Here is a 124,510-nt window from a genome sequence, read left to right as displayed (position 1 = left end):
CACACATGGTATGGACATTTCTATGGTTTTATTATTAATTGTTCATTTTTCACAAACACTCTGCAGCTCGGGTTTGCCAAGTCTTCTCAAACTTGGGCTACTTTCAAATTGCTGCCATGGGTTGATTGAAATAGTTTTTTCCTGTGGGTTAAAGTTTTGACAAATTACATAAATTGTATATGATCTTAATACGTAGGCCTATATTCAAATATTTACTAATTTTATGTTCTACCAATGATAAAACTGTGCTAGATACATTTTCTGTGGGAAGAAGACTTTGAGCTCCTGTGAGCTAATTTTATATAAACAGACTGCTTATTCATGTCTCTCTCTCTCTCTCTCTCTCTCTCTCTCTCTCTCTCTCTCTCTCTCTCTCTCTCTCTCTAAATATTTTTTTAATTTGATTAATATGGGAGTGGCATATTTTGAGTAACATATTATATTATATTACGCATATTATAGCGTCCCTTATTTTGACTGACCACAGGGCTAGTTTGAAGACCTGGCAACACTGGCCTGCTCTAATCTGTTAACATGGATGCAGAAAAAAAAATAATACACAAGATTTCATAAGACTTAATAATAGCACATATAGGTAAAATTCTTTGGCTGACTTTTTGTCCTTTTGGAACTTGACAGTCACTGGTGAATAGGCTTTCATTTTATGAAAAATAGCTGTGTAAAACTGTTTAAAATGTCTTCATAGGCAATACCTATCCATCTTCACTGAAAAGTGTGGCCATGATATGCTTGAAAAATCTATCTTTTGTCTACCATAGAAAAAAAACAATTATATGGGTTTCAGTGAGGGTGAGTGAATTATCATTTTTTTGAGACTATACTTTTAAAATACAGATCTAAGAAAGATCCACATAGACTGGAAAACCTACTGAATCACTTCATCCGTCTTTCATTCATCTAATCATGTATGATCCAAACACCTCTTTAATCTGTCAGGCCAAAAGCAGAGCAGATGTCTGGCACCCATCATTGGTACTGTGGTCAATCTGGTCTCAAACTGTCTTATGTAGTATAATGAATAGCCTTAGTTAACGTCGTCATTAAACAACCAAACAAAGAGGTCTTTACTTTGGTTTTCATTTGCTCTCCTCTGTGTCAACATGACGGTAATGTTTTCTCCTGAGCAGCTGCTCTATGTCACTGTTTTACTCTTACAAACCGCACACACACTGCCGTATACCTTCGGTCATACCTCTTCAGGTGTGTGTTAAGGAGTGCACTAGACGCTGCTAATTTAAGAGGATGTTAAGTTGCATGGGTGGGCCTTGCCTGAGGATATACCTGTCACCTACAGACTGACTTTGGCAGCCCCAGATTGTTTTAAATTGCTTCTCAAGAGGCCTAAGTGACAATAGTGTTAAATATCTGAAATAGATAAATATAGACGTAAAGATAATATCTCTGTTTGTCTGAGAATTCAAGTTCAGTGAGTCAATCGCCTGCAGGCATGCAGTAGTATTTTGGTAAACATTTTGTACTATGAGCTGTAACCATATGGAGCGTATTCATCCTGATCTGACCCTTAAAGACAGATTATCCAGAAATAAACATAGTTTTACCTTCCCTCAAACCTATATGTTTTTTTTTCTTTCGATGAACACAAAACAAAATATTCTGCACTTTTCTATACATTTAAAGTGGATGTTAACTTTTAATTCCAAGCTCCAAAAGAACAATAAGATACTACAATGGCTACATAAACTTATCAAATTAATATAATAATTGATTGCTTGCTTTACATGGAAAACTGTGCATATCAAAGGACAAAAAAAAAATGTTGAAAATAGCGATGAACACAGAAAGAAGCAAGAAAAGTGCACCATCACCTAAATTGTCCTGTACATGTGAATGCTTTATATTAACAAATGTATTAGCATGTAATTTAATGCAGCTTGCCCTGCCAGGTGCTCTGACAGATGCGTGTCATGTAATGCATTACAGATCAGGTTTTTCTAAACACTCTCATGGCAATTTGTAACTATTGTAAGTTTTGGTGAATTGCTGGCAAAATAGTATGAATTCATATAATCTCATTCATACATTTTTGCATGAACATCTTACACTCCACTGATGGATATTTTTAGTTGTCAATCTTGTTTTTGTTTGATTCACATCATTCCAGTAAAGCAAAATTGCCATTATAAAACAGTTAACCTGTGAGACTGAGTCGTCAGTGTTAAGTTACATTTTAAGGTTATGTCCTTATATGCAAATGTCAAGCCACAGTAGTATTTCCATTTTGCAAAATGACAGCAATCGAGTCTTTACAGATTGCACTTAGCGAGTGCACAAGAAGGGTGATGCAATAGCTAAAAAAAAAATTTTTTTGTTGGAAGTTAAATGAGGGTTAAAATGCTACATGCAACACAAGTAATTGCAATTTTTCATGAGAGCAATAACTGTGCAGGTATTATTGGGGTATAAATGTAATATGAAGATGGACAAACAATTTTGTCCTTTTTATTATTCTTTATTATTGTGTACATGCATGTTATATTTTAGCCCCTTTCTTTGCACATCATATATGTTTAAACAGATACAGTACATGTGCTATATTTTTTTACAGCCTTTAATTTGGACAACAACATTTGCCCATTTTATATTTCATTATCAATTAATCAAATATCTAATTATCAAATCAGTGGATTAAAAACTGTTTACATACTGTATTACATACAGTAATTTTTAATATTATTATGAATTTTCAATCCATAGCTCCATAAGGTTTCGTTGCAAAATATTGTATGCTCATTACAAGCAGTAAAGGCTGAGAAATATATGTCTAGAGAGATTCCATCTTATTGCCACTGGCTTATCAGGTCCATCATCCTGCCCTGCATTTAGCGTCTCAAAGCTGTAGAGATAGCCATCATTTTCTGTCACCCAATCTGTCTAGAAATAACCTTGAAAATTCTTAACGCTTCTCATTTCAGAGTATTTTCATTAGCCAAGGTGTGAGGGGGATCGTCATGATGACTCCAGCACCCTTTAAAGATTAGTCTCTGCACTTCTCCAGTCTAGAAGAGCATCTAACATTAGATGCTTTAGAAGTCAGTCTATGAAGCAACACACTGTTAATGAAGATGTTAATTAACGGTAAGAGGCGCAGCTTCAAACACAACTCCAACAATAGATGGTAAAATGACACTCTTTGTGAAGAAGTCTGATCACACAAGTTGTGTGTGAACTTCCCCTGCAGACGGTGGGAGGGTCCAGCTACAGGTCACCACCTGGACTTGATACCTCTAACATCAACTGTGCCTGTTAGCCCAGGTTAGCTTTGTTCTTAATCAATGCTAACAGAATGAAAAAGGTATCAGATAACAACATTCACATTTCAAAAAGCCACATCATAAAGGGAAGTGGTGATTTATTGTGCAAATACAAGGATTAAAGACTTTCAAATTTAGGATTTTTACTCCCAGTTATGTTACTGTATTGAAGGTCCACCTGTAGTGCACTTCAACTGTACTTGCAGAAAAGATATTGTTGAAATAAAGGACACTTTCGTGACACCCTTAATTACACTTTTAAAAATTGCACTTTTAAATACATTTTAAATTAAATCCTATTTAGGTGAGTCAGAAAAGTACTCATGTGATATAGTTATTGCATGTGATATACATTTGAACTTTTTGTGTGTGTGTGTGTGTAGTATATTATTTCTGTAATAAGTTTAAACGTGCTAGAGTGTAATTCTTTTTCACAAAGTTCAGTATTGTACATAGTAAATGCTAAAATGTCTATTGTTAATGTTAATCAAAAGAAAAATAAATTAATTAATTAATACATCAATAAGAAAAATGTTTCTACATGACATTGAAAACTGGTATGTAGAAAAAACACCCTCTGTATTAATCAACTGAAGTGGAAATGCAGACTTGCTAGTTACATCATCTTTTTAAGGTCAGGTACACTTTTGTGGTCAGGAGTCAGCAATATCAAGCAGAAATATCCAACATGAAAAGCAGAACATGTTAATACGACCAACAGCAAAGGTCAAAAGATTGTGAACTTTGAGGAAACAGCTTTATTAGTTTAATAACAGATGTACTTTGAGACAATCGCTAGTCACCAGAGAGTAAAGTCAAAGGAAGACACAACACTAACTGGATTTTAAAGTTAGTATTTTTTCATGGATTTATTTGCAAATCATAAACACAGCACCATCCTGGCACTAATGAACAAACAATTACATGCACTTTTCATCTCTGCAATCCTTGGTGAATTTCTTAATATAATTGTGTTGTTTTCCTGATCTTCATGTTTTCAGTAATATCTTCACTGTGCCTTTTCCCCTTTGACCTCTTCCCCTCTTACATTCCTGTCTCTTCTCAGTATGACAAGAGATGATGAAGTGAGCTTCAGAAGGAAATTCAGAGGCAGGGGTCTTTTTTGGGGGAATGTACATGCTTGGAGTCCCTTTCATTTTGATTTAAGACAGTCAGGAGAGCATCCGAAACGGCTTGTTTGCTGGTGCATGGTTCCTGCACAGGTCTGGCAGCACTAAAAGATTCGTCAATGCTCAGATGTGATTAACTTTTGACTCCAGACTAATAAAAACCAATGACAGAGTTGGGGTCAGAGGGTTGAGATCAAGGCTCATAGGATGTCCTCTCAGTTTCTAGCCATCCAGATTAATGGGGCCCCTGTGGTAGGAGCAGCGAGTGGCTATTTTTCAGTATCACTTACTCAGTGAGGCCTGTGAACCCTTAGGCCTCAGTACACTGCCCACCTGTTGCCCCATTAACTTCTAATGGACTGCACAACTGCCGGGTTACAGGGGAGGGGTGACGCAAGGGTGAGTTAGTTTTCTAGTTTCTTTGAACAGCCTTGATTGTTCTATTTGTAGTTGACAAATAACTTGACACCATCTTCAACAACGAGATTTTCGGTTCAAATGTAAGTGAGTTGTAAAATGGGTTTCACGATTTTAATAATTGTTTAGTTGTTTTACAGCTCACTCAAGTAATGAATTATTGAATGAATTATTAAAAGTACAAATGTGTTGTTTCTAAATCTGAGAGGTCATTAAAAATGTATAATAATTCTACAGTAATTTCCCCACAAACTAAAGAGTAACATCTCACAATTATATGTATGAACAATTAACAGTAAGCCAGATTTGTAGTTTTGTGGCTTCCATTGTCCAGAATGGTAACACTTTACAATAAAGTTCCATTTGTTAGCATAACCATCAATTCACATAAACTAGTAGCCTAATGGAAAATATGTCTAAAACCTTTATTAACCTTAATTTTGATTCCTACATTTACATATAGCATTTCTTTAAAATAATGTTTCAGCTACTACAAATAAAACCAAAAAACCTTAACTATAGTTAAACCATGGTATCCACAAATTTAAGCTGCTATTGGCTAATTAATTGGCATGGTGGTATAAGGGCTTCAGACATTCATCACACCAGAGGTGTTCCCATAGCAATGATGCCTTTGAAGTGAAAAGGGAACCACAAATTAAGAATGGTTTTGCAACACTGGTTATTCAAATGTGAGGGAAGACACGCAATATAGGCCTTTGAAAATACACATGGCGCTTTGCATTACTCTGTAACGTGTTCATGGTAGGCTGTAGGCTATAATGAGAGGGAATTTGGACTATTTATAATTTACTGTCTTTGTGCCAATTCGTGCCTTGTCAGCCGGTAAATATCTGTTTCTGACCGGATATGCTAGCATCTGAGGCACAACAGAGCACAGACACGTCAATTCCGTCCTGAGAAATGCCTCTGTGAGGAACTGAAAACAACACTCGTGAGTGAAGCTTCACGATTGATCTTCACTCGAGCGTCAATGTTTAGAAACCATTCAAGTGCGAGTGCAAGTGTCCTGAGCACATTAAGTAAGTAACATACTTTTACTTTGGAATTGCGCTGCAGGGAGCACAATAATAATCAAAAATAAATAAATAAATAAATAAATAAAAAAAAGATAACTGAAGAACTTATAACTGAAGAAATCTTTGCAGGGTATATGCATTTCTCATATCACACTAAAGTGTGTATTCAATCACCTAATGCTTCAGAGGAACTCATTTGTAGAACTATGGCGTTTGTAGAACCTCTGTTGAATTTCGACAACACAGTTTTCTAATTTAAGATTAATATTAAAAAGTTAATAATAACAACCTTAGCATTTTAACTTGATAGTGAAGTCCATGACAATGTGGCAAAATTTAAATTAACTTTATACACAAGCGGTGATGAGAACCAAGCAACTGTGATTAAGAGGAATGCTACTAGGCTATAATAGAATGGCTTATAAATTTGGCTTTGGCTGTTTTACATTTTTATTATTAGGTCTATTTCACAAAAAAAGACAAGCCATTTGATGTGTGCTGCACCAATATTCTGTTTCTAGACAGCATGAAATAAAATTGTCAAACCATTTGAGTTTTGTCAACTTTAGGCTGCTGTACGTGGTATTGGATCACTGCATCTGTCAAATAATGAACAATATGCTGTCTTGTCAGATGTGTGAATCACAATCATCTTAGCCTTTGTAACATTGTTAAAATGACACCATATGGTAGCCTGTCAGCAGCATTTCAACGCCTCTATTTTTATACTGATTGTCTCAGAATATTTCTAATTCTCATATCTAAATCTCACAAGTTTGATTTCTCATCTTCTCCATCTTCATACTGACTTAACACAGCTCATGAACAAATGACTTTTTTTCTTATATCTTGTAAAGAATCTTTGAATGCATCTTTAATTAAGAATCAAATGCAGGCTATGTAAGTATTTTTGGAAGGAAAAATTGAGATGAACAGCTCACGATGATGTTTTTAGTCATAATTCAAAAGATTAAAGCACTACTTGCACATTCAAAGTTCTTATTCTTATAACAACTGCTTTTTTTCACAGAATCTTTTTATTGTTATGTTTGAAAATGCATTGATGTCCAGTTGCAACAAGGTTGCCGAATATAAATCATAATAAGCTTCATGAAATTGACCTAAGATATCATACAATATGTTGTCTCTTACAATTAACAGAAATTGAAGTCCTTTAAATATAGGTCAAACTATATCAACGCAGCCACAAGATGGCAGTGTCATCCTCACAAAGCCCCAGATTTCCGCTCGTGCTCGGTTCCCAGTGGAAATAAATAGCTAATATTAGCAAAGCCACGGCTTATCATTTTTTTTTAAATAATATTATGATTTTACAGCTTCCAACTTGGTTACTACTTTGGTCAAAATTTTTGTGGAAAATTAAAATTTGGAGAACATGATATGGTTATCTCATACGTTATCTTGTGTTAATTAGTTTGCATAATATTTGTTACTGTAAAGCTTTTATTTTTATATTTAGCCTCTAAGGTCAACACAACAAGGATGCGACCTGTAAAAGGTTAACTGCCACCCACATAATAGCAGCCACCTAAATGGCAAAAACTAAATAAATAAATGGTTAGCATAGTCTTATGCGTGTGAACGAATATTCCTAAAAAGGTGCACTTCCACATGCCCGGATGTGAGAGGGGCTGTTATAGACTCCTATATTGGATGATAAAATAATCTTATATTCTATAATAATTACACTAGACGGCCGAGTACACAGTGCCTAGAAGTGCATAGCGTAGTGTGCCATTTGGGACACAACCTCTTATCCCATAACGCATTATGCTTTTATTCAAGATTTCTCACCATGATATATGAATTAGCTAAATGTATAGAAAAGGGCAGTATCTTATTAAATAAAATAATAATAATAACAAAAACAATAATTGTTTTGCCCATTTCCAGATTCGCTCTACACGTGCACACCATCAAAAACGAAAATAATAATAAATAAATAAATAGCTTAATTTCAAATTTCATGCATTTCTTGCCTTATTGTGGAACTAATGTGCTCATATTTATCAGTGTGCTGTCGCTGTTGTTAAAGCACCTAAGTTACTCATTTACAGTTTCCCTCAGATACCAGGGAAAGTTGCTTCTCTTTTACAAAGTCATGAATATGTAATGAGTTAGGACCGAGGCTGTTTATGATTGGTGGTCAGTTCCTAAACAACTGTGTATCTTATCTCCATACTCTGAAGCAGTATTTCATGGTTAAAAACATGCCCTGCTGCTGTTTCAGTAGACAGGGTTATATGTGTCGACTTAACTAAATGAAAAGCGCTCGGCACATGGAGCGTGTGTAATAAGACTACACTTCCCATGCTGCACCGCGCTCGCGTCGTTCCGCTGCTGTCACTTTGCCGATGCGAGAATCGCCCAGCAGCATCTCAGCCGAGCAGCAGCGCAAAAAATGCACTGAAATACGCATCTTAGGACATTTCCACCCTCTTTCGTTTTGCCATGAGGGCGTGTGATGGGAATAACGGGGATGTTCGCACCGGATTACGTCCCTTTATTTTGAGAGAAATGCGGATTGTTTTGTGCTCGAGGTGTTAACGCAGAAAAAAAATTACTAAATTAGAAAAATGAAGAAGCAATTCAATCGGATGCGACAGCTCGCCAACCAGACTGTTGGCAGGTGAGGACTATGATCTTAAATATGATCGTTTTACAACATGACGAAGTTTATTTATTATTTATTTACTTATTTATTTGCAGAAAATAATCCTTAACTCATATATATTTTCCCATTCAAACTTTCGTTATTTTCTGAATATAGACTATAAATGCATATTTAAACATTTTTAGCAGCCATTACTACTAATAGCGTCTAGCTATTGCGCAATGCATCTTAAAATAGCTTTATGCGTTATCACATCCATGCAATATTAGGCATCATTGTTATGAAGGCATGATTGGAGGCTGTGCATGCATCCGTGTTTTGTGCGTAACGGGTTCAATGCAGAGGTATTTCTTCCAGCAAAATGCTTCTCGGAGGTTCCCCATGGCACTGACACTACACCCCCTGCACAAGCCTCCAGGAGGCATTTCCATCAAATGCAGCTTAATGTAGCACTGCTGTATCAGCTCACGTTGATTTGAATGAGAGGGTGTGAGAATGACGTGTCTCTAGTGCCAGCTGATGCGGATGGATGCGGATGAGAGCAGAATGGTAAAGGCGCAATGTTTTCATTGCACACTGATCTCTCTCTGAAAAAAAAAAAAAAAAAAAAAAAACGGAGGAGGAGTTGGGTGCAGTACATCAGCAAGATCTGTCAGTGATGGAGAAGGTCATTATTGCTTCAGAAGGCATGGCTTCGAATTTCCAAATCCAATGCATTATAGTGCAGATTGCGGAAAAAGTTGATGCTTGCTTACCCCACTTTTTTATACTGGAGTCAAGTGGGTATGCGATTGACCTTTCACATGTTTGGATTGTTCTTTACGTTCTTCGCTCACCCATTTCTCTTCATGTCATGCACGGGGCATTGTGAAAGGCCAGAAGGTGTGTGTCGCTATCGGGTGGCTCCTTGCTGCGTGATTATGCCACAGTGTTGTGGGTCATCATTTCAAATCCATTCTTAGTGGGTTGGGTAGAAGAGAAGTTTCTCTTTTAGTGCCTCTGGCTGGCATCAGCAGGCCAATGGAAAATCGCAAGCCGAGCTCCTCCAACCTGGTTCCAGCATTGCTCAGGGCATGAGATTGTGTGTGTGTGTGTGTGTTTGTGTGTAAGCCCTGCATTAGTATTCTCTACCTTTCCCTGGTATAATGTCCAGGGAACTGTGGTAGCGGCCCATTGTGCCATCCTGTCTGTAACTGTGCAGTAATGAGAAACAACATGTTTCCTAAACAACACAGTGTCCTGACTCATTAATAATATGTCCCAGGGTCTGGGAGGACACACTAGACTGATGTTTGCTTTGGAAAATAGATTTAATGTATTAGAAGCACAGAGTCACATCTCCCAATGTCAGCTGAGAGTTGCACTTCGATACTGTGTTCATGACCTTGACAGACTCGTGCAGAGGTAATGCAGTGCAAGAGATGATCCATGACTCTTGTTACATCACCGACTTTTGTTACCCATTATCAACACCAGTTTTTTTTTTTTCTTTTGAGAATATTTAAAGTCTGCTTGAAATCAATATAGCTTTTATTTTCGTAATGTGTGTTACTGATCTCATTGTGAACATTTTTTAAAGCAAATGCATTTTTGATTTGAAATTTGATTTTAAATGCCATAACTTGTTCTTCCTGTGACATGATCGACTCTTCTCTTCTTATGTATGCAGTCAAGCCAGTCGCACACAAATCTGCCTTCATTTCGGTATACAATGCTCGCTTTTCACTTCAAAGTGGACGTGAAACAGAAATTACCATCATTGCTCTTTTCATATTATGATATATTTTCAGTTATTTGATTATTTTTGAAGCATAGTTTGTTATTTTCTGATACTTTTGGTACCTCATGAACAAAACCTCCAAAAGTACTAAAAGTGTTTATAAACATGAATTAAAAGTCTTTATATAATACTAACAAAACAGCAGACTCAGACTCAAAACATTTTAAATGAATAACCTAAAATTCAGAAGTTTGAGTTTTAATTTTTTAAATTTTTTTATGAAATAAATTTGTATTTTTAATCAGCAATTAAAGGGTTAGTTAATCCAAAAATGAAAATTATGTCATTAATGACTCACCCTCATGTCATTCCAAACCCGTAAGACCTCCGTTCATCTTTGTAACACAGTTTAAGATATTTTAGATTTAGTCAGAGAGCTCTCAGTCCCTCCATTGAAATTGTGTGCACGGTATACTGTCCATGTCCAGAAAGGTAAGAAAAACATCATCAAAGTAGTCCATGTGACATCAGAGGGTCAGTTAGAATTTGCTAAAGCATCACAAATAACAAAAATATGACTTTATTCAGCATTGTCTTCTTTTCTGGGTCTGTTGTGAGTGCGTTCACTGCAGTGCTGACATGTTATCTTTTATATTGGGCGCACCAGAAAACATGTCAGCAAGCCAGTCCCTCCAGAAAAACGCGATTATGCGATCGCTTGATTTAATGCAAACCTCGCAGCATTTCTAAATGCCGTTTTATAACTTTGTTCATCAAAGCATCTAAAAATTTAAATCAGCAAACATAGCAAACACATTAGAACGATTTCTGAAGGATCATGTGACACTAAAGACTGGAGAAATTATGCTGGAAATTCAGCTTTGCATCACAGGAATGAATTACATTTAAATATATATTCGATGCAAACTTCTGTTCGACTAGCCGTGTTTGAAGCCATTATAAAATATCAAATACACAAAATAGTTGATAATCCATATAAATGTATAGCAACCGTAAACAACTAAACTCCTCTTTCATGTTGTATAATGTTCTAGCAAACATTTCTATAATCACACTGTATGTACTGCAATACTGCACAGCCCTAGTGTATACATTTGTATTTATGTATTTGACATTTGTCCAGATGCTTTTATAGCTGTGTCCCCTCCAATCCTCCCTGCTGTTTTCATTTCTCATCATTTGTGAATCACATTTCCTCTTGCCCACTGTGATGAAAATGACTACCCCCTGCTCTGTGTGTCTGTGCATTTGTGTTTATCTGGCTCAGGGGCCAGTATTTGTATTCTCATTGTGACTATATTTATAGTCCTCTCTCATTCATGTTTTTGTGGCAGTGAGTGTTAAGGGTTTTTGGTGGGGTTGTGCACTGCCTGTAGTGTTTTCTCTCTCAGGATGTATGTTAGCCTCCCTCTTCTTTCAGAACTGTCAGCTTGTTGTTACTGGGACCAGTATGTTGTAAGTGCTTATGGAGTTGTGTGTGTTTTTCGACCGTCAGCACAGAGCTTGGGAACAGTGTGTTGATTAATGGCCCCGCGTTACAAATGTGCTCGCACAACAGGGAGTGCCCACACGTTGCAGGGAATCCTTTTTTTATACTGTATATAAACCAAACACTGCTATTTCAGGGGTTTTATGTCTTTGGCCGTTCGTTCACAGAACAATGGGTCCATGTGTTTCAAAGTGCAAGTTTTTGGAAACTATATTTTTATCGTCTGCTTGTAAACTACAAAAAAAAAAAAAAAAACGAATTTGTGAAAATGTTGATTTCATGCGCATGTGTTTTATATGTTTACCAAGTATAGTGGCCTTATGCTTAAGACAGTGGGGTTTTTTTGTGGATCTGTGTAAACGGGGATCATTTTGACAATGTTGTTGTCTGAAAAAACGCAAAATCATTTTTGCGAAAAATGGGGTGTTGGCGGCCATGGCCATCTTGGCAGCGCATCACTCCCGGATAATCGAAAATGGGCAAAAAGGCGGGAGCTGGTTGCTGAAGCCACGCCCACCTAACTTGACAGTGGTGACAGCAGTGGCAATCCATCTGTCACTCAAGTGGCCACGCCCCTTAATTACACAGAAATTTAAGGCTTAATATAATTTAAACAGGTGAGTTATAAAAAAATTCACCCCACTCATAGTTGTCATGAAGGACAAAATGAGCTATATAGACCTAAATAATTTTTTGAACCAGGCTGTAAACATGTTTTTTTCTGTTGTAAAGTTGGGGATTTTTACATTTGGAGTCTATGGGATTGACTGAGTCTACGGCCAATTGACAAATTACAGTTTAAGTCACTTCACGAGAGGGAGCGGGAGGTTGCCGCTTGGTCATTAACATGGTTAACAGCTGTGACTAGTACTAATTGTGGTACTTTTGTTGATAATTTGAATAAACTGCAGTCTGGAGAGAAATCATATGTCAAAGGCCTGTGAGGACATAAAGAGGAGTTTAAACCAAAAAATCTAACAGCGCTTCCCTATAGCATACAGAAAAGCAAACCAGTTTCTTATGATCAGATTGAGACTCATTACACATGCTGCATTTCTCATTAGCTTCTTGATTTTGCAGATGTATCTTTTTCGTTGAAGCTAAATTGAATTTGGGCACAACGTGGGCTTGATTTAAGATGAACCTAAATATGTGTTGTGTATTGAGGCAGATGGAAAGTAAAAGGTACGGTGTCGGTGAGTGACGATAAAAGGTTAATGCGCTTCATCTTTGAGTTTAGTTACAATGTCTGTAAAAAACACTGAAAGTAGATGGTGTTAAACTGCCTCTACAGTGTCCGTTTCAGTTGGAACTGCAGTGAATAGTATGTAAAGGTACATCTGGGTAAAGTTTTACCAAAAATGTAGGTAGAGGCACATTTTTCCCAATGCACCCATGTAACCACAATATTCAAGCTATAAAAAAGTTTCTAAAGCCATAGTAAAAGTAATTAATGTGAATCAAGCAGTTTTTTCAATTTCAATTTCTTCTGTAGAGACACAATCGCGTTATATATGAACAGATACAGTAGGCATTTATTGACATATTAACTTGTTTATCAAATTAAATATGAAATTAATTTAACATCAAATTTTGAAGTAGAAATATATTATTATTGTGCAATTACTGTATTTTCTCACAAAACGTACTCCAATTATCTCCAATAAAGTTTTATTTACAAAAAAAACAACAACTATATATATATATATATTAATATTATAATTTTTTTAGCATATTAATCAGAAGTATAAAACATGCTTGACATGTAGATTAAAAAATATTGTCATTTGTGTCCTGAAAATGTGTCTTATAGGTCTTTGTTTATTTAATTTTAAAATTTTTGGGTAAACTATCCAGTTAAGGCATCATAAGGCATCAAATTTATGCCATCTTTGATACCTTATTTTAGCCAAATTCTTGAGGAACAAATTAAAAAAAAAAAAAGTTAATTCATTCAGATAAGTGACAATAAGACCGGTCAATTTAATTGAAAAGTGATTGTTTCATCCATGCAATATTTGTGTGCTGTATTTATAATTGGTGTCAGCTAATAACATTATAACAACAGTGTTGAGCTGTTAGCGTGGTTGTCTGTGTTTTTTCATTTAGGTTAGATTGCTACCTTAGAAAATGGCTGTCAATGTAGGCTGTAGACAACAAGGCAGCTCACTAGAATGGAGCATTATCTTCGTCTGGTATTGGCCGGTTGTTATATACCAATAAAGTCTAAATCAGTGGCCTAAAACTCAATTCCTGGAGGGCCAACACTCTGCAGAGTTTAACTCCAACCAGCTCCAAATCACACATGCTTGGAAGTTTCTAGTAATCCTGAAGACCTTGATTTGCTGGATCAGGTGTATTTGATTAGGGCTGGAGCAAAACTGTGCAGATCTGTGGCCCTCCAGGAATTGAGTTTTTAGACCAATGGTCTAAATATATATCTCAATCCTACAGTCCAGTGGTTGAGATTATGTATTGTTCTCTGATTTCAATATTCTTTTCCTTGAAGACAATGTGACATCTCCAATTTCAGATAATTTTCCAGTTCTCAAACTTGTCCTAAAACACAGGCTGGGTCAGAGTGTGCCAGCCTGGACTCAGAAGCCGAGCCTTTAGCCCCGCTACTGTAGCTCTATCATTAGCCTAGCCTATATTTGATGTAAGTCACAGGGACAGTGTCTTTTTTCAGACATCACGGCGTCTCTTCGTCTATGTATCTGCAGTGTCCTAGATTTTAATAGCTGGGAAACGCTTCTATAAAGAGGTCCTCCTTCCTTCTCTTCTCTTCTCTTCTCTTCTCTTCTCTTCTCTTCTCTTCTCTTCTCTTCTCTTCTCTTCTCTTCTCTTCTCCAGTCTCTACCTCAGTGTCTCCGGGGGCACGCAGGTGTGCAGTGTCAGCAGCACTAAGACTAAACTCATGCCAGCCCTGCTGGTGTGTGTTCACTGGTTAGTGCTGATCAGTCCCTGCAGTGAGAGAGAGTGGATGACTGATAGGAGTTATTCACTGGCAATTAAGCACAGCAGTGACCACCTACATTTTAAGTGGCCTTACATTAGATTTTTTTTTTTTGGAAATCATTTTTCCTGTCAGTTTTTTTTTTTTTTTTCAAAAATACAATAAAGAGTTCTAGACCTTTAATTTGAACTTGCTCCAAGATGAATGATGGGATAATAGTATAGCATTTTAACATTTGATAAAAAGCAAGCATTGGGGGAAAAAAGTATGCCATTGCTTACATATTTATTGGGGAATGAGCTTTTCATGAATCATTATGAATGACATTGTATTATATATATATATACATATACATATATATATATATATATATATACATATATATATATATATATATATATATATATATATATATATATATATATATATATATATATATATATATATATATATATATATATATATATATATATATATTAGGGCTGTCAAATGATTAAAATTTTTAATCAAATTAATCAGAATTTTCAGTGGATTAATCATGATTAATCACTATTTGCAATTACACCTGAATCCTAACCATTTTTTTCCCTGAAATGCATACCAAAAGATAAATAACAGGACACAGATACATAATTTTCATGTATTGATTCATCAATATGTGGTTCTTTTTTTTTCTGAATTTCAAAAGTTTAACATTTACTTAATCAAATTTACCTGAGCACTATATCAAACCATGCCATTTAACTACAGATAGTGTAAGAGTTTTAGGTGAACCAGTGGTTAAATATAGCCACATATCTATGAAATTATGCATAGAGAAACACAAACATGCTCCACCATCACATAAGCAGCACTCTGGGCACTCTTGTTTTTGGGAGGTGTTCATTTGCTCTGCCACAATACTTTAAAGTAAAAATGCATATGCTTTTCCAAACAGCTGTAATATTCGCTGCATTGCATGTAGGCGCTCTGCGCATGCGCAGTTTGAAACACAGGACGCTATAACAGGAAGAAGCTCCAGCGTATCAACTACCAAAGTCGTCTCTGTTTATCGAGCTTGGCATGAATGTATTTGAGAGTAAATGGGGTAAAACCTTAAGCTTCTTCTGTGTTTTCGTCGTGGCGCTCGCCGCTGTTTTTTACTATCTTGAGAATTCAGAGATAGACGAGACTTTTCTGACCTGAATAATTTGTCACACTGCGCATGCATGAAATGCGTTAAAAAATTTGACGTAATTAACGACAAACAACTAATTAACGTCGTTAACGCGCTATTTTTGACAGCCCTAATATATATATAATATATATATATATATATATATGAATTACATTATATTGAAGGCCTTTCTCTTCAATAAATAGTCTTTTCAAAGCAGAACTTCTGTATGAAACCTTTTATGACATCAAAAAACAACTTTGGGGTGTAATTGATTAATATAGCACATCATGATTCTTTTCATAGATTATAGAACATTCCAGAACTGAACATATTAGCATTAGAGTCCTCTAGCGTCAGATCCTTGTAGCCACCAGCACACTTTCACTTATGTCTTTCTCCCTCTTCCCCCTTTTTCTCTCTCACTCCCTGCTCTTATTCCAAAGCCCAGGCCTTTTGAAATAATACTCGTTGCTGTGCAGTAATAGATGTCTGTAGAGCAATTAAGGGCAGGCTGCCCCTTGCTAATGCATGGTCCAATTACCCAAACGAATCCACTGTTAGGAATGGACAGTCCTCTTTCGCACTCATTGTCTCTGTCGATCTGTCTCACCCCTCTGTCTGGCTCAGAAAACACACACTCTCAAGCCGGAATACATTACCGCTGAGTTGGCACACAGGCTTCTCATGACGTCCTTCTGACCACAAGCAAGCATTTGCAGTCACAAATCAAACCCAGATTGACTAGGGTTACCGAGCAGTGACTGTTGCTTTCCGTTATTGGGATGTGTGAGACTTCTCAAGGCTGTGTGTCAGAATGCATGCCCCGTGAAACAAGGTAAAACTAGAAACAGTGTTATGAAGAATGGATGTACTATCACTTGTATGAAAGATGATTGGGAAAAATTGCAATACTCAATACGGCAGCTGTAAGAAAGGAAGATTAATTAATTGATTTCCGACCAATGACTAGAACGCAGAATTGAGATATAATAATGTTACGTTTGAACTTTCCACTATGAGAGCTATGCAAATGCATTTTTATGTCACTTTTCCAACATAACAGAGCGATATGTTGTGTTTTTTTCGATGTTGGTACTAGTATGAGCTCTGGCAAAAGGGCAGGGTAGATGATTTGGTTTAAAAAAATATATATATGTTGGTTGAAAGTCTCAATAAGTTAAGTGGTCTAAATGTATTTATATGTATTTCATCTCTGGATGGGTTGGGACCACAAAATGTTTGTCCAATTATATCCATCAGTCCAAGGAATTTTATAGGCTGTTCTGCCTGTCTGTTAGCATATGTATTTGCATACATTATTGCAGACTGAGTGAGAATGGAAGTGTTATTATTGTAATATTATGCGCATTGTACTGTAAAGTTTTCTCTTTGAATGAGACATGAGTTAATGTGACAGCATTGTCTCATGTTGCTGATTGGCTTCTGTTTGCCTGTGTGTTCTTGTATTTTGTAGTATGCATGGCTTTGGAGGGTGATTATGTAGGGAGCGTGGGATCTTATGCTTTCAAAGCTAGCTTGTTATTGCTAGCCCCTACGAAATCCAACACTACTTTGGACGACCAGCATTACCAGAGAGACTACGCTTGTTGTCCAGCAGTACCAGCCAAGCTGATTCCATTCGGATGCTGTAGATCACAATGTGATTACATATTATGCAATGATGCAGTGTAACATCAACAGCATAGCAACGCTAAGCTTTTGCAGTTAGATATGCAATACACCTAGTAATTCACATGCTCAGGATTTTTTCTGGTTTGGCAGCTCCAACAACAGGATGTTGTTCCTTAAGCTCCAAGTGGATGCATCCAATTCGAGTGTTATACCAGCTTTGGTTTGCCAGCTTAAGGTGCATCAGTGCCACCTCCATATTGTAAAGATGTAGAGTAAAGCATGAGACTAGCAATGACAAGTAAATCGGTTTGATTCCCAGAGCACTGATTTGAATGTTGCTTTTATCCAGAGTGCCACATCAGAGTCACCTGGAACTTTTGTCTTGACAATATCAGCACTTCTCATGTTTTCATGGCCATGCACAAGAACTTTGTTCAAATTTGTGAATCAGCTTTGAGCATGATTCATTGTTTCTAGCGCTGATGAGCTGGTCAGAAACAGCAGAGGTGAGATCACTTGGTGTTTGAGTCACAACAAGGCTTTCTCAGTCAGGAGTTCTTCCATGCTTGGCTGTTTGGTTGAATCAGGCAGACTGCTCTGCAGGACTTTTCCTACAGTACCTGCATTAGGCAGCGCTCATTATTAGACTGACTCATACATTTCTCATTCACTCATTTGGATCACTTACAGAGCATATGATTTGGATAACTGCCCTCCTCTGGTAGCTAACTGTTCCTGAGGGCTTCAGGATCATGTTAGCCACAACAGGGGCATTTTTGTTGGTGATAAAACTGTTCAGAAGGTTGAACCTCATCCATTAACCTTAGTGCAGTTTGCATGCCTTAAATTGCATGTACACAAATTGCAGATTTATTATAATCGCAATAAATTCAGATGGGGGAGTGGGGGGGCTGGGGGTGATGGGGAAGAAGCACGACTTGTTCTGTGCACAATTTCTTTGTATTTTTAAACATGCACAATCTTTTGGTAACATATTGGCTCCCTGAAGTGACCGCGAATGGTTTTTTAAGATGCTATTTTAAATTATTTAAGTTCTTAAATGCATAAAACATGGCGATATTTCAATTAGCACTAGCAACGGAGAAACCAAAAAGAGAGGCAAAAAAGAAACTTACTGCAGAAGTGAGGCATTACCTGCTCATAGATGTAAAGGCTTGATAAAAGTGTTCTTTTTGCTGGTCTTTGCAGGAGTTTCTAATAAAAGATACAGTAGATTGCTGAGTGGCAGAAAGTTACAGTGGCCGTCAGTGTAGCTGCTTCTGAACATTATACACTTACTGAAATTGACATTCATTTGTACAGCTGTTGACTGATTCGAGATGGCTGGGAATACAAAAAATATTTTACAATCTTGCAATTACAAACATTTAACCAAGTAGGCAGCGGTTGAAACTGAGTTATAAAATATTGCAGTCTTCTTAACAATTTGCTTAACGGTTTACATCTGAAGTCATATACCATCACTGTCATAGTCCTACATTAAATCAAGCTGTAAATGAAGCTAAAGGCTGGTTCACACGGCAGGATAATCAGGCCGATTTTAGCCCCGATTCACCCCTTCCGACAATCTTAGGATGTTCCGATTATCGTAAAATAATCTGATCAAATATTCATGCCGTTTGTGGTGTGTTAAGACTGCTCTCCTCTGCTCGGAAGAACGTCGGGACCGCTCCGATCTCAAATCGGGGATATCCAACATGTTGGATTTATTTTGCCCGATTTCTTCTCGTGTGTGGTGTCCCAAGGACAAACAATCACGCAGCCTGTGGACTGTGGCGTGTAGCCAATCAGAAAGCGAGGTGACGAGGCGGTGAGGAAGTACCGGGAAACAAAATCAAAACAGCCGGCGTATATAATATAACAAATACAAATAAAGTCGATGGGCATAACTACATCCACAACTGCAGTCCACCAGAGTACATGGAAACGAATATATGAACGTTTATTTCAACAGTTATTAATCTGTGTAGTACATAACAACATTTCTATGAGATAAAACATCAACTTACCTCCATATCATGACGTAGCAAGTATAATCCATGCTCGCGTTGTCTCCACCTCTTTGACCATCGCCTTTTCTTGTTTTTCTTATGTTTTTTCCGTTAAAAACAAAGCACAAACTATTGCCACTGCATCCTCTTCGTCCGCCATGATTGTTTACTCTGAAGTCACGTAACGTTTGATCTCGATGGATTTTGCGAGATTTCCCGTCTGACCTGGAGTCAAATCGGTTCGTGTGTGATGTGTTGATATTGCCGTGTGGCTGCACACCACACACTGAACGACAAAAACTGTTAGACCCGTGATTTTTTATCGCCGTGTGTGGGGTCTCTCAGGTTTGGAAAATCGGCCGACAATTTTAAAATCGTCCCGTGTGAACCAGGCCTAAGATATCACACTGATTTCAATATAAACTCAGATATTCTTCAAACTTACTTTCGAGTTTAAGTGATCAGAGTTATCCAGTCCACACTCATTTTAAAGGCTCCATATCTCTACAATATTTCCTTTTTCAACAGTCCTCGTTTAATTTGACTTGAAATAGAGGTTTACCATATCAGTTATAATTCAACAATAAATCAGTCTGTTTCCTCCTGGCTTGTTAAATGCTATGGATCTGGTTAATCTTTCTTGAATTAAAGCTCCATTTAGTTTGTTCGTCAGCCCAGATTCCCATCTCCAGATCTGTATTCATCTCACTGTAACAGTCCATTTTTTTTCAAAACTTTATCTTGGCTGTTAATGATATAGGAATCTCACATTTGGTTGCCTAGTAACCATGCATCTCGGTTTTTAAAGCCTGCTCATCTACAGCATGCTGCCTACTTGATATTGGTAATTACATCCTGTTATTTCAGGAAGGTGAAAAGACAAAGCAGAGCCCTCAGCTTCTACCATTCGCACTCCAAATGCACCCTACAGAAATATGCAGTAATTAAATGGGTGCATATTATTTGTTAGGGGACTTAATTTGTGTAATGTTCTTCATAGCCTTATAATCTACTTTAAAGCCTGTGTTACCCGCAGGAAAGAAAAGTCATTTAGAAGATGTTTTAATGTCTCAATTGTTTTCTTGCACTTTAAAGTTGGCATGAAAATTCAAATCAAATAAAAAAGTTTTTTTTATTTTTTTTATTGACAGACTTCTCTCTGGTGATGTTCTTTGATCATTGCATCTGTGTAAAAGGCACCTATTATGCCCCTTTTTACAATATGTAATTTGTCTTAGGTGTCCCCAGAATGTGGCTGTGAAGTTTTAGCTCAAAATACCCCACATATCACTTATTATATCATTTTGAAAATGCCTGTGAGTGGAAGAAGAAACACTCTTGACTTTTTGTGCTCGTCTCTTTAAATGCAAATGAGCTGTTGCTCCCAACCCCTGTGCCTTTACAGCTAGCACTTCAAAAACTCTGCTAAAACAAAAACAATTTTTTTTCTTCTGATTATCATGTCTATAGCACTGAAATCGTGTTTTAATGGCATATTAGTTTAAACTTCTAATATATATAGTTTTCTGAGTGCAGACATCCGACGCACTCATATTACTCATATTAAGTGACAGTAGTGTAATATACAGTACCTAATGCTGTCTAAGTTGCTAATATGATTTAAATGCTCTAGCGTGAAGATAAACATGGTGGACTGTGTGCGACTCACTCAGGGCGGGGTCTCTGCAAATATGTCAGTGTCCATCAACAGTCGTGGGCGGGGCCTGTGCAAAGTGGCATCACATATTTTTATGGATTCTGCAGATGGCGTGTTCTGAGACATTGCTTATGATTTATGAGGATTAAAAAAAGGAGCGGGTGGATTTCTGTCATTATAGGGTTGTGTACCAAAACGAAAGTGAATTTTGCATAATAGATGCCCTTTAAAGGGATAGTTCACCTAAAAAGTATATTCTTTGATCATTTACTCACCCTCAAGTTCCACATAAGTAAATATTAAACAAAGTTGGTAAACAGTTGACGGTACCCACTGACTTCCATAGTATTTTTTTTTTCATACTATGAAAGTCAAAGTCAATGGTGAATGGAATTCAAGTTTGTGTTAATTGCAATTTCAGAAGAGATCACATAAACTCTGAAATGGTGCTCAAATTTGCCCAAATACAGTATGATTTCAATATGAACTCAAATAAGATTCTTCTAAATTCTAAGAGTTATGCAGTTAACATTCATTTTATAGCTCCGTATCTCTATAATTTTGTTATTTGTATCTATTTTTATTTTCTCCTAAAGAGCTTTGAAGATTATGATGCTGCTTAAATCATAACTAAGAACTCCATTACATATCCTGAGCTGTGAAAAAGCACTAAAAAATCTGTGCTTCAGTTGACGTTGTATCTTTAGGTCAGACATCTGGTCATATGCTGTGCTGCAGGGCAGGAACGTTTATTGCTATTTTTATAAATCACATTTTACACTCCCTGAATGAACGATGTTTCAGAATGTGTGTGTGTGTTCCTTGCAGTTATTCTTGCATATTTAACAGAGTGGTGACCTAGTTCACCACACAGCCCTAGTAAGTGGGTTTCTCTGTTATACTCGTCTTGTGTCACTCCCCGTCCTTCAGTCTTATCTCCATCTTCGGATCTCGTTTATGTCTCTCGCTGCATTTCAATGTAGAATTTTTCATTAATATACTCTGTAGAGATCCTGTTAAAGCAGGTCTCGCATGAAATGCAGTTCACCGCCAACGCTCCAGGCCTCTTCCTGCTCCTCTTTCTCTCACACTCTCTTTCTCTCCGTTTCCCAGTTATTAAAATGTAGCATCTCTTGTGTGAGAGGGAGAGTGGGCGGCACAGTGGGATAGGAGTGTATTACTCTCTCTAGATCAGATATACTCATCTTAGGTGCAGAGCGAGGAGGAGGTAGAATTTGAGCTGCCAGTTTCCTCTGCACCATTCTTCTTACACTCTTAAAAAAATGTCACAGCCATCTCACAAAGGAACCATTTTTGGGTTCCTTAAAGAACCTTTCAGTGCAATGGAAAGATGTTAAAGGTTTTCTGTGGAACCATTTTTTTCTGATAAATATCCGCTTAATAACCACACTGTGCTGGAAGGTAAAATATCAGCTTGGGCGAATACAGACAAATTGCAAGTGTGACCTCTAGCAAGAAATATTCCTCTGAGCCACATCATCTCATTTTCAGTTATGAAGCTGAGCCGTCTTAAGGCTGAATTCTTAATATCACTCCTGGGGTTAAAGGCAGGAGCTTGTTAAAGGGGACATATCAGGGAAAATATTGCTCTTTTGAAATATATGAGTTTGATGTACTATGTAGACATACTGTACGCTGACATTCAAAATGCAAAGCTTCTTTCCAACTCCACACACATCTTTAATGGAAAATAGGCAAAAAAAAGAAAGAAAAATGAGATAGTATTGCTTTGACAACCATGAGTATGTGTGAACATACAGTACGACTGCCCACGTTCACATATCACTGCCTATTCAGTTTTCAGTACTTGGCCTGGCTTGACGAATAACAGAATGAACGATGTCACTAAGCAGAGATTAGCCAATCATAATAGAGGTAATTTGCATAGAAGTCTTAAATCTACATGAGCAACAAGCGTTTTATTTCAAAGAGTCAGAGAGCGACTGGTGGTGCAAGAAACATAACATAATAGGAATATAGAATATGACGAAGTGTAGAAAAGTCTTCAATTGCATCTGCTCATGATTTGATTTATGAGACTTATTCTGAGTGTGAAGAATAGTGCTGTTGTGTCTAATATTTCCCAATATTAGTCGTGTTTTGGTTACAATCAGCATTTCTTTTAGCAAATATTTTAAGAAGTGAACAAGTCGTTCTAGTTCACTTGCATGCAATATTTCATCTCTGCCTTTTGAAGGGATAGCAAATGCTTTGGTGGTTTTGTTTGACTTGTATTACTAATACTTACCTCCTTTTCAGTCAATACATTCTCTGTAAATATCAAAGGTCGTAGAAACTGAGGTGTATCTTTAATTTAGCCAAGGGCTTGTGATTTAAATAATTACCTTGTAATTAATTAGTCTGTCCATTTTCATCAGTTTACATCATTCAAGTTGTTTTTTGCGAACAAGAGAGGTAGGCATTATCACAATGACAGGGAAATTAGCCAATCACAGCAATGTAGAGGCAATGCTTCTTTTTATATGTATCTTGTTGTTTCCACTCACATTAAACACCATGCTCTAGGAGCTCAGTAAAAAAGATCTACTTTCTGTCACAGTTAAACAGTATTACTTTAGAAAACTGAGTGCTTTACACACTATTTGATCTCCAATTTTGTTATATTGCTCATATTTTAATGCTCTTATACATACTTTCTCATTTTGAGGAATCACAGCCTCCTTTTGCCTTCTCCGAGGAAACACCCTGCCTCAGGTGTACTGATGTTACCTTCATTCAGCCACTGAATAAATCAAGTGAAGGAATGCAAAAAAAAAAAAAAGCTTTTTAAGTTAAATTATTTAAACTAGTCTCTCAGAGGAATCAAAATACCCATCACTAAACCAAAGATAGGAAACATTTTAAATGAATCAGGTGAGCTATTTTTTATTTATTATTTTTTTAAATCTATTTTTTAATCATTACACAGTATAGGCTTCATGCATATAATCAAAAACCGTTAACTCAACAGATATGTCTGTGATTGGCTACAATGATGGCATCACGCTCTTCTCCGAGCACTCACACAGAAGCACATAGGGGCATTTGAAAGCAGATCAAGCTATGTGCAGACATATTAAGGATCCGCCGATATACATGGCTTATAAACGTTCCTGTGTGATTCTGAGTGAGTGCTTGGTTAAGAGTGTGAAGTGATGATAATTGTAGCCAATCAAAGACATTATCTGTTGAGCATGTGAATACAGTGGCCAATTAGCAGTGTTTAAGAATCTGCTCAACAGCACTCAAATGTTAGCGGGAAGTGGATGTTTTTAAAATTTCAGTACCGAAGTCGATACTTTTGACAAAACTATTTATTTGAAAAAAAAAATAAAGATGACCAAATTTTCCTTCTAGTGTCAACTGACCATTAAGGCTTTAGGTTCAGGCATCTCAATTATGTAATTAATGTACAGAGAGATGACAGATTGCCATCTTAAACTGCATTTATGTGACTAGTAACCACATACAAGCACAGACTAGGGCTGGGCGATATATCTAATGATATGATCATGCACATCTAATCAGTAAATCTGGTTCTGTGATTACCGCTAAATCGACATCACCTGCTTTTAAATGGAGCAGCATTTAATAGACAGAGCTGTAGATCACGGAAAAGCTATGCAATATCGCGTTCATTATTAAAGGTGATTCATCTCGGATAATGAACATGATATTGCGTAGCTTGTCAGTGATCTACGCAGGTGATGGTGATTTAGCTGTAATCACGGAATCAGATTTACTGATTAGATGCGCATGATCATATCGTTAGATATATCGCCCAGCCCTAGCACAGACCCCTCTATTTATCAACTTTTAATATGCCATGTCATACAGAGTATACAAGTCACATATACTCACTCAAACAAACTACGTCCTTTCTTCTATATCATGTCTAACTTTGAAGTCTATAAGATCACAGTGGTTGGGTCTATATCCTGTCCTGTCCAGAATGCAATTGGCTTTTGGCACTTGACGTGATAGGCAGACCAAATGCATGTCAGATATCCCAGGAGGAAAATCCTCCCTCTGAAAATAAACAGTGTAAATTCTGTCTCTGTAAAGATCCATACTGATACAGACCCCCGGCTTTGATCTTGTTTCTGGTAACAGTCCCCTCTGGCCTCCTGTGTTACAGGCTGTGGGAGACACTTTAAGTGTCCTGTTAAACATATGCTCCTGTCATCTGACTGGCTCTGGGGCTCATCTTCTGTCCGAGACATAGCAGCAGGGGAATGACTACCTGTCGGGCTCAAATGGCTCTTTGAAGCAGAGTCAGTAGACAAGTGTAGCCACCCAGGGTGTAGGATGCTTCACTTGGATGGATATGTCTGCCTGCTGGACTCCTCCGGGTATTAGTCTCTTGCAACCTTAGAGCATCTGCACACCTTTAGTTTCCAGATGCAGAGGAAGAATGCTAATGTTTATCATATAACCAAAATCATGAGAAATTCTAATTCAAAATAAATATGAATGAAAACGGACCCTAAATGCTTTCTTTTGCATGTTCATGATTCATCTATGCTGGAGAACAGTATATACTGTGTATACACTGATCAGCCATATTATCAAATCCACTGACAGGTGAAGTCAGTAACATTTATTATATCATTACAATGGCATCTGTCAAAGGCTGGGATATAATAGGCAGCATGTGAACAGTCAGTCATTGAATTTCCCATGTTGGAAAGAGGAAAATGGGTAACTGTGAAGATCTGAGGGAATGAGGCTAGACAAATGGATTAGAGAATCTTCAAAATGGCAAGTCTTGTGGGGTGTCCCGGTATTCATTGGTTAGAACCTACCAAAAAATGGTGCAAGGGAGGACAACCAATGCTCATTAATGTGTGTGGGGAGTTAAGGCAAGCCCATCTTGTCCATTCACACAGAAAGAGCTACTGTAGCTGAAATTGCTGAAAAATGTACTAATGGCCATGAAAGAAGGAGTCAAAACATACATTTAGCTGCGTATGGCCGGCAGTCAAGAGTGCCCATGATGACCCCCTGTCTACCACAAAAAGTGCCTATAGGCATGTGAGTATCAGAACTGGACCACAGAGCAATGGAAGAAAATTGCCAGGTCTAATGAACGGATCAGTGGACTGCTGGGTGTGCATTGTTTTCAAAAGGAAGAGATGGTAGCAGGATACACTATGGGAAAAAGGTAGGCTGGTGGAGGCAGTGTTATGCTCTGAACAATGTTATGCTGGAAAACCTTGGCTCCTGGCATTCATGCAGATGTTATTTTGACATGTACCACCTACCTAAAGATAGTTGCAGATCACGTTCATCCCTTCATGGCAAACATGGTAACATTCACCCAAAATACTGCAAAATAGCTCAGGAATGGGTTGAGGAATATGGCAAAGAGTTCAAGGTGTTGCTTTGGCCTCTCCAGGTCTCAATCCAACTGAGCACCTATGGGTAACAATTGATCTATTTAATCCTATCCATGACCCCACCTCGTAACTTCAAGGATCTTGGTGTAGTCCATGCCTTGGCACATCAACATGCCAACAACAGAGGAACATACACTATATTAGGTGATTTTAATATTGTTGCTGATTTCTTTTAGGCTCCAGTATAGCTTTCTCTAGTGTGTAGACATCCTTACGCTGCCCTCGCTGCTAAGAGCTGTTTGCACATATGCAGGGTGACAGACCCACAGCTGCTCTGCTCTCTGTATCATGTTGTGTGTAGTTCTTCGGAGGATATATCGGGAGGAAGAAAAATAATGGTGTAGGAATACCAGTAAACATTTCTTTGTGTCCGTACTTTGTAGCGTTCCTAACCCTTCCCTGGGAGTTTGATTGAAAAACGTGAAAAGATGATCGGTTCACATTCTGCTTCAACTAAGGACACTACAGTGTTCTGTCCATATTTGGTATTTTGGTCTTTTGCCAAACAAATAAAATTACTTCATTTTTTGCTCACAGTCTCTCTATATTATATTCTTTGGCTGCATGTAGAGCATCCTTAAGAAAGAGGTGGTCCACTTCTGTGTGTGATGCCCCAGATAACTGTCCTCATATCCCACTATATAAGACTTTTATAGAGACTGCTTGGATGTAATATTCAGTCATTAACATACAAATGTAACCTTTCTATCTTGCCTAAGTACATTATTAGTATATTGTCCTTTTGTTAGTATGTCTGCTCTTTAAAAGGATGCCTAAAGCTTGTGGAAAAACTAGTCCTTTCCACGAATGCAGAACACTTGCTACGTCATTTATAGCATACTTCGTTTTGAAACATTAATCAGTCCAATTTTTCTCTGTGTCTCTCTGCATCCCCGTAGCACCATTTTGGAGAATATGAGTTGAACGCAAACTGCATACGCTGTTTTCTGTGTTCTTAGGTTTTCCTTCACTACACAAGAATAAGTTTTCTATGTGTATTTACAGTACGCTTTGCTTTGAATGAAAACAGCGCATCCGTTCAGTCCGACTGACACAGAAGATCATACGCTGCTTGCGTTCAGTGGATATTCTCCAAAATGGCGCTGCGGTGATGTAAAGACACAGTGGAGAGGAATTGTGGTATAAAGTTGTTATTTTTGTTATATTCGCATACTAAAAGTATTCTCTTCGCTTCATAACGTTATGGTTGAACCACTTATGACAGATGGACTATTCTGACAATGTCTGTTGTAGCCATTTAAGAAAGTGTATTTTCTTTATATTATTTGTTTAAATATTAATGGTTTGTGGTTTGTTTAGTTAATTTTGCTAATTAAGAAATTGTAAACGTCATAAGGGGCGGTAAACCGAATGGCAGAACGCTGGAAGAAGGGAAGTGGGTCAGACATAATTTTTTGACCACTTCATATGTTTTGTTTGAAGAATTCTTTTATTTGGAACAAATTTCGTTTGGTATAATTTGTATCTTAATTTTAATGTGTTTTTTATTGGTCATTAACTTGTCTAAATAAATGAAATGAAGAAAAGGCAAACGATTCTCTAAATGAAGTGCGTTCAAAACGAGGCCCGCTACCATGCTTCTGTGAGCAAAACAAAGGCCGAAACAATGTCTTTCATACTTTTCTGGACCTTGACAGTGTAAATTACTTGGCAGTCTATGGGACAGTCACACGCCTCCCGGTTTTCACCCAAAATATGTAAAATTGTGTTCCGAAGAACAAAGCTTTTAAGGGTTTGGAACAACATGGGGGTACGTGAATGATGACAAAATTTTCATTTTGGGGTGGAGTATCCCTTTAAATATGTGTGATGAAATGTTATTTATCATAAAATTCACCTTAATATTTTTTTAGAAACCAAAAATACATATTTGGTAATTAAATTTAGGTAATTTGGCTAGTACAGTTAGCACAGTGGCAGAAACTAACTGTTGTAGCACCACGAGAAAGTGCATCCACACAGCTGATACGATAACCTGTTGTACTTTATCCACGTTGTGTGCATGAAATTATGTATAATCAACATATTATGTATAAGCTCAACTTATTATGATTGTTTCTACCATTGTTGCACTGAAATAATGGGCAATATAAGTTTATTAATAACTAGTACAAACCAGCATTTAGTCTTATGCCAAATGTACTAGTAATGCACAATATATCGGCCAACATATCGGTTTATCGGTTTTTAATTATAAAGAATTATCGGTTATTGTAATCAACCAAATTTTTCATATTGGTGCATTTAATATGAAATGGTATTCAGGTGTCTTTACACAGACTTGTTTAATGCAGGGTTAAAAAAAAATCAAACCTCATATGAAATAATAATAGAAATAAAATAATATTTAGTTTGATCACCTCTTTCACTGACCAATTGAAAAAAATCTCTTAAGTTTGTAAGAGTCTCAGGCCGTATTTTGTACCCTATTCTTGGAAAGTGCCAACTGTTGTAGGCCTGATGAAGGGCTTGAAATAAGATGGAGGAAGAAGTGGAGCCAAGGAACAGATGGCAAAAACAATCCCTCCACCACAGGGCTGTTGGCGTCAGATAAGAGCCCATATAGCAGCACTATTCTTCTCTGCAGTGATAAAGTCTCATTCTGTCTTTAAATAAGCAGTAGAATGGCTATTATGCGGATCGGTCCGGCAGTGGTGTGGCTCTGCTCGAGTCACAATTGCAGGAAGAGGTTTTGCAGACAGGACAGGAAGTGGGTAGGAGAAAGGGCGTGAGTCTGTGTGGCCGCTGTCTTGACTGTTCTGAGGTCTGTGATTAGGGCCGTCCGCACACACATTGTTCCTGCGGTCCCCTCTGTGTCAGGCACCAGTCCGCTCACACAGGAAGGGCCGTGTGCACAGACCAAGTTTGGAATTCTTTGGCTGCGATTGGACAGTGCTCATAATAGACCTGAGTGGCAGGGATTTCTTTCACTTGGTTTTCCAGGTATTAGAGGGACGTGTATGAAAGATAGGACACATTTAGAGGACTCCTCAGCTCCTAAAATGTGTACCCTTCTTGCCTTAACATGTCATGCATAAAAAAAAAAAAAAAAAAACAGATTGTAAAAGGCAGCACTGTCTTCACAGCCTGTGGTGAACAGTATCTTTTTCAGTATTACACAAACCAAAAATATAGATAACACTAAATAAGAAACGCCACAGCAGGTGTAGATTTAAAAGTATGCTAATTATTCTACCTATATTCTCTGATTCTTCTTCTTAACACCTTTTGTTATCTACGTTTTGTTAATCCATGTTGCCAGATTATGTGTTGTTGTGTATGTCAACATGTTGGAGAATTCTTTTTTAATATATATATATTTTTTTAATTTTTGCAAATTGTTTATTTTGGGAAAAAACAACATGAAAATATACTTAATTTTTGTTCATTATATTTAGTTGGGCTAGTTTGACATTAGCTTGATTTAGGTTTTTATAATAGTTGTATGGCAACAATTAGTGTAATTGATTTAATTAATCTTCCAAACATTCATTTGATTAGTAGATAAATTGGATATAAAAAAAAAAAAGAAAAACAGTAAACTTGACGCTCGGCATATTTTATACATAATTCCTATTTTATGTATGTGACCCTTTACCACAAAACCTTAATCTTAATCTTAAATGTCAATTTTTCGAAATTGAGATTTATACATCATATGAAAGTTGAATAAAATAATAAAAATCTGGAATCTGAGGGTGCAAAAAAATCTAAATACAGAGAATATCGCCTTCCAAAGTTGTCGAAATTTCTTAGCAATGCATATTACTAATAAAAAAATAACTTTTGATATATTCACAGTAGGAAGTTTACAAAATATCTTAATGGAACATGTTCCTAATGATTTTTTAATAGGAAATAGGAACACAACTAAACAAGACAAAATAACGTTATAAGAGACATTTTAGCATAGTTTTATTTTGTAAACCACATTTAGTCGTTTTTATTCATCAACAATATTGCATTACACATTTAATTGTAGTCATCATCACATGACCAGCATTTACGTGATAAAGGTTCGTTGATGACGATATTTAGTCATAATTTTCATTGACGTAAGCAACACTAGTTTCAATAAGATTGTGTTGTTTACAACTCGTGGCTGAGACACTTGTCAATGTTCTGGATATGAGCCTGCATGGGTCTCAGGCAGACCTTAGGTTTTCACATTCAAGCAGACAGGACTGTGAATGACCTCTAGTGTCAGTCAAAGGTTTTAGGATTTGACTGGTTATCATGGGCAGTTAGTGACAGCTACACTTTTTCGCAGCAAAAAGCATCTATATCCAATGAAAGCTCTTCAAAAATTTCCCTTTACTTTCTTGTGATGACTTCAGCATATCAGCACTGTCATGACATCATTTCCCTCCGGCAATGAATAAGAAATTATGGGCCAGTTTTACTAAACGGGGCAAATTAGCGTTAAATCGCAATTCCATAAAAGTGCCAATGGGAGGGCAAAATTCTGCAGGTGATTTACTGACAATGCACACATTAAAGAACAGATGAAGGCTGATCATTTACATAATGACCAGTTCAGTCTACTAAGCATAGAGAAAATGACCACCTGCTTTTAGACCTGCTATTTTGGGCATTAAATAATGTTGCAAATACCAGTGAATTGACGAGCGCAAATCTTAGTAAATCATGTTGCGTGATTCATTTAAATACTCTCCTCCCATAAATATACTGATAAATAGATAAGCTCCTACAAATGTATATTCAATAATGTTAGACGCAAAAATAACTGTCCACGTCTTTTCAATGCTAATTTCCAAATGCTTGTCTTTAGTAAATCCTGACAGTAGTTTTTTTTTTAATGCCAACTGAGGGTTTGCGCTGGTGAACGCCCTATGAATGCCAAAACATCTTGTAAACTTAATGGAAGATTAGAATTGTTAAATGTCTTCAGCCCATTTTAGGCGGAAATTAACTGTATGTTTAGCTCCTAAATAATTTCACTGAAAATTCAACTGAGGTTTGGGAGATATCTGTGCAGTGCAGCCTTGCAACCACCGTAATAAAAAGAAACATCTCTTCAGGATGTTCGCAGAGTAATTGCCATCTTTGAGAGTTGTCCTGCAGCCCGTGAGTCATGTTGAAGAGTGGCTGGAGGAGAGCTTTGGTGGCCTCATCTCTGGGCTCTGAAGTCCCCGGTCAGTGCCTCATCTCTGGCCCGGCTCCAGCAGGCCTGTCTCACTGAGCACTGGGTCATTCACATGCATCATCTGTTCTCTTCTGCCAGGCCGCTTGTTTGTATTTGTCTATGCCTTGGGAAATTTTCAGTGTAGGAGAGTAGTTCTGCTCGAAGCATCTGTTGTAGGCAGCCTTGGTTTTGTTTCATTTATTTATATTTATTTATTTTTTCAATCGACCTGAAACAGGAGAGTACCGCTGCTCAAAAACAGGAGAGGGAGAATTTCATAACACTGATTTTGTTTTAGAGTCTGTGCATTAAAGTCATTTTATGGCAACAAAACACTGCTGTTTAATAATGAGTGAGTTAACTGTAGACTGTTGATGATTGGTATGCACTGTAGCATCTTGTCTCATTAATGCCACATGTCTGCTCAAATGTTATCTAGTTTAAATGGCTAATCACAATAGAGTTGGAACTGTAGATTATATATTTATTAGTTTTCTTGCAAGGGTTCGGTTACGTCAGTAGAAGAAACATATAGACATTGCAGAGACTTTCAATGAAAGATTATGAAATCCAACACTTTTTGTCTATATAATAATGTGCACTGATGAGTCATACACGATAAGAGTAGGGACATTTCTATGGCAAGTCAATAGGGTCTGTTTCATGTTGTCTTCAAAGTGAGCAGACTGAGTGATGAGTCACCGACAGAAGGAAAACCAGCATACTGATTTTAGTAAGGGCAAAAATGTCTTCAAAAAATGTTGTTTGGATGATAGTCTTTTAATTATTAAGTGCTGGTAAAATGTGTAAAATGGGAGTGAAGGGAATATTTCAAGGCTTTAGTTTAGACTTTCAAAAGTCACGCATGACCTTTTTTAACCTTTAGAGACTCAATGCAGTGAAGCTGAATGAAAAGATGAAAGAAAGAAATTTTCTAAATATGGCTTAAACCTACAGCAGTTTATCTATTTAATTAATAAAAAATAGAAGTTAGTTAAATATTAAATATTAAATACATGTTATATTAAGTAATAAATATCTGATAATAAATATCTAATTTAAAATTTTGATATAATTGATTTAGGATTAAATTTAGTGGTCTTCCAAATAAATATTGGATGAATGGCCAAACAAAATGAACTTCTGTAAATGTGATTTTTCTCACTGTTGCAGAAATACAAGATTATGTTGCAGGTCAATCTGACACATTTTGGTTTTTGTGTTGTTGGAAATACTGGTTAAGCAATGGTGCTTTTCTTGAAATCTTGTGACTTCATGAAAATGCATGCAAAAGTGTTGTGTCTGTGTTATGTAATGTGTGTACAAAATGTATATTATCATCATCATGTTTGTGGTTCAATATGCCCACATATTTCATCATTAAAGATAATGATTTTTTTTTAGGTATTTTACGTCAGATTTACATTTAAACATTTGCAGATGCCTTAATCTGCAAAAAATATACACTGTACTACATTGAAGGCATACATTTTTATTAGTTTATGCATGTCTTTGATGCTCCTGAAGTGCTTTTCCACAACTTTATTATTTAAAATGTTGAATGTTTTCATTGTTCTTAAATTGTCTCTTTAAAAAACAAAAAAAAAAACATGCATGCTGCTGTCTCTTAGATATAAAACCTCTTTCTACATCAAGACCCTCTTTCACACTTTAACAAGGCACAGTCATCGTGGATGGGAAGGAGATGTGCTGGTGTCTATTTTCATTCTCATTTGGCATTTGCTGCCATGGCAACCTGCTCTTCTGTATGTATGTGAGCACCATATGGGTCATGCTGCTTATCTGAGGCTCAGCAGAAACAGAACCTGCTCTGCATCCTCGCTGTGATTCATTATGAATATGTAATGGCCAGAGTTCAATATGGTGCATTCATAGGGGATTGTGAAAGTCGTTTTTATTGATTTTCATAGCTCATGAATGTATGTGAGCTGGAGGAGGTGGAGTCGACCCTTCACTCATTTGTGAAAATTCCTTTCCCCAGTCTGAAATGCTCAAAGTAGTGACTCTCAGTAGGAACTCTTGAGTTGTTATTCTTATGATATTCTCAGAAAAAATGTTAATAAAGGAAGAACCAGTTATAATCTTCTTTTAGTAAGTGGTGCTGCAGAGCCAGTAGTGGTTTTGTAGGCAAACATCAATGCCTTGAATTTTATGTGAGCAGCTATTGGTAGCCAGTGCAAACTGATGAACAGAGGTGTGATTATTTTCGGCTCATTAAAGATAAATATTGCAGTGGCATTTTGGATTAACTGTAGAGGTTAGATAGAAGTGGCTGGAAGACCTGCCAAGAGAGCATTGCAATAGACCTAACTGGACAGAACAATAGATTGAACAAAGAGTTGTGTAGCATGTTCATGTTTGTAGCATTACAACTCCAAAGTTTCTAGCTGTTTTGGAAGGAATTAAGGTTGATGTGTCTTACTGGGTGGTGAAATTGTGATGAAACGATGGGTTTGTTGAAACCACAAGCAGATCTCTCTTAGCCAGGTTGAGTTGAAGGTGATGGTCCGTCATCCAAAAAGAAATGTCTGTCAGACAAGCTGAGATGCGAGCAGCTATTGTCAGATCATCAGGATGGAAGGAGAGGTAGGGTTGAGTGTTATCAGCATAGCAGTCATATGAAAAGTCATGTTTCTGAATGACAGAACCTAGTGATATTATGTAGACACAGAAGAGAAGTGGTTCAAGAACTGAGCCCTGAGGCACCCCAGTAGCTAGATGAGTAGTAGTAAAGCATTTAATCCCACTGGTCACAAATGTGAACGTAAAATTCATTGATAAAGCTCTAAAAATCTCACTTACTTATGTTTTAGTGCACTTCCTGCAGATATGGAAAAAATAAAAATAAAGAATCTCAATTAAATATGTGCATTTTCACATTATTTGTGCAAATAGTCACATGACCAAATCAGTTTATTTCCTGTTTGCACCATGAGAAGATGATGGCTGCATCAAAGCTCAAAAACGAAAGGCTAATAAAGTATGTTAACATAAAGGTATGACAAAGATTTTTGGAACACTTTTTCTTTAAGGTGTTTAGTATTAATATATGAATTCACATGTATTCGGTTTTGTTGAGTGGGGTCATATGAGAAAATGAGAAAACATTTTGATGGTCACAATATAGTGACTGGTGGGAAAACTTAGGTATACAATATACATTTAAGTGCAGTTGTTAGTGAAAATTACACTTAAATGTTTCAAATGACAACATATTGCACTAAATTAAAAGTTCAAATGTTACAAATAAATAACAATATTGATGTTGTAATTCTTGTAGCACTAATATAAAAATGTGATGATATATTTTGCAAAATTTTTGTCTTAGTCTCAGTATTCCTATCAATGTTGCTTAATTTTATTTATGCATAATAGTGACCTGGAATGCCCTTGAAAATTTAATGTTGTGTTATGTTACCTTTGTGTTAGTATTTCTCTTATGGACTGCCTTGCATGTTTATTTTTCATCTATTTATCTGTTTGTGTTTTGAGCAACGTGAAGGTGCTCAGATGATGATAAAGTATTTCAATTATGAGTCCAGTATGAGTCAATTAGACAAAGAAATGTATACACATACTCTATCGTTAACTGTTATGTTTGAGTCTTTTATGTTTACCAAGACAGCATTTGTTTGATCAAAAACTTTTTTCTTTTATTTTTAACTGACTTTGCAATCCAAATTATCACAATTTATGAGGCTGCTTTCCAAATCCATTCAAAAATCTGCAAAGCATGTGTTTTTCCATATAAGTGTCTTATATAACTTGTGTTTAATTCAATACGGAAGGGATTTATAGACATTCCCTTGGTAGAGGTGATCTCATAATGTGTGTTTAGCAAAACTATCCAGCCTCTTGCTAGCGCAACACCTACAGTAAATGCCTCTCTCTCTGATATTTCAGGGCAGAAAAAACAGAGGTACTGAGTGAAGACCTGCTGCAGGTGAGATGAAATCAGATCAGTGTTGTCTGTATACACATGCTGGATATATTTACCTACTGCTCTAATCTACTCTTATTAATACTGCACTGCTCATATGCTTCACATGTGTTAATTTCGCATTCAGGTGGAGAAGCGTTTAGATCTGGTAAAGCAGGTCTCTCATAGCACACATAAGAAGCTGACCGCCTGTCTGCAGGGGCAACAAGGCACTGATTTAGACAAGAGATCAGTCAAATCTCCCTCGGTACATTAGCTCTCACACCTCACACTCCTGTTTTCTGCACTGAAATTAATTACACTCATAACAGCTTGGTTATGGTTTTCCCTAAACAGAAAAAGTTGCCCCTGACGATACTTGCTCAATGTATGGTGGAGGGAGCGGCTGTGTTAGGAGACGACTCTCTTCTTGGGTGAGTTTGTCTTTGTATTTTGATGTCTAAACAGATTTTTCAAACTGTTTACCTTGAGCTGCATCATAATTTACTATCGAATGGGCATCGAAGGAGAATTATGCCTTTAAACCCACATTTCAAAAATATTTTTTTCAGTGTTTGCTTTTGTTTTCCAGTGCCAATGGTCTAAACATACTTAAATCAAGATGCATTTCCTTGTAAGTCTCGTTTACTGGAAGGTATAGAGGGAAGAATCTGCTAGAAGTTGTTTTCACTTTGAATTAAGGTTATTTTCTTAGCCTACACCACAAATGCTTTTTCTTGTCTTAAGCGTAAATTTCATTTTGACAAATTTTTCGGAACACAAGACTTATGACTTACATCATTTTTCTAAAAACTTTACTTTTTTTCGCCTTTGGCAGATATTTTTCTTGTCTTCCAGAATGTGATTTTGCATCTCAAGTAAATGTCTTAAAACTTAAAAAGGGAAAATGTAGGAGATTAACAGATGGGACGTCAGTGTACACTAAAAAAAAAATGGCAATACAAATGGCTCCAGGTTGAGCTGAGGAAGTGATGCCAAAAAAAGCTGTGATATGTTCAGATTCAGTGATATGACTTCATTCATTTCACACATACTGATGTAATATTTTAGTGAAAAATATTGAATTGTATTATAATACCGATTCAGACAGAAAAGGTAGACAAAAGGGGACTCAATGATTAAGCAAAACAAATTTTATAATATATATATATATGTGTGTGTGTGTGTGTGTGTGTGTATCCTTTTATTTTTATATTTTCATTTTTCTTTTTAATTTTTGTTTATGGAACATTGTGCTTTTGCCATTTGTATTTGTGATATTTCTATTTAGCTTTATTTTTATTTTTTTATTATTTTATTTGTGGTTTTTATTTAATTTTAGAAATTTGTTCATCTAATATTTGTTAGGTTTATATTACTACTTTTATTTCAGCATTATTTTAAAAACAATTATTGGTTTAATTTAAGACCACTGTCAGACTGGACGATATCTACATAATATACATTTAATTGTTTTCTTTCACGTTCTTCCTGTCCATCAAGTATAACTATATCCCCTCTAGTTGAACTGTTTTTTGTTTTTTTTTTTTCAGCCAGGGGTTGTTAGGATCGTGTTAACCTTATAAACCGTATTCAGACTTCTTGTGGTCAGTGTTTGTTTTCTTAATGTCTCTTGCCATGCTACCTGCATTGGTTTGCACCAAATTAATTTGGATAGTTTCTACCAAGGGACAGATGAAGTAGCACCAAAAATACAGAGTTTGATTAGGTACCCTTTTACATCAACATCAAAATAAATGGGTAGTTATTATTCACATTTGAGATCTTTTGTGACATTCAGTGAGAAGTTTGTGATTGGGAAGCAGCCCTGGTTTGGTTGACTGAATTGACTAACCTGTGATCTCCATCTGCAGTAAGATGCTGAAGCTCTGTGGTGAGACAGAGGAGAAGCTGGCCCAAGAGCTGCTCATCTTTGAGTGTCAGATTGAAAGAGATGTTGTGGAGCCCCTATATGTGCTGGCTGAGGTGATGAGTGTGTTTTTCCTGTCAAAGTTACATTGTTATACATATATTCCTTCCTTTTTCATCTGCATCTAACCATTTAGTAGGCCTACCTGACATTAAATAATAGTGATAATAAGCTTCTTTTTTTTTTCTTCTTCTTTTTTTAATTTTTATTGAGCATCATATTTGATAGATCAGGCATCTAAGTTGTATTATGATACAGAATAATATGGAGCATTAAATTGAGTAGGTAAAAAACACCTGTTTTGTGCAGCTGCTGATATTTCTATAGCCAAAAGGAAATACGAAAGCAATATAAACCAGTGAACTCTTGGTAACAGTATAACAGATAGCGTTGTGAAGGTTACTTTGTAAACGGTAATAGGTTACAGATAACAAGTTCCCCTATTTAAAATTTACTTTAATAAGTAGTGTGACTATTTCATTGTTTCATGTTGATCATTTAGAGGCCTTTGTTTATCAAATATGCATATTAAATATGATCTTTATAAGGTTAGAAGCTAATCCCTAAATGTTGGAAAATGTTTGTGCATGAAGGTTGTATTGCTTAATTCCTCTCATATGGACATGATTTGCTGTGTAGGTGGACATTCCGAACATTCAGAAACAGCGAAAACATTTAGCCAAACTCGTCCTGGACATGGATTCTGCGAGGACACGGTATGAACTATGAGCAATATTACTGTTGATGTCTGTCCTTGATTCTTCTGCATTGCCCACATTGTGCTCTGATGGCATCATTGGTCCTCCTGACCTCTAGGTGGCAACAGTCATACAAATCTTCAAGTCACCCTAGTAATGTGCAGCAGGGCGGCGCTAAATCGGATTCCCTGAGAGAGGAAATGGAGGAGACGGCCAATCGGATGGAGATCTGCAGGGTGACGATTCCTCTCACTGTTTCTTTCGCATTTAATTAAAAACGTAAACAAATGTGAGGCAAAATTAGGATGTTACTCTTACCTAATAATCTCCAACTTAAAATGTTCTTCCTTTTTTAAGTAGGAAATTGAAATATCTGTCTTCCTTTCTGTAGGACCAGTTATCAGCGGACATGTACAACTTTGTGGCCAAAGAAATAGACTATGCAAACTACTTTCAAACGGCAAGTACCTCTGTGCTCTGAAGGTGAAGTGTGTAATTTTAGTTGGATTGGCTCACAACATGTGTGTCTCCTCTTATTGGTCTTGCTGTAGCTCATAGAGGTTCAGGCAGAGTATCACAGGAAGTCTTTGGAGATTCTGCAGAGTGTGCTGCCACAGATCAAAGCTCACCAGGGTAAGACTCTCCTCTTCCACTTTCATGTCTGAGCGTACGAGTTTGGTTAAGTGGTGGCTTTCAAGTGTGCGTCTGTGGGTCTGTCAAAAAACTTCTTTCCGTTGCTTTTTGGAGACTGCAATTTAGTGTCCATCGTGGTGTGTTTCAGAGGCCTGGATAGAGAAGCCATCGTATGGAAAGGCCCTAGAGGAACATCTAGCCATCAGTGGCAGGGAGATTGCGTTTCCTATCGAGGCGTGTGTCACCATGCTGCTCGAATGTGGCATGCAGGAAGAGGTGCGAGACTGCTGAGAAATAACACAGCATGGCTTATTTATATCTGGAAATGCAGTTTGTTTCTAGTTTCCGCCAAAATCTGTACTGTGTCTGGTAGGTATCAGAAAGTCCATTTTTAATTTTACGCAAAATGCGATATTCATAATGTTATTCTGTCATGTTTTCTCCCTTTCTTTTCAAACCGTGACAAACACCAGTCTCCCTTCTTTGCAGAATGCGATACATCCACTCCACCAATCACAGCACACCATTCCACGCATTGTAAACAGTAACTGACAAGCTTGAATTGCCTTAGATTATGAATGTGATATTGCGTAGCTTGTCAGTGATCTATGGCACTGCTGCTCCATCTGAAAGCATGTGATGGAGATTTGCTACTAATCACAGAACCAGCTTTACTGATGGGCATGACTATCACATGTGATTTATCGTGCAGCCCTAAAAAATATTATTTTGATGGTATTGATGAACCTGTGGTGGTTTCTGCGGTGGGGAAGAAACGTAAGCTATTAATAAGATTAGTATTGACCAAGTCGTATGTGGATAAACTCACTTTGTTGTGTATTTTTATAAGTTTAAATATGAAAAATAACTTTTATATCGATTCAACTGAATTATTGTATTTTGGGAAAAAAATATCAGTTTTTATAATAAATCACCGAAAATCTAAATATATATTATAAGTATAGTGCATTGATATTAGTGTACTTACTACATAAAAAATACTTGGACATTATATATAACACTCAAATTAATTAAAGAGTATTTATTATTGAAAATATTTTTTTGCTATAATGAGGAAATTAGCTGAGACCCTTTAGTGGGCCACGGCCTCCAGGTTAAGAACCACAGGTCTATTGCAAAAAAGTAAACCACGATGGCCAAGGTTGCCATTTGGAACAAGGCTTGGGATTTTATGACCAAAAAGGTCTGACTTCAATCTTCCTGTCACTTTAGGGTTTATTTCGGGTGGCCCCCTCGGCCTCCAAGCTGAAGAAACTGAAGGCATCACTGGACTGCGGGGTCATGGATGTGCAGGAGTACTCGGCCGACCCACATGCCATCGCAGGTGAGCATCTGCCTCTCTCCTCTTAGCTTTTAAAATGTCCACTGATCTACCTGCAGTGTCCTTTTAGTGAATCACAGCTACAAAATCTCAGACCCCATGGCAGCTGGCATTAAATTATGTCCCAGGTTCATTTGATCCCATTACTCTGGGCCTGAAGCGTGACCTAGTAGCCATCAGGTAGGGGGCCACAGCCGACAAGCGCTACATGCTGATTGTAGCTTTTGACAGCTCATTTGTCAGGCTTCCCTTTAGTATTTCAAGCAGAGAATATCACACCTCCAGTCATTTCCTATCACATGTGCTGTGCTTCCCTCTTTCACCGTGCCCCTGCCTCTCTCCTTCCCTCTGACCCCTTTCCTTCCTCATCTGCTTCCCTCAGGAGCTTTGAAGTCTTATCTTCGTGAACTTCCTGAACCTCTAATGACCTTTGAACTCTATGATGAATGGATTCAAGCTTCAAAGTAAGTATCGGTAGTCTATCCCCAACACACACTCCATTACCCACCACCATTTGCCATTTTCAGATTTCACCTTTGCTTAATTCCAAAACACACCCTTGATAGTAAATATAAATTACAGAAACATCTATTAGATGTGTGTTTTCATCTGGAAGATGCGTTTTTAAAGTGTTTGCTCGTGTGCTGTATGTTTAAGACATTACCTGTGCTAAAAAATACATCTCCTAGGACGACCAAGCTGGTGTTCAGCTGGTTTTAGCTGGAAAGACCAACTTGAGATGCTTAAGTGGTCCAAACCTTTCCAAAACTAGCCCGCTAAACCAGTTATGACCAGCTAAATGACACCGGAAGCCAGAGACATTACATTTATAAATGACTGCGCCTGCACTTACGGAAAAGATAAGGTGGATAGCATTTAAGACGATGAAAATGAACAGAATGTTGCTTTCTGAGATACCTTCTTACAATATCACGTATACTATACAGGGGTGCGTTTCCCAAAACCATAGTTGCTAACCTGTTAGTTAGTTGGTTGGCAATGGGAAATTGCATTGCAACCAACAAAGTTGGTAACTTAGTTTTGGGAAACACACCCCAGATCGTTGAATTACAATATCTTATCCTAATATTTGTGTTTGTTTGTATGCTTATTAGAGTATTATGTTAGCTTAGCAACATGCGCTAATGCTAATCTCAGTTGGAATCACTTTTAGGAAAATTGACCATGGTTTTATTATAGTAAAAATTTAGTTATCGTGGCTTTTTGGTTTTACTACAACTACCATGGTTAAAGGTGCCATATGCAGAAATTGAGGTAAAAATATCCATAACATGACCTACACGCATCAAAAGAATGAGAAGAAATAAAGGCGATGATGTCATTAAAAAAATGTCAAGTTATAGTGCTGCAGAGATATCAACCTTAATTAGCATTAGCATTACTAGCCCCGGCCTGGCAGGTGTTGTAATACCAGTTTCGGCCGTGGGAGGCGGTATGCGGACAACATAACCACCAGCCAACCTGCAACGAATACACGAATAACTCGCAGGGCGTACCTGGACCTGATGTCAATCGTGTGGAAAGTACAGCCCACTACTTTCAGTTCAGAGAAGAGAGCGGAAGGATAGCCCTTGGCAAAAGACCAACACCCGCTACAGGGAAACAACCGCGCTCGGAATCACAAATCAAATCCGATAAGAATACCAGAGTAAACATCGGCACTGCTTTTAATCGCTGGAGACAACTGATGGACCTGAAAGAAATGAGGTTTGACTCCGAACTTGCAAGTTAGATGCTGTTAGTATTTCGCTAGAAGGTTGTTTTATATGTTTGTGTATTTGTTTTCGGGAAGTTATAACATAGAAATGTATCGATGCGATGGCTAACCGTAGCTGCGTTTGATAATTAGCTAGCTATAACTTAACGTTACCCATTTTATTATATAGGGCTGTGCTTGTCTTTACTCATGTACATCTCATCAGTTAAGACGCTCCTGTAATTAGGAGTATATCTCCAGTACGTGTGTTCAGATCAGGATTGCCAGGTTTTCACAACAAATCCTGCCCAGTTGCTTCTCAAAACTAGCCCAATCTCGCTTCCAGAAGGTTCCCCGATAAAACATTGCTTCCCGGGGTTAAAATATAGTTTTTTTTAGCAGGGTTGCCTTGGTATAATTCGCATTTTAGGGGCTAAATATCACGTTATTTGTATTGGGGTCGCTGTGACCAGCGGACATGAAAAACAACCACCACAGACTTGGCAACACTGGTTGGCATTTACTACACGGAGCCGTAATTCACTGACAATCTACACAACATCGATGTTAAAATCGCAGGCGATTCTTTGTCAATTTTGAAAGCGATTTTGTGTTAGTTGTCGGTAGACTAAGGCTCTGTGCAGTTACTGCTGCTCCACCTGAAGCAGTGTTGCCAAGTCTGCGGTTGTTTTTCATGTCCGCGGTTTGAAGCAATCCCAATACCAATAACGTGATATTTAGCCCCTAAAATGCAAATTTTACCAGGGAAACCCTTCCCAAAAATTTATATTTTAACCCCGGGAAGCAATTTTTATCGGGGAACCTCCCGGAAACGCGATTGGGCTAGTTTTGGACTAGTTTTAAGAAGCAACTGGGCAGGATTTGTTGTGAAAACCTGGCAACCCTGATCTGAATGCACATGCTGGAGATATACTTCTAATTACAGGAGCGTCTTTACTGATGAGAGGTGCATGAAAATCGCATTCGATTTTTTGCACAGCCCTATGTATCATAACTAACCTGCTCTGTCTAGTCTGTTGGTCTCCGTGTCCTCTTTGCTTCGTGGTTTTTCTGTGCGTGAAAAAATTGTGTGGCGTGAAAGCGTGTGAAAAGAGTCAACTGCGTGTGTCTCACGGTGAATGCTTGAGAGTTGGCACATTAGTTCTCAAGCAGAATAAAGGACAGGTTGATTATTGCTGTTTAGCGTTTGTATTAATCTATGATGTGTCCCTGTTTGCCTACAGGGACATAAAAAAATAAATTAAAAGTGATACGTGGACCAAGGTGTCTGAGATTGTTCATTTTAAGTAAAGGATCCTAATATTTCGTCCACAACAATATTTAATGAGGTTATAACTCCTTGTGGTTAGTCTGCATGAGATCAACAAGCTTGTTTGCTTTGCGGCCGCTTTAAATACAAAATAAACATTCGATCTACGTTAGAGCGTCTGAGCGTTCACAAATCTTTCTGCAGCGTCGTGAGCAGAGCGGCAAGAGCGATTTTTGACGCTCTAGACGCCGGTGGTGTGAACGAACAGTTAGGCTTCAGCTATGGCTGTAGTGTTGTTGTGAAAGTAGGGGCGGAGCATAGAGACTATGCTGTTTCTCGTTTGTTACTCTAGAGTAGACCAATTCACTTTATTGAGGCATACTGCCCCCATCTGTTATGGAATGTGGAGTATGACTTGATTTTTTTTGCCAAACATTACAGATGGCACCTTTAAACTATGTAGCAAAACCATGGTTAATTTGCGGTTAGCATGTTTTTGCTTGTTTTTTTTTTTTTATAAAACCATGGTTAATTTTCATAAAGGCAAAAATGAGTTGTCGATTCCAAATCTCTTACACAAAAAGATTAATAATAACGTTCAAGTGTATTTTCCAATAATCCTTTTGAAGTAAATATACTAATGTCAATGTATTAGTAGTAACTCACTTTTTGATTTTTACACTCAAGTGTGATAGTTTTTTAAACTGAATTGTATGTAAATGAACTTAACACAAAATTTAAATCTATTTCTGTGTTTGTTAATAGCACTGTGGAGAAAAATAAAGATCAAGTTTATTTATATTCTTTATACTATACCTAATGCATCTTTCTGTATGTCTTTTCTCTAGTATTCAAGATATGGATAAAAGACTGCAATCCCTTTTGTGTACATGTGAGAAACTACCAGCGGACAATCTGAACAACCTCAGGTGTGTGGCGCTTGTTATTTACTTATTTGTTATTTCTCTTTTGTGTTTGAATGAGTCATAAATGCAATAGCTCATTAGAGGAGAGGAGTGTCATATCATGAGCGATGCAGCAGTTCCTTCACTGACAGGAAGTGGGCATGTTTCTGAAATAATCAGAGTTCATTAGTCCTACTGAGAATATTTTTTGAGTTCGGAAATGTCCTTCCGTCAAACCTGTTTGGTGTGCCAACTATACAGATATGGAGCCAAAAGAGTCTCAATAAAGATAAATGCACACACTACATTCACATATGCACACATAGGATTCATACATGCACACACATGATTCATAAATACACACACAGGATACACAAATGTGCACAAAATTTACAAATGCACACACAAAATTTAAAAATCACAGAAGATTCACAAATGCATACAAAATTTAGAAATGCACACAAAATTCAGAAATACACACACAATTCAGAAATGCAAACAACATTTACAAATGCACTCAAGATTCACAAATGCACAGAACAAGATTCAGAAATGTATTTCTGATGCACACAGACATATATCTTGATTTACAAACTGCTTGCGGTCTGTGAACTTCACTGCATTTGTGTGTGAATTTTGAGACTCCTCTGACTTGGCTCCACACACAAATGCATGGAATGATCAGCAACCAATCAGATGTCTCCCTTCTTTTAGCCAATCACAAGAACGCACTCCACGTGGTTGTTTACTTGTAAGCCAATCACATGAACGCCTTCACACAGCCTATTTATGAAATTGTATGGAAATACAGATGTTTAGATTACAATTCAGGTTTATTTTTTATTATATTTTTACAAAATATAAATTTAAAAATGTCTCAATACATATAGCCCAGACTGTGACTGCAGAAAAAAAGTTAACCATGGATTCATAAATTTGCAATAGGCAATTATTTCATTTTATTGAAATATTTTAATAAAAGTAAAAAAAAAATGTTTTACACCTTTTTGAATATTTTAAATATATCTAAATATTCTTTTGGATGCAATATAGAAGTCACTTTAATTATAATATTCGGTCCCTATATGAAGAGAGAGTCAGTGGTCCGCTGAGAGAGGAAAGTGACTCTCCAGCTGCGCAAAGTGAGTCGCCGCTTCGTGAGGAAAGGGAATCGTTCGCTAAACTTTGCTGGGTGAGGAAAGTGACTCGTTCGCTGAGGAAAGGGAGTCGTTCGCTGCGTGACTCGTGAGGAAAGGGAGTCGTTCGCTGCGTGACTCGTGAGGAAAGCGAGTCGTTCGCTGCGTGACTCGTGAGGAAAGTGAGTCGTTCGCTGCGAGAGGAAAGTAAGTATCCTGCTGCGCAAAGTGAGTCGCCGCTTCGTGAGGAAAGGGAATCGTACGCTCAACTTCGCTGGGTGAGGAAAGTGAATCGTTCGCTGAGGAAAGTGAGTCGCTCGCTGCGTGACTCGTGAGGAATGTGAGTCTTTCGCTTCATGACTCGTGAGGAAAGTGAGTCGTTCGCTGCGAGAGGAAAGTGACTCTCCGGCTGCAGAAAGTGAGTCTCCTGCTGCGCAAAGTGGGTCGCCGGCTGCACAAAGTGAGTCGCCGGCTGCGTGAGGTAAGTGAGTCATTCGCTAAGGAAGGTGAGTCTTTGCTGCATGAGGAAAGTGAGTCTTTGCTGCATGAGGAAAGTGAGTCGTTCGCTGATTGAGGAAAGTGAGTCGTTCGCTGATTGGCTTATAAGTAAACAATCCCCCACGTGGGGTGTATTCTTGTGATTGGCTCAAACAAGGGAGATATCTGATTGGTTGCAGATCATTCCCTGTTTAAAAAAAAGGCATTTGTGTGTCGAGCCAAGTTAGAGGAGTCTCAAAATTCACACACAAATGCAGTGAAGTTCACAGACCGCAAGCAGTTTGTAAATCAAGATATATGTGTGTGTGCATCAGAAATACATTTCTGAATCTTGTCCTGTGCATTTGTGAATCTTGAGTGCATTTGTAAATGTTGTTTGCATTTCTGAATTGTGTGTGCATTTCTGAATTTTGTAAGCATTTGTGAATCTTCTGTGCTTTTTAAATTTTGTGTGTGCATTTGTGAATTTTGTGCGCATTTGTGTATCCTGTGTGTGTATTTATGAATTATGTGTGTGCATGTATGAATCCTATGTGTGCATATGTGAATGTAGTGTGTGCATTTATCTTTATTGAGACTCTTTTGGCTCCATATACAGACGCTGTCTCTGGCAAACACAAATTCAGCTGTACATTTTGCAATGACTGATTTGGCCAAAGACTAAGAGCCACACAATAGATAATACATCATTAATCCAGGATTAAATTCAAACAAAGCTTTCGTTTAAGAAAATAAGGATGCCTGTTCATATGGATTATGCATTTGGCACATCTTTACGTCTAGCCAAGGTTTCCAGATATAACCTGTTGCTCTTGGATGTTTTGACTGCACCTGCCCTCTGTCAGACCTACTGAAATATTGATAATATACAGTGACAAGAATAGCAAATGTAAGAGTGAATGCCAGGTCAGGGCTAACCCTTTGGTCAAACTGAGTTTAAAACAGATTTTTTAGTTTTTGCTTTGTTTTTTTCCCCAAAACAGATATTTAATCAAATTCTTAGCCAAACTCACGGAGCATCAAGACTCTAATAAAATGACACCAGGTAATATTGCAATAGTTCTTGGACCCAACCTGCTATGGACACATTCAGAAGGGTGAGTGCTTGTCTTCTGTTTTGATTATTTCTTACATGTATGTGGACAGCAGCAAATTCTCAAAGCAATTTAAAGAGACAGTTCACTGGAAAAAATTAAAATTCTGTTATGACGTACTGTACATACGACTTATTTTTCTTCTGTGGAGCACAGTGTTGTTACTGTAAACTAAAACTAATAACAATCATTTACTTAAAATAAAAGTACAATAAGATATAAATATTAGATGCAACATTGAAAATATGATAAGAAGATCAAGAAGCTAAAACAGAAACACAAAAATAAAATAAATCGAAATATGCACATATTGACCAAGAAAAAGACAAATTAGCATAGCACATATTAAATAAATTCAAGCTCAATTAAATAAAAAAATGTACAAATAAATTCAAAATAATAATGACAACTATAATAATATATAAATAATGCAAAAATAAGCATTTTTGAAGATTTCATACTACAACAGTTCATAGTGACCTTGTCTGTCGAGCTTTAAGAATGATAAAAACATATAAAATATATTCATACAGATTTTGCACTATATTTCAAGTCATTTGAAGTCATGCAAAGGTTTTCTGTGTTTTAGGAGCTCTACAGATGTGGTCTCTGTGTGTATTCTGTATCTAGTAGTTGTATATTTTGACATTTGTGATGTGTAGATCAAATGGGTCATTGGTCTTCACAGGAACATGACGGAAATGATGACCACCATGTCCCTGCAAATCGTCGGCATCATTGAGCCGATCATCCAGCACGCTGACTGGTTCTTCCCTGGAGGTTCGATAGAAAGAGTCGTGAAAACATATTCGCACATTCACACGAGTGAGTTCTCCTGTGAGATTTGGACTCATTTGTCTTTGCTATTCTTAGATATTGAGTTCAACCTGACAGGCAGCTATGGCAGCCCGGTCCACACCAACCACAACTCCAACTACAGCTCCATGCCCTCGCCTGATATGGACCAATCAGAGCGCAAGCAGCAGCATGACCAGAGCCGACGCCCACTCAGTGTTGCCACCGACAACATGATGCTGGAATTCTACAAGAAGGATGGGTAGGTTGTTCTGCCCTCTTGGCTCTGTCTACCTCCTCCATCTCTCCTCTTTTCCTTTTCCATCCCACACTCTTCCTTTAGCTTCTCATACCATCCTTTATCTTAAAGGGACAGTTCACCCAAAAATGTCATCATTTACTCATTCGTTCCAAACCTGTTTGACTTTCCTTTTTCCATGAAACAAAAGGTACATTTTTGAAGAACATCCTGGCAATCCTCGCAATATGGCTTAGTGTGAATATCAAATAAAAAAGGCTGCAAATGAAATGCATGTATGTGCAATCCAGTGTTTTTGGTTTCTCAAAGGAGCTTGGTTCACCATAAATGCATCTGCTGAGTCGTTTTAAAATGTGCATTTGGGAACACAACATGCATCATATATATATATAATTTTTTTTTTTTTTTGTCAGTAAAAGAGATGCTTTTTTGACGAGACTTTTTTGCTGAAATAAAATGTTGATGGTTTAACGTTTGAAAAGTTAAGACAGCCATAAATATTAGATTGGCAATATAACAGGAGTACTGTATATTTTAATTACTTTTATATTATTTTACTTAAATAGTTATTTATTTATTTTTATTTTACAGATATTGCAATAGTAATTTTTATTATTTTAATATTTTTATCTAATAATAATACCAATATAATTAAAAAAAAATAATGTGTGTGTGTAATGGTTCTTTTTTTAATTTTATTGATTTTTTTTGTCATACTGACATGAAATCACAACAGTTTTGGCCAAATTGTGCAACCCCTTTAAACAAGCACAACAAATATCTAATAATAATACCAATATAATAAAAAAAAAATTGTATTAGTAGTATTTTCATATGAACAGTATATGTAGTCTGTGTGTGTGTGTTTGTGTAATGATTCATTTATTAATTTTATTGTTTTTTTTTTGTCATACTGATATGAAATCACAACAGTTTTGGCCAAATTGTGCAACCCCTTTAAACAAGCACAACAAACCCCCCAAACCCCTTTGTAGTATTGTAGCTTGAAATAAATATATTAAAAATATTTATTTTTCTCTAGGGCAGTATATTATTATAGTATATTATTCTATTTAATGCTCCACAGAAGAAAGAAAGTCATGGATTTGGATCAACATAAGGAAATTGTCACGTTCCTGTGAACTATCCTTTTAAATGAAACATCATTTTAGTAACAGCCTATTACTGACAGGGTTCGATAGTGCCACTTAAACCAGCTAGCAGCAGCGGATAGCTAATGTATTCAGTGACTAATTCACTTAGACCGGGACGTCAGTCACGTCGTTATCCGGTAACCTTTCAGTGTCATTTATTCTCAATTGGAGCTGAGCTCTGGGAACATCTCAGCGACTCCCACAACCTGCCCTCATTTGAATAGAGCTGGTTTCGGGCTGATGGGCTGCTTCGGTTTCTATGGTAACGAGGTAGGAGTGCTGAAGGAGGGCCGCGGCTCACTTATCTTTCACTGAGGGGGCTGGATTTCTGCCGCTATCGCCAGAGACACGTGGCAGATGTGCTCAGGCTCTGACTCATGCCACATGCAATGGCACCTCCAGCAGGTGGAAAAATATCACATATGGAGGAGGAGATCCAGACTTCTGTTAGAGTCCCACTCCAGACTAGCTTATGACAAATATTGCGTTCTGGCAAATATTTGGCAAACAATGCGGTTAAATTACCACATATTAATTACAAGGCAGTGTGAAATAACTTTTGCTAGTGCTTTAATTAAGTGATTAATGAAAGGTGAATAGCAGCCATTGTAACGGGAGGGAACATGTCCCCACCACTTTTAGACGTTGTTAATTTCATTCCACTACACTGTAAAAAAAAATGGTGACCTGCAATTTAGACCTATATTTCTACCTAATCTAAATGTATTTAGGTTGATTTAGTGATATTAAGTAAAAAATATATATATATATATATATATATATATATATTTTTTTTTTTTTTTTACTTTTACTTTTTTTATATAACTATTTATATAAGAATATACACTATTTGGGAGGTATATTTTGCTTGGCTACATTGCAGAGAAAAGTCAAAGTCAGAAAATTATAGAAGCTTGTTTCCATAACGAGGTTAAAATTGTTTTGTTTTTATCACTTTTTTAATTAAAATTCTGAGTGGAAAAAGTCAGAACCTGAGAAAATGAGTCACAATTACCTTTTTTATATTTTATTCTGTGGCGTAAACATTGTGTGAGATGTAAAGTCAGAATTCAGAGAAAAAAAAAGCATTAGAAGTTTGAGACATAAACTCAAAATGACAAAATTCTTATTTACTTTCTCGCAATTCTGGTGAAAGGGAAAAAGTTTTAATTTTATTATCCTGTGACAAAAACATGCATATTTTACAAAATTACATTTTTATTTTTATTTTATTTTTTTACAACATTTTTTGGGGCATTTTCTGGAGTAACTAACTTTTATCTTGAAGCTTTAGCTTTAAGCATTCATATTTAATCGTATATGAATTTTCCATGACAACTAGCCATTTCTGTTTTTCCCAATGCTCCTCATGTCTGCTGTCATTTCAAACACAGAGAGAAGTTTTATAGATTACATAACAATTAGAGACTCTAAACCACTGTATTTTAGGACTGATGTGTTTCGTTAAAGGGGAGGCTAAGTGTCTGACTGTTTATGTCCACAGCTCTCGGGGCGAAAGCATTTAGAGTAAATGAGGCTTAATGGTGTCGCAGCAGGCAAGAGAGCCAGCTGCTCATTAAGGCTGACACGTTCTCACCTCTGGACGGCCCTGATCCTCCAAACACTGTCAAACTACATATGTCCCCCACTGCACGCTCTCACCACAGTTCTCATTTAGCTGTCCTCCTCTGTCCCCATGTCATTCACTTTTGCTTACTCTACAGACATTACCGTTAAATGTAAACTCACTGTGTTTTCTCTTAACTCATTATTCTATCCACACCTAATGCAGCATTAGGAAAATTCAAAGGTACCGTTCACCTTTTCTGTTATACTGTGCCTGCCTTTGTTTTTGGTCATTTTATATTCTAGTAATGTTTCACAAAATAACTTTATTTTTGATCACACAATGCAGTCTTTTATAAACCCTAAACTTTTGTACAGTAATGTGTATTGTACAAAATTTGAATCAAAACCATATCCTGTTGTCTAATTATATCTTACAATTATATCTTAACAATAACAATAATAAATGTTGATTGTAATGATGCAAGTTACTATAAAGAGTTTTTAACCCTCTGACACATGAATTATTAAATGACAAAAACTAATATAATATACAGTAATCATAATTTAAAAAGTTACAAACCTGGCCTCTAACAAAATAATGACCTTCGCCACTTTGTCAGTCTTAAATAATTACCTAAATAAACAACACTTAAGATGTAGAGAACAGTCATATAGAATTAATGGTAATTGTTAAAGACAATCACTCCAGGTGGCTAGTTGGCATCATGCATCAGAGGGTTAATGTTTCTGTAAAGTTTATCTAGTTGTTGTGTTTTCTGCAGTGGTTGTGATTGATGGTTTGTGGGTCTTTATGTGGGTAGTGTGGGTGTCAGAGTCATGGACACATCGTGGGTGAAGGGCAAAAGTTCCTCTACACTGACCCGCAAATCCTCATCCACGCCTCCCAGCGCACAAGCGCCCGGCTCTCCTGCGGACACCCTGATCACCGAGCAGCCCGGTGAGCTGGCCACATCTCCAATCCCCACTCCCCCTCCTGGAGACAGGGGCAGGTAAAAAAAAAGCACACGATTCCCATCATCCTCTACATGTTTTTCATTGTCATCTCAATGTACTATATACACATTTCACTGTAGAACTTGTTGCATCAACTAACTCTGACCATTCAGCAATTAACTCTTGCTTTCCCTGCATTTGTGTATTAATGACATTGTTTCCTTTGCTCTTTCATGCTTTCCTTGTTCTATCTAATGTTTTATTTTTTGTCTATAAATAGAATTATTTTTTTATGTATACATACAGTAGTGCAGTCAGTATGGCTGTATACACTGCAGTTAAATACAATTGTCAGTCCTCTTTTTAGTTCTTCATCTTCTATAGTTCACACAGACGTCAGTTGTGTGACATCCGCATTCTGCAACCAAATTAACCGCATATACATTAAACAAAACCAAACTCAATGACTAGTTCTTGTAAATAAAAACCCATGCGAGTCTCTCTTCTTCTGTCGGAGGCAAGAGGATCTCATGGAAAGAGGTACACTACCGCTTGAATGCTTGGGGTTGGTTAAACTTGTTCATTTCGGTTCTTTTAAATTTTAATGAATGACTCTTTGGAAAAAAATGATCATAGTTTCCACAAAAATATTTAGCAGCACTGCTGTTTCAACATTGATGGTTATAAGAAATGAGCAGCATATTAACAGTGTTGTGAAGGTTACTTCAGAAATCTAATAGATTACAGATTACCCTATTTAAAATGTAATAAGTAGTGTATCTATTTCAATTAATTAATTAAAACAGTGAAACTGATTACATATTTGATCATTTTTTGATTACCTTTCTGAATTTCTTACTGCTGTTTTCAACTATTAATAATTTTCTAACATCTTAAACAGGCAGGGTTAACTTTACAGTAGTACTCAACACTATTTACTTTCAGATTTTAAAAATATTTCAGATTAAATGGAGATTTACATCATAACAGGAAATAGTTTAATATCTATGATAGTGTTTTAACATGAAATCTTTGCATGGCTACGACAGGAAACACTGGGCATCTAACTGTGCCTTAAAACAGTTAAGGTTCTTGCATATGGAGTCCAACATTTTCACATGTAAAAAAATCAATTTGACCTCTCATTGTGTCAATCACATTTATAACTGTCTCCGAAACTTTCGTCCGTCATGAAAAGATTTGGATCAGTTTCAGTTTATTGCAATTTTTGCATCCATAGTAAGCAACTCAGAGCCATTGTACAAGCAAACACCTAAATCCAAAAATAGCGTCTGACAAGTTTATCCACTGTAGAGGTTCTTGCACACTGAGTTCACGGAAATTGCTGGTCTTTTTAACTTGTGGCTCCAGTATCCAGTACCAAACTGAGCCACTGATATTCTGAGGTAAACTTTGAATCGATCGGGATAATACCGCAACTCCATGAAGAGAGAGGAAAACAAAATCATCCTCACTGCTTGAAGGCTCCATTTTGTATTGTTTTGAGAATTTTTTCGCAACCGATTATTTAATATGAATTGGACCCAAGGTCTTTGCACACGTAGTCTGAAATTCGGACTGAAATTTAGGAAAGGAAACTCAGTGTGGACTCAGTGTGCAAGGACCTTCAGTGTGCAAGGTTCCTGTGCGTGATTCATTTTTAGGATGACGAAAGTGAAAAACACATAACAAAATTTCAGACTCCGTGTTCAAGAGCCTTTAATCTTAAAAAATAAAGCATATACTTAAACGCAAATAGGAAACAAAACAGTTACTGAATAAACCTGTGTCCTAAACTCCTAAAACATTGCTGAAACACAGAGCACGTATATGTTTTATTGGCATGTTTCTAATTTGCCATTTCAGGAGTGACTCTTGTATTCTGTTCACACCCAAAATGACACTTCTGGATTTGAACACAGTTGTAATTTTTGCAGTGTGTACAGGCCTATATGATCATTTAGTGTGATTAAACCATCACACTTTGGTAGGATTGGTCTCATGAAATGTAAGACATTCTTACTGTGGCTTCCTATTCATTCAGTTTCACTAATAATAAACCCATAAGCCCATATGCAAAACATACATTAATGAAGTGAAGGTCACGCCATGGTTCAGTCATTGTATTTAGGGTTTGCAATGGCTGATGATTTGACTGGCTTACCTCCCTCCCTCTGACACTCTTTCAGGCCATGAAAGGGTTTTTGTGTCTGTGTTTAACTGCTCTGGGTTTTCACTGTATTTAGAGACCTTGGTTTTCAGCGCTATTCACCAAACTCTCTCTGGCGTTTGGTTAATGGAAGAGAATTTCTTTTTTCTTGCCTTGGTGCAGTGCGCAGACACAAGGTCATTCTCAGTGTAATTTTCAGTTTTATTTATTTTTTTATTTCAAATCATCGCTGTGCTTTTCCTCCCAGTGGAGTCAGATGACGCCTGTTTTTTTCTTTTCGTTGCTAAGCTTGCTGTTTGCTAAACCTGTCGCTCATTGCCGCGTGCTAAACTGGCTAAATGCTCATACCAGCTTGAGACACACATGCAAACCAAAGGATCCTGAGAGTATTTTCAATGTTGTATAACGCTAGCGAGCCACAGCTGGAGCCTAACATCCACTTTCCTGTTGCGCTGTCATGCGTGTGCAGTTGACCAGAGCTCTCTCTCCTGTGTTTGCTCTTTATTGTTTTCAATATCTGCAGCTCAGACGACGTGTCGCCCAATCGGCCGGATTCCTCACATGTCTATTCGTCCCACGTGGAGGAGCGGCCACCCCCTCCGTACCCTTCCTCGTCCTCCCATCCCGGCCCTCACCACTTCTACCCCAAGCCCCCTCCCTGCTCTCGACCCGTCGCCCCCGGTCCCGAGTCCCAGCCTCCCAGCTCCCCGCCTCAGCCCCTGCGCTGGGCAGGCTTCACCCCACCCCTTCCCCTACCCCTACCACCCCCGTCTTCTTCATCCACCTCCTCTTCACTCGATATCAATTCTAATCCCAAGCCTAGCTGCCTGCACTTTCCCAAACACGTCCCCGTGTGTGACGCGCCGCATGCCGCTCCGCCTGACCCCAATGCCTCGCCCCCCTACTTTAAAACCCCTCTCGTGCTGACCCGCCACGACTTGTCCCTCGGAAACCCCCCTAGCCTCCCCTCCTCCGCCCCACCGCCCTGGGCCGCCTGTCCATGTTCCCGCGAGAGAGGACCCCCCAGGCTGACTAGGTAAATACCACCTGCCTGCGGCCACCCCGCCTTCGCAAAACACACTGTGACGGCCATCAGGGCTCCCCACACTGTCTGAGCGCTCACCTCAGATCACTCCATACTGGCTCCCACTTTTCCATCTTGTTTTCGGAACTTGCTTTGTAATGTTATTGCTTTCTCAGTCCCATCACGCAGATTCCGTAACATTCTCATTGTCTAGGGAAGCCTGAGGTTGCCTAGCAACTGAGGATGTTACTGGCATTTAGTGAAAGTGGATCCTTCACCTAGAAACCAGTGCTGTCATTGATAGCTTTTATTAAGATTTTGAATCGGTTTTTATTTCAGTTATAGCTTTTTTAGTACATCAAGTTAAACTGAATTAAAATATTGCTTTGGCAGCTAGCTGAAATAAAAAAAAAAAAATCTTGTTTTATATTTTATTTCTGTTTACATTTATTTTGTTTCAGTTAGTTATATACATTTTGTAATGGTTTTAGTTTCAGTTTTAGGTAGAAATAAATACATTGATGGAGCTGCATATGGTGACATGAATGTATTATTCTTGTGAATGTACTGATTGTGAAATTGAGCCAAGAGTTGTGCTTGATGTGCATGAATATTAACATCAGCTCTGTTCCAAAACCTAATGAGCTGTCCACCTAGGCATCTATTTTAATCATCCTAGGTGCTCTCCCAACACAAAGACTCCTCCAAACAATAGGAAACCGATTTATTCTGGCATTATGAGATGACTTTGGAAAAATACAAATGAAGGACTTCCCAAAATCAATTGCAATGCTATAATCTGATTTCCACTTTACATTTACTCATTTCTTAGAAATTCCATATAATTAAAATGCATTCATTCTGACTGTATAGAGCGCTGCAGTGATGACATATTTTTGTAGGCCAACTCGTTAGTTAGCATCACCCTGGTTCCCTCGACAAAAACCAGAAGCCAATGAAAAAAAAAAAAAACATTTTGGGATTATTGCAGAAAATTAGCTCTGTGATCAACAAAAGTCTCTTATGAATTTACAGGATAATCTTCACTAAGGAGTTTTAAAGCCTAAATACTATTGTCAGAAGTAAAAAAGCTTAAACATACACTAACCTATATAGGAACCTGCAAAACTGTGTTATCTGTGCAGCACTCTATAAGAGGAACTGTAATGTTGAGTTTCTTATGCACTTTACTTCAGGAGTGTTTGTATGGCAATGTATGTCAGAGATGTCCCTTATAAAAAAATGAACTGATGTTTTACTACAAAAAACAAATAAATAAAAAAACTAAATTCTATAGTTTCTATAGTTAAATCATGGTATCCACATTAGCCATGGTTCTACTACACTATCATAGTTTAACCATGGTATTTGTAGTAAGACTGTGGTTATACAAATGGTAATCAACAATACACCAAAAAAAAAAAAAAAGAAAAAACATGGTTATTAAAATTTTATCATAATGAACCTATGGTCACTATTAGTCTCTGACTTCGTTTTCCCTGAAGAAAAAAACATTTTAAATGTATATCCAGGGTGCGATTTGCCGTGGGATTTAGAGAAATAGCCTATCAACACTTGCGAGACGGTTGAAGCCGGGTCCGCTAGGCAGTGGAGTTGCTAACTTTGCGACTTTGTCTCTAGATTTAGCGCCTTTTTTCCAAAAAAGCGACTAGCGACAAATCTAGCGACTTTTTGGACAATCATTATTTAGTCTCTGAGACTCTCTGGTGCTGTTAATGTTTGAGAGCTGGTTATGTAGTCTTAATGGACCGCGTTTTAGTCATTGTAGTATTCATTTCGTTGTCTGACAACAAAAACATTAAAACATAGTAATACAATTTTTTATTGAGAATTAAATTAAATGGCTAAATTAAATAGCAGTATGTGAGCATAGGGAGGCAATACAATACGACGCACTTACGTCATAAATATGCTAATTAGCGCATGACGTCATATAGTTCATTAAAATATTTCAAAACACCCCCCCCCTCTATTTTTTTCACAAATTGCACCCTGTGTATATCTACTCAAAGTTTGTTTTGCTAACCATTTAGGAGTACACCAACATATACAAAGCGAAAGGTACGGTCACAAATTTTTGACTAAACAGCACAAAGTATAATTTCATTGGTCTACAGAGCTGGTGCTCATTTATGATTTTCATTTCAGTTACAATTCGGTAGCTGCTGACAAGGACAACAAGGCAGCTCACTAGATTCTGAAACACAGCAGGACCACATAAAATGTTATAATTTTACCAAGATTAAAGTGTTCCCTACTTAATAACCATCTGAATTGGAGAACTCTAAAGCCAAATGCACTGGTAAATCGGCAAACGGATGAAACAATTACCAAAATCAAATTAAAATTCAGACCTTTCACAGCAATGTAGGCCATAAATTTAATTGAGTTGGGAATTGTGTATACGACTGCTCTTTTTTTGGACCATCATTCTCCAGGGTTGTTTGAAAGGTTGCAGGAATGTCAGTGGAAATACATGAATTCCCATCGCTTGACACCATCCATGCAATACAGATCGAAGATCTTTATTAGAGAGCTTAGCATCAGTAGAGTCGATATTAGCCATTTTTTTCTAATGGTGTTGACTGTGTATTGCAATGGCACAGGTTCCCCTCCCCATCTACCCTCAAGACCTTTCATTCAAACATTGCAGGGAACTGCAGAGATTGAGTCATAGATGTGGCAGATTCATTCCTAATGTAGTCACAATAATGCAGATATTGCAGCATTGTCTGCACGGATATAGATGTAGAGGACTCATGTGTCCATGTGTGCACATAGATTTATCTTCCCCAGAGAGGCGCCTGAATAGAGCTGTCAGAGTGAAAAACAGGCTCCACATGCTCAGTTATATTAAAGATACATGTTGTGTATGTGAATGTGTGTGTGTGTGTGTGTGTGCATGTGTGTTTGCTGGGCAAGGACACTCAATCCCCCTCCTGCTGATGTGTATGAGAAACACTCGGTGTAAATCCACCTTCACATGTCTTTGGAAAAAAATCAAGTCACACCCACATGAAAGCAGATTCTAGTTGTGAATGTTCAAGCAACAATGAAAAAGTAACCTCTATTTTGTTATACCTTCTAGTAGCTCATCTGGTAAAGCATGATGCCAGCAACACAATGGCCATGGGTTCAAATCCCACGTCAGTTATGTCAAGGTGCATTCAGACACTATCCAAACCAGCAGGATGTTATTTAGCACTTAAGTCAACGTTTTTAGTTTCGATGACGGGGACGTGAGGGGTCCTTGCACGCTGTTAGTCATTAATGATACAGTGGGTGCAGATTGATGGCAGGCAGTCATGTTTGTCTCTCTCTCCAGCACTCTGAAGAGCAAGGAGCTCTCTCCTGTGATTGGCCACAAGGCTATGCAGGCGTCAGGAGCAACAGTGCCCCCTGTCAGCGGTCAGCAGAGCAACAGCCAGTCTCCCCACTCTGCCGAGCACAGCCCCCACACCTTACGTAATGGTCCGTCCCACTGAGTTTCCTCTTTAATTCAATCCACAGATAAAATCCTCTTTATATCTGGTATAATGTCAGCTTTGGGCAATCAGATCACTGAATGCATCTGGTAATAACATGTTTATGATTAAGGTGATTTTGTGACGACATATATCACTTACTACATCAGTATTTGCTGTGTATTGTACTGATAAGTATTTGGCATGTGGATACAGGTGGACTTTATTACACATTTTCGAATGGGATGGTTATTTTAGTAAGTAAAATGCTTGTTTTTCTACAGTTATAGTGTTATGTTGGTATGCAGCTGCATTTGAAAAGAAATATAGATACAGTGACTTGATTAGAACGTAATTTCTGAATTAAAATTCATTAGATATGATTTAGGGGACATAAATTAAAAATAAAATGTCAGAATGATATAACTGTCTTGATATAATGAGAAAAAAAGCTACAGTAATGCAGTTCTTGAAAAGAAAACGTTATTCATTTGGAAAGATCGTATTTCTTAGACCAAGAATATTTGAACAAAACTGTTAATTGTAAGGAAAATGATTTAAGATATCAAGTCTTGATTTCAACATTAAGCTTAAAGCAATAATAAATACATGTACTTGTATTTGGTGGAACAAAATGTGTTGACATGGTTTAATGTTCAAAACACATTTCTCAAATACTGTACATTATTGTAGGTCCTCTATGCCCCGCCTCTCTCAAACACACAGTTTTCTACAAAGTCCCTTATTCTGCAATCTGTTCTGATTGGCCAACTGACCCAGTGCATTATGATTGGCCGAACACCACAAGCACTCGTCGGAAATGTAACGCCCCTTTCCATAATAATGTTCTTGGTTTTACCATCAGTTCAAGCTCGAAAGGGGAACTGAGTCGCGTGACAGACACAGTTATGTAGCAGTACACAAGTCACGGACAGTTAAGACAGCTGACTCCACTGTGTGACCCTCTCTCTCTCTCTCTCATGTGCGCTCTCGCACACACACAGACACACACAACGTGCAAAACTCCACATTTGAACAGTCAACAGCAAATACTTAAACTAATGACAAAACATCCATACAGTAGCTGATTAAGAAGCACCAGAATGTCGTAGCAAAGTTAGAATTACCCCTCTCCTAAGTTCACGAAACGGTCATCCATAAAATGTGTTGCTGTTCTGGTGTAAGTAATCTTAAAGATTCCTAAATGCATCTACTTTCGGAAGGTCAAATAAAGTGCTTTTGCTTTCGCCTAGATACACACAGCATCTCCCTGACATGGCTGCTTCAACACTAACTGCGGTTACTTAAAACCACGCCTTTATTCTTTGCATTAACATTTGAGCGGCATTACGCAAATATTTCCACATAGTGAAGTAGATATGTGGGGGCATGTTTGAATGAGCCATTTTAGGGGGGCGTGGCACTTTGAGTCTTAACTTTGATAAAGATTAACTCTTTGGATATGAAACTTTAGTCTTTCCAACTTTACAGATCTTCTTTATGCACCAAGAGCTTGTAACACTCCAAAGAGAAAGGACAAATTTAAATTGCATCATATGACCCCTTTAAATGTAAAGAGATTCCTAAGATCCATTGTACCCAATTTTCACCGTTTAGCACTTTGAATCTGTGATCTGATCACCCAAAATAAATGTTAATACCAGGTTTAAACAGGATCGTAGAGTAAAGGTTACTTGAATGCATATTTGATTTTGTCTTGTCTCTTTCTCTCTCCTTACAGCATCTAAGAAACTGGCCCCCGTGCCGCCCAAGGTTCCCTACGGCCAGTCGGGGGGGATGTCAGACCAATCCACAGGTCAGCCGTCTCCGGTCAGCCTGTCCCCCACTCCCCCAAGTACTCCCTCCCCATACGGTTTGGGCTGTCCCCCTGGACACGCACCCACCTCTTCCCCTGGCCAGACCCCATTAGGGGGACCCCATACGTTGTCCTCACTGCCCTCTCTGACTGGTACGCTCACAAAGTCCCGACCCACCCCAAAGCCCAGACAGAGACCCAGTCTACCCCCTCCCCAGCCACCCACCGTCCCCCCTACGGCCCCCCAGCCCCTGGATCAGGGTCTACTTGACGGATTGTCCCCCGGGGAGAGCATGTCCACAGGTAAACATGCCTCAGTGGCAACATCACAAGTGGGAGTCCAGCGTCCCTCTCTCAAACTGTCTGTCTCTCCGTCCTACGCAGGCGATGGACTTTAAGGAGCCAGATCCCCTTATGAAATGTGAAGACAATTTTCTTAAATATGGGGTGCCCATAGATTAAGTTGCCTTTGAGATGTATAGTATGATGATTATTTTTGAACCCCTAGGATATTTTAGCTCAAGGATTTTAAGAAAAAACGGAAACAAAGGGAATTTATTTTAAGCTCAAGGATATACTGTACATATTTTACTACAAAATGAAGTGTGTAATTCTTGCACCACCAGTGGAAAAATAATGACTTTCCATACAGAGTTTGCACAAACTCTTCTGCTCCATCACAAGCAGGTCTTGTACCAATTTCATGCCAATGCTTTATCCAGAAGTTGTTGTACATGTCGGAACGCTCAAACAAAACAAGCAGTGTTTTAAAAGCGCCACTTAATTTACATTCTTTAGGGTGTAAAATAAAATAAAGAGTGAAAATTGGCAATTACTTGCTGAAAATCTATGACTAGCTTTACATTTGACTTTCAGGGACTGGAATGTTGCGGTGCAGTCATATTTACCATGGTTTAGCGAATTTTCATTGGTTTCATTTCAACAAGAATCCAAATGATCAGGAATCACACATGAGGGTGAACTGTTTTCCCAAGCAGAAATTTTATAGGGAACAGAAATTGGTTGCATGGAAAGAATTGTCAGGAACTTTCTCGAGATCAAATCGAAGCTTACAGATAAGCTTTACTTTAAACTTTAAGGGGTACAGGTGCAGTCACATTTACCATAGTCCGGCGAATTTTCACATTTCCAGTCATTTCAATAGGAATCCATGCAATCAGGAATAAACAGGCTAGATTTCGCAAAGGGTTTAAATTGGTCACATGGAAAGAAAAAAAGTCAAGCATTTGCTGAAAATCTTCAACTTCAAATTTACGGGTAGCTTTGCTTTCAACTTTCAGGAGTACATTTGTATTCACATTTCAGAGGGTGAAATATTTTCCCCCACAGATTTCGTAAGAGATTCAAATTGTCACACTGAAAAAAACACTTGCTAAAAATCCACAAATCCAATTGATTTGCTAACTTTACATTCAACTTTCAGGACTGAAGGTGCAGTCACATTCACCACCAAGTTTTCTCATAAAGTTGCCTCTAAATAACAAAATACAAACACATTGAACTTCAGGTGGTCACGTTACAAACTTCTATGTTGACCAGACTTTATGCTGCAAGTCAAAAGTCTGGCTACATGAGACTGACCAAGAAAAAAGTATTTTAACATGCAAAAGAATTACACATTTCATATTTGAAGTTCAGTATGAGCCCTATAGTTATTTTCTCAGCTTTAGTCTGTTTTTAAAGTAAGGTTCTGTGGTCTTTGTATCATTCTAGTGGCCTGCTGTATGGCACTGATTGTATGTTCTCTCATGTGAGGCGTGTCTGTCAGTCATTCTCCTGAGCACTGATTGATGTATGACTCTTTTATCCCCTGTCATCATTGTGCACCTTGCAGCTGTGTGAGGCCAGGGACTGAGTGTGGGCTGAGTGTGAGGGGGACATTTAGGGTAAGCCAGAACCTGCTGTGCCCGTTCCATAGCTTCATCTTACACTGTCTGGCCTGGTGCTGTGGCTGAATCTGGGGCCTCTACCGCAGCCTTGTTCTCTGTCTCATACCGTAAAACTTCCTTCTCCAGCTCTGTCATTCTCTCCCAGTCGCGGGGCTGTCCTTGGCTTCCTCATTCTGTCAGTGTAGTCTGTGCATGGTGTGAGACTGGTCTATGCATGGCTTATGGCCTTACTTTTCCGAGCAGCATCACACATTTGCCAGCGTCGTCGCTTATGAAGTCCATCTCAACGCGTCCAGCCCTGACCTCACATCGTGATCCATTCCCCCTCCCAATGTCCCCACCACCACATAGGTGGGCCCAGGTAAACCCTAACCAAACTCGCTTTGAGTCGAGTCCATCGCACAATGACAGTATAACTCTCTGCCCCCCACAGTCGTGACTACACCATCTTGCGACCATTTCATTCTTACACAGGGGAGGTCATCACAATCAGATACAGTCCACCAATCCACAAAGTCCACTGACAAGTTTCTTAATGTTACCGCATTTTCAATTTACACCCATCTTGTTGTCTATGTGTAGAGTATTTTGTTCATTGTGGTCAGTGTTGGGGGTAACACGTTACAAGTAACATAACGTTGCGCATATTTCTTGTTGAGAATCAAGTAAAGTGACGTGTTAGTATTAACATTTATGCTACAGTACTTTTTCGAACATGGAACAGGTTTAGTGTAGTTTGTAAACACTTATGTAACAGAGCATAAGTAACATAATGGTAACAGTGCACAAGTAACATGTAACATTAACAGAGTATATGTAACAGTGGTAACATCTCATAAGTAACACGTAATGTTAATAGCACAAGTAACACAGTGGTAACAGTGCATATGTAACACGTAACGTTAACAGAGCATAAGTAACACAATGGTAACAGTGCATAAGTAACACGTAATGTTAACAGAGCATAAGTAACACAATGGTAACAGTGCATAAGTAACACATAATGTTAACAGAGCATACGTAACACAATGGTAACAGTGCATAAGTAACACATAATGTTAACAGAGCATACGTAACACAATGGTAACGGTGCATATGTAACACGTAACGTTAACAGAGCATACGTAACACAAATGGTAACAGCACATTAAGTAACACATAACATTAACAGAGCATAAGTAACACAATGGTAACAGCGCATAAGTAGCACGTAACATTAACAGGGCACAAGTAACGTAATAGTAACAGTCCATAAGTAACACTTTATTACTAATAAGTAATATTACTTTTCTGTAAATTATCTGATACAATTGGAAACATCCTATTACAATTAACTTACATGAAGTGTATTCACGTTACTGATAAATAGCATACTAAAGCCACCTTAAATTCTGTAACAAGCATGTTACAAACAGACACATGCGTAATGCAATTTTTTTCCAGAAATTGTAACTCCTGTGTAAAAACACTGCAGTCTTTGTGTGATAAACAATCATAAATGTGGTTTCATGCTATAATTGTTGTTGTGGGCAAATCATGTCGGGATAAATACTTTTCACAGTTAAATTACCTAAAAATTTCTATAAGCCAAGCAGGAAACCACCATTCTAGAAGACAGAGAGCCTTAGCTAATTGACGCCTGGACAAAATAACACAAAACTATCACATAACATTTCATAAAAGGTAACAATGTAATCGAATTAGCTACCAGTACATGTAACGTGTTACTATTTAAAGTAACATTCCCCAGCACTGATTGTGGTGAACTGTTGATTCTATCTTTGTTTCTTTCTGAAAAGCTGCAAAAAGCTTTATGTGGTACTTTAGATTTCATATCAGGCAGGACAGGTTTCATTTCAAATGAAACAGATATTTCACCTTCCTCCCCAATGGCTCAGTGTAACAGAATCACTGTGCAGAATGCCAGGAAACAGTCTGATGTGCCCCTCTCCTGATGCAACCCATATTAAACACTCTTCGCTGACTTCACGTCTAACAGTGGTCTGGGAACTAAATTTGCTTTTTGCTCTCTCTCTCTCCTTGTTTCGTTTTCAACATCCTCATCATCGCATTTCCACCGTTTCTCTCTGTAACGTAAACTTGTCTTGTCACTTCACTTTTGTGGCCATCGCTCTCATTTGCATGATCCTATAGCAGATTTCTTCAGTTTGGAAATTCCCTCCATCAACGTCAATCTGGACAGCCTGTTGGATGAGTTCAGGGTGGTCCCATGTCGGAGCTCCTTTGCTGTGATCAGCTCTCCGGAGGGGGAGTCCGTGTCCGAGGAGGAGGGCCAAAGCACCACGCTTTGACCCCTGAGCCCACCCAGCAGCAGAACCTGTCCACTCCTGCTGAGACCCAGCTGGAACCCCACCTTGGCCAAACCCTCAGTCACGGATACTACACGGATACTACATGAAAGACTCAATAAGACGCCAACCACACAACAGGTGCCATAAAAAAAAGCAACAGAATGGATTTCGTTCAAATTGCCACTGGAGGAACCTGGAGTTTTGTGTTCCGATTCCTGATTCTCTCTGAACGATTCTGTCTGTTTGTTGTCGTGTTGTTGGTTTTGTTTGATTGGATGTTTTTATTTCTGCCTTATCAGAGCTGCAATTACAATACAATGTACATAGGGAGCGGTCTGCTGACTGTAAAGGAACCTCATACACTTGCTGGAGGCTTTGAACTGAGACGCACCCTCATGGTATATGCTCTGTTACATTAGTGTTTACATACTATATATACCAAGAGTAGGCCGTCTTTGTTTTCCCTACAAGGTCCATGCTATGCTCTTTATAGATGACTTGGTGGCATATAGCATGTTTAAGTCTAATTTTGAAATGCTGAGGTCTTTCTTTCTTTCTTTTCTACTCAGTCTCTCTAAACCTACACTAATCACTGCTTTAGCAATCCAATTCAGTTGACCTTTTGCTAAGTCCCGCCTTAAAGTGCTACTGACCAATCTGGCCTTAGCAACTGTTGCTGCCCATTATATTATCAGACAAGTGCTCGTTTCTAAAGTAGATCTATGGACAGACTGTGTGTTTAACTAATTTTATAAAATTACATTTAAAACCATCATAACAGTAGAGCATTGCGCTAGCGATGCCAAAGTCATGGGTTCGATTCCCAGGGAGCTCAGAAACGGATAAAATGAAAATATGTACCTTCCCAGCAGGCACATATTTGGTTAATTTTTGGCTGCAATGTCAATTCGACATCTAATATCAATGTTAATTTGATGTCCAATACTAACGTCATAAGATGTTGATATTTGTTGTTTAAGGTTGTGTAACCAAAATCCAATCTGATGTTATATTGATGACCTGTGTATACTGGGCTAAATACAAGTTGCTTTGGATAAAAGAAAATAAATAAATAAATAAAATAGATAGATAAAATTCATAAATATGACCCTGGACTACAAAGCCAATCTAAGTGTAAATTTTTTGAAATTGAGATTCATATATCACATAAAACCATATATAAATACGCTAAATAAATAAGCTTTCAATTGATTTATGGTTTGTTAGGATAGGACAATATTTTATACGTTTTTATATATTTACAGTAGGAAATTTATTAAATATCTTCATTGAACATGATCTTTAATCAATATCCTAATAATTTTTGGCATAAAAGAAAACTTTGATAATTTTGATGTTTTTATGTGCTCCAGGTTCACAAATATAAAAGTAAATATTGCCTCACACAAGAGAGATCAAATTTTCCCCACTTTTCCAAATCTTAGAAATTGGGAATTGCATGAGGTGAACGGAATAATGTGTCCTGAAGATATAATGTCCTGCGGTGGATTCAGTCAAGTTTGTCTGAGTCAGCAACAGAAACTGAGGGGGCGGAGCTTAGCAGGGAGTCAATTAATTCAGAACTTTCTGAAATGCACATAATACAGTAACACAGTGACAACTGCTGCAGTAAAGTGCATTTTCTTAAAGAGCCAATACAATATAATGGAAGCAAAGTGGGAAATCCAGGGTTCCCACAGTCATGGAAACTATCAGGGTATTTTAATAGCGTCGTGGAATTTTTTTTTAACTCCCTCTAAAAATCATGGCATTTTTAATAGTCTGTATATAGATATTTTCTGTTCTGAAGTGTTTCTTTTTTTGTGTGTGTGTGAGAGTTTGCGATGTCTATAATGATAATGATGTTTCAAAATCCTTATCCTCGAATTCTATTCATGGAAATTCATCGGTCAGAGAGTGTGGGAACCCTGGAAATCTCAATTCCAAGCCCTTTACCTGCAAAACAGAAACAGTGCTTGTGCTAAAATAGATCACTGCAAACACTTTCCTGCAAATGTTTCATAAAATACTTTTGGCAGCCACTACTGAGATCGGTTCCAATGCACTGCCTTGCATTTTCCATTGTCTTTCCGCACTCATATGCCCTCCAAAGTGCTTCAAATGCAGTGCCACACTTTCCCTTCTGTATATACCAATACTGTATATAAAGATGTGTAGATAAGTGTCAACGAGAGGACAAATGTAAAGGCAAATATGAATTATATATTCATAAATGTGACATGCCATATTTATCTTGTATAGAAATAATGTTCTAAGTATTATTTTGTCCCTGAACACTTTTTTGTCAGGTTCACATCGCAAGTGAGTTTTTTGCACTTTTGTAAGCCATGAACTAGATGTAGAAATATGAATGCAGACGTGGCAGAAGTTTAGCTAGAGTTACTCCCGAGAGAGATTTTATCTCTAAACCGACCTCATCAATAACAGCCTTAATCAACTGTAAAGCTACTTTACTATTATTAGAAAATATATATGACATCGACAGATTACAGGAATCGTATAACATCGGTTGGTTCAGTTATACTATTGTATAAAAACTGGTCGATTTTATCAATGAAAAATGCAATGGCCCTAAAAAGTCATGGAATGCGTGGAATCGGCAAAACAATGATATTAGATCTTCTCTAACTAACCAACTAGCAATTTCGTCTAATTACAAGTTGTTATCGCTCATCATTCCTCACATTAACTGTATGTCTACATACTGTACTTTTTAGGGCCAGTGTATAGCATATCTCGCCATAAAATCAATGGAAAAATACAGATTTTATAACTTGGCAGGATCATTTCGAAATGTAATCTCAAAGATATCAGGCCCTAAAGATCCTTCAAAGTCTCTTAGCTTTTCCCCAGACTCGTAATCTGATGCCACACTGAGATGGCACATTTGTTTCATGGGTATACAACACTACGAGACTAAATGGATGCTGCAATTTCTCTTGTCTGAACTTATAAAAAAAGTGCAGGATTTTATTAAGGTCAAAGAAACATTAGCTCACTTCTGTCCCGTGGAAGGAATGGGCACAACAAACCGTCTCCGTTCCCATATGAAGGACTACTTCCAACGATGGATAGCCATGGCTTGTATTTCTCTCTTTGAATAAGCATTAGTGTGCGTCAGGGACAAAAGGACTTTTTTTTTTTTTTTTGCTGAAATCTGTGATATGCCTCAGTGTGTGTTCTTGATGAAATATAGTCTAATGATTATTGGTGACTGAGTTATAGTTGTAGTGATTACACAATGATAATTGCAAGTGCCCTCACATTCAGTATTTATAACCTGAAGCTAACGGCGAGTTTCGTGCGTACGTGAGGTTCTGTCTGTGCCGTTTCCCGCGGTGTTCTGTGAGGAGGCAGTCGTGTCTGTTCGGGTGTGCTGACTGAATGTGGTTTCGCCTTTACTTGGAAGTGCACTAAAGTAAAGGCCTAATAGCAGCTGCAATAGACGCATGGTTTATTTTCGTTATGCTCATCTCATAATGAATGCTTATGTTGTTGTTAATGAAGACGTGGAAGGGTTTTATACAGTATGCACATAAATTCTCATTCCGGTTCAATACTGCATCTGTTATCACACACTTTTCTAAGCTGAAAAGGCACAGGTTTATTGTGATTCACGTCTTAATTTACACGTTACAACATTTAACGTTTATATCCAGTAGGTTAAAAAAATTGTTCAAAACAGAATGGATGGAACTTTTTAAAACTGATGAATTGTACATACGTAATTTTAACTGATCATTTGACCTCTGCACAGGTCACATTTCACCCCAAAATCAGAAGAAACAATTAAGAAATTATAGTTAATTTAAAGAACAAGAAGCTTTCAATGAATAAATCAAAGGATTTTAATATGAAAAAAATGGTGGAGTATCCCTTTAAGCACAATAGCATTCTCAAATGTCATTAATACAATTTAAGAAATTCAGTAATATATTTAAATTTTGCTTGTACTATCATAATAGGACAGAGCCCCGCACATGGCATGCAGTAAAAAAAAAAAGTTTAAATTGTGTGCACAATTTAATATTTTGTTTCCCTCAATTTATAAATGTGCACGCATTTTACCAATTTATTCCCTTTATTTGCTAAATCGTGCACACAATTTATAAAATGAGAGAACGAATTAGTAAATTGTGCGCACAATTAGCAAATCAAGGGAACAAAATAGTAATCGTGCACGTTTTAGTACATCGAGGGTACGAATTAGTAAATCGTGATCACAATTAATTTTTTTCTTGCATGTCATGTATGTCTAGGGCTCCATATAATAGTATGTGTTGTATGTTTAAAATAATAATAAGAATATTTGTATAACAGTAATTTTTTATCTAATGCCAAAATGCAAAAAGAAAGAAAAAACTAAAACAAATCTTGATATCATAAATATTGTAATTTTTATTTGACATGATTTATTTCTTTAGATTTTGGAGGGAAATGCCTTGACCTGGACCTGTTGTTGTGATGCTTTTCATTGAATTTTATGCACTGAAATCATGGGAAATCAGTACAGATATGTAAGCATATCATACAAGTCAAAATTTATTAGACCAACATGTAAAGGGCAGAAATCTGCAAAGATATCAGCAGGCACACATCCCATACTAATGAGTCAAACAGATCTGATTTTGACACTTCTTTTATTACTTGCTTTAATCAAGAAAATGATGCAATGATAGTACAAATGTTCTTTTCAAAATGGGATTTAAAGCGGTCCTCTGATGCACCTATAACAAGGACACAATTTATACTGATACGTTTATTTCTTAATTTAGCTGATGTTTTCAACATGAAATGTTATGTTCAAAAAGAACTAATGATACAAAGAAGACAAAAAGTTACAACAGTGACAAACTCAACTTTTCTCAATCATCTGTTTTGAACATTTAGGTATATTGTATCTCCCATTTACATTAACCTGTGAAAACCAGCAATTTGGAGTGACAGAGCATGCATTTAATTATTCCCTTTAGATAATCACATGTGGGTTCATTAAAACAATCCCAGATAATACAGGGAGTACACGATGTAACAGGGATGTGTGAACAGGTGATTTAAAGGTGATAAGTTGATCAGTGCACATTGTCTAACGATGTACAGCCCTCTTCCCCCCCTGCTTACCGAACTAATGTACAAATCTGCCTGTAAATCACCCTCCTCAGCTTTAGCATATCAGTGGAAGAACACAGTCTGTACTGTGAAGCCTGCCGCAGTCCTTATCAGAATGTCAGAAATACATAGATATATATTAAACTCTACATTTGTAATACTTTTGGTCTAAGTGCGTTGTTTTCTTGTGTATCATTATTCAAGTGTTGTGAGAACAATGTCTACATCCTAAAATGATGTAAGGGGAGATAGGATATTGATTATCATTTGTGTTTTTAGAAAGAAAAAAAAAGTGAAAAGCTAGATGTCTGAAACTGAAGCCTGGTGATTATCTCAATATAAACTAAAACATTTCAAATTTTGTTGGCTATAGGAAAATTAACCACAATAATTGTATAGCTTTATATGTTTTTGTTTGTTTGTTTGTTTGTTTGCTTTTTCCCTCATTTAATACGTCCAAAACCAAATGTTCTGGGCTATGTAATTATATTCATTTTATAGCTCTATACTCTTAATGTGCAGTCACATTAGCACCATTTCTGTGAAATTTTCGCTCACGCAGAAGTCCCTTTTAAACTAAGTAGCTTTCTGATGGTCAATGCAATGAATCAGCGCAATCAACTTACTTACAGCTAAATATTCACCCTCAAATAAAATTCGCAATCATGTAGAATCCTATGGAACATTTTCATATTTCTGGGGTTCCATAGTTGCATTAACTTTGATAGTGGTGAACCAAAACTACAATAATATATATTTATTTTTAGTGCTGTCAAAAAATTCATCGCGATGAATCACATCCAAAATAAAACATTTTGTTTGTGCACATTTATTCTGTATATATAAATACACACATGTGCATGTACTGCATATATTTCAGAAAAAATATGTTAAGTTTATGTTACATATATTTATATCAAATATAATAATATAAATGTATTTATATTTCAAAATATATATACTGTATGTGTGTGTGTTTATAATAAACAAACACAGTACACATACATGTTAACAAAAACTTTGATTTTGGATGCAAATAATCACAATTAAACATAAAATAAGGTAACTTATTTTCTGTAATTTAATGGCAAGGTAGTTTAACACAAAATATATTCTTTTTTAATAGTTGCACGCTTTTAACTATGGATTATAATTGACCTCTGTGAAGACACATGGGTCAGCTGGGTGAACTACAGTAGTACAAACATGTACACATACGATTTTAAAGTGGATTGAGATAGCATTGCTGTGCAGGTACGTCACAGAAACACCCTCCGATCAAGTAATGACTGTCAACTTGTGCAGAATGTGAGGTATTAGTCATTTCAGGGCTGGAACTAGCTAAATACCTTTGCTAGTTCGTGTGTCAAGAATTTCTGGACAGGGTGGACAGGGTGTGCTACATTCCTTCCAGGTGATGCTAGCCTCATCACACCCTTCCCCGTCCTCCATTCTCAAACTGTGTCCGTAGTAGTTGTAACTGAATCCCATCTGCTTTCCACAAGATCAAGTGACAACCAGACGACCAGCTCATCTTTTCTTCTCCTCAAAGTTACTCAAGATTAACTCTTTGAGCTTTGAGCACATTCAGATTCAGAGCTAAACCTTTGTTTATCTGTAGAGTAACACTATATATTCGACTGTTTTCTAAGGAAAACACCTCCGTATGCCTCCTTTCAAGCCATTCACAAGACATGCCAGAACAAGCCTCGGAAAAGATCTCACAATAAGCATCTGTTCTTCTTCATAAAACACTTGTCTTGTGAAACCATCTCGTTTACAGCAATACAATAATGATATTTACTGCTAGTAAAGTGATTTATCTTCCATGAGGTATGACGTACAAGCCGTTCTGGACACTTTAAGCCAACAAAACCCATGGAAGTGTGGCAGCCACCAGAGCCAGTAAGGTGAAAGTGATCATTAGGACCAGAAGGCAGCAGGAGATGGTGCAAAGTCTCCGTCCACTGCTGCTGTAGTCCTGCTGCATGGCTGAAGTTGTCCCAAAGTCAATAACATCACCCTCTGCCATGGGTCGACCCAACTCACTGATGATGAACACTTCTGAAGCGTCTTTAGCGCAGACAAGTCTTCGACTACATAGTCTGCATGTAATACAGCTCAGACACCTGCAGAAGCAGCCGAGACCTCCGGTGTGAGACCCAACGGTGAATACAGGAGAGGGTACTTCCAGTGTCTTCCCGATCCTTTTGGCTTCATCCGTCGAGACTGTGAATCCGTGGAGCTTTGTGATGACTGTCAGGTGTCTGCAGACGGGGCAGAGGATATTATCCCGTTTGATGGATCTGTTCAGGTTGGTGTTCAGCAGAGTCCGTACTAAGCAGTCATGGCAGAAGTGATGCCCGCAGCTGAGCGTCCTGGTGCAGTCCGAAAAACTCTCGAAACACACCGGACACTCGCTGTCCTGAGCCTCCTCGTCCATGTCTCTCCGGTTTAAAAACTCCACCAGGATCCCCTCGCCTGGTAAACAGCAGCTCGCGGGAACACGCACGCACGCACACTGGCGCAGCTGACTGATACTCCCGTCAGATAACACGCGGACACCGTGACGACACAGCTGCTGGCACGCCAGGAATGATGACAAACCAGATCTGAGGTTAACTACTAGAAGGACGACGAAACTAGAACCAGTTCAATGCAAACATTGCAGTTTAACTATTTAGTGTCGTTTGTTAGGCGTTCTATTCGTTATTTAAATTTATTTAATTATCTTACATATGAGCCTAATTAACTTTTAGATGTAGCCTGAAATAATAATCATACTTATTATACATTTATATTATAATATGTATTATTAACGATAATTATAAATTCTAGTTATTTATTATTTAGCCTAATTATTATTACAACAACAATATTAATATATTATAATTATTATTATTATTACATGAACATATTTGGAAATATTTATAGAGAAATTAATAATTAGTAGTAGTAGTAGTCCAGTAATAGTAGTATATAAATATTTATAAAGACAAATGAAAATGAAACGCTAACAAAAAAATGAACATTTCATTGTTTTATTTAATATTTTCAGTTTATTATTATTATTATTATCAGCAACAGTAGTAGTACTAGTATATAGGAAACATTTATAGAAAGAAATTAAAACTATCAAAATAGAATAAATGCACAAAATGAAAACCAAAAACAATAGTCTAATAGTCATACAAAGACCTGTTTGAAAAAAAGTACAAAATAAAAAAGTAAGATCTAATTATAATTTAAAAGAACACTAAATAGTTCCTAATGCTTATTATATGTAACTATTTAAATAAAATCTATATTTAATAGATATACATTCAAAACCAAACATTATTTAGACACCAGTTATATATATATATATATGTGTGTGTGTGTGTGTGTGTGTGTGTATATATATATATATATATATATATATATATGATTATCAAGATGAACTCGTTCCGAGTCTGACACAGTTTAACTCTGAGTTCTTGTCATATTCTATGAGCAAATCTAAACTACAGCGAGTAAACTGTGATGATGCGAAAAATGTTGAAGATGTCTGGATAATGTTTGGTTTGACTGTCTGTACAGTTTTTAATTCTTATTATTACATGCTACTGGAGTCCTAACGCGCCATCTTGTGGTGTGATATTCGGTCAATTGTAAAATGAAACATGAATAACCGATTATTCTGCGCTTTATTACACACCAATATCCGTATATCTTGTCAGATTAAGATAAACATTATTTTGCACTATTTACGAGAACGTGCTTTGCATGCGTTTCACTGACGTTAAGATGACGTAATGACGCGGTGTCGTCCTCTTCCCGGAAGCTGAAGGGGAGTCAGTGGAGTCGTGTTGGCGTTTCTCTCAGCTGACGCTCGAGCGCTGGAGACTCCACCGAGTCTGATCGCCGACTCCATGATCAAGACATGAGAAGGTAAACATTTCATGAAGTTTTTTATTTAATCCGTGATAATTATAAACAGCGTATTTGATGGGACGGTGATAAACTGGCAGTCTTTATCATTTAAACAGACTGTTATCTCAAGCTGTCATTTTCTGGTCACTGAATCTGATTTTTCATGTGCCGCTTTCTTCTGGCGTAACGTTACAGGCAAAAAAAGCTTTTGCTCGATCGATGTATATCGCTTATAATTTAAACCGCAGGTGATTGAGTTTTGATGGTAATTATTTAAATGATGTAGACTCGATATTTACATTTACATGCGGATTTGTTCGATAACGAATCGATTTGGTCTCGTGTATATATATATTTATATATATATATATATATATATATATATATATATATATATATATATATATATATATATTATATATATATATTATTATTATTATTATTATTATTATTATTTTAATTGAATTCTGGTTTGTTCATCTTAGCATTTGTTCGCTTATTCATGTACATCTCTACATGGATATGTATTATAAGTGTATGACACCCTGTTTGTATTATTCACTGTTTGCTTTATGTGATTAAGTTCTTTCAACTGTTGTCAGTTATCTTGAGCTATAACAGTAATGATAAATCCTAACGTTATGTCTTGCACATTTATATAGAAATAAATTGTAAGTTAAATGTATGACAACAACTATGTGTTCTGTTTACATTTTGTGACATTAAGTTGTCGTCCGATGCCATTTATGTCTTGTCATACCAAAACATATTCTAAATAAAATCCCTTGTCATGAAGCTGATTGTAAAAATAACTGAAACTGCTTGCAAGCAGGTTAGATAACTCAATGGTGGCAGGGATCTCGTCCCCTAATCTTTGAGGGTATGTCACATGTTTATAGTATATTACTCCGCAGGACGGTGTGTGCTGGATTGTGATTTTGGAAATAATTTCATCCTTGGAAACAAAAATCTGGCCTTTCCTCTGAACCCCTGACTGCGTATTACTGGCAAACAGTGTAGGCTGCGGAAAGCATTGCATTAGACAGGAACCATCCCACTGTCCTGTGGTGCGGGACAGGCGCTCTGTGGCCGGACAGATGGCCTCACTGTCAGGAGGCATTTTGGGAGGGGTGAGAAACTCTGCGTGTTGACTTAAGACATTAAAAATGACCACAATTGAAATGACATCAGTTTTGACAGCCCACAAGAGAGCCACTAGAAAACCACTGCTGCTTTTGTGTTTGATGGCTTTATAGTAATTATGCACACCTGTGATTTTGTGTGTTTCTTTAGCATATGTTCTTTCTTTACATTAGAGTGCAATCTGTATTTATTATGGTTCATTTTTCGTTCAAATCAGTAGTTTTAATATTTCTGAATAGCACCTATAACAAAACTCAAAACATGTTTCTTTCACCTTTTCCTTTTTATAATTATTTGAATTTGTATGTAGGTATTGCACTTATTCTCAATTAAAAAATGTCATTTTAAACAAACAGACTTGACCCAATACAAAAGAAAATTAAATATTGTGACATTCAAATCAAATCAATGACTTAAGTATGATCACTGAAAAATCGTCAAAATTCAAAGTTTCAGGCTGGACATAAATATGGATATATTTTCTGTTTAAATGGGACTTTTGGTTTGGAAACCCTCATAGTCATTTAAAGCGGGAGTGCTGTGACGCTCCTGAGAATCCAGAAAAGAATCAGGGAATTGCGGAGATGTCTTGAATATTTCAGACTATTTTAGAAACCGAACAGGTTCGTCTGCTGCAGGTTGGATTGCTGAATGAAATGGATGGTTTTGGCTGCAGCTCTTTGTCATGACAGACCTAATGAGCAATTGCTTACAAAAAGACCTTACCTAGATAGGAATTCATTGAGTGGAAATTTCAGAAAAACACTGGATCTCTGTGCTGCTGGTCGAACAAGTGTCCCAACACATAACAAGGATGAAGAATGTTAATGAGAGGTCAATGTTAAACACGCAGTGATACATGCGTGTTTTATAGAGGCACACAAGTCCAAGTGTGCAAAATGTTTTTAAAGGACAATATCTGTGGCCATTAATCTTATTCTGAGCAAGCTTTTATGTATGGAAGGACTACTCTGTTGTCCTTTTGTGATAAATGGCTTCACGTTTGATCTCTAAAAGGCTTATAATCTATATAAACTAAAAATGTTGTCCTTAACTCCCATGCTATTCCAAATATGTTCTTTCTTCTGTAAAACACAAAAGGAGCTCTTACATTATGATTTAACCATAAAATTACTGATGTTTTCATTTTTGGGGCAACGGTTTCATTAGCACGTCGCTTTAGTTCATCTCGAAATTATAATTACTCTTTTACTTACCGTCATGTTATTCCAGTTTCCAAAGCCGTTAGACTTTTGTTAAACTTCAAAACACAAATATAAAAGACTTTAATTATTGCTTTAAAAAATCCCCCCCAAAATGAAAGTGAATGCTGCAACCTATAAAACTGTGAGCTTGTAAAGGATGAAATACAGTAAGTCATGTGAGCCTGGTAGAAAGCCATGTGAACAGAAAGTGTTATTGGATGTGTGTCAAATGAGAACACACACCATGGGGGCTCTGTTTGTGGGGTTGTCCTGGGACAAAACTGCAGTAGGAGGTGCAGATGAACAAGCTCTGTGTGTGTGTGTGTGTGTCTCAGGACTGCTCTAATTCCTATCTGCTTCCACAGGTCTCCACCATGGACGCAGAGATGATGATGCCCAAATTCTCCTCCAAAGACGAGGAAATCGATTACTGGAAGTGCTTGTCTTTCAAATACAAGAAGAGGTAGGCCGAAGTCATTATCTCCTAAATATATCGACCAGCTGAGCTTTTTACAACAGTGTGCAGTTTATCTTCACATAAAAGCCACAGGCAGTCAACCGTTTATGTTGAGGAATACAATGCTGATTGGCTTTTAAAAACTTGGCCACTGTATTTTAGTTAAACTTTGGCTGGCTGAGACAATAATGGTTGTTTCTGCATTCATAACTACAGTTACAAGCCCCGTGGGTGACGAAAGGCTGTAAATATGACTGCAGCACTTTTTGTGTCGTGGAAAAATGGAGAAAATGCCACAAAACACAGAGAAGCTTTCACTGCCCTTGACAAAAGTGACCCTCTGTTAACCTGAGAAGATGCTCCATAGCTCCAGCTGTCTCTTGTCATGTCAAAATATGTCATGTTTGAAACCTTATGTTGTGCTGCTGGTTACATTGTGGGTAGGCTTGATGTCTTTTTAAAGTTTCAGTTGGTTTATGTGATTATTTTGTGTAGTTTCACACCTAGAATGCTAGTATGTGAATCATCGGTGTGACCTTCTCTCTTCTAAACCTTAGGCTGTGAGTTTGACTCGACCAAATGTGGCCTGAGAGTGCCTCTGATCTAAAACAGAGCTCACAGTTGGCGCTGGCACTGATGCTGACCGTGTGTCTGCTGGTGGTCTCTGTCTGTGCCTCTCTACATGTGCACATGCTCCTCCTGAGCAGTGGGGTTAACCGCCCCAGAGCTTTGGTGGAGCACAGGAAGATCTCAAATCCCAGGAATTTCCTGCTGAGGAAGGAGCAAAACATGTTTTCCTGGAAATAGGCACACAGATGAGCCCCTTTAACTGACTTGACAGAAGTCTTAAAGAGGCAAGCAACCTCTCATGTTTACATGAGGAAAAGGTCACAACATAGTCTATTCATAGATGCTTTGTCATTCAAATATTTAGAGTCTGTAAGATTTGGTTTTGTTGTGAAAGGTCTTTGTGTTCATGAAGGCTGCATTTATTTGATCGAAAATACTGAAAAAAAAAAAGATTATTGTCAAGTACTATTACAATTTAAATAGCCGTTTCCGTTTTCATGCTGCAAAGCTGATTTTTCAGTATCATTACTCCAGTCCTCAGTGTCAAATGCAAATATTTTTAATATGCGTATTTGTTGAATATATTCTTTTTCAATGTTTGTAGTGTTATTGTACAGCATGTAGTTGAAATATAGCCATCTTTGTATCATTATAAATGTCTTTAAGGTCACTTTTCATCAATTTAATGCTTAATAAATTGTACGGAGCCCAAACTTTTGAATGGTGCTGTATCTCATTAAGCACTGTAAATGTGCTTTTGACCAGCTTCCTGTTGTTGAGTGAGTGTTTTAGTGGTTTGTGCTGAGGAGGCAGGTCCGCACATGTCTGGTATTTCAGGGAAGGAGGGATGAAGTGACAGATTTAAGGTTCCCTTTGCACATGACAGTATGAGGCTGGGGGAAGTGAGCAGGGTTAAAGGGACGTGTCCTGTCTACCAGAGCTTCGGAAAAAACAACGCTGTCTAAAAACAACCAAGACCTTGCATTCAGTCTGTTGAGCTCATTTCCTGCCGCCAGACCTCACTATTCATCTCAAGCAGGCCTGTGACCTCTGACCCTGACCTTCAAGGGCTCAAAGTGAACATCTGGCTGATATTTTTCCATTACTTCACAATTTGAATGATATTCAGGAAGTGCTGAATTCTGCTGTGCTGTTATTGTTGCACATGGTTGGGTAACAAGGTGTCCTATTTTAAATTGGTCTTAGGACCTCCAGAGTGGCCACAGCCCCGAGTTGACTGTAATTCATCATCTGCGGTAGCACCAGCTGTCAAGGTCTAAATGCTTGGAGCATGTCAGCTCTTTTGTTGTAGTCTGGGTGTCAATTTGCATTGCATAGTTAATGTGATGAATGTGCCGCCGCTGCTCCAGATGGCTGGTGACGTGTGATTTTTGGGTCTGTTTGTGCATCTGCAGTTATCATGATGCTCAGGAGGAGCTGCAGGAGTTCCAGGAGGGCAGTCGTGAGCTGGAGGCCGAGCTGGAGGCGCAGCTGGGGCAGGCCGAGCACCGCATGCGAGACCTGCAGTCCGAGAACCAGAGGCTGAAGAGCGAGGTGGACATACTCAAGGTACGACAAGAGCTGAAATACATGTCTTTGCTCTTTCACCCTTCGCTCTCAGTCCACCCAGACCATTTATGGAAAATTAAACTCTGAAAATGGGTCATTTAGAAATCAGCACAAAGCTTTTTCAACCCTGATGATAATGTTTTTTTTTTGAGCAGCAAGTCAGTATATTGAAAGGATTTCTGAAGATTATGTGACACTGAAGATTCGTGTAATGGTTGCTGAAAATTCAGCTTTGCATCACAGGAATAAATTATGCTTTAAAATATATATAACAAAACGGTTATTTCCAATTGTAATGATATTACGTTACTGATTTTTCTGATTTTCATCAACAAATTAGATCTTACTGACCCAAACTGGTGATATATTGTTTTTTGTTAATTAATTAACTAATTATTTGCATTATGACACTATTTTCATCGAAGCACATTTACCACCCAAATTCTAAATACAGTAATGCCAAACATTTAAGCATTTAAAAATTCTTAATTTTGATGAGAATAGTGGTGGCTCAATCTTAATAGGCTTTGTTTTATATACACCAGTAAAAAATTTTTTTAGGGTATACATTTGGCGTTCTAGTTGTCACAAGTATAAAAATGATACCTTATAAGAGTTAGCCAGTCATAACATAGCTTACTTAAAAGAGAGGCTTTACTGGTACATGGGGTCGAAGGTCATGTTTTTGGCACTAGTTCCCTGATGAGCATGAAGAATATGTAGTGGACTGCAGGGAAATAAAATGCTGCAAAAGTGTCCTGTTTAGCGCAGCTATGGGTCCAATAGCGCCTAATGGCAGAGGTACCTCCACACACCTTTAATCTGCTGATTTATCTGTGAAGCTCCAGCAGTGTAGCCCAATGTGAGAGCTGTCAAGGGTCTCTGTTAATCCCAAGTGTGCTGTAATTGGATGTCGGGATGAAGAGGAAGAAAATAGAAGGCTAATGGCTCAAGCAGAAAAGTTCGCTTATAGCACGGTTGTCCCTCTAAGACCCTTACAGAAATAACTTTTTAATGGCTTGGGTTTAGGTAGACCCGGTGAAGAGACAGTGATTTATGTTTGTGCAAGCTCTCGTTGCTGTCCCAGAAAGCATGATCATTAAAAAAATTAGCCTATGCCCACTGACCCTGCATTTGTTTTGGAGAACAGGGGACACTGATTATTTTGGCATGGCCCAAAACAATCCGCTTTTTTAGGAGAATTGAGGTGGATAAAGTATGTTGCCTGCAAGAAAAGTCTTGCTATGTGTATGGGTAATCCTCCTTGCTCCTCATTAAAAGGGCAGTTCAACCATGTCAATTGCAGGTAAAATTTTTTTAGTAAAAATAGCTTTTCTTCCCCTAAAAGGAATAGTTCACCCACAAATTAAAATTCTGTCATCATTTACTCACCCTCATGTCGTTCCAAACCTGTATGAGTTGTTTTCTTATGTTGAACCTAAAAGAAGATATTTTGAAGATTTGCTGGTAATTAAGCAGTTGGTGGCTGCCATTGACTTCCATAGTAGGAAAAAAAAAATACTATGGAAGTCACTGGGGTGTGTAAATGATGTTAGAATTTTTATTTTTGGGTGAACTATCCCTTTAAGAAACTGAAACCAACTTGTCAGTATATTGCGCCACAGTAAGTATTCTTATGGAATTGGTTTTCCAAGCTTTGAGATTGACCCAAAACATCTCTAATTTGGATAGGATTGGGCTCTCTGTAGTTATTCAGGTGGGGACGTCATGTGGTCTTCTAACTGTTTTTACTCTTAGTTTTGAAATGTTTGGTACAGGAACTTTCTGAATAGGACTGTGCAATCCTCAGTAAAGACATAACATGTATTTATAGCTGGTAAATTTAGTCAGAAAGTTGAGGTTGTTTCTGACGGTGACTCAGGCTGTGTCCCTGACTGCAGGAGAAACTGGAGCAGCAGTACGCTCAGAGCTATAAGCAGATCTCCATGCTGGAGGATGACCTGGTCCAGACACGCGGCATCAAGGAGCAGATGCACAAATATGTCCGGGAGCTGGAGCAGGCCAACGACGACCTGGAGAGAGCCAAGAGGTACGAGACGGGATCATATTATCATTCATAACTAACTTGGCCCTGAGTTCCTAAATTGCTAGACTACTTTTTGTCAAGACTAGCCTAAGTGTCACCAATGGCCAACAAACGCAGACCAAAATACATGGTGCAAGTGTCATGCTAAAGCGTTCAACATGTTTAAAACCAAAACCTGGCTTGAGCAGGGCCACCATCACATCCCTGGAGGACTTTGAACAGAGGCTAAACCAGGCGATAGAGAGGAACGCCTTCCTGGAGAGCGAACTGGACGAGAAGGAGTCTCTGCTGGTGTCTGTGCAGAGGCTGAAAGATGAAGCTAGGGGTAAACCTCATTTCATTTCACAGCAATATAGCTGACATTCCCTCAGTGTGGTTTTTTCAAATGTGGCATGAAGCAGAGATTATGGCGTGAAACGGCTTATTGAATGAGGCAGAAAAAATACGTTTTGCACGATTTCCATTTGTCCGTTGGGAATTGAGTGTGGTGTAGAAGTTGCCACTTGTTTCATGTGAGACATGTTACTGAAGGGGAGTCTAGCTTTTGGACGATACAGGAGCACAAAAAAAGTGATGTGCATGGATAAATAATTTATTAGAAACCCTACAAAAAAAAAAAAAAATTATATTCCATTTTGATTTCATGGTGACTATAAAACTTGGTTGTTGTGTAAAAAAAAGTTGGTGTGTGTGCATTAACATACTTTCAGTGGACGCCTTCATAAAAATTTCAGAAGTAAAATGCTAAATGTAGGCTATAAGCAAAACTACACCTCGGTCCCACGGATTTAACTTCACCAAGATTCAACAACTTTCACTCTTTATAAAAAATAAATAAAAACACTTTTTTTTTTTTACTTAACCTTTTGAATTAGAAAGGTTTCCAAGAGCATGATTATAAACATGACAAGGCTGTAAATATGAGTTTACATGATGATGTTTAATGTCTTGACTACTTGCTTGTATTAGCAGCCACCTTTTTCAAGACTTTGGAGAAGAAAACATTAGAACATCTTGAGCTTACGTGAATCACAGACTTTGTTTTAGCAATTAACCAAAACCCCACAAAAAGAACAACAACTGACTTCATGGGGATGGAACTGGAAGTGCTAAAATTCCCAAATGCTAAACTCATTCTCAGCTTTTGGCCTAAAAATACATGCATCCCTGAGGCACTCGGAAAGCGAAATGTCAAAATGATCAGTTTCTGTGGTAATAAGCACACTGCAGATGCTGTCAAGTTTAAGAACTGAACACAAACACTAAGTTTGTAGGGGTTTGTCAGTGCTAAATATGCATGTCCTTGTAGACTTGAGGCAAGAGTTGGCTGTTCGAGAGAGGACTTCAGATGTTGTCAGGATGTCGGCCCCCAGCTCTCCCACCCTAGACATTGATAAGACCGACTCGGCAGTGCAGGCCTCCCTGTCCCTCCCAGCTACACCTGTAGGGATGAGCATGGAGCATCCATTCATTGTTTCTAAAGGTTAGTGTTTTAAATATATATATATATATATATATATATATATATATATATATATATATATATATATATATATATATATATATATATATATATATATATTAGTAAATATAGTAAATTTCAGCAATTTTAAGTGTCATGCATATTATGCATATCAGCATTTTGTGTGTTGTATATTATCATTATATTGGTCACCTTGTTCTTTAATTATCATTACCACATTGAAACTCAATGCAGTATTTTTCTCTCACTCTCTTAACATTCTGACTGCCAGCAGTTTCATTCATTGTACTTTTTTTTCTTTTTTTCCTCCAAAGCTTTGACCAATGGCTGTGGCAGCTCCCCCCTCACGCCGTCTGCACGGATCTCGGCTCTAAACATTGTTGGAGATCTTCTGCGGAAAGTTGGGGTAAATTCCTGAATGCCCTACACGCATTTCACTTAAACACTCAAGCTAAAGTTAAACGCACATGCTAATGGAAAAACATGGGATGTCTGTTTTCATGCAGGCTCTTGAGTCCAAACTAGCCGCCTGTAGGAACTTTGCCAAGGACCAGGCAGCAAGGAAAAATTACACCACAGGAAATGGAAACCTCTTCAACAGCAACGCAACCAAGTTCTCTCATTCGCTCCACACTACGTATTTTGACAAGACGTAAGTCCTTCGCTTTCTATTCTGTCTGTTCATCAGGTTCACACAGCTGCTCTCTGTGGAGATTTGAACATTTCTTTAAGTAATTATGTAATTAATATACGTTAATTATTCTAGATAATTGGTGGTGTGCTCTCAACTTTACAGAAAATCTTTGTTGTTAATGTTTATATTGTCTTTAAGGGATAGTTCACCCAAATGAGGTTTTTGAAGTTCTAGACATATGTGTTTCTGTCTTCTGTCGAACACAAAAGAAGATCTTATGAAGAATGCTGGTAACCTAACAGTTGACAGTAGTCTTTGATCTCCACAGTATGAAATAAAACCATGGAAGTCAATGGCTACCAGCAGCAGTCGATCAATATCGTGACAACTTTCCTTTTTGAGTGAACTGTCCCTTTAATTTCTTCATACCATGTGATTTCATTAAGCAAATTACATCTGAGCTATAATACAGATTACATTTTGCAACAATATACAATCTGCTTGTATATATCGTAAGAGATAAATATCTGTATGTACTGTATGCAGATAAAGATGGACACACTTATGTATTCAGCCTCATTTGATGAGCTGTGTGGTGAAAGATTTGTAATATAGTAGGTATCACTTTACATGAGTGTAGTTTCTGTATGTGGATAAAGTTAGATATAAAATACAACTTTATAAGCTGAGCGATAATAGTTTACATGTTGTAATATTTATTGCTTTACATGAGCATACTGTACTCAAGAAGTATTACATACAGTGTATCCAGGTAAGCTTGAAGTAGTTGTAAAATGAATTCAGGTTATACATTTGCTATGTGGTGATATTATAAAATGTGAGGTTTTGTTCAACAGTTTGGTTTAGTGATTAGCATTAATTACTATTATAACTGATATTAAGTGATGCATATGCCGGTTAAAAATGTTGATTATATCACCCAACTGAAGATTTATACTTCTTCATAACACGTTGTTCACGGTACATAGTTCAGTCTCTTGATTCCTCACAGGAATATGAACGGCCTGGGTCCCGGTGCGCTGACGCGGACCGTGTCTCCTCCGGGCTTGCTCCCTCTCAGCGTGTGAGAGACTTTCCCAGCGACCTCCACACAAGATCGGACACAATGTGGGAACAGAGAGGACACTCCAGAGATTGTGTGAGTGTGTGTGTGTGTGTGTGTGCGCGAGAGAGACGGAGATGACGGACAGATACATGTCCGTTCCTGTGAGCGCGGGCTTCAGTCGACCTCTGTTCTTCTCACCTAAAGCCAGCAAAATGACAAAGGTCTGAGTCAGGCCACAGCTTCTGTGTGAGTGTTTCAGTGTGTCACGCGGTTTAAAAGATGTTCGAGAGATTTTCTTTTTGAGGTGAATGCCACTGTATGCTTGATTCAAATGGGTTGGTTTACACGCGCACTGTTTTCTGCTTCAGTAAAGGGTCAGTAAATGTGGAGGTCTGTAGATGTTTTTACTGGAATGAATGCCAAGAAAACGTGTTTAATAGCATGGAAACATCGTCTGCCTTTAAAAGATGCTCTAATGAATTATTAACCCAGTTACATCAGCTGACTGGTCACCAGTTTGCATGATGCAGCCACTATTTCAGGGCTTCAGAAGGTTTGTACTGTATGTATGTTCGTGAAACTGCACTTCAAAATGCCACAGTTAAGTGAACACTCGTGTCGCTGCTTTGACTGTAAATCAGTCTCTGTGCGGTGTGTCCTTCCTCACAGAACTCGTCAGTGGTTGTATGAACCTCATTTCTATCCCATTTGCCTCTGCTGGGGAGTTCGGTATTCACTGTTCATTTATTTCCCTTGTGGAACTTGAAGCCAACTTTTGTTTATCCCAGTGTTTAAGTTCAGCTGATCTACGCCAAGCTTTAACAGCGAGTGCCGGAGCACTTGTTAGTGTTCATTTCCCCCGTCGAGTCTTTGGTTTCACCGTTTTGTTATATCTCATGTATATAGATTTGTAAACATAGCAGTGATGCCCTGTCTGTAGATACTTAAATTGGGCTGATGTGCTGTTTAATTTATTTGAGAGTCTTTATGGCATGTTTTGACACAATGAGTGAATTTTACATACTGTGCATTGGTTTAAAAACATATATCCAGATGTAAAATCAGTTGTCTAATATGTGCAAACAAATAAAATGAAAAAATGGGCTAAGTTACCTTCTTTTTTTTAAATTGGTCATGAAACTCAATAGTTTTTATTTATTTATTTTATATGTAACTATATATGCTTAGGGTTATTTAAATTATTTAATACAGTATTTACAATATATTTATTGCAACTGTTAAAAGAACAATTTAAGATTTGTAACACTTTACAACAAGGTTCACTAGTTAAAATGAAATGATAATGAACAATACTTCTGTAGCATACTAATTTCAGCATTTACTAATGCTTTATCATCAGTCTATGATTATCATAAGTTTTGTTTGTTGACATTAATGCACTGTGAACACAAACACTGAACTACTCTATTTTTATTAACTAACATTAACAGATACAAAGTGTAATAAATGTAGTGTTCATTGTCCGTTCATGTTAATTAATACATTAATGAATGTTAACGGACACCTTATTGAAAGTTTTAAATCTCAAAAGGTTTATATATATATATATATATATATATATATATATATATATATATATATATATATATATATATATATATATATATATATAATAAATCTCTTATTGCTCTCCAATTAATAATGGGAAATAAAATGCATAACATTTATTTTTAGAGTTATTTTAATCAGAAATGTGTTTCCATTACAGAACAATTTCTGTTTATTAAAGTAATGTGTGAATTTAATTGCATGAATTGTGAAATTGCATTGTGAGTCACACTATAGTCATGGCATTGCTGCCCTCTTGTGTTTCTTAGACTGATATTACTAAAAGGAAAAAGAAGCCTATAAGCTGCAGCACTGTGCTAACACTATTTGCTAACACGAATTACATTAAATGCAATAAACACAAATTATAATAAATAATTGTATGTATTCATATGCAATTTGTCATTGGATCTTTAGCACTGTTCTGAACACACACCACACAGTTTCTAAAAAGTGTAGGGAAAAAAGGGAGGGATGTGACTGTCCAGCATTACTTGATCATTTATTATTATTATTATTATTATTATTATTGGTTCTCAAGCATTGCTGTTTTACCCTTTCAGCACAGTCAACTATTTACCACAGACACCAGACACAACGCAGAGACAATGAAACTGACAGACAACACACAAAGCAACTACTTTCTTTAATACATAAATATATATATAAAGTTACTGATTTTAAAAAGCAGTATCTACACACAGAGAAAAACTAAAACAAATCATTTACAAGATATAACATAATTTAAGGCATCTAGAAGTAAATAAAAAAAAATCATTCATTGCACAAACTCACATTCTGTGTTTTCTACAGTCATTTGTTCCCAGAAGAACCTAAATTAAAATAATGTGAATGTCAATTACAACTGGCCTTTGTTAGCAATCCTGAAGGAGGAGGCTAGAGTAATAACTGAAATTATGCTTTCGAGATGATCTGAAGTGATTAAAGTTCCCACGTAAAAAGACCTAGACCTGCAATTCTGGTCCAGTCTATTTTTACAGCAGTCCAAGAACCGTTCTGCACTCTATCTGTGTACATAAGCTATGACAAATACATCTGATTGTCCACTAACAAGATAAGGATAAGAAAAGACTAGCTGTGTACTGAATGAACAAACTGAGTGTGGTGAAATCCACTGGTCAAACATCAAACATCAGTCTCTGAGTCTCTGATAAAAGGCACTGGACTGTAATCACAGTCGATGGTCATCTTAGTGCTGGGCTTCAGTGAGTTAATGTCTTTATGAATGAAGGAGCTCTTGACCTCCCTGCACCTCTGTCTGTCCAGCCAGTAGAAGGACAGCATGATGAAGAGACCAGCGGTGGAGCCGTTTATGCTGCAGGCGAAGAACACATAGGTGTATTGGCTAGTGCTGTCAACTAGGATTCCTGGGAAAACATATATCAAAAGTCACATGATAGAGAGAAACTCGGCAGCTTTTGTTTCCAAAATTGTGTTTGACATTCATTTTGTCTATGTGCATTCCAGCAATGAAAATGCTTGGATGAAAACCCATAAAAGTGACTATAAAAACCCATAAAAGCAAATCTGAAAAACAGTACTTTTATGATGCGATCTACTCCAAACCATGAAATTATATATTAAATTATTAATCAAATCATCATCAAAGTCTGGCCCCTGCTGGTAGATGTTGTAACAACAGTATTGTGTGTGTGGCTTACCATTTAAATGCTTGTGTAGTTTAATAAGACTTGCAAATTAGACATTTACACTACCATTTAAAAGTTGATTTTTGACATAAAAGTAAAATCAATCATTTTGACCCATACAATGTATTTTTGGCTATTGCTACACATATATCTGTTCTACTTCTGACTGCTTTTGTGCTCCAGGGTCACATATAAGGGTGAGTAAATGATGACACATTTCTAACTATCCTTAAAACATCAGACTGATATAGTGTGTGTGGTATGTGTGTGTGTGTGTGTGTGTGTGTGTATATAAATGTTTAATACCCTTAGAGCTCTTTCTTGAAATGTTTTGTTATTGCTAATCACAATTTATCTGTGAAGAAAATGAATGGTATATTAATTTGTGGGAGCCTGCTGTAGTGCATTGAAGAGCTCCTATCATAGACCTCTTTGCTGTCTGCCTTGACATTTAAGTTTCCTTGGTAATGGTAACTGGAGAGAATCCTTAGTGCTTGATGTTCTGCTCATATACAAGCCTTTCTGGACACCGGCCTGTAAATTAACTCACAATCTCATCGACTAACATAGGATTACGACTGATCTACCAATGACGTCACACGACCCTTACAGAATCACACACACACACGAACACATATGCAGCCTAAACCAACTGTCAAGCTCCAAAAAGCAGTTAAAAATACCAGATGTAGTCCATACAACTATTGCTCTGTATTCCAAACTCCCAGAGCTGGACTGGGGTCAAAATTTCATAAACCCACAGAAAATTTTGAAACCACTGTAACTACCGACAACCTACTGTAATTAGAATATATATATATATATATATATATATATATATATATATATATATATATATATATATATATATATATATATATAATTTTATATATAATTGATATATAATATCAAACAAGATAAATAACAGTAAATACTTATATTTATCTTTAATTATTAATTGAAGATAAATTACTTTTATTTAATATTTAACATTTAATTAATATTAAAAACATTTATATTTTAATATTAATTATAAATTAAAAATAAATAATAAAGTAACCTACATTGATTTTTTTTAAAGGTTTGTTGCAACTACATATGAGTATAATCATTTACAGAAGCCATTCTGAGTTTAATGATAATAACCACTTGAAACTGAGTAGGGAAGTAAAATAACAAAATAATAATAATAATATTAATAATAATAATAAAAGGAAAGGAAAGGAAAAATCAGTCATAGAACAGTTCTCCTGATGGCTAGGCCAGGCCTGCCAAGTACAGTACAGGTGGAGGGGAAAGAATTACGATGAAATACTGACCTAAATTGTGGTTTATTTATTACAAAGCAATTCTATAACATTAATTACTGAATGTTGTACATGAACTGAATATCTACTTCAAAGGAACTACTTTTATGGTGCTTTTTTGTTTGTTTTGGAGCTTGAGAGACACTTCATTGTTGTATGGAAAAGAATACAGTCTATGCACTTACACAAAACACAATCACATGAAGGTGACATTTTATTGTCCTTGACAAATACAAGCAAGCATGTCGTTTGAACCTACTAATGCAATACTAAAGCACATGCAAACTTTAGAAAAAAGCATTACATCACCTGCTAACGGCGGGCCAAGTAGAAACATGATGCTCTCCATAATACTGATGAGGCCCAGAGCGGATGGGAAGCGGCTCATCTCCACCGTGTCCATCAGTACGGTGAACAACAAGGAGCCGATCAGGCTCATAGAAATCCCAAACACTATAACATACGCCAGCAGCACTGGGAAACTGGCGGCCATCCCACAGATGCAGTTGCTTAATCCGTTGGTCAGCACCGCCGTAGCAAACAGGTATGCGAAGTTATGGCTTCCACGGAAGCGAGGCAACCCAAAAACCAGCGCCGTCGCGGGCCGAACGGTGATGTTGATCAACCCCAGGATGGCCATCAGTAGAGCGGCTCGGTCTTGCTCCATGCCGTGAGCGGTGGCATAGGGAACCAGGTAAACCAGGGGCACCACGAAGCCCAGCATCATCCAGGACACCCCAAGAGCGTAGGCACAGAAGTACGGGTTACTGCACAGCAGGTCGAAAGCCATGTGCCTGCGCAGGAAAGGCATGACGGTGGAGAGAGTGGCCCGCAGACGGCCTTTCAGACCCTCTCGTTCCTGAGTAATGGAAAGGCAATTGGTTTTGAGTTGGCGATTGTTCATCTGTCCGGCTTTGGCTTCCATCTTTGGTTTGGCCCCAAGGGGGCGCATTACGGCCCCACAAACGCAGCAGTTCAGCAGGACCCCTCCCAGCACCAGAAAGCTGCCCCGCCAGCCAAAGCTGCTGAGCAGATAGTTGGCTAGCAATGGTAGGGTGCTCAGCCCGAGTGCGGTGCCAGTGGAAGACAAGGCGTTGGCGAACGCCCTGCGCCGCACAAAGTAGTGGCCCACCATTGTAATCGATGGCTGGAAAGACAAAGAGAATCCCATTCCTGAGAAGGAGAGGTAATAATTCAGTCCATGCAGCCTACTGAGCAATCGTTTTCACACCGCTGTTTGTGAGAAGGTAATATACAGGCCTCCCTACCTGTGATAATGCCAGCAGTGATATACAGCTCTACTAAAGTCTGTGCAAATGAGCTGGCTACCATTCCCAGTCCGCTCAGGATCCCGCCAATAATTATTGTTGCACGGCAACCGAGGCACTCCACGAGAACACTACATATGGGGCCTACGGAAAGACAAAGGCATTGTTATGTGACCAATGATGAACACGGTTGGTCACGGTGTGCACACATTAGTTGCATCTGACTTACAGATGATCCTGTTTAATGACTGCACACATATGCAGATGATGACGAACAATGGTAGCTATTTGGAATTGAAACTGCAAATTAAAGTTTGGTCGCTGCATTTGATAAGCTGGTCTGAATTTGATTATAGGATCAGGCTGCCATTTCCAAGTACAGTAGTAGTATGATGCTGTCCACATAAGCATGGACTAGATTTACACAAATCACTCACATGTACTGAACCTTACAATGACATGCAGGGGGAAAAACTACACAATTCATAATTTGCTCTCTGAAGCATAGCTTGGCAACTCTGGCTTCGAAAACAGCATCAGAGTTGCCCAACCCTGCTCTAAAGAAACAGTTCACCCAAACATAAAATTGTTTTCATTATTTATATGATGTGATGAATATAGTCTTTCCAATTTTGTGTGAATTTCATTCATCATTGAAACACAAAATGAGATGTGTCGGCAGAATGTCTGAACTTCCCTTCAAGGAAAGTAGATGGTTTCCTTGTCCATCAAGGACAAATAAAACCATTAAAGTAGTTCTTTTTGCCAGAGCTCTCATTTTCAATGTAAGCAGAAGCTTAGAAATTCTGTCTAAGATGTCCATTTTGTGTTTTACGAAAGAATAAAAAGATGGGGGCGGAAAGATATGAGGGAGAGAAACTGATAAAAACAGAGCATGTGGTACCAGGTATGAAATATGACTAAAACACTTAATGTTACAGATCATATATTTAGACTAAGCTTACCTAATCCTTTTCTTGTGTCATTTTGAAAGCCTCCACTAAAATTGGATATATCATGAAATCCTGTTGCTCACCATAAATACATTATTGCAAGCTACTGTAACTTTGATTAGTTCCCACTGTAGATAATGGGGTTGTTAATGAACAGTTCTTTCATAAATTAATTGATGATATGTGATAAGCTTTATTTTAACTCTCAATTTTTTTTTTTTTGATTTTAGCAAAAACATTCAAAACCTAGCAAAAATCACAATTATAACTTTTCTTTCTTGTGTCCAGGCAAGAGGAAATCCATACTTCACGGAAATAGTTAATTTTTTAACTTGTTTTTCCTGTGAATGTTTTCTACTACATACATTTGTGTAAATGGACTGCATTTATATAGCGGTTTCAACAGACCACATGGCCATCCGAAGCACTTTACAATTTGCCTCACATTTACCCATTCACACACCGACTGCGGTGTCAGCCATTCAAGGCGCCATCCAGCTCGTCGGGAGCAGCTGGGGTTAGGTGTCTTGCTCAAGGACAAAGTGAGGAACTAACTGATCTCTGCTTCATTACAGTTTGCACATATGTTTTCACATATGGCTTCCTTCAAAAAAGCCGGTAAAAAAGTCGCGCGATAACGCGCGTCATCACTTCGATACCGAATTAGATCTGGCTTTTGTTCACACAGCGCTCGTTCCGGATCGATTACCGCAATGTTACTATGTCCCCGACCCGGGTTCGATTCGGTAATCAATTCCGGGACGTGGTTGCTTTCACACAGAAGGCGACCAGGCAATGTTACGGGAATATTGCGGGTCCGACGTGCAGTGTGAAAGGGGCTTTGGTCAGGTGGAGCCAGGGATTGAACCACCAACCTTCCAGTTTGTAGACAACCTACATGAACCACTGAGCCACTGCCGCCATACATTTGTGCACAGCATTTAAAGTTTGTTTAGTGTAAATGTTTTACTTTTAAATGTTTATATATGTCTTATTTATATTTTTATTACATACATACATTTTCACATTTAAAGTTTGCTTGGTGTACATTCTTTACTTTTAAATTTGTCTTTATATTTTCTTTATATACATTTTTTGCACTACATACATTAGTACTTTGTTTAAAATTTGATCTGTTTAAATTTTTCTTAAATAAAATGTACTTGTCAAACGTGTACTTTCCTTGTTAATGGTGCATGTGGATTAGAGCAACAGGTATCATCAAGCTAAATGTCACAATTTAAAAGATTAATAATACACTTTTACTTAAAACTCCCTTTAAACCACTATTGAGTATTTGTATCATATTCTGCTCGTGGTTTAAAATAGTGGTAATTATTTCTCCAAATGTGCACACAATTGGATAAGAGCCCTGATGAATGCTGTATATTGCATGTAAGTGAACACAAACCTGAGAAAACTTGAGTGCATTATGAGTGATAATTCCTATTCAAAATATCAAATGTTACAGATTAATAATTTTGCACTCCTGGAATAAATTAAGAATTTAATGTCACTGCAAAGCAGATTTATCATAAACAGTGGTCAAATACCAAAGCTGGAGTCTTACATCTTTATAATGATGCTATTTATTATTAATATTATATTTATAATAAATGGGTAAATAAATATGCAAGGTAATCTTTTTCAAATACTGCACAAAAGTTTATTTACAACACACATAACTGCCCTCCTCCTCTACAGGCTGTGCCAGTCCCAGCACAGGCTCTGCTGCTGAAGGTGGATCCCATGAACTCTCAAAGGCTTCTCCATGACTCTCACAAAGGTTATGTAGAGCACAGCATGTCAGCACCATAGATTTCACAAGGTCGACGGCACAGTCATTTCTTTTCATAAGGCAACGCCATCTTCCTTTTGATCTACCAAAAGCATTTTCATTTTGCATTTTGAGATTTTCATGTTGTAGAACCGCTGTTCCGCTGTTAGCCGTCCAGTGTCAATGAATGGTTTTAATAGCCAGTTCTGCAAGGGATAGGCAGAGTCTCCAATGATGTTGTAGCCAACATTCACCCAGCAATGTTTTTGGTGCTAGCTGGTATGTGGTTTCCACGGCTTGCCACCTCCCACAGTGTGGACAGTCTCAAAACCCGAGCATCATGCAGGCTTCCAGGCAGTCCTGTGAACACATTCCAGAAAAGTCCCTTTCCATCCACAACACTTTGAAGGATGATGGAGTGCCAGCCTTTATGGTTGAAATAGTCACAGTGATAGTCTTGTGGTGCTATTATGGGTATGTGTGATCCATCAATAGCACCAATACACTGTGGAAGTCCCCATCTGTTCTCAATGTAGGCAGCCATTTCTTTAAACCTCTCCTGATCTGGAAAACCAATTTGTTCTGGTATCAACAATGTCACTGCTGCAGCACAGAACTCCTGAACACCGAGACACAGTTGAAATGCTTGCTCCAAAAAGATGTCCAACACTTCTGTACTCAGAGGCGGTAGCAAGCTTCCACAGTGCAATGGCTACTCTCTTCTTTAGCGGTACACACACAAGGAAGTTTGTGTCCTGTCTCTCCATCGCAGGACGCAGTTTGTTGCACAAGTAAATAAACGTTTCTTCCGACATTCTAAAGTTCTCCAACCACTGCGTGTTTGTAAACCCAGGAACAATCACCACTCAGAAGCTCTGTTAAAACATCTGAAATACACAGAGTACACATTTTAATACCTACAGCTAAATCCATTTTATGTTTTGTGACAATATAGCGATTGAGACCCTAAACAAGATTAGCTTACCCTCGTGCGCCGTCGGACAAATCGTTGTAAGAGTTCCCAGACTCGTTTTTTTTTTTTTTTTTTGCAGTAATTTGTTTTACTGCCATCAGCCTCATTTTAAACACATTTCTCCGTCTTGAAGTTAAAAACATCCACATGCCGAGAATCAAGAACAACATCCCCTCGGCAACTATTAACGATCAGTCCCACCCACTTTGAAGCGGTACTAACTGCAGTGGAAAAGCAACCGAGCTAAAGCGAACCGAGCTGTGCCGTACCAAGTCGAATCGTACCAAGCAGTGGAAAAAAGAAGCAAGCCGAACCATTCCGTGCCGAGTCGAGCCGTACGGAGCCGAGTCGAGCCGTACCATGCAGTGGAAAAGTGAAGCGAGCCGTACCATTCCGCGCCGAGTCGAGCCGTACCATGCAGTGGAAAAGCGAAGCGAGCCGTACCATTCCGCGCCGAGTCGAGCCGTACCGAGCCGAACCGAGCCGTACCATGCAGTGGAAAAGCGAAGCAAGCCGAACCATTCCGCGCCGAGTCGAGCCGTACCATGCAGTGGAAAAGCGAAGCGAGCCGTACCATTCCGTGCCGAGTCGAGCCGTACCGAGCCGAACCGAGCCGTACCATGCAGTGGAAAAGCGCCATAAATGCAGCAGTTTTGAACGTGTTATACATTTTAAAAACAGATTTATCTACACATTTACCCACAGATTAATCCTTTCTTTAGTTCACTGTGACATTGCTTTACTGAGATCTACTGTGCTAGAGTAAATTAATTAATGGCACAATATAAAATGTTACAGTATAAAGACTTTTCTTCACACATAACGTACCAATGCATTATCCCTCATGAACAAATGCAACATCTGATGTTTGGATACGTGCATTCGAATGTATTATAATGATATCCTTCATGAACAAACATGGCATCTGATATGTATATATTAACATGCCTTTCAATCACATATGCAAATATAGTTTGAAATACAGAAATTTCATTGCCTGTTGTGTGTGTTGTCACATTAACGTGGACAAACAGAACAAGCTGACATGGTTAATATCACAAGTTCCATTTAAAGGTTTTTGGCCCCATCTGCCTTCCATATTTTAACAACTCATGTCTGTCCATCAGTCATAAAAGAGATACTGTCATTGAGTAAGAATGTACAACATTGTTCTGCACCTATGCAAACCCTTCCAAAAGTCAAAATTATGCTGAGATGAGGTTCAAAGGAAAGTCAAATCAATCTTCCAAAGTAATTAAATTTATACTCATGTTTTGATATTTGGATTAAGTTATTGATTACATTTTTAGAAAGCAATTACTAATTTATATTGGAATAGTATATACTTTTAAAGTAATCCTCCTAACTTTGATCCTGTCCCAAACTCGCGCCATTGGCTGGAATGTCTAACCACTCAAACAAATTGAGCAACGTTCTTAAATTGTTTATACATTTCAGGAAATCAGCCTATTTGGATTATTTATGGTTCTCTTTGCACATTAGCCTAGAAGGGAAAAAAAATACACATCTTTAAAAAGTAATTTCATCAATTAGAGTCTGGGAAGGTATCATATCCAAAGACACAATGAGTGAAAACGAGTGTGAAAGAATATCATCATCACTTTATGGCCTTTTTTTGTGTTAAATGAGAAACCTGATTTGATTTGACACTTTGCACCCACTGAGCACAGCAGTTAGTACAGTGCAAATTACTCCAAGCTCTTTAAAACATCAAGAGAGATTGAACATTTGCCCTGCTTAAATTAATACTTTCGGCGTCACGGCACTGCATGAACACAAACTCATAAGATCTCCTTAACATTGTCTTTGGCACTAACTTGCCCAGCTGACAGCAAAGAGAAAGGGCTGGAAAGACAAATAAACCTTTCTCAAAGAAAAACAATGGTATCTTGGCCTATCCAGAGCCAGTCCAGGAATATAATAACAACCTCCCGCCTGATTCAGAGCTGTCTGGCTGAGCATATGCATTTCAGTTCACCGGTTCCTGAAAAGTGTGCTCTAGGTTACACTTTATTTCGATACTCCACTTGAAACATTCTAGTAACTACAAGTAATTTTGCAACTGCATTTCAATTAACTCTCAATGGTATATTGTTAGGTTAGGGTTAGGTTTAGGGTTTGAAGAATAAGTTGACATGTACTTACATGTTACTTAATAGTCAGTAGATTATCTAAAGTGGACTATTAAAATACAGTTAAGGCGATATTTGTAGATGTTCAGTACAATACAAATTATTGTGTGTAAATCCCCACAAGTGAAACCTGACATATTTGACATTGTGGGATTTATGGAGATAAATGTGATTTCAATCGAATACAGTGTGTATGATTTGTGCCTTTTCTGTTATGTAACAATGGAAACGGATTGCATATCTGGTGTACTTTGTCCTCAAGCGTAGCTGCCTAGAAGCGATGAATGAGCTGCTTTAAGCTGAATAAAAATGCCTGCCCCCCAAATCCGTTTCACCATGTCGACTATTCCTTAAGTTAGTGATTGGGATGGTGTGCAATAGCTGGGTAAATTTCCCTGTGAAGTGATACATTAATGCACACTCCTTACAATTCAGAATCTCACTTAAGAAGGCCAAACTCCCGCTGCCATCCTCTGAGCTCTTTGTGTGCTAATGTTTCATGTTGTGAAACAGATCAGTGTTGCACAGCCAATTAAGTACAGTAACCTGATAGAAGTGTTTTTCGGAGACTGTACATGACCCTGTGGTGCGGGTGAATGCGTAACAAACAGAGGATGAACTAATGGATCAAACACATGAATCAGCTCCCTACCGCCTGCATGCAGCACTGCCATCATGATGGCTGGCACCCATGACGTTTCAGTGTTGCTGGCTTTGAAGTCGTTCTGCAAGTCTGTGTAAAATATCCCGATGCAAGAAGGGAAAGCCAGAGTCATCGCTAAGACCAGAACGGTAGCAGCAACAACCACCCAGCCCCAGCCACCATCAGGGGCCACCGGGCCACCGCTGCTGTCCTCCGCTCCTCCGGTGGAGTGCAAACTGGAGGAGGCCTCTTCCTGTTGGTCCGGCTCCTCAGACCCAGGATCTGTTTCCACGGCCTGCAGAGAGGACGTCCTGCTCCGTGTTACAGAGGCTGTGGCAGCATCTGCGATGTTTGTCTGGACCTGATGAACCTCCACACCCTCGGTCATAATGTCTCCTCACTCAAGCGTCTACAGGGATGAGACAAGCACATTATCATCTATTACAGTACTATCTAAACACATGGGTTTATATTTTGGATTGAAAAAATAACAATCTTGTATTGTCAAAAGGAGATTCAAACTTCTTTAAAGTCGACTGCATCACATCCCGGAGACTTTCAAAAGGGTTAAGGTCAGGACTTTGTGGTGACCAATTTATGTGTGAAAATGATTGATCATGATGACTGAACCACTATTTCACAAATTTGGGTCTAATGAATCTTGACATTGTCTATGTACAAGGGAATGTTGTCTGACATGACTGTGTGAGAAATAAAAGCTACACTTTACATCAGTTATAGTGTTAAAGGATTTGAATTATTACCAAACATACAACCTGCCAGAAACATATTAATCATTGTGATAATGATCCAATCCTAGTCTCAGTATTCGGTATTTGCTTATTTACATCTAAACAGCGACTTTTCTGCTTTTAAATTCATGTAAACTGTCACGATCATTCAGCCACACAACTATGTGTGTGTATTGTGAGTGCTGAGTAACTAATATCTTTTAGATCACTGTTTGTGTCGAACACTGAGAGACATGTTATCCTGTAAAAAATAAATAAATAAATAATATATATATATATAGGTTAATGCATATTTCATGCAATTATTCATGTTATATTATATTATATTATATTATATTATATTAAGGTTAGGATTATAAACAATGCAGTATTGATCTTAAGGTTTCTGAATTTTTACATTTACATTTTTTTTAAATGCATTAGTGAATTTTTTTTTTATTGGTTTTAAAGTCATCAGCAGTTTTTTATTTATTTATTTATTTATTATTATTATTATTATTATTATTATCTTTACCGTACATTTTTAATTCATATTCACTTCACCTTCTTTGAAACAGATTTTTTTTAAATACTACTTAAAATTGTATTCATAGGCCTAGCCTACTTCATCATATCACAATGCGTGTGATATTCACCATAGGCTACTTTACCGCAGCTAGGTCTCTTTTAAGCAGCACCAGGACAAAATAACCTTTCTGCATTGCTTCTGCAGATAACGCAGTCAGTTTCTGAAAAGCACCGGTTACCTGTACGGACCGTTGCGCATTTGGAGTAACAGTCTCGACGACCGTGAATTATTTGTTTTCGTTCACGCGCTTCATATTTTGTTCACCTGTCCCCATGAGAGAGCGGCTTGACAAGCCAGAACTTGAACGCGCCGCAGGCTATCGGTTCTTTCAGCACAGCGCGAGCAGCCTGATTCATTGTATCATAACACAATTAAAGTGCCTTAATTCACGATATAAAGTATCTAGATCATCAGTTATCTTACCTTTATACTGCAAATCCTAGTAACTCAAATAAAGCTGAGGTCAAGAGATTAAAACAGCACGCCTGCTTCATTTACAGTCAGTCATCTGTAGCTCAGCATGAACTCCAATAAAGCAGCCAGCAGGTCATTATGTCCGGCTGAATGCGAAATAAACCAAATAAACACCAATATGTTTCCCCCTCACCTTTAGGAGGTAGATGACATCTGTAGCATACTTGACGCTGAGTGGTCCTCGTGTGAGCTGTTGACCGCACGCCCCGTGGCCCGCGGGACTGAGAGAGAGAGAGAGAGAGAGAGAGAGAGAGAGAGACGGACGGGATTAGACCCAACTCGTGACGGTAGCTAGGCTACTACTGTCGGACGCTGTCGGACTCTGACGTAATAGACCGACAGTGTGGCCAATGGCATCCACGTCAATGCGGAGAGCATCCCGTCATGATAAGACACTGTACGATGTTTTGCTTTTTCATACCATATTTTTGTTGATGTTTGGTAGTTATAGCCTACGACTTCTCCCGGTCACCACTATGAGGTTAAAAGTAAAATAAGAGTACACTAGCCTAATATAATTTTAAATATTAAAATATTAAGCTCTAAAGACCCGAGAAGAAGAAAAGTTTTAGGAGAATGTATTTATTTATTTATTTACCCCCATGTTTTTACATTATTTACAGTAGGCTATTAAAATAAATGTAATTACTAATTATTATTATTATTATTATTATTATTATTATTATTATTATTATTATTATTATTATTATTATTATTATTATTTTAAAGATATTTCATTCATAAGTTATGCAATGTCCTTGGTATGGACATCGGGACTCAATTTCTTTATACATGAATGAACATACATAGGCAAAAACAATTATTATTTTTTTTTATCACCAATACAATTTAATTATTCCAGATTTTTTTCAAAACTTTGTATAAAGATGATTCTCAACTATGTTATAAAAGAATGATTAAATGTATAATTTTCTTTCTACAAAATGTGTGTAAAATGACCATAAACGGGCTTTCTCCTAATATACATATAAACTAAATCTAATTTGCATATTCATGTGTTTTTGGGGCAACATGTAATGAAAAAAAAGGGTAATAATGGGAGTAGTAACTGCCAGGATTTTCATATTAATATATAATATTTCATAGAATATTGAAATAATTTCTTTCCCTATTCATTTGTTATGTCTTCAAAATTAGTCCCGGTGTCCTCATATATGTATGGAATCAACATCCTGTTTCGTAATTCATATTTTGATATGAAACCCCATATCATTTTCCTGAGTTGATTTTCCTGATGTTGATATATGACACACAATTGAAAAATTAGACAGATTTAAATGATAATTACAAAATATTATCATATTTCCATAAGAGTGTCACTAAATTAATTTTAGACATAGTTGATGACCAATGAGAGGGAGTGGTCATGGTGAAACATCCAATCATTTGGTATCTCTGCAGCCCTGAATGTGCTCTGTACAGGACATCCACACTTTAAACTGTGGCATGTACAGTCTCATACAAATTCACAAAAATATAATGTCCTCATTTTAGGCTGCAGGGTCCAAGAGGTCAATACAGAATGATATAGAAGACTGTGTTTTATACAGTTTGTGTTGCTGTGTCATTCTGGTGGTGAGCATTAAGTGTTCTAGCATTTTGATATCAGATAACTTTTAAACAGCTGTTCTCTTTAGCTTGTGTGTGGATTACTGCACCTATATATTTTCAAGCACTGAAATGTAGCCTACTGATAACAACCACACACTCTCTCACACACACACTAATATATAAGTTACGATAATATAGCCTATATAAAAGTGTTTGTTTACATAATATATGTGTGTGTTGTGAATATTTAGGTATATATAGATACACAGACATACGAAATATATGGTGAAAACATTTACATGTAATTTATATGTGCATTATAGTCATATAATTTATATATAAATTTTAATATAAATGTAATATAAATGTGATATTTTTCATAAATATATACAAAGATGTGTGTATTTTTTTTAAGTAATGCTTAATGGCTTAAAAATTACTTATTTTTATGCACTTCAAACACACACACACACACACAAGCAAATTTTACTTTGTTTCAGATAATCAGATTATCTTGTGTTTTATTAATTCTGCCAGTAGGGGATGATCTTTAAAAAAATGATGGACATTGAAAGAGTTTAGTGTAAATATGTGTAATAATTGTTTCAAAAATAAAATAAAGGTACCTAAAATTATTTAATAATATAGCCTAATGAACTAATTCTTTTCATATTTTAGACTTAATGTGTCTAAAAAAAATCTTAATGTCTTTTTTTCTTAAAAGAGCTGGCCATTTGACTTCAATTTTGTTCTAATAAAAGTACATTTTGTCAGTCTTTGTCTCACTTGAAATCTGCACGATCTGAGAGTGATGAGCGGTGTCTGTCGCAGTGTGGTGTTGTCTCCCGTCCGCTGGGTGTCGCGAGCGAGAGCGGGTTTCTTATGCGCGCTTCCGCTCTCCGGCCGCCATCATCATCGCGCTTCTGTCATTGCAGCGGTTTGATCCTCGAGCAGTAAGTACGTGTCCAAATTCAGTCATTTGACAAATATTAAGGCGCCGTTTGTTTTCATTTTATTAAAAAATAAACATTAGGTTTTATCTTGCCCGTTTATGAGAAATGACGCGCTTTGGGGCTGGTTATATTCGTGTTTATCTTATATAAGCCTACGCTGACCTTGTCTTGTTCACTTGTGTACAGAAGGAACTGTACTGTACTGTACTTTTAGCATAATTCCTGATAAATCGGGATACAGTTGACTTTATGAAATCTATTTAAATGCGAAAACGTTTTTTCTTCTGCTTCAGTATGCCAAGTTAGAGCCACTTGGCTGGTGTCAGTCTTTCTCAGTGTGTGTGTGTTTTGGTGAACTGTGACCGATTTGATGTAAGGTTACATGTTGAGAATGTTAATCTGGATAACATTAAGTGCTTGGCTTCCAAATAAAAATGTTAAATATTATATATATATATATATAAAACATTTAAATTCGTATTACACCAGTTGTCCCTACAGTTTGCTTTGTATGCAGTTGGTGCAGTTTGTTAAACCTGTGAAAGATATTTTGTCATTCTCAATAGCCATGTCTGCCTGAAATGTTTTGCCAGGAGCAGAGAGATGGCAGGTCGCCGTGCAGCAGTGAAGGCCATCGATTGGGTGGCTTTTGCGGAGAGGGTCCCACCGAACCAGAGGGCCATGTTCAACAGCTTGAAGACCCGCAGTGACTCCATCGCAGCCAAGTGAGTCTGACTGCGGATCAAACACACAATCTCCACTAGCACACTGTTTATTAACATAGTGGTTTCAAAGCTGTGCTGGGTTTTGTGTTTTTTTTTACCATCAAAGGGCGATACATAAACCATCATCATCACTGTGCCCTTGAGCGAAACCCCACAGGTCAGGTGCAGGTCAGTGGACTGTCCTGGTGATAAGTGTAGACTGATTGTTGGGGGATAAAGACTTTTCTTTAGCAGTTTTTTTTTTTTTAGATACTAAATCAGTACTTGTGGACCTTGTTTCAAATATTTTTCTACAAAGGTTGGTTTTGAAGTTAGTCTCAGTCCAGTCAGAGCCAGTTCTGTTGTCCAGACAATATTAGACAAAAATGTTATTTTTCTGATGTGATTACAACATTAAGTTACATTTTACAATTTGAAACCATAGTTTTCTATTTGAATGTATTTAAAAATCCAATTTATTTTCAAATTTGCCGATTTGCTGCTCCAAAAAAAAAAAGATTATTTGTGATGCTTAATAGTTTTGTGGAGACTGTGATACACTGCCGTTCAGGATTAATACTTTTAATCATTAAGGACACATTCAATTAAGTTACTGTATCATCAGAGAGCAACATGGTAAGTTAGCAGAATACAGGTCGAACGGCCTTCTTAATGTTCATAATAATAAAGGTAGAACTATAGCTGATCAGGCTTCTAGCTAGTTTAAAATGTTAATTTTTTTTTATTTGCACAAATAGCCTGATTAAAACATGTGACAATTTTTTTTTTTTTTATAAATACAAAATAACCAGCGACGCATCGAATTGCAAGAATGATTCTTTTAATTTTATTAGCCTAAATTAAGTGTAAACGGTGATTGATAATGGATAGTGTATTTGTGTTATCAAGGTCGCACTGTTGAGGCTCAGTCTGTCTCTTTGTGAGAAGTGAGTGTAACCACGCACATAAAGAAACTCAAAAGAAACACACTGAGGTACAAATTCTGAATGTTTAGTTTATCCATAACATGAAATAGTTAACCTATCAAGGCATGTTCAAGCCATGGAGGCAGAAAATGTATATATTTATACCACTTCATATAGATAACACATTTCACAGTAATAATTTTTTCTCCAAAAATTGTCATGATTACAAATGTGATTTATTTATTTATTTACAACTTTTTAATCACCATATTGCCTGTTTTTGCACAATTTCGACAACAAAAATAATTCAAAATAAAGCCATATTACTGTTTTGTGTCTCTGAGCAACATGACATTGAAATGATTCGGTTCAAGTGCAATGACTTGTTTATTAAATATGACTTGCTGCTACCTCCTGGCTGTTTTAATTTCACGTTTAAAGTACTGTATTTTCCAGCCTATAAGTCACACTATTTTTTCATAGTTTGGCTGGTCCCGCGACTTACAGTCAGGTGCGACTTATCAAAATTAATTTGACATGAACCTAGAGAAATGAACCAAGAGAAATCATCACCGTCTCCAGCCGCGTGAGGGCTCTCTGTGCTGCTCAGGGCTCCTGTAGTCTACACTGAAGACTTAGAGCGCCCTCTCGCGGCTGTAGACGGTAATGATTTCTCTTGGTTCTTGGTTCTGAATAAATGCGATTTATAGTCCAGTGCGACTTATAGTCCGAAAAATACGGTACCTTTTTATTATTTAAATAATTTCACTTAATTTAACGTTTTGTTTAATATATCAAAACATTGTTTACGCATTTGTGAATATGGTATATGATGTCTCACTTGTCCATGTATGAAGACGTTGTGCAGCACAAATCCGTGAATGAATGTTCTGCAGTGAGGTAAACTTCTACAGATTTCTGCTTCTCATGGAGTAGGGAGCAATGAACAGCGTGTAGGGACTGTGTCAATGGGTACACAGCTCATCCACAGAGCTCACTTCTAATGAGCTGATTATATATATTGAAAATATGCAGAGCAGGGGGTCACGAGAACTGAGTTGGGAACCGCTGTGCTAGAGTAATGATGCTGAAAATTCAGCTTTGCTTCACAGAAATAATTTATATTTAAATTAGATTCACTTAAAAAAAAACAAAAAAAACTGCTGTTTTAAATTGTAATCATATTTCACAATACTACTGATTTACTGTATATTTGAAAAACCAAGCATTGGTAAAGATAAAAGACATCTTTTAAAAATTACCATTTAGCAAATATAGAAATGTGAATAAATGCTGAATTACACAAACGCAGGTTTTTGGATTTAGATATAGATTTAGCAAATTTCAGAAACTGAAATTTCACATCAAACAAGTCAATTATTATTTGTGCCCAACTGTTTTTACTTGCAGACTTTCATCCTTGCCAGAGAAACCAGCTGCCATCGATTGGAGTCACTACAGGAGTGTTGTGGCCAAAGCAGGCATGGTGGATGAGTTTGAGAAGAAGGTGAGATCCAGTGGATTCTCAGTGTCTCAGTTTCTCGCTCTGCTATGTGTCTTATAGGCTTCTGTTTCTCAATCTACAGTTCGCTGCATTGTCGGTCCCTGAGCCAGTGGACACTCAGACAGCAAAGATTGACGCCCAGGAGCAGGAAGCTGTGAGTATCCCCTCATACAGCAGCTAAACCTTTTCAGTATTCATGTATTTGCTCTGAATCGGTTTCACGTTGTTGATGAAATGAACACACAGAAATTTGTTGTGTCTCTTGATGTATTTCAGAGCAAAACCGCAGCTTCTTACTTGGAAGCATCTAAAGCTCGTATTGCAGAGTATGAGAAGATTGTAAGTTCAACCTGCAGTGTCATTGTATCGTGTTGATAGACTGGAATAAACTGCTAAAATTAGTAAATTAAGTAAAAAAAGTGCATGCAAGCGCCAACCCATTTCATGTTTGTGCAGATGGACCAGAACATGAACCCATATCATTAATTTATAAGAAGTTATGATTGCTTGCTGTGGCCCAATTAATATTGAATAGTCCGAGAAACATAATACTCATAAATAAAATGATTGGATTTGATCGAATTCAACATTTTGAAGCATTTAATCATTTTTCCCGTCTGACTGTTTGTCCTTGGCAGCTTGAGAAGTTCAGGAACATGATTCCTTTCGATCAAATGACCATAGAAGATCTCAACAACACCTTCCCAGAGACCAAGCTGGACAAGGCGAAGCATCCATACTGGCCGTACAAGCCGATCGCCGACCTGTAATTTATTAGCAGCACCCAGAGCGTCAGTCATGTGTCTTTCAGTCTGAGGTTGTTCTGTATAGTCTGCTGAAGTAATGCTTCTGCTGTAGAAGTGATTCCAATCATGAAATGACTCATTACTGTTTTATTTGTGGAGAAAAATAAATAAAATAAATTGTTTAAATATGACTTTTTCATTATTATTTTTTTGAGTGCATTTTAAAAACTGAAGCAAAATGACTAATAGTAAATGTAAAGCAAGCCATGAGAGGTTGTGTTAAAGATTTTTCCAAACAATATATATATATATATATATATATTTATAAAGGAGAAGCCTAGTTCACCCAAAATTTAATATAGAAGTTTGATTCTTCATCAGATGAGTTTTTGAGAAATTTAGCATTACATCACTTGTGCATTAAGGACTTGTGCATATCTCCTCTGGAGATAATGGGTGCCGTCAGAATGAGTGTCCAAACATTTGATAAAAACATCAATAATCCACACTACATTGACACTAAAGAGAGATGTAAAGATTTGTTACGTACAATCATTTAGCTAACAGATTTATTCTTGGTGGACAAATAAATGCATGGGTGACCACTCTATTTGGCAATGGCCTTTTAAACTATAGTGTGCTTTTAAAATGGGCATTTATTAGTAATGCACTACAAGTCTGTAGGCATGTTAGCGATGTTAGCCACGATTTTTATATCTCTACTTATTTAACTGGAATCAAAAATGTAAGGTAGTTTTTATTTTTTATTTTATTTTTTTTATTTTTCTTTTTTTGTGTGACGTGACGTTACGTGACGTGAAAGGATTTTCTTTAGGGAACTAGTTTACCGGAACACTGAAAATATTTAGAAATATTCAATAAAACAATGTAGTATTTTTTTTTTCTTTACTAGCGGAAAATGTATTATATTTCAGTCTGTCAGATTCAAGCCGAAAAGGCTGTTGGCTAAATTACAGACTGTGTAATCCAAATCATATTTCACTGAAAATGCTGTGCGAAACTTGAATTTTCATGCATCAGCTAAATAGTTTGGGCATCTTTGATTAATGGTCACCACTGTATAGAAGTTATGAATTGAAATGGGAGCTGCGCTGTGAATGTCTTTTATGCGATGCTTCGCTTTAGTCATGGCTTCCGTCTCAAGGCCACATCATAAACCTTCAGTTGTCATGCTCGGAAATTTGAGAGACTCCATGTCGTTTTGAGCATGACATATGTACTCTCTCTCTGTGTGTGTGTGTGTGTGTGTGTGTGTGTGTGTGTGTATGAGACTCTTTTTCTAAAGATGATACATATTTGAAGGCTTTTTACTATTAACCATCATAACCTGGCTTCCCCTCCCTCGGCCACCAGAGGGCGCAGTGGATCTATATAAAACTGGCCGGATGTTTATGAGTACAGAAATTGCTTCAGAACCTGTTCCCTCGGATGTTTTGATCATAAAATGTGAATCACTGAACATCAAAATGAACTTGAACATGACTCTGTGACAAAACGCAAAATTTGTACATTGTAAGCACCCAATTCTAAATTATAATTAATCTCAGATGTGACCTGTAAAGTAATCCTGGGTTAATACCTGATAATGATGCAATATCCTGTGGCTTAACAGGCGTGAATGCAAGAGATTAAAAAAAGTTTGCTGTGATCAACATGTGTTCACATAGAGAGAGAGAGAATCAACCTTATTTAGTAAACTAATAAGCCATGACAGGTCATGTGGTACAGTGATTTTATTACTTGAAAAATGCATGGCCTATTTTGTCTTATTGCTATGTTTGGGGCACATTAGCTTCTTAGGAAAAAAACAAACAAACTGAAAAGCAATCATTGGAATTTGGAGTTTTCTAAAAACCAAGGGGACCAAAAGTAGATCCTCCTGGAGTTTACTTATAGAACATTTCCATTTGCTCACATTATCTTTGTGAGTGGGGTATTCATGGCATCTGACATTTCTGAGCAGCCATACGTGTTCTAGATAGCAGAGGTTGAGGGAATTGTTTTGTCAGCGCATTTTCCAATTTAAGAGGCGCGTCTGTCCACCCATAATCAATCTGAGCTCACGGCAGCAAACAGCAACAACTGTCTGAGCAGCCAGGCATTCGGTCAGTCAGTGAGAGGAACGTCTGCTCATACAGCTGAGGCTGCGTTCAGTGTGGCAGAGAAATATGCTCACAAATGACTCTTTATCTGAGGACACCATTCAAAACAGAAGCCCAGAAACACTGCCTGCATGCTGTTAAAGGTGCTGTAGGGAACTTTTGTAAAAAAAATATTGTTTACATATTTATTAAACCTGTCATTATGTCCTGACAGTAGAATATGAGACAGATAATCTGTGAAAAAAATCAAGCTCCTCTGGCTCCTCTCAGTGGTCCTATTGCCATTTGCAGAAACTACATCGCTCCTGGTAAAAAATAACCAATCAGAGCTGCGGTCCGTAACTTTGTTTGTGTTCAAAATGTAGAAAAATGTATATAATAAGCGAGTACACCATGAATCCATTTTCGAAACCGTGTTTTTGGCTTGTCCTGAATCACTAGGGTGCAACTATAATAATTGTTTATATTCGGACTATTTTAGATTGCTTCGGGGATACTGTGGCGGAGTAACCCAGTACCTTTGTGATTCTTCATAGACATAAACAGAGAGAAGTAGTTCCGGTTACGATGTTCTTCCGCAAGACGCAAGCAGTTCTGTTTATTAACCGCTAGAGCGTCAAAAGTTCCCTACCGCAGCTTTAAAGAGTGAGATTTGATTTACTATCCACCCATTCCTTCAGTATATATTCTTAAATACATTTCAATGAAATGTATATGTAACCACAGTTGACACTGTCTGCTGAAGAAGCCTTTAGATCAAAAAGGTTTTAAAATCACAATAACCAAAAATGCACGTTATTTGTATTTTTACAGTATTTTTTGTATTCATCTTACATCGACAGGGGACCAAATTGTAAAAAAAAAAAAAAAAAAAGTTACAACAATATTAACAATTAATATGCAATTAAGTTTCCTAAAACATTACACTGAGTAGTCCTTGTGGAAAAATTACAAAGCCTTTTTATTTCCTAGAAAAAGTGTTCAAGATGCAGTATCTTCACACGTAACAATCATCACAATCTCAGTGATTTACAGCCCCATCACTTTTGTTTACCGCGTGCTCATAATATACTGCTCATTGCGTTTACTCTTCCACTTGCTGTATTAAAACACCCAGAAATCATCATTGTTTGCTTCCTTTAGTCATTCTCCTTGCCTGAGCTCATTCTCTAGATGATGTTACTACTGCTCTCATGAAGAATATACATGTCTGGATTGTGCATATGTGCAGTGTGACAGTGTGTGTGTGCGCACATATGTGTGTGACGGTTGTAATATGGATTTTCCCTCTGCTCAGCCATTCCTTCTACAGCTGTCACACACTTGTCTTTGTTCAAAGAGCTGTCATCACACCTAGACCCGCCACAGATCGTGTAATGATAATGATCTGATTATGCCCATGGCTCAATGCTTCTGATTGGTTGCTTTTTTGTGACACACCTCTGACCTGACACTTTCTAGCAGATATTACTCATGTCCTGTCTGGAGATGTTGGCTGCACTTTTAAAAGGTTCCTTAATAGCTTATTGCAGATCTCTTTTTTTTGTTTTTTGTTGATGCTTTAAATAGTGATAGGTCTCAGAGGAAAACTGAAGTCAAATGCTTCGTCCCACTGAACTTTCATATGGCTGTAAGTTACTCTAGTTTGGATCCTGTATTTTTAATGCTGCCTTGGAGAACATAAGAGACCTCCCTTAAAACACTGCCAAAAATACTCAAATAGAAAACACGTTTTAAATTGCAAATACATGTATTTTTTATAGTTATTATTAACTTATTAACACCTATCAGAAATATATTTTTCAAAAGCTTTATTTTGTTACCTCTTACTGTTGGTCTCCTCCTCATTTCTTACAGAAGTTGTATCAGAGTGGAGAGTTTCTGCAAACAGAGCTCGTTTGTTGTGCTGGAGAAGAAACCAGGGCTGAATTCAATCAGGTGATCCAGTGATTGCATGTAGAGGCCAATGAACCTGTTTGCACTTGGCATGCAGCCGACATGACTAACAGTAGTAATTTGTAGTCTTTCCTGGCAGAGAGATGAGACACTGAGAGATTGGTTTCCTGTGTGAGATGACACTATTGTTGTCTGTTTCTAGTAGCTGAGACACAGTTGCAGGATTTGCTACACATTTCAGACTTGATAGAACAAGAGAACATATTATTGTTCTACCAGCGTTATTGAGCATAAGTCTCAAAGAGCATAAAAAAAAAAAAAATACTAAGCCCACACTTTTGAACAGTAGTGTGTTTTTAATAATAAATGGATCAGTGCCGGCCCGAGCCTCTTGGGGGCCCTAAGCAGAATTTGATTTGGGGGCCCCCCTCCCACCATGCGGAGTCACCTGTGCTTCAAGATTATTGACACAAATGTCACACTATAATGTAACATTATAAATGAATACAGTGAGGTTATGTATTAATACAAAATAAATAAATAAAAATTAATATTTAACATACTTCACGCTTAAACTTCACAGCAGCAGTTGGTAAATTAGATTTTTCTTGTCTTGAATTATTAATTTATTCGTTCATTATTAATTTATTCATTCATTCATTTATATCACTTGTTTAAGTTATTTAATTGTTAAAAAAAAACTACTTGGGGGCCCCAAGCAGCCGCTTAGTTCGCTTATGCCTCGGGCCGGCCCTGAAATGGATTATCTATAACTTTAAATATAAAAAAATACAAATAAAATGAAATAAAATAATTTATATATATTTGTATAAATATTTTGATGTATTTAGTTTTTTTCTAATAAACACTCAATTATTTAATGCATTCTATCTCTCTTCTTTGTGTCATACCCTTTCACCATGGTAAAATCACTGTAACCACAGCCTTACTTTAATCCACAATATCTACACCAAAGATAATATGCATCTTTTCAAAACGCAGATACCCGTTCAACGACAATCTCACACACACATCTGAGGAATGACATCTATGTCTCTGTCAATGTTTTTTTACCCCCCCCCCCCCCCCCCCCCCCCATCAGTCACACTTTGTCCCGGAGCAAACCGCTCACATCCACCTTTGTGTGGCTACCCGTCTGCATTTCCCATCTATCAATCTCCTCGTCCATTGTGCCCTGGAGGGATCCATCCATCATCACAACCCGTCCGCCTGCTGTTTCCTGCTGAGCCCAAACCAACATTGTCCCCTCACAATGGCTGTTGTCTGTGTGACACTGCTACGACCCCGTCTGCCCCTATTCTAATGACTGAATTTATCCTGGGTTAGTGAAAAGTGTGAAGTGACATTCAGCCAAGTATGGTGACCCATACTCAGAATTTGTGCTCTGCATTTAACCCATCCGAAATGCACACACACAGAGCAGTGAACACACACACACACTGTGAGCACACACCCGGAGCAGTGGGCAGCCATTTATGCTGCGGCGCCCGGGGAGCAGTTGGGGGTTCGATGCCTTGCTCAAGGGCACCTAAGTCGTGGTATTGAAGGTGGAGAGAGAGCCGTTCATGCACTACCCCCACCCACAATTCCGTCTGGCCCGAGACTAGAACTCACAACCCTTCGATTGGAAGTCCAACCCTCTAACCATTAGGCCACGACTCCCCTCTAGTTCAGGTCCACTCGCAACCTCTGTGAAGTGGTCAGGGTCAGGGTGGGCCGCTCTGGTTGCCAGGGACTCCGTTCGAGTCGCGTAACAGCACAGACGCTCTTTACTCTGAACAAACAGCCGGCTTTGCAGACAGACTCAGACGCTGATAAGTGTGGAAGAGATGCCTACTTCTGAATGAATGGAGACATAGTCTCTCTACAGATGCTAATGTCTGTACGCTCATCAGATTTAGGATCTGGGAGAATCTCAAGTCTAAACTGACACCAAAGCACTTGATTAAAGGAATAGCTCAATCAAAATGACAACTGTGGCTTCACTTACTCCTCATGCTGTTCCAAGCCCAAATCTCCATTCCAATAGCAGTGCTTTTTTTCAACGTATTTATTAATTTATTTATTTGTTAAAAATCAAATCGACAGAGCATTGTGATTTATAAAAAAAAAAAAAAAAACTAGCATAATTATTGTGATCAGACTTTCTAAAATAGGCAGTTGCTAACAATGTAATTGTAATTGACAAAAATGTCATTGTTATGTCATCTTTGGTTCTTAATAGGGCATTGAAAAAAATATAATCTGTTTCTTTCAGTCCATCTCATTTATAAATTATTACTTACTTTTGCTCACTGCCATCTCCTAAGTGCAAGTTAGCTTTGCTTCTCAAGCTATTTACCCACGTTACATGAACACAGCCACTTTTAGTCAATGGACTCCAATCTTGCTGTGGTTGGTTGAACTAGTTAGCTAGTTGCTAATAATTAGCTACCTGAGTTTATCCTATAGTTAACATTAGCACTGCTGTTCTTCGTCTACTTTAACTACTGATGATACTGCCATCTATCGACGTCAATGATACTATAACGCAGCCTCAATAGAATGCCACCAAAGAGTCAGTTATGAAAATACAGTAGTATACAGCATTTAAAAAAAAATACAGTAAGTCACTGTATGTGGGGTTTGAAGTCACAGAAAATTCCCAAGATGCAAAGGGTATTACAGTCATTTACTGTAAAGCGAATTTGCAGCATTATACTGGGGTGCTATACAGTAAATAACTGTAGAAATGACAGAAATGTCTAAACCTGTATATAAGTGCTCCAGCGAGTTGGCAAGTAGCAATGTTTATAGTAAAACTAAAGTTTAAAATATATAAATTTTTTCACATAGCTATACCATTTTACTTAACACTGAGTATTCATAAAGTGAGGTTGTATGGATTACTATCGTGTTCGCTTTGTGTGTGTGTGTGTGTGTGTGTGTTTGAAGTCACATATGTTGACAAAGCATTCATGTCTGCATTTACATACACAGTGTATGTTTCTGGCCTAAGATGGAGATATGGCAAATCCTAATTTTTTTCAGTGTTTTCAATTTGTGTGTGTGTGTTTTTTTTAATGCAAATGCTAATTTTCCCATCATCCAAAGAGATTGATTAGATTTCAGATACACATTTATTTTTATTACTTTATTTGCCTTTGATTTTGTTCAAATTTTTTTGTAGGAAACTAAATAAAACAAAAGGCAATTGTTCAGTGTGTTAAACATAGTTGACACAATATGAGAGTAATATGACGGATCTCTATAAGACATGTTCTATCGAGATCGAGATTTATTAAATTACATTTAACAAGCTATACTATTTTTCATACAAGGGTGTGTGGGGACATCTGTTTACCTACAGTAAACAACATAATTTCATTAACTGACAAATTCATTTTGATATAAAGGAGCATCATTTGAAGTGATCATAAATAGCCCCCTCCCTGGTGGGAGGCTTATCAGAGCGCCAGACAATGCAGTATTTCTTTGTGCCAAGATAATGAATTCATGACATCATGAGAAAGTACTTACCCCAGTGACATATTCTCCTGTTGCCATGGGGCCACCGAACTGGCACTGCCAGCTTTCAGCAAATGGCGACTGGGGGAGGGTGAAGAGTAAACAGAATTGCCTTTGGTAGTGTGTTTGTCCAACATCTTCCTCTTCTATCATCTAGACACAGCTTATTTTGGGGGTGCTGAGAGGGTCGTTCTCAAGGGCCCTATACCCTGTGTGTTTGCTTACAGATCCCACGTATATGACTCCATTCACTCATGTGAGGTGACAGGCGCTGAACACACAGCAAGACTGGATGCAAATCAGTGGCAGAAGATAAATCCAGTGTGACATGATTTTCAGTTTGATTTCACATACTCATAAACGTATTTGTTATTTAAGTTCAGATCAGAAAAGACCCAGTAAAAACAACACTGGCAGACTTCCTGGAGCAAATGGCAGATGTGAACTGATAAGCCTAAGGGTGATTTATTATGCTTTGTAAGTTTGAAAGCAGTTTTCTCTACTATGGAGGTCAGTGGGGACCAGCACAGCCATTAGCCTGAGAAAAGTGTACCCTTAAAGGATAAGTCCACTTCCAGAATAACTATTTCCTTATAATACTCACCCCCATGTGATCCAAGATGTTCATGTTTTTTCTTTCTTCAGTTGCAAAGAAATTAATGTTTTTGAGGAAAACATTTTCTCCATATAGTGGACCTCTAATGGGAGCCAGCGGGTTGAATGTCCAAATTGCAGTTTCAATGCAGCTTTAAAAAATAAAATCTGTTTCTTGCAGTCCATCTCATTCATAAATAACTACTTTTGCTCACTGCCATCTCCTAAGTGCAAGTTAGCTTTGCTTCTCAAGCTATTTATCCACGTTACATGAACACAGCCACTTGTAGTCAATGGACTCCAATCTTGCTGTGGTTGGTTGAACTAGTTAGCTAGTTGCTAATAATTAGCTACCTGAGTTTATCCTATAGTTAACATTAGCATTGCTGGTCTTCGTCTACTTTAACTACTGATGATACTGCCATCTATCGACGTCAATGATACTATAACGCAGCCTCAAAAGAATGCCACCAAAGAGTCTGTTATGGAAAATACAGTAGTATACAGCAATTTAAAAAAATACAGTAAGTCACTGTATGTGAGGTTTGACGTCACAGAAAATTACACGTTACTTTTGAAGTCAGAGATGTGCATTGCAGAGCTTGTGCAAGTAGAGCCTTTGTGGTTAAAAATTATATATATTTTTTTATTGATTTAAGAAAATTACCAATCGTTTTGCTAAATAAGACCCTCATTGCTTGGCTGAGATTGTGCAGAGCTCTTAGAACTGCATTTGAACCTTCAACCTGTTGATCCCCATTGAAGTCCACTATATGGAGAAAATCCTGGAACGTTTTCCTCAAAAACTTAAATTAATTTTTCACTGAAGAAAGAAAATTATGAACATCTGATCACACAGAGTAAGTTAATTATCAGGATTAAATAATAATTTATTTGATATAGATTTTTTTATTATGGAAGTGAACTAGTCCTTTAAACACTGACAAAATTAAACAGTTAGCAAGGTGATATACACTTTTACTATTGAATGTGCATTATTTATGTAAATGCTTGTCATACACAATGCAACTTTTCTAGAAAATGAGTATCCTTTAGCACTAAACTCCACAGCACCTGCCTCTGAGTGGCATGTATAAAGTAGCAAGTTGTGGTTTGCCAATGTGTCTTCAGTCTTGTTAAACTTTCTGTACTATTTCCTTTCCCAACTGTGGAAGTAGCTGGAATTTAAATCAATAAAAAAAAAAAAAAATGTATGCTTTAATTCACAGATAGCTACAAGCTTAGCTTAATGCTATTGGCTATCTTAAAAAGTGACAAACCCATAATATGTGAAGCCCAAACTTCCTGTTTCAACAGGGAACATGTCAACACAGGAAAGACAACTGCACACATTAAACTATTTCACCTTATAACCCTTGTGAAAAAGATGCACACTTCTGCATACTAAGCATAAAGTACTTTTTTACAGAGATAATACACTTTAAAAGACTGTACTTAAGTGCAAACTTAATGTAATACTTTAACTAAAATTAAAATTCATTATAGTTTGAATTTATATTAAATGCAGTTACTTGAACTTTACTGTTTTTTTTTGACCCACTTAAGTATCTTAAGTACACATTTTTAAGTGATTTCATAATTACTTCTATTGTACTGCTGAATGTACTGACAAGCATTTGTGATAAACTAAAACACATTTTAATGTCTTTTGTATTGAAACATCTATGTCCTGTATTTAAATGTATTTGTAATTAATTACACATTTATGATGATAAAGTTGCCATTTCAAATAATACACTAGTTATTTGTTTAAACCTATATAGTTATAATCAAGTACTTTACATCTGCTTAACATAATAATTTACTTCTATAAAGTATGAAAAAAATTATATTGAAACATTTATTTAAGATGCAATTCCACATTAATATAAAGTGCAACTTCGTGTTAAGAAATAGTCATGATAGTGGTCTCTCCTCAGGTACACTTAAGTGTGCTTAAATGCATTAATATATCATCCACAAGTACAGTTTTTTATGCAAGATTTGAAGTACACTATAAGGGCATACGTAATACAATTAACAGCAGTTCTTTTTCACAAGGGTAAACAGAAGTGAGGCTGCCTTGACTATTTGAAGGGCAGTTGAGTTTTGTGTGTAGTGGAATTTCTTCACATAATTCCTCAGACTTTCAAGCACATGGAGATCATAAAACACTAACCAGTCCTCAGCATTCAGTTCCATGCTGGGTTTTGGCCTTTCACTTTCAATTGCTATTTCAGACTATGTATTTAATCTAATTGCCACAAGCTATATGTATGCATACATCACAAAATAGTATTTCAATATTATTTCTGTAAAAAAAAAATATGCACAGAATAAAAAAAGCAAAAGGTAATTTACAAAGAGGTTATGAAAGAGACAAGAATTCATTTTCCTTCTCAAACCTGTACATAAGTCTTGTGTGGTTTACAACGAGGGCTCTCAGATTTCTCTTCTCAGATTATTATGGAACATTTTATCATATTGCATTGTCATTTTAATCCAAGCCTTCTATTTTGAAAACATATTTTTACCACATTGTCATTTTTATGAGATAAAAGGCTTTAATGCATTTTCCAGAACCTCTTCTGGAGGTTCATCCTCTTGTTGGCTAATGCTTTTGTAGATAATATTTCTTTTAAATATAGTGGATACAATAGATCTTTAGGCCTCATTCATGGAGCACACAAGCAGAACAAATTTGTATATAAATGGTTTGTAAATCCATTGTGATGTAAATTGTTGCATTTATTCACTGAAACAATTAGTTCCCCTAGTGTTTCATGAATGAGGCTCTACATTTTGAATGGAAAACTAGTGTACTGCTTACTGCATACTGAGCAGTGTACACTGAAAACTGCCTACTATATATATATATATATATATATATATATATATATATATATATATATATATATATATATATATATATATATAACTTGCATCTGAAGCAGCTGCTTTATGAATTTATTAAATTCAAAACATTAAAATTCACGACATATTGTTCATCTCGGCACTGTATGAAAAGAAAATGTGTAAAAATGTTTTTGCATTTGATCAAGAATGAATCATGAATAAGATTATGTGGCTAACACTACTTATGATTTCACACCTACACTTTATAAAAATGTACGTGCTATTGGAAAATATACATATAATTGCAATTAAATAAAAATGAAATTTTTTGACCCACTTTAGTATATCTTTATATGTAATTACATAATTCATTCCATTGTCTTTGAAATATAATTTAACTGTACCGCCAAATGTACAAGCAAACATTTATGGTAAATTGCTATTTTTTTATACAAACTTGCATGCTACAGTATGTGTATATTTGTAATTAATGACAATATTTCAATTTAGTACATTTAAGATATATCAAATCAAATAACACATTACAGTTAAAATTATAATCAAATACTTTGCATGTGCTTTAGTTGTGATAAAAATAATTAAACCTATCTGAAGCTTTAGAAAACATATACAAATATATTAAGACATGATTTAAGATGCCTACTTTTAATTTAAACTTTTATTTTGACATTGCAACAGAGTACGCTTTTTAAAAGTGTGTCATTACTTAGGGCCTTTTGTTTAATTAATATGATTTTATTTGCAAGTGCTTTTTTTCCCCTTTAAACATAATTTCAAGGTTTGAAGTACACTATTAGTAATTAAGTGTTCTTCTTTTTCATTAGAGTAGATCCAAATACATTGCTCATTTAGTAAATATACTACGTATTCTGGCTATTCCAATCCATGAGTGAAAATATTTTTACACAGGCTGTGCAGAATGCATACTACGTGCTGTAACCCAAATAGTATGGTAGTATGCTATTCTAACATTCTAACAATGCTAGTTATAAATAACATACTGTCGATCCTTCCCACTTTTTCTCTTTATGAAGTCAGTTTTCAGTTCCTGTATTTAAGTTTAGAAATGCTCTCTGAACAAAACTCTTGCTCAGTGTTCAGTGCTAAAAAATACTCACTATATGTTCTGAGGTGCTGTAAGGACATTAGCTTTAGCATTCATAATCAAGATGTTGTTCTTGTCTGTGAGCGAAGGTCTCGCTGGTGGGTGTCCTCCGGGCCGAGGCGTGGTGTTTGTACTGGAGGAAGTGCCACGTGCAGACACCACAGAGCTCCTATTGATTCACCCTCATCAGGGCCAGGCTTCTGCGGGGGGCACGCGTGTGTGAAGTCAAAATACATTCCCAGCATTCCTCCACTTCCCCTGTAGGAGAGATGTCACTGGCCCACAGGGCACCAATCACTCGCTTTGTTCGCTTGCCCATCTCCTCTCCCTCGGGACCCCCGGCTCCTTCTCTGGCCCTCTTGCTGCCAAGTCGCTGTGCTATTTGCTGTTACTGCAAATATCTTGACCACTCCATGTTTATACGATCCACCCCAAGGATGTCCTCAATGAATAGTTTCCCGTATTCTCATAATGCGTATGGTTGGATGTACATTTTAACATTACTTGGACTAGAACCATTAATTGTGATTATAGCATTTAGGTGCCAGGAAACTGTGTCCGTTGTCAGCACTAACCTCAACCTTAGAGTGAACTGGGTGAGCAACAATAGCTATAGTCAGGGGTGTACGCAGTTTGACATAGCAAAATATACAGCTTTTCTCATGAATATTAACTATATGTCATTTGCCTTGTGATTTGTTGAGCTTGGAAGCTATTTTTACTTAATTTCCTTGGTGTTGACTGTTCTGCTGCAGAACAAATACGTATTAATAGACCAGAAGTCTGGAAAACATTGGTTGAAAACCAAAGGCTTCTGCTTGGCCTTTAAATGGTCCGTTTATGCCAAGGGATCAAGGTTTGGCTGGTTAGCATTTCATTAGCCTAAAGGACTTTTGAAAGCTTGAAATGGACATATTTTGCATTGTCTGTAGCCTTTTACCTTACCAGGGACCAGTGTTTGTCTTCTGTTGTTTAGAGTCCAAAAATACTTTAAAATATCTTATTTTGTAGAAATTATATTTCTGAGGACTCCTGCACCAGACGACCGAAGTCAAGTTTCATTGATTTGCATGGGAATGCTAACAGGAGGCATTCTCCAGGTATTTTCTTTACAAAGTGCTCAAGCAAAATAAAACAGTTGTATACTATATTTATGGAGGAGCAATATTGCCTCTTTGGAAACTTTGATCTAATGTAGGGAGGTGCGCTACGACTAATTTTATTGTCGGTTAAACAGAACTTTTGTAACTGACTAGTCGATTAGCCTTAATATAAGAAACACTCAGAAGACATTGTGTCTGTATATGTGATCCATTTTGAATACTAAAAAAACATTACTATGAATCAAAAAGTCAAATAATTCCATAAGCCTTATCTGAATTGTTCTTATTTTCCATTAAATTTTTACTACACTGACGGCAACAAATGCAAGAGACCGAAATGAAAATGCAGATTCACTCTGTTTAGGTGGACAAGAGGGTGGCGCTTTTGTACATCGGTTATCATAGGTATCCCTGTAAACAAAGCAGTGCTGCGCATATAAACTATATTTCATTAGGCGTTATTCGTGAATTTGTGTATTTAACATGAAAAGTTTCTACAAAAGCTTTTCAAATTTAGTTTTATTCATATTATTTTCCAATCTTCCAATGTCAACTAGCAGCAGCATTTTTGATAATTGATTAGTTGACTAGCCTTGCACAACCCTACTTTATGATGTCTTTATGAACTTTCTGAAGTGTCAAAGTTGTGGTGAAATGGACTCTCAAGTTACACTAAAAATTCATTTTACAGTCTTACGAGTTTGAAGAAAGAAATGTTAAATCAGGCAAAACACTGCAGATACGTTTCAATAAAACATGAACATATGTTGTGAACCAAAAATCTGGAAAGCAGTGGTTGTACAGGACAACTAGTTGGAAAAGTTTTCTGCTTGGTCGTAAAGTTGTCGGTTTATCACTGTTCACACTTCAAAAATACATCATAAAAGTAATCCATATGAATCAAGCAGGATAATCGAAGTGTTCCTGACTGAGCGCCTCCTTGTTAATAATGGCAGAATTGTACATTTTGGGTGAACCATTTCTAATCTAATGCCTCAAATTTTCAGTTGAGTCCAAGTGAACAGATAAGCTTGGTTTTGGGGAAGGTCATTCTGCAAGACATAGCAACTTTATCATTGTGACTGTGGCATAGGTCCACTTCCTCAGTTTAAATATAAGTCTAGATCAACAACTGAACAGTGGCAATGTGGCATCAAGGTCACCGTCTAGTTCCAGAGGGAACATCTTATCCATAAACCCCAAACATACTTCACAATGCGGTCGGGATACACTTGGACAGAACGTCGCCAGCGAGGCACTCAAAGTGCCGGTTCAAATGGACACCCATGCTTCTTTTCCTTTCTTTTCCCTTTCACCTCGTAGGAGCTCGGAGCGAGGGTTTGCTGCACCGCAGCGTTGTCATGGGAACACTGTTTGCATTTCCCAGTGAGCGATTCCAGAGCTGCCGCCGTTAGACTGGAATTCAGACTCTCCATTGAGCACAGATCAGCCTGCAAAAGCAATTGTCTATTTGTGGCCACTCACTGAGAGACATTATGGGTGTGTTTCTGTCAAATGTAAAGCAGAACGAGATGGAGAAAAGCAAAACTCCAACGAGAACCAAAAGTTTTTGCAACAACTTCTTTGAAATGACAAACTCTCATTTCTGTATGTTGAAATAGATGATCTGAAAGTGAGCCATGAGCATCAGGAATGTTCAGATTCATAGTCCACATGGCCCGCTCCTCCATTTTGTGTGGCATCACAGGGCTCTATTGAAGCCGTCTCGCTCTCTCAGACCGGCCCGGCTCATACAAAGAGCCCTTTCACTCTGACCTTGACTGAGCGCCTCCCTGGGCACCGCAGCAACCCGTGGAGAGGAATCCGCTCCAGTCTGCTTCCAGTGAATGATAACTCTCCTGTATGGCTGGAAAACCAGAAGTAATGCATTTCATATGGAGCTGGACCAATAGACCAACCACCAACACCAGCGTGAAAGCCAGATATTTCTCGGAGGGAGTCCAGACGGAAGTGAATCCGCACACAATGCTCAATGGATAAAGCTTGTTATGCCTCATGTTCTTGATTTAATAATAATGGGAGAAGAGGAGGTTGGTTGGTTAGTTAATCACAAACATGAGGTTGCTACAATGACAGAGGCGTTTTGTTTGAGAAGGGAGTATATATGAAATGCTAAAAAATGAAAGTTTACCCAACTATGACAACAAAATGGGCCCATTTGCAGGATGATTGGTATAATTTGTATTTATTTTGTCTTCTGGGAAACTTGCAAATATCTTATAGCTTCTGAAGGGCAGTGCTAAATAATAATAATAATAATAATAATAATAATAATAATAATAATCATCATAAAAAAAAAAATCATTAGTTTCTCCGAATCATCCTGTTCAAAAGTTTTCACCCCCCACTTTTAATGCACCGTTTACTTTGTGCAGTAGTAAATGTTTGCATCTTTTGTAATAGTTGTGTATGAATCCCTCAGTTGTCCTCAGAGTAAAAAAAAAAAAAAAAAAGGATCTTAAAACCAGTCATTTTTTTAAATGAGTTCTGGAAAAGTAGCTGGAAAAGCAAATAATGTGCAGGAGCTGAAGGACTTGTCTGAAGAGCAGTGGGCAATTTTAACTCCTCAGGAAAAACAAAAGGCTCATGTACAACTGTCCAAAAACAACAGTATTATGTATTAGCCTTATACTCTCCCCTCCAAAAGTATTGGAACAGTAAGGCCAATTCCTTTATTTTTGCTGTTGACTGAAAACATTTGGGGTGGACATCAAAAGATGAATACGAGGCAAGATCAACATTTCAGCTTTAATTTAAAGGTATTCACCTCTGGATCAGATAAACACAACTTAAAGGATCAATCAATATAATAGGCACATTTTGTTTCAACCCATTGCTCATGTGACCAAACGTATTGGAACATGTGATCGACAGGTGTGTTTTGTTGCCCTGGTGTGCCCTTTTATATTGATTATTCAAACAATAAATAGCACTGAATGTCTGCGCTCAGTTTCAGATTTGGATTTTGCCTGTGCAGAGCTTTTATAGCTAGACATATAACCAACATGAAACCCAGCGAGCTGTCTTTGGGTGGAAAACAATCAACTGTGAGCTGAGAGAAGATGGAGAATCAATCAGACCCATTGCACACACACACATTGGCCCTACAACCAGTACAATCCCGAGGAAGAAACCACTGGTGTACCAATTAACAGCCCTTGAACAGGTAGACCAAGGAAAACATGAGCACTTGACGACAAAAACCATTTGACAGCTATATAAAAAAAAACAACTAACTTTTAGTGACATCACCAACAACCTCAGGAGCGCAGAAGTGAAGGTATCACAATCTACTGTTCACAGAAGACTTCATGAACAAAAGTACGGAGGCTACACCAGAAGATCCAAACCACTCAATAAGAGACAAGCCTCAACAATTCTGGACAAAGATTTATGGACTGATGAGACAAAGACTAACCTTTACCAAAGTGATGGAAAGGCTAAAGTTTGGAGAAAACAAAGGATCTGCTCATGATCCCAAACATAGAAGCTAATCTGAAGCAAAGTGGAGGTAATGTCATGGCTTGGGCTTGCATCGCTTCTTCTGGGACGGGCTCATTAATCTTAACTGATGATGTAACACATGACAGAGGCAGCAAAATGAACTCAGAGGTCTACAGAAACATTGTGTCTGCCCATTTACAGAAAGATGCATCCAAACTGATTGGGAGATCCTTCATCATGCAGCAAGATAATGACCCAAAACATAGTGCCAAAGCAACAAAGGAGTTCATCAGGGGCAAGAAGTGGAAGGTTTTAGACTGGCCAAGTCAATATCCAGACTTAAACCCTATAGAGCATGCATTTTACCGGCTAAAGAAGAAACTGAAGGGAGTAACCCCCCAAAACTGAAAAGAGGCTGCTGTGAAAGGCTGGAAAAGCAACACAAAAGAAGAATGCAAAAGTTTGGTGATGTCGATGGGTTACAGGATTTGCAACTAAATATTAAGTCTCATTCACCTTAATCTAGTTTAAGTCAGTTTGTTCCAATACTTTTGGTCACAAGAGCATTGGGTGGGTTCAAGCAAAAGGTGCCATCTTCTAATCAGATCCAGGAAATAAAGGCTGAAATCTCTTGTCTCATATTCATCTTTTGATGCCAAACCCAAATATTTGCAGTCAACAGGAAAAAGTAAGGAATTGGTCTCACTGTTCCAATACTTTAGGAAGGGAGTGTTTACATTTTTCAAGTACATTAGTTGTCATAAATTCATTATTTTGTCTTGAAGTTTATGTATAAACATCTATTATGTACCCTGATTTTGCAGTGTAGTACTAAATGGAAAAACAAATGATTCCTCTTATTTCTGCTATTTTAACATTTTGTAGATTCTGCTAAGTTTATTAAGTTTACTAATACCTCAAATCATCAAGCGTCACCATTTGCTCAGAATTTTGAACAAACCAGCGATTAGTGAAATGTTTTTGGATTCTGAAACTGCACAGTGAAAAACTCTTTGGTTTCATAGAAAATTATTGGAACAAAATAGAACTGAACATTACAAACCGGTTATTAACCAAGTTTCCGATCTGTAACACTTGAAAGTTATGTTGTTCCTTTTTTGTAGAATGACCGCAAGACTTTCTCTGGAACACTAAATAGATATTTTGAAAAATGCCAGTTTTGCATTTGTGTTTCACTGAAATTTTAAACAACATGAGGACCAGTAAATGATGACAGAATATATATATATATTTTTTGTGAACTCTCCCTTTAAGCATGTACCATATGCAGCACTCCAGTAAACAGTGACTATATAGAAGTAATAAAAATAATTTTTGAAAAAGTTCATAGATTAAGTATTTCACAATAGATGGAAAAAAAAACAGCACATAATTTGATTCCAAAGAGAAAAGAAATCATTTTAATCCTTGGAAAGACACATTTGCAACTGAACAGCCTGAATACAAAACACAGACAGGAATTGCACTTCAAATTTTCTTAAAAAATTAAAATTAAAAAGCAGGCTTTTTCATCAATATATTTCTGTCATAGAAACAACTGCAAAACTGTACATCAAGCTTTTTACAAAGCATTTGGGACTTCCGTTTTAGAATGTTCTTTTCACATTTTTACACATTCATCAGCCAGATCTGCTACATTGTGACCGCAAGAAAAAAAAGAAAAGAAAAAAATATCAGTCTTAAGACATATCGGGAGAAATCGGCATTGGTTTAGTTAATTCAAGTCCAACTTGGGTTGTCTTTGCGGGACGTTTTAAGAGCATGAGTCACGTCTCAGGCAATGCTGGGACAGCAGGTTTCTGCATCAGTATTGCAGTCTATATGATTTAAACTCAATCTCTCTCTGCAGACACCAACAGAGACAGACAGCTGCTCGCAGGGTCACAGTTCCTCACGACGGGGCGGACCGTGTGGTTTCCTGCAAAGAATTCAGTCTGTGTCCAAATGACATGGGTTGGTCCCTTGCTGCTGTGCGTCCTGATACACCCGAAGGAAGTCCTTGTACCGTGGAGCACAGCTGAGCCAGGCCTCTCCGAATCGCACCGTCCCAGTGAAGAGGAACTCGCCCTCCCCTGGTTTAACCCCACACTGCCTGGGCATCTTCACAAAGCCTGTCCAGCGTTTAGCCCGGCCGCCCCCTGACACAAACACTTGTGTCTTCTGTCTGTAAAGGCGACTCAGGGACACGGTGACAGAGGTCTGGTCCTCCTCCTCCGCCACACCAAGAATACTGCCCCGCGCCACTGTAGAGAGAAAAAAATAAAACAATGTAAGAAAAACATAGTTGTTTTTTTCTTCTCTCCATACTGACTACATTATCCCTGGTCAAACAACTCTCTAAGAATGTATATGGCTTCCCATTTTAATGTATAGCACAACGGGCCAACAATCTTAAAAGATTTTAATGGGAGATTTCTCTTGACATCATTTCTTAGGAAAAACTTTATTTTAAAGACCAATTCTCACCAATTAGCCTGTTGCTTATGAGCATTCATGTTACTTGCATATTGGCTGGCTATTAGTACTTATAAAGCACATATTAATGCCTTATTCTGCACAACCTTCCTTAATCCTATCCCACATCCAAAACTGAACAACTACCATACCGTTAATGAGCAGCAAATTAGGAAACAGGAAACATTTATTGAAACAGGAGTTGGAGTTAAAAGTGAGAATTGATCCCCAAACTAAAGTGGGACCATTTCTTATTATGATGAATTTTTGATTCAAACAAAACGCAAACTACGTTTTTAAAAACACTACCTCTACACCAATAGGAGTAGAGGTAGAGTAGGTAGAATATTACAATTCTTTTTAGTTATATACTATTACTAATACTGGAGTGCTGATATGATGTGAAAATGTATGATATTTATTAGCAATTATCAAATTGTATCAACAAAATGAGTATAATTGCAAGTCAACTTTGATGTTACCTTGAGAATGCCTAGTCTTTAGGATTAGGATAGATTTAATATGGATTTTGAAGAGCCTCGACTCAAACTTTGTTAATTCGTTTTTTTATTATTCCACTGCCACTTCAATTTATAAACACAGATATTTGTTCTATGTGAATGTTTATTCTTAAAATACTCAATTATAATAATAGGATTAAATCCATGAACAAGGCTGTCAGTAAAGAATGGAGCTAATAGGGCCAAATATTGGCCTGTTAACTGGCTGGTGTGAATGTGGTCCATTTATCAGCCTGTAGTATTCTTAAGAACCAAATCCTGCAGGAATTTCAGCTTATTCACTAGGACCTTATTTGATTCTTTGAAGAAACTTATTAGATCCCATCAAAGTATTTGTGTAACTCAAACAGTTGCCTGATGGGAAGGATGCTTTCAGACTGGTTCCAAATTATAACTGAAATTCAATTCCTAATTCACTTTGATTTTAAACTTGCGATTATCAAAAACATTTAAAGATGAGACTTGTCTTACCAAAGTCACTGGTGCATACAGCCAGCAGGGCCTCCGCATCTGTACAGGGTTGGCAGGGTGCTGTGGAGAGATACAGAACAACAAAATCAGACCAAGCACAGCCAACGCTCGATGGTAAAGCAACAGTAAAAACAATAACGTGCATAAGTTTTTCGTTTTTAATCTTTCTAACAAAAATCAGCACACTGATCTATCTACACCCGCCACGTGGACTTTCAAAGACATAATTAATTTCTGCTGCAGATGGTTATTTATTGAGCATGAA

The 124,510-nt window shown here is 37.5% G+C and overlaps 6 protein-coding genes across 15 annotated transcripts in view; 3 read left to right on the top strand and 3 right to left on the bottom strand.

Moving 5' to 3' along the window:
* Positions 1 to 8,267: 8,267 nt before the first annotated feature.
* On the top strand, positions 8,268 to 69,649 carry LOC127953617 (rho GTPase-activating protein 44). Of its 7 annotated transcripts, none has more exons than XM_052552844.1 (23): positions 8,268 to 8,530; positions 35,673 to 35,712; positions 35,837 to 35,956; positions 36,046 to 36,122; positions 37,563 to 37,674; positions 38,258 to 38,334; positions 38,435 to 38,552; positions 38,708 to 38,776; positions 38,868 to 38,949; positions 39,098 to 39,225; positions 40,183 to 40,294; positions 40,674 to 40,755; positions 44,127 to 44,207; positions 46,801 to 46,914; positions 47,600 to 47,691; positions 47,785 to 47,968; positions 50,912 to 50,929; positions 51,510 to 51,698; positions 54,336 to 54,848; positions 58,183 to 58,328; positions 60,063 to 60,440; positions 61,993 to 62,044; positions 64,202 to 64,349. In XM_052552844.1, the coding sequence occupies exons 1-22, from the start codon at positions 8,478 to 8,480 to the stop codon at positions 61,998 to 62,000; spliced, it is 2,793 nt and encodes a 930-aa protein (XP_052408804.1). In that variant the 5' UTR covers positions 8,268 to 8,477; the 3' UTR covers positions 62,001 to 62,044; positions 64,202 to 64,349. The 7 variants fall into 7 exon arrangements, with proteins under 7 accessions (XP_052408804.1, XP_052408805.1, XP_052408806.1 ...); XM_052552845.1 differs by having other exon boundaries at positions 64,205 to 64,342; XM_052552846.1 differs by lacking the exon at positions 61,993 to 62,044 and having other exon boundaries at positions 60,063 to 60,137; positions 64,202 to 69,649.
* An 898-nt stretch (positions 69,650 to 70,547) lies between these two features.
* Positions 70,548 to 72,040, bottom strand: LOC127953618 (RING finger protein 222-like). The gene has a single exon (XM_052552849.1). The coding sequence runs from the start codon at positions 71,930 to 71,932 to the stop codon at positions 71,351 to 71,353; it is 582 nt and encodes a 193-aa protein (XP_052408809.1). The 5' UTR covers positions 71,933 to 72,040; the 3' UTR covers positions 70,548 to 71,350.
* A 1,212-nt stretch (positions 72,041 to 73,252) lies between these two features.
* LOC127953712 (nuclear distribution protein nudE-like 1-B) lies at positions 73,253 to 84,683 on the top strand. Its single transcript, XM_052552984.1, has 9 exons — positions 73,253 to 73,419; positions 76,115 to 76,212; positions 78,192 to 78,345; positions 80,247 to 80,395; positions 80,581 to 80,717; positions 81,702 to 81,875; positions 82,190 to 82,281; positions 82,382 to 82,527; positions 83,522 to 84,683. Exons 2-9 carry the CDS (start codon positions 76,124 to 76,126, stop codon positions 83,595 to 83,597), a joined length of 1,017 nt encoding a protein of 338 aa, XP_052408944.1. The 5' UTR covers positions 73,253 to 73,419; positions 76,115 to 76,123; the 3' UTR covers positions 83,598 to 84,683.
* A 1,045-nt stretch (positions 84,684 to 85,728) lies between these two features.
* LOC127951945 (monocarboxylate transporter 6-like) lies at positions 85,729 to 97,933 on the bottom strand. Of its 3 annotated transcripts, none has more exons than XM_052550106.1 (5): positions 97,816 to 97,933; positions 95,898 to 96,297; positions 89,390 to 89,533; positions 88,431 to 89,294; positions 85,729 to 86,532 (listed from the first exon to the last, which is right to left on the bottom strand). In XM_052550106.1, exons 2-5 carry the CDS (start codon positions 96,274 to 96,276, stop codon positions 86,291 to 86,293), a joined length of 1,629 nt encoding a protein of 542 aa, XP_052406066.1. In that variant the 5' UTR covers positions 96,277 to 96,297; positions 97,816 to 97,933; the 3' UTR covers positions 85,729 to 86,290. The 3 variants fall into 3 exon arrangements, with proteins under 3 accessions (XP_052406066.1, XP_052406065.1, XP_052406067.1); XM_052550105.1 differs by lacking the exon at positions 97,816 to 97,933 and adding an exon at positions 97,632 to 97,801; XM_052550107.1 differs by lacking the exon at positions 97,816 to 97,933 and adding an exon at positions 97,632 to 97,801 and having other exon boundaries at positions 86,348 to 86,480.
* Positions 97,934 to 100,064: 2,131 nt separating this feature from the next.
* Positions 100,065 to 104,278, top strand: LOC127953269 (ATP synthase subunit d, mitochondrial). Of its 2 annotated transcripts, none has more exons than XM_052552286.1 (6): positions 100,065 to 100,211; positions 100,801 to 100,932; positions 103,248 to 103,344; positions 103,424 to 103,495; positions 103,618 to 103,680; positions 103,980 to 104,278. In XM_052552286.1, the coding sequence occupies exons 2-6, from the start codon at positions 100,811 to 100,813 to the stop codon at positions 104,109 to 104,111; spliced, it is 486 nt and encodes a 161-aa protein (XP_052408246.1). In that variant the 5' UTR covers positions 100,065 to 100,211; positions 100,801 to 100,810; the 3' UTR covers positions 104,112 to 104,278. The 2 variants fall into 2 exon arrangements, with proteins under 2 accessions (XP_052408246.1, XP_052408245.1); XM_052552285.1 differs by having other exon boundaries at positions 100,074 to 100,207.
* Positions 104,279 to 122,171: 17,893 nt separating this feature from the next.
* LOC127953268 (meteorin-like protein) overlaps positions 122,172 to 124,510 on the bottom strand; it is a 10,634-nt gene continuing 8,295 nt past the window's right edge. The window contains exons 3-4 of the mRNA XM_052552284.1: positions 124,246 to 124,305; positions 122,172 to 123,042 (exon numbers count right to left, since the gene is read on the bottom strand). Coding sequence (XP_052408244.1) covers positions 122,729 to 123,042; positions 124,246 to 124,305 — 374 coding nt within the window. The 3' untranslated portion in view covers positions 122,172 to 122,728. The remainder of the gene's footprint in view (positions 123,043 to 124,245; positions 124,306 to 124,510) is intronic.

This window comes from Carassius gibelio, chromosome B3, assembly GCF_023724105.1.
Source record: "Carassius gibelio isolate Cgi1373 ecotype wild population from Czech Republic chromosome B3, carGib1.2-hapl.c, whole genome shotgun sequence".
NCBI lineage: Eukaryota > Metazoa > Chordata > Actinopteri > Cypriniformes > Cyprinidae > Carassius > Carassius gibelio.
This window is presented reverse-complemented; position numbering and strand designations above follow the sequence as displayed.

Excerpts from the sequence above, each read along its gene's own strand:
- LOC127953617 (XM_052552840.1), top strand. The coding sequence starts at position 8,478 with ATGAAGAAGCAATTCAATCGGATGCGACAGCTCGCCAACCAGACTGTT. Across the intron at positions 35,713-35,836 it reads TGAGTGAAGACCTGCTGCAG|GTGGAGAAGCGTTTAGATCT; the intron begins GTGAGATGAAAT and ends TTTCGCATTCAG. Across the intron at positions 37,675-38,257 it reads CCCTATATGTGCTGGCTGAG|GTGGACATTCCGAACATTCA; the intron begins GTGATGAGTGTG and ends TTTGCTGTGTAG.
- LOC127953618 (XM_052552849.1), bottom strand. The coding sequence starts at position 71,932 with ATGGACGAGGAGGCTCAGGACAGCGAGTGTCCGGTGTGTTTCGAGAGT.
- LOC127953712 (XM_052552984.1), top strand. The coding sequence starts at position 76,124 with ATGGACGCAGAGATGATGATGCCCAAATTCTCCTCCAAAGACGAGGAA. Across the intron at positions 82,282-82,381 it reads ATCTTCTGCGGAAAGTTGGG|GCTCTTGAGTCCAAACTAGC; the intron begins GTAAATTCCTGA and ends GTTTTCATGCAG. Across the intron at positions 82,528-83,521 it reads ACTACGTATTTTGACAAGAC|GAATATGAACGGCCTGGGTC; the intron begins GTAAGTCCTTCG and ends GATTCCTCACAG.
- LOC127951945 (XM_052550106.1), bottom strand. The coding sequence starts at position 96,276 with ATGACCGAGGGTGTGGAGGTTCATCAGGTCCAGACAAACATCGCAGAT. Across the intron at positions 89,534-95,897 it reads GGCAGTGCTGCATGCAGGCG|GCCCCATATGTAGTGTTCTC; the intron begins GTAGGGAGCTGA and ends GTCTTTCCGTAG. Across the intron at positions 86,533-88,430 it reads ACTTGGCCCGCCGTTAGCAG|GAATCCTAGTTGACAGCACT; the intron begins GTGATGTAATGC and ends ATGTTTTCCCAG.
- LOC127953269 (XM_052552285.1), top strand. The coding sequence starts at position 100,137 with ATGCGCGCTTCCGCTCTCCGGCCGCCATCATCATCGCGCTTCTGTCAT. Across the intron at positions 100,208-100,800 it reads AGCGGTTTGATCCTCGAGCA|GAGCAGAGAGATGGCAGGTC; the intron begins GTAAGTACGTGT and ends ATGTTTTGCCAG. Across the intron at positions 103,681-103,979 it reads TTGCAGAGTATGAGAAGATT|CTTGAGAAGTTCAGGAACAT; the intron begins GTAAGTTCAACC and ends TGTCCTTGGCAG.